The 140,552-nt window shown below is 53.0% G+C and overlaps 2 protein-coding genes, 2 long non-coding RNA genes and 1 other non-coding gene across 11 annotated transcripts; 3 read left to right on the top strand and 2 right to left on the bottom strand.

Moving 5' to 3' along the window:
* Positions 1-20,814: 20,814 nt before the first annotated feature.
* Positions 20,815-31,435, bottom strand: Glrx5 (glutaredoxin 5). The gene is made up of 2 exons (XM_078050812.1): positions 31,082-31,435; positions 20,815-21,387 (listed from the first exon to the last, which is right to left on the bottom strand). Exons 1-2 carry the CDS (start codon positions 31,368-31,370, stop codon positions 21,209-21,211), a joined length of 468 nt encoding a protein of 155 aa, XP_077906938.1. The 5' UTR covers positions 31,371-31,435; the 3' UTR covers positions 20,815-21,208.
* Positions 31,436-31,534: 99 nt separating this feature from the next.
* LOC110597111 (uncharacterized) lies at positions 31,535-36,404 on the top strand. Its single transcript, XR_002482993.3, has 2 exons — positions 31,535-32,306; positions 33,251-36,404. It is a non-coding gene; the product is annotated as an uncharacterized LOC110597111 (long non-coding RNA).
* On the top strand, positions 32,620-32,892 carry LOC120887044 (small Cajal body-specific RNA 13). Its single transcript, XR_005730213.1, has one exon.
* A 10,736-nt stretch (positions 36,405-47,140) lies between the features above and the next one.
* Positions 47,141-48,670, bottom strand: LOC144377939 (uncharacterized). The gene is made up of 2 exons (XR_013439273.1): positions 47,940-48,670; positions 47,141-47,484 (listed from the first exon to the last, which is right to left on the bottom strand). It is a non-coding gene; the product is annotated as an uncharacterized LOC144377939 (long non-coding RNA).
* Syne3 (spectrin repeat containing nuclear envelope family member 3) lies at positions 48,085-130,722 on the top strand. Of its 7 annotated transcripts, none has more exons than XM_078050807.1 (18): positions 48,085-48,208; positions 85,879-86,036; positions 91,293-91,465; positions 92,745-93,054; positions 98,536-98,697; positions 99,594-99,944; positions 101,991-102,124; positions 103,662-103,836; positions 107,105-107,287; positions 108,405-108,548; positions 109,400-109,534; positions 111,945-112,106; positions 112,234-112,406; positions 112,864-112,993; positions 114,416-114,577; positions 117,505-117,654; positions 118,256-118,297; positions 128,074-130,722. In XM_078050807.1, exons 2-18 carry the CDS (start codon positions 85,893-85,895, stop codon positions 128,275-128,277), a joined length of 2,934 nt encoding a protein of 977 aa, XP_077906933.1. In that variant the 5' UTR covers positions 48,085-48,208; positions 85,879-85,892; the 3' UTR covers positions 128,278-130,722. The 7 variants fall into 7 exon arrangements, with proteins under 7 accessions (XP_077906933.1, XP_077906934.1, XP_077906937.1 ...); XM_078050808.1 differs by lacking the exon at positions 48,085-48,208 and adding an exon at positions 72,475-72,631; XM_078050806.1 differs by lacking the exon at positions 48,085-48,208 and adding an exon at positions 85,201-85,464 and having other exon boundaries at positions 118,259-118,297.
* Positions 130,723-140,552: the final 9,830 nt, after the last annotated feature.

Here is a 140,552-nt window from a genome sequence, read left to right as displayed (position 1 = left end):
TAATGACACAGGCACGTTGGATGACCCACAGGTTGTCATGGCTTCACCACACGGCAATGGCAGAGTCCAGCAGCTGTGAAGGAGACCGCGTGGCTTGCCAAGTCTAGTATATTTACTGTCCAGCTCTTTACACAATAGGTCTGCCAGCGCCCGTCCAGAATGCAATGACCTGCCACCTGGCAGCCGCCATCCTAATCCGCCAACACAGAGGTCCTGCTTTAAGTAAATAAGACTCTCAAAAATCCAGAGACGCTCCTGAGGCTGCACAGCAGGAGTGTGGCTGACCCAGGATCAGAGGCCAGCACTCCCGAGTCTCAGCCCTGTGCCCTTCCCACCCCCTGCCAGCCCCACCCCTCACCCTTATGTGCTCAGCAGACATTACACAGCCCTCTCCCTTCTTACAAACAACTGGATTTTCCCCCTCTCCAAACCAGTTTCATCACCAGTTTCAATTGGCTTCTATGCTCCTCAGCTTTCCGTCACTGTGCAAAATACCAGAGAGATCCACTCATGAGAAAGAAAGGTTTTGGCTCAGGGCGTCAGAGGTTTCAGTGAGTGGTTTCTTGGGCCTGTTGCTTTGGGCCGGTGGTGGCACTATATCGTGGTGGGAGTGCATGCAGAAGAGACCCTTCACCTCCTCACAGCCAGGAGGCAGAGAGAGGAGGAGGAGCTGCGTGAGCCTTCAAGGCACACCTCCTAAATGACCTCCCATTAGTGCTGCCGGCAGGAGACCAAGCCTTCAACACGTGGCCCTTGGAGAACATTGAAGACCCAAACCATAATAGCTTCGCACTCCAACGCTTTTCTAAATTAGCGATGTCCTCCAATTCACACATTTTCGTGGCTCTGACTAGAGAAAGAGAACTGAAAAGTGTCCTTCGTCTCAGGAAGCACAGCACGGGGCTTCTGCTACCCAGTCAGTTTTTGTTGAGCATCTACTACATTCCAGATCCTGGATAGCCATGGAAAAGAAGACCTGCACCTCTCCTCTGGGGGCTCACGTGCCAGTGGAAGAGACAAGGAACCCCTGAGGGCGGAGGTGAGGCCTAGGAGTCAAGAGCTGGCCTGGGATCCACTGTTCCAGGGGCCAGGCAGGCTCCTGCAGAAGGGGCGTTCAAGCTGAGGTCAGAGGGATGAGAGGCGGTTTGAGGAGAGAAGTCAGACCCCAAAGAGGACAGCAGTTCTCAGACCCAAGGGAGGGAGGGAGAGCCAGCCAGAGAGGGAGAGCACTGGAGGGGTGCCTGGAGGGCCACCTGGTGTTCTTGTGCAAAGGGAATCCTGAGCCGTTCCTGCAGGTGAGTCACTTCTAAGCCTGCATGGTGGGTGGGGATGCGATAAGGAGGGCACAGAGAACCAAGCCAAGAGGCACTTGGGCAGACACCAGGAGCACTCTTGGACCAGAAGAAGAAGGAAGCAAACAGTATCTCTTCTGGGCAACTGGTCAGGTGGCAGTGACCGGTGGCACGTAAGCATGCGTGACACCGCACTCTCCAGCACTCCGTCATACCTACCCTTTGAGCCTTGGGGTCCTTCTGGAGAAAGACAGTGATACCACTGGTTATCGGTAACAAGTCCTGCTTCCCCACGTGTTGAAGTTTGAACATTAGAGACGTGTTATTCATCCTAGGCTTCCTTTCTTCTGCCCCTTCTTCCCTCTTCTCTCTCTCCTTCCTGCATACGAGGTCCAGGAGAGGGCCCAGGTGGGATGGCCAAAAGGTGAGGAGCAGATGGACTGGGGGGTGGGGGGGACAGCAAATGGAGTGGTCCAGGCAGGAGGCAGCCCAGGAGAAGACCTTAATTAGCAACTTTTACAACTCCCAGTAGGGAGGGGCCATCCCTGGGTCAGGCCACCTTAGCTACTGGTTGGAGCAGGGGCAGGTGGAGGAAGGGCTCTGGAGGCATTAACATTTCAATTCCTCAGAGGCAGGTCTCCAACTTCAGGTACCCAATTGGCTTCGTACTCCCAATCCCACCCAACTGCATATCTGCGCTGACTGCCTGTCTTTAATTCTGTCTCAACAGGACACTGTGGATAGGGGATGTGAACCTAGGGATGGAGGTGCTCTCCAAGGATCCTGGGCAGCAGGGATGGCCTGGCCTGAGTATGGCAGAGTTGACCCAGGTTCTCGGGGAGACCCCGGGACAACAGGGACCACCCTTGACTCCCAGCCACTCCACCCCTCACCCAGAAAAGGAGAACAAAGCTGGCTGTCTCCAAAGGCCTGGGGCCCCGCCTTTCCCCCCTCCTCGGTCTCTTCTATAAATCCTATGTTTACGCTTGCTCCACAGAATCCATCTATTATCTGTATGCCTTGTAGATGAGCAAATGAACACTCTTGGGTTACCTGTGCCTTTGGTTTATTCTTTTTTAATATAAATTTATTTATTTGTTCTAATTAGGTATATATGACAGCAGAATGCATTTTTAATAACTGTACACAATTGCAGCACAACTTTTCATGTCTCTGTGCACAGTGCAGTGTCACACCATATGTGCAGTCACACATGTACCTAGGGCAATGACGTCCATCTCATTCCACCACCTTTCCTGCCCCGACGCCTCTCCATCCCCTTTGCCCAAAGTTTCCTCATTTTCCCCATGCCCCCCCCATTATGGATCAGCACCCACTTATCAGAGAGAACACTTGGCCTTTGGTTTTTGGGGCTTGGCTAACTTTACTTAGCGTGATATTCTCCAACTCCATCCATTCACCTGCAAATGCCACAATTTTATTCTCTTTTAATGCTGAGTGATATTCCACTGTGTATTCACCACTGCTTCTTTATCCATTCATCTATGAGGAGCATCTGGGTTGCTTCCACAGTTTGGCTACTGTGACTTAAGCATCCCCATTTTACAGAGGAGGAAATGGGGCTCAAAGCTTGAGTAGCTTGTGGGAACCAGTCTTTCATCCCAAAGTTCCTCCTTGTCCCCGAGACAGCAGCCTAAGGGGAACACCGGTGTCTGGTCTGCTGGGGGGGGGGGGCAGGAGACAGACTGTCAACCTACCAGGCCTTCTGATCCCATGGGCTGCCTGGCGCCAAATACACCTCCTGAAACCCAGGGCTCTGGGAGGGAGCTGGACTCCCTTCCCTGAGAGGAAATCTGGAATATGGAGGAATCAGGGCTCTTCCTGGAGACACATAGAAACCTGCCTGATTTTCTTTTCACCTAGAGGGCTCAGGAAGGTGGAGAACGTGCCTGGGTGTAGCCCCTGCCTTCCCAGGGAGCCAGGTGGAGGCCAGGCCAGGGGACGGGCTCATTCCCAGGGAAACACCGCCATCTGCTGGTTGATTGTGGTGTGACATGTGTGACATGGAATGAAAAGCATTTAGAAAACAGCATCTTAAGAGACAGGTGAGATGATGACGTTTCACTGTATGGCGTCCAATTCGAGAATATGCAAGGGTTTGGGTCTCTTAGCTTTTTATTTTTAGGTGCTGGGGATTGAACCCAGAGGTGCTCTACCACTGAGCTGCACCCCCAGCCTTTTCCCATGTTTTTGTTTTTTAATCTCAAGACTGGGTCTCACTAAGTTGCCCAGGCTGGTTTCAAACTTGCCATCCTCCTGCCTCAGTCTCCCAAGCAGCTGGGATTACAGGCTGAGACCACCACACAAGGCCTCATCTAACATTCCAGACCAAACAAAAAGTAAGCATTGTTCATGATTCAATAAACATGTATTTGGCATCAAATAAAAGAAGATGGACTCGGCTTATGCCCTCTGGGAATCCTGTTCTGGCAATGGGTAGCTGTGCTGTCACCCTTACACACACACACACACACACACACACACACACACACACACACTCACATATGATATCAAATCAAAGTCCTAAGAAGCTGTGGACCAGGCTCCTGCCCTGGGCCTCAATGGACCTCACTAAAAACCAACGGACTCACTGATACTGAAGTTCCACGTCACAAACCAAAACTAAGTGATCTGAGCGTCTAGGAAACAGGAGAAAGAGGAGAGGGAGGGAGAGAGGGGAGGGGGGACCAAGTCCCAAACAGCAGTTCCAGGCGGTCTGATGGTGAAGTTCTCTGTTAATCTTTTCAAAAAAGGAAACCTTTGCTAGCCAGCCAGGTGTTTTCCTGTAGCTCTGACTCCTGTCCCGCCTTATCAGGAAAATAAACTTGAAATGGCTGATCTGCTTTTTGTCCTTTCTCCTGCTTCCTTCAGCACCTCTCTGTCTGTTAAACCTACTCCCTCTGCTTAACCCACGAGAACACGTTCCTTCTGTTTGATGAAGTGAGGTTTTCCCTGATTTTAGAATCCACCTGCGAAGTCGAAGAAGACCCTGAAGCTGTACTGTTGCTTTTTGTCTTTTGACTATACACAGGTACAGGACGCCTGCACTCACCCACACACACACACACACAGGCCTGTCCCCTGAGCACGCAGGCTTAGCTTGGGCAGCATTGACGAGTGTCATGAATAAACCAAACAATAAAAGATGATTGGGCCTGAGGAAGGAGAGGTCTGCCTCCTGCCGTGGTGGAGAGGGCCTCTGAGTGAAGACCTGAGTCAGGACGAGAGCCGCCCTGCAGGAAAGAGTCTTCCAGGGAAGCGGAGGAAGAGAGAGGCTGGACCCGAGGCTGCAGAGCCGGAGGAGGCCCTGGAGCCGGGGCACTGCGAACACTTGGCCCCGCAGAGACCCATAAGCAAAAGACCTAAATCAGTGAGATGCAGTGTCCCCAAATCATCTCTTGAAGGAATCTTCCTTACAGTCGAACCCTTGCAAATCCTCACAGCACAAGTCATCTTTCAATTCCTCGAGTTTAAATACCTGCTCTTTCTGGGGAAGCCATGTTAGCCTGAACACCCTCAGGGCTGGTTAGTTTGGCCCAAAGTACAATCCCCAGTCGCAGCTGGAATGTCCACCATCACTGTTCACAGCCTTCAAAGGCAAACTGAGAGGTGATTACCCACAGAGGCCTTGGCTAAAGACCTACAGGAAAAAGGAGCAACTCGAGCGTCCTAATGTACTTAAAATAAAGTCCCCAGGGAGTGGTCCTACACAGACTCCAGACTGTTTGGAAACCGGAGAGGAAAGGCAAGGAAATGAGCTCCTGGACCAGGATCCGTGGGGCCGCAGAGCCATCCACCTGGGCACCTGTTACTAATGGAGTCGGAACTGCATCTGACAAGATCCTTACACGACTCCATCGCAAAGTTGGAGAAGCCGGCTTCTGAAAACCTGGAACAGACACCACAGGCGGCTCCAGTCCTGAAAAAGACGTGAATGTTGGAAATGCAGGTAGAGGATTTTAACAGCTGTCTTAAGAACTATAAGAAAAAGGTAATGGCCAGGCACGGTGGCTCACTCCTATATCCCAGCCGCTCAGGAGGCTGAGGCAGGAGGATCACAAGTTCAAAGCCAGCCTCAGCAACTTAGCAAGTCCCTGTCTCAAAATAAAAAATAAAAAAGGCTACCTACGGATGTAGCTCTGTTGCTAAGCACCCCTGGATTCAATCCTTGGTACAAAAAGAAAAAAGTGATGTTTATAAATTGAGATTTCATATGTTTATAACTAGATAAGCAGTGCAGAGGTAGGACTGTGGGCTCTGAAGCCAACTACACGGGTGTATATTCTATTTCTTTCAATTCACTTTTCCAGCTGGTGTCTCTGGGTAAATTTCTCATCTTCTCTGTTTCTCAGGGTTCTCACTGGCAAAATTACAAATATATGTTAACATACATTTAAGATCATTAATGTACTATATATTTGACTGTCATCTATATCCATAAAGGATTTTATATTTCAACTATCTAATCTTTTTTTTTAAGTCCTCTCACTGGGAAAAATGAGAAACAATGGCTAGCTTTACATTACAAACATAAGCAATCCCAGTTACGCTGGATTTCAACAGCTAGGGGACTCGTTTCTGTACTTCTCAGTTTGGGTCAGCCCAAGTCCCCGTCATGAAGCAGGGCTTCTATTGGCCAGCTCTGCTCATCTCTGGGACCCCTTGAATGGAGTCTTCAAATGTAAGCCGCCACTAGTTAAAGGACCAGAGGAAAATCCCAGAGCCCTGGAAAGGCCGCAGAGAAAAGCAGTTTGCCCAGACTATAAGACCTTCCCCTACAGTTCTGCCTACTGGGCGTGTGGATGACGGTCGGTTACCCTGTGGCACGGAGGTCACAGGGCTTTGCCAGGGACACTGGCCCAGGCAGGAGATCCAGCTCACATGCCGACTCTGGACAGGTGGAAGAGAGGGCTTGGAACTCCTCCTCTCTCGGTGTGGCCCTGGACAGGTGTGGAGATGCAGGGTGGGCTTCAGCAGGTGGGTGTGAGAAGGGATCCAGGCGAGGGTGGCGGGGCTCAGTGTGTGGAGTCTGTACTGATGAGGCGTAAGGAGCAAGCCAGAGCCTCTACTCTGTGCGTTGAGGTCCTGGGCATTCCTGAGGCTTCGGAAAGGACTTGGCCTAAGAGGTCCAGTCTCCACCCACCTGGCATAGGGCACCTGGGTAGGGCCCTGGGTCCACGGGTCATGAGTTGGCCTGGTAATGGGGGAGGTGATTGGTCAAAGACTACCAAGAAATAGTCGCTCTTAGAGAAGGGTTGGAGCCACCCAGCCCAGCCAGGGGGACATTGTCCCCTGAGTTGGAAGTTCCCAAGACCACTACCTCCGGCTTATTGATTCACTAAGAGGGACCACAGGACTCAGAAATCTGTAACATGGGTGATCAGAGTGAAAGGATTCGGACACACCTTCTAAAGCCAAGGTGAAGGTGCAGAGGGCAGAGCCCCCAAGGGCCCGGGCAGCAACTCCCAATTGCCCCCCCACCAATGGAACCTGGGGCACACGATTCTGTCAGCAAGTGTATGACCTCTGCCAGGGGCGGCACCATGGAAGCTGAGCCAGGTGCCCAGGGTTTTCCCTGGGGGTAGCCAGGTAACACCCCCACGATTGAACCACTGGCCTCTGCCACCCCCACCCCAGAGGTCAGACTGCTACAGAGGCCCGGGCCCAGGCATGGAGGCGCTCTTATCGAGCAGGCACCCCGGGCTCTGGGTTATCTCCCAGCAGCATGTTCAAGGCCAGTGCTCCCGGAAGCCAGCAGGGCTTGGAGCACATGAGGCCCCGGTTAACCCTTGACGGCCGGTTCCCAGACACCTCGCTCAGAAGTTCCCCTCTCACGTCACAAGGGAAGGTGGCAGGTTCTTTCCCTGCAGCCCACACTGCTGGCTGTGGGACTCAGGAGACAAGACCAGTTGGCGTGATGGACCCCAAGTCCAGGGCTCCTGCGGGCACCTACTCAACTCAGACCTGTGTGTAGGTGGACATCACAGCGAGCCCTCTGGCCATCCCTGCCTCTCCCCAGAGCCCTAGGCAGCCACCAGCTGGTGAGACCTGTTTTGGGCACAGGACAAGCCAGAAGAAAGCCCGCGGTTTCACCCACTATATGCCAAGATGGCAGGGCCTGCCGAGGGCCCCCCACAGCAGGTCTAACTCCAAATGGAGCAGAGTCCCTCCAGGTACGACCCAGCACCAGCCAGAGGAACCCCAAGGCCTGAAGCAAAGAAAGGGCAGAGGCGGGCGAGGCCAGGTCACCTCCTCAGGGAGTCCAGGGCCAGCTTCAGTTTCCTCGGTCGGTAGGACCACGGTCCAGGGCAACCAGGAAAGGGAACCTCATGCCCTAAAGTCTGAGGGCCCTGGAGGAACCCACGGAGCCCTGGCCGGGCAGCGGGTGTGCCCAGCGCTCGGGCGGGGTTGGGTCCTGGTAACGAGCAGTGGAATCCAAACCAAGAACGTGGCAGGGGAACTGGTTTTCTTTAAAATGCTTTTAAGGCAGATGAACAATCCAGTCACTTGTAGAAAGATAAGAGGTGCACTAACCCTGAGAATAGACGGGGGACCACTGCAGAGCCAGGATTCACGGCCCTGGGCTCCTCCATGGGTACCAGAGGGGAAGTGTCTTCAGCAGCCGGGGTCAAGTGCACTAGGGTCAAGTTTGCCTGGTCACGGGCCCCGGCACCCCCATCAGCATAGGACTGACTTGTGGATGAAGCCCCCCTGAATCAAGCACCCTGAATGGGGTGCTGGCCCTGACAGTTCCGGAGAGGACCAACTGGGGTCAAAACTCCCCCGTCTTCCATGCGGGAGATAAGCATCTGATTGGAGAGGACTGCAGAGGTGGCCCCCAGCTTTCCTGGTCAACATCACACAGCAACAGACTAGGAGGCAGCACTTTGCTGTCCCCTGCTGGGAGGTGACCCGCTCTCTGGAGTGCTCCCTGCGTCAGCCTCCCTGTTCTGTCCCTTACGCTCAAATTCTCCTGCTTGGCTTCGTGAGTCTGACTTCAAATTTTCTCTCACTGGGACACAAAGACAGAGATTGGGAGCCTCAGCTCCCACCCTCCTGTGACAGCGACTAGGGAGGGGTGGAGGGTGTCACTCTGTCCCCTTATGACTCCATGGGGTGCTTCAGAGCCCAGGGTCCTCAGTTCCCCTAAATAGTTGTCCAACTCCCAGGACAGCTCCCTGTCCTCCAGGGGGGTCTCTGGCTGGGCTCCCTCCCTCCATACTCAAAACGGAGTTAAAAGCAAGCCTGGTGTGAAGGCCACCGCTGTGGCCACTCTGGCTCCCCTTCACCGCTCTGGGTTTCACCCCTGCCTTTCTCCGCCCCTCCATCCTCCACCCTTCCAAACACCAACACGCCCGCCTGGCTGTAGGGGGCGCTCTACACCTAAAATGGTTTCCTGCCTGGGAAACCAAGGCGGCCTGAGATCCTGGCCAGGACTATCCCAGGTCGTCATTATTGACCGTCCTTCACTGCAAAGTCCTGCTAAAAGAACATGGTGACACTGAGACAAGCCCCATCTGGCAGGAAGTGGCTGGGTAAACCCCGAACTCTGCAACAGCTTACAAAGTGCTGAAGTACAAGTGTCCAAGGGGGTCACCTCTAACGGCTATGGACAGGGACAGTACAGAGGAGGCTGGAGGCCACTGTCCTCCTCCTTCTCCATCCAGCAACTCCACCAGCACCCAGAGGGCCTCCGTGAAGCACCCACAACAGGCCACACCCTCAGGGTAGCATGGTGTGCTGCTGTCCTCCCCTGGGAACGTGGACTGGGTGGAAGTTTAAGGGCCCTGGAAGCAGCTCTGGGCACTGGGGCAGGGAGTTCCCAGAGTCCAGTTACCCGTAGTACAGTCCGGGGGTGAAGAAGCCACTGTCCTGCAGGAGGGGGAGCAAACTGGTGGGGGTCAGAGTGGGCCTCGGGGGCCACCTTTGTCACTTGCACACTGACATCTCCTCCATCACCAAGGAGCTGTCCTTGATGGGACTCAGAGATGGCAGCAAAGGAGCTGACCCCTAGCCCAGGAGACCCCTGCTGTGTGCTTCTCTGGCGCCCATGTGGGCTCTGCCATCAGGTGGAGCTCTCTGCCTGCTCAGCCTCGCCCCTCACCAGTCTTAAGGAGCTGCTTCTTACTATGAATTGTACCCCTGTCACCCATTCACTTGAAAAATAAAAAAGCAGTTTATTTTCCTAATCCTAACTGTTTGAGTAACTGCATGCATTGTTTAAGGTAAAAATTAACCAGCTAAAAATTAAAATGAACGGGATTATAAAAACATATACCTGCCCGGCATGGTGGTGCACCCTTCCAATACCAGCAACTCAGGAGGCTGAGGCAGGAGGATCTCAAATTCAAGGTCAGCAACTTAGCAAGACCCTTAGAAGCTTAGTGGAATTCTGTCTCAAATTTTAAAACAAAAAATGGCTGTGGATGTAGCTCAGTGCTAGGCTCCTGGGTTCAATCCCCACTACCCTGCCAAAAAAATAAAAATAAAAGCAAAACTATACTGATCTGACCATGGTGCCGATAGCCAAAGGGGACAAGAGGACAACTGTGACAAAGGGAAGGGCTGGGGGAACAGAGGAAGAAGGACATAAGTAAGGGCTGGGCAGAAGGACACTGCTGGAAGAGAGGCTCAGGACAGCAGGTGTCTCAGAGTATGTGCAGAAAGGACACAGGCCAGGGTTGTGGCTGAGGTCAGGTGAAAGGGAAGGGAAGTCCCCCAGGTTTCAAGAGCCCCTCTGCAAAGCACCTTGGTGGCTTCCTGCTTTTGAAATTTCACCAAGTCAGTCCAGTGGGACTCTGGCCTGGCCACATGTCCACACACCACAGGGAGCCTGGGTGCTTTCCCCAGGAACACTTGCACTGACTGTCCGTCTGTCTGTCTCTGCCCATCCAGGCCTGTCCCACTGCACTGATCTGGCAGAATGACATGCCACCTCTAACATACTTGGAGTTGGAGCCGGGGGAACTTCCAAATGGCCTGGTCGCCCCAGTTCTTTCCCAGGGAACTGCAGATCAGGGTGGTGAGAAAGTTCTGCCCCTTCCCAGACCCCCTGCAGAGCTGTACCACTGCTGTCCCGGGTGCTCATTTAGTCTCCAGGGTGTGATAAAGTGTGAAGAGCATGGTGCATGCCTTAAACCCCAGCAGCCCAGGAGGCTGAGGCAGGAAGAACACAAGTTCAAGGCCAGTCTCAGCAACTTAGAGAGACTGTCTCAAGAAATGAAAAGGGCTGGGATGTGGCTCAGTAGTGGAGGACCCCTAGGTTCAATTCCCAGGACTGTAAAAAAACAACATAAAACAAAAGGAATCATGGCTCAAATTCCAGTCCACTGGGCAGGGACTTGGACAAGGGGCCTGACCTCTTGGAAGCAGTCATCATCTGAAAAGAGGAACCGATATCCCACATCTGCCTACCTTCTGTGAGGAGCAAATTGGAGATGTAATGCAAAATTTGTTGACCTCCTACCCATCTGCTCATACCAAGTGGTGTCTACCATAAAAACCCAAGAAAGTAGTTATAGTCACTTCCTGTGGCTGCTGTCACCAGTGACCTCAAACTCATAGCTTTAAATGCCACCAACTTTTCATCTTACAGTTCTCAAGGTTAAAAAGTCCAAAATCCACTTTACTCCACCAAAATCAAGGTCTGTGCTCCTTCTGGGGGCTCCAGGGGAGAACTGCTGCCCAGCTCTTCCCAGCTCCTGCAGACCACCTGCAATTCCCCGCACATGGCCCTTCCTCCATCTTCACAGCTGTATCTCTGCTGCCCTTGGACTAACCCCTGACTCTCCCCTCTACCTCCCCTTCTAAGGAAGCTATTGGGCCCGCCCAGGTAAACCAGGCTCATTTCCCTATCTCCAGATCCTGAGTTCAAATACATCCACAAGGTCCCAGGCAAAACAGCTACAGATTCTGGGATTAGGGTGCAAACATCCTACCACACAGATGTTTTCAAAGTCCACTAAAACTGAAGCCTGACACTGTCCCTTACCCTCACCTCTGTAACAAGGTGCTTTGCTCTCCCAAGAGTCACTGGTACAGTTAGAACTTGAGAGTCCCCCAAGGGTCTATGGAGTGAAGGCTTGGTCTCCAGAGTGGCATTATTGGGAGGTGGCCTAGGGGTCACTGTAGTGCCTGCCTGTCAATCCCAGCTCCTTGGAGGCTGAGGCAACAGGATCATGAGTGTGGGCCCAGCCTAGGCAGCACTGAGATCCAGTCTCAAAAGGTGTGGCCTAGTGGGAAGTCCTTAGGTCACCAGGTGTCTGTGGCAAAGGCTGAGCCGTTTTGCTCTACTGTACCCTGGCCATGACGTGCCGTCCCACCACTGGCCCAGAGTCATAGGGCCAGTGGATCGTGAACTGGAACTTCCAAAACTGTGAGCCCAAATAGGCCTTTTCTCTTTATCTTAGGTGTCTGTTGTAGTGAGAGAAAGCTACCACGGTTGTTCTAAGAAGACTTCATTTAGGAATCATGGGCCAAAGTTTAGAGGTATTTTTACTTCTAAATAAAGTAATGACAGATCCTGCTGATTCCCAGGATCACAGCTTGCCTGTATGGGAACTGAGCAACCGCTGAAGTTCTCCTTCAGATTTCTTTAGAAATGATACACAGAAATGCCTTCAATTTGTGGGTGTTGATTTTGTATCCTGCTACTTTGCTGAGTTCATTTACTAGTTCTAGAAGTTTTCTGGTGGAAGCTTTTGAGTCTTCTATATAGAGAGTCATATTGTCGGCAAATAGTACTAATTTGATTCTTCTTTTCCTATCTGTAACCCTTTAGTTTCTTTTGTCTAACTGCTCTGGCCGGTGTTTCAAGAACCATGTTAAATAGAAGTGTTGAAAGAGGGCATCCCTGTCTTGTTCCAGATTTTAGAGGGAATGCTTTCAATTTTTCTCCACTTAGAATGATATTGGTGTGGGGCTTAGCATAGATAGCCTTTACAATGTTGAGATATGTTTCTGTTATCCCAAGTTTTTCTAGTGTTTTAAACATGAAGAGGTGCTATATTTTGTTGAATGCTTTTTCTGCATCTATTGAGATGATCCTATGGTTCTTATCTTTAAGTCTATTGAAGTGATGAATTACATTTATTGAACCAACCTTGAACCCCTGGAATGAACCCCACTTGATCATGGTGCACTGTCTTTTTGATATGTTTTTTTATTCAATTTGTCAGAATTTTGTTGAGAATTTTTACATCTATGTTCATTAGAGATATTGGTCTGAAGTTTTCGTCCTTTGATGTGTCTTTGCCTGGTTTTGGAAACAGGGTGATACTGGCCTCATAGAATGAGTTTGAAAATCCTCTTTTTCTATTTCCTGAAATAAATTCAAGAGTATTGTTTTTAGTTCTTCTTTAAAGGTCTTGTAGAATTCGGCTGTGTATCCATTTGGTCCCGGGCTATTCTTGGTTGGTAGGTTTCTGATGGCATCTTCTATTTCATCACTTGAAATTGATCTGTTTAAATTGTGTATATCATCCTGATTCAATTTGGACAAATCATATGACTCTAGAAATTTGTCAATGCCTTCAATATTTTCTATTTTATTGGAGTGCAAGTTTTCAAAATTATTTCTAATTATCTTCTGTATCTCCTTTTTTATCATATATATTAATAATTTAAGTTTTCTCTCTCCTTCTCTTCATTAGCATGGCTAACAGTTTGTCAATTTTATTTATTTTTTCAAAGAACCAACTTTTTGTTTTGTCAACTTTTTCAATTGTTTGTTTCAATTTCATTGATTTCAGCTCTGATTGTAATTATTTCCCATCTTTTACTGCTTTGGGTGTTGATTTGTTCTTCTTTTTCTAGGGCTTTGAGATGTAATGTTAAATTATTTATTTGTTGACCTTTTTCTTCTTTTAAGGAATGAACTTCATGCAATGAACTTTCCTCTTAGTACTACCTTTATAGTGTCCCAGAGATTTCGATATGTTGTATCTGTGTTCTCATTCACCTCTAAGAATTTTTTAATCTCCTCCTTGATGTTTTCTGCAAGCCATTGTTCATTCAGTAGCATATTATTTAGTCTCCAGGTGTTGGAGTAGCTTTTATTTTTTATTTTATCATTGATTTCTAATTTCATTCTGTTATGATCTAATAGAATGCAGAGTAGTATCTTTTTTATATTTGCTAAGAGTTGCTTTGGGGCATAGTATATGGTCTATTTTAGAGAAGGATCCATGTACTGCTGAGAAGAAAGTGTATTTGTTTATTGAAGGAGGAAATACTCTATATATGTCAGTTAAGTCTAATTTATTGATTGTATTATTGAGTTCTATAGTTTCTTTGTTCACCTTTTGTTTGGACAATCTTATCCAGTGGTGAAAGTGGTGTGTTAAAGTCACCCAAAATTATTGTGTTGTGATCTATTTGACTCTTGAACTTAAGAAGAGTTTGTTTGATGAACATAGACCGTCCATTGTTTGGGGCATATAAATTTATTATATTTATGTCTTGTTGGTATATGCTTCCCTTAAGCAGTATGAAATATCCTTCTTTATCCCTTATGATTAACTTTGGCTTGAAGTCTACTTTATTTGATATGAGGATGGAAACCCCTGCTTGCTTCTGCAGTCCATGTGAGTGGTATGGTTTCCCCCCACATTTCACTTTCAGTCTGTGGATGTCTTTTCCTATGAGTCTCTTGGAGGTAGCATATTGTTGGGTCTTTTAAAAAAAAATCCTATCTGCTAGTCTATGTCTTTTGATAGGTGAGTTTAGGCCATTAATATTCAAGGTTATTATGGAGACATGATTTGTATTCCCAGCCATTTTTGTTTACTTTTGGTATTTAACTTGACTTGGTTTCTCCTTTGATTAGTTTTTCCTTTAGTTTAATACCTTCCTTTGCTGATTTTCATTGCTGTTTTTCATTCCCTCTTCATGGAATATTTTGCAGAGGATGTTCTATAGTATAGGCATCCAAGTTGTAAATTCTTTTCACTTTTGTTTATCATGGAAGGTTTTTATTTCATTATCAAATGAAATAAAAAAACCTTAATTTTGCTGGATATAAGATTCTTGGTTGGCACATATTTTCTTTCAGAGCTTGATATATGTTGTTCCAGGATCTTCTAGCTTTCAGGGTCTGGGTTGAAAAATCTTCATATAATCTAATTGGTTTCCCCCTATATGTAATCTTATTTCTTTCTCTCTTGGCTTTTAATGTTCTCTCCTTATTCTGTATGTTAGGCATTTTCATTATAATGTGCCTTGGTAATGATCTGTTGTGATTTTGTACATTTGGCATCCTATAAGCCTCTTGAATTGGGTTTTCCAATTCATTCTTCATGTTTGGAAATTTTCTATATTATTTCATTGGATAGCTCATTCCTTTGGTTTGGACCTCTATGCCTTCCTCTATCCCAATAACTCTTAAATTTGGTCTTTTTATGCTATCCCATATTTCTTGAATGTTTTACTCATGGTTTCTTACCATTTTCACTGTATGAACTACATTCTTTTGAAGATTATATGTTTTGCTTTCATTGTCTGAGGTCCTATTTTCCAAGAGGTCTAATCTGTTGGTGATGCTTTCAACTGAACTTTTAATTTTGTTTATTGTTTCTTTCATTTCAAGGATTTCTGTTTTTTGTTTGTTTTTAGAACCTCTATCTCCCTATTGAAGTAATCTTTGCTTCCTGTATTTGTTTATGTAGCTCTTTGTCTGCCTTTATTTGCTCTCTTATATCATCCTTTAATTCATGGAACATTTGAACATCCTGAACTCCTTCCTTCTCTGTAATTTCCTCTGCTGTGTTGGCCATGGCTTCTAATAATGTGGAATCTTGATTTGTTTGGGGCACTTTCTTTCCTTATCTTTTCATATTGCTTGTGTATCTTCCCTTCTATTTCTGATGGTGGACAAAGAACCGAGGGTGAGGAGTAGGATTATATGCTGAGGAGCTAGGACGTGAGGATATGGAGTTGTTATATCTTTAGGAAGTGTGAAAGAGAAATCTAAAGAGGAAGATTAGTAGCAGGAGAAGGGAGAGGAAGTAATTTTGTGTAGACAAGTAAGTGGGAAGACAGTAGAGTACATAAAACGAACACACATATATATTAAGAAAAACAAAAAATGTTAAAATAGTAGAAATTGGTGGGGGAAAAAAGAAAAAAAGAATATAACACAACTGTAATATACTATTCAGATGTCCCAGTCCTCAAAATCCTAATTCATGAAACGTACTTGGTTTCACATACGTTGGGGATGTGAGGGCAGGAGAATAGGGATGGAGAAGAAGAAGAACAACAACAACAAAATCTTGAAGGAAGACACAGTGACTGTTTCTGTTGGAGATCAGTATCTTTCCTGCGTCCCTTCTCATCCAATAGTCGGGTCATCTGCTGTTAGCTGGCAACTCCACCTTCAGGATGGTGAAGGGTGTCACTGTGCCTGGCTAGCGGCTGCTAGGAGAGGGGTGTTAGAAACTGGGTACCTGGCCAGGTGGAGTTCCACACTGGGAGTTGCCCGCACTGAAGATGGTGATGAAGGTGACCCAAGATGGAGGCGCCTGCTTTCAGTGGTGGGGTGTCAGGTTGGGTGTGGGGAGCCTAGCAATGGCACTGGAGAGGATGAGTTCAGAGCCGAGCTCTGTGGCATGCAGTTGGCTGACTTCAGAGCCTGGGTGAAGTTCCTGGGTGCAGGCAGGCCAGTGCACGTAGGGGACTATCTCCCTGCTGCAGAGTCCCAAGATGGCAGCGACCAGGGGAGCCCCACGTTGGTAGATGGGGGTCTATACAGGAGTGGCGGCCGGAGTTCCTGTGTGTGGAAAGCTGCCAGATGTCCTGCGTGGGACTGGCATTTGTGATTTCTGCTCAGGTGGGTGGCGGGAAGTTCTGCATGGGGGCTGAGGTCCCCCTCGGGTAGTCTGGGTGGGCAAGTCGACCTACTCTGACGCTGAGGCCTGGAGCCCTGGACGGCACAGTGGCTGTGATTCCTGGGCAGAAGCAGGAATATCGCTCACAGAGAAGCAATATTCTCACTATTTGAGTCCCAGGTCATAGAGCAACACAGAATGCTGCCTCCCTCTGGCCCATCATCTTGGATCCTCCCAAACTGGGAGACATTTCTACTTTCTTTTTCTGGCAAAATATATCTCTGTAAGAATTGCTAATGAGGTTCAGTAGATCCTCAAATCATAATCCCTGCTGATGAGTTAGGATCACCTCAAGGTTAAGCTGTGTTCTTTCAAGCATTAACTCTACACAATAAAAGCCTAACATATCAGGTCACAAAAGACTTTCCAATGTGGTCTGAAATATAGTTGTATTCATTCATTCACTGATACTGGCGATTGAACCTAGAGGCGCTTTACCACTAAGCTACATCCCCAGCCCTTTTCATTTTTTATTCTGAGACAGGGTTTCATTAAGTTGTTCAGGGCTTCACTAAGTTGCTGAGGCTGGCCTTGAACTTGTGATCCTCTTGCCTCAACCTCCTGAGCCACTGGGATTGCAGGTATGCGCCACCACATCCAGTGTAAGTCATATTTTAAAAAATGAAAATCAGTAAGTCAAACTATATGCTTGAGAAAATAATTTATAGGAAATCTTTCTGGCTGAACACCCTTCTGTCCCCTAGAGCAGCTGAGATGACATGATATCTGTATTAAATCTTGTCACATACCTTCAAAGATGAACCTCCGTGTTCAGAGACAACCAAACACTAACAATGGTAATTTTAATAGGCATGGACTCAAAGCCTTCAGTGGTGGTGAATGGCAGAATACAAACTGGACTAAGAACTCATTACGGGCCATGTCCTCAATAGATAGGAACTTACTAAGCTCCTAACAAGCCCAAGGTAGAAAAAGGAGGTGACTGACCTGCCTGAGGTCAAGTGACACAGGCGCAAACCCAGGAAGACCAGAGCACAAAGCCAGGGCCTTGCTCTTAGCTCCCACAAGACCCTGCAAGGCTGGTAAACCATGGCTGTCTACCCGTCATGGCCAATCTGGAAGGCAGGAGGGAAGGAAATCCTTCAGTCGTGTTTTTACATGTTTTCGGGGAGCACTATGGATGTTGGCCACAGGGGATTCCTGAATGAAGCCAAATAAAAGGCGATCATGTGCTGGCACAATCTACAGAGAAAGAGGCCGTGGAGCAGACCTGGGCGTCCGTTGGCAGGGAGGTCAGGGAAGGCTTTCTGGGGTAGAAGGCACACTTCTGTATACCGCCAACTAGGAGCCCCGGGAGGCTTCTTCTTTTTTTATTTTTTTATTTTTATTTTATTTTATTTTTTAGTTCTTGTCGGACACAACATTCTAACATCTTTGTATGTGGTGCTGAGGATCGAACCCAGGCCACACGCATGCCAGGCAAGCGCGCTACCGCTTGAGCCACACCCCCAGCCCCCTGGGAGGCTTCTGAGTGGGGAGTGGAATGGCCAGAGGTGTCTGCAGGCCATCCTGCCCCCAGCCCCACTGCACTGGGCTCCAGAGCAACTGCCCAGAAAACTGTCCCCCTCTATGTTCAAGACGGCAAACTCTCCACACGGCTTTACTAGCGATGCTGCTGTTCAACTGAAGACAGAAACGCCACTTCAGACACATCCATGTGGTCACTCTGCAGTCTCTGCCAGTGCCTGGACTTTAACCAGCCCCTCCCTTCCCCATGCCCTGTCTCCTTCAAACCAGCTATTATGTCGTTCACAGGTCTCCTTCAGGCTGTTTTTTAGCAGGGCGTGGCAGTGCAGTCTGTAATCTCAGCAACTCAAGAAACTGAGGCAGGAGAATTGCAAGTTTAAGGCCAGCCTCAGCAACTTAGTGAGATGCTGGCTCCAAATAATAAAGGAAGAAAAAGGGCTGGGAATGTAGCTCAGTGATAGAGGATCCCCTGGGGGAAATATATATATATATTTGCCACAATCACTAAACAATTCCTAAGAGGAATATTATATGTCTTTGAAGACTTATAAAAATAATCTGCTTTGTGTGATCAGGCCCTGATGTATCTCTTCTCTTCAGTGACTCATTAACTAAGATAAAGCTCTCTGACCCACAACTGAGTCATCCAACAAAACCCTGCCAACACAGACGTCACTCCTGCGCCCTCAGCGTGATCTCTGCCACAAACAACAAGGGAATGACTTCTTGAGATTCTACTCATCTCTACATTTTCAAGTAAACTACTTAGTGGATGTAGCAAGAGTTTTCTTAAACTGGCTTGACAGCTTTAATGATAGGAAAGCCTCAGGCCCCAGATCTACACCTGTGATTCAGTAGAGCCAGAAACTCACCTTAGTCATCTTGGCTGAGGGTGGACGCAGAGGGAGCATGCAGGAAGCCATGGTTCAAGTCCCAGCACCAACAAGAGTTATTTTTTAAAATAGTTCCAAAAGTTATAGCACAGACCAAGTGTCTGTGTTAACTGCCAGTCTAAGAATCTAACAAAAACTGCCTAAAATCATAAAAATGCTTGAGCTTCTAAGATAAACTCATGTGTCTCTGAAGGGTCTAACACCATGAGTTAGGAGCTGTGAGGAAAATCTAGTACACTCAGGACAGCAGGGCCAAAGTACATGCTGGACCCGGGGAAGCCGCCTGCATCTTCAGAGGCGCTGTGCAGCACTGAGATGTGCACGGGAGCCTGCAGGCGCTGCTCTTTCTCATGGTGAATGCTAATTTCACAGACCCTCACAGGCCGTCAGCATCGTTCAAGTTCACATTAGATAGCATCTTTAATTTTCCACTTGGTAAAGACTTGTTAAGGATATAGAAAAAATTACTAATTATCTTCTGGAAAGAACATTACACTTCTGAGAGCTCAGTGGCTCCTTGAACTTCCCGGTTCTCTGGAGACTTTGATAGGATCTTGCTGTGATTCACGAGCACCAGTCCCATCATCCACCGGGCAGCCTCCTCCTGGACCCAGTAACGTTCCAGATGCTTCTTACACTGACGTTTCCTTGCCAATATGTTTCTCATCACTTTTCTTTTTCATAATGAGCTCTGAGGGAATAGAGACAGATTCTGGGAAAGCCAAAGGGGCCCAGTGGGAAAGCCCCCTGCTACACACCAGGTGTGACGGCGAGGGACAATTCTGCAGCCTGATGTACGTGACCCACAGGCTGGCGCTTGTGTGAAGTGATTTGTCATTGCCATTCTTTTTTTTTTTTTTTAATGGAGCAGTTTTTGTTTTTTTTTTAAGAGAGAGTGAGAGAGAGGGGGGGGGGAGAGAGAGAGAGAGAGAGAGAGAGAGAGAATTTTTTAATATTTATTTATTTTTTATTAGTTCTCGGCGGACACAACACCTTTGTTTGTATGTGGTGCTGAGGATCGAACCCGGGCTGCATGCAAGCCAGATGAGCTCGCTACTGCTTGAGCCACATCCCCAGCCCTGTCACTGCCATTCTTTCCGGAGGACAAGGTCACAACCTGGGATGGCAGCATGGGCAAGATCTTGAGCACCTGCCTTCCTTCCAGTAGAGCAAAGATCCCCCTAGAGTACCAACCTCCTCCATGATCCCACACAAGCCAAGCTTGCAACAGAACAAAGGGCTGTGTGTACAAGTGCTACCAAAACCTCCTGAGAGTGAGCCGCTTTCCCCGCCCTGTGGCTGGTGAGGGGCAAGGGCCAGTCCTCTGTCTGGGCCAAGGTCCCCAGTGAGGTGAGGGTTGGCTACAGCTTTCCTTCCGCTCCCTGGGGGAATCCCAAAGCCTATGAGTGAGGTCCACAGCAGGAACAGTGGCTAAGGGGACCCAGCAGATCCTGCCCCGGGGAGGCCATCCCCCCAGGTGGCAGCCCACCTCCCAGAGGGAGTCCACTTTCGGAGCTGATTTCAAGGGGGCTCAGCAGGCTAAAGAAGGGACTGGGGGCTAGGGATGTGGCTCAAATGGTAACATGCTCATCTGGCATGCGTGGGGCGCTGGGTTCGATCCTCAGCACCACATAAAAATAAAATAAAGATGTTGTGTCCACCGAAAACTGAAAAATAAATATTAAAAAGTTTAAAAAAAAAAAAGAAGGGACTGGAACCCACCTGGCTTGCCTTTGAGAGACAGCCACTCACTGGAGGATGTGTCCTTCCTCCTGCCTCTGCCTCCGGAAGATGCACTTCTAAGCAGATGCTGTGTGGCCACTTCCTGCAGAGCCAAAGACACCAGGACAGGCGGGGCTTTCCTCCCGCACCTTGGTGCAGCCCTCAGGTTCCTTCCAGCCAGCCTGGGCATGCAGAGGCACCGTGAGTCTTATCAAGACACCAGATTTCCTCTCTAATAAAGGCTCATTTTTTAAGAGTAAGATACTCATTGAAAGCCATGCCTTGGTGGACGGACGGTGGAAACCTTCTCCCAAGCTAATCATAGCAGTCTGCCTGGCACAGGGCAGTGGGGCAGCCCACCTCCTCCCAAGCTACTACTGCCACCTGCCCTAGAGAAATGGGGAGCACAGCCGCCACAGCACACTTGACAGAGTTAATTGCAAAGAGAAGGTGGCAGGCACCCACATCCTACAGTTGTGTGCTCCTCAGGATTGACAACATACACGCATGCTGTCTCTGTGTTGGCAGTTTATTTAAAAAAAAAATAATAATGCCCCCACTCTAACAACTTTTTCTTTGTCATTTCCTTTAATAGAAGAAATTACCAAAAAATTGGGGGTATATTATCTTTGCAGACTGACACATTCATGACCCTGAATCAGGCAAAGAATAAAAGACAATATAAGAACAAATTTTGCTTCCAGCAACATCATCACACAACAGTTGAAGGGTTACAGTGCAGTGGTTACAAGACGTTCACAACAGGATGGTCTCAGCCCAGAGATGGACAAGCGAAAACCGCCCGCTTCTTAAGAGCCCGGGCCGCGAGCAGCTGCTGGGAACAGAGACAGCGAGGGTAAGGCTTTCTGGGGGTGCCCCCGCGGCTCCGCCCAGGGGACCAGCACCCTCACTTTGAGTCTTGGTCTTTCTTTTCATCTAAAAGGGCGGAGCGAATCCCCAGCTTTTTCAGTTCTTCCACCAGGTCCCCGTTCTGGTGCATCTGCAGAAGAATGTCACAGCCTCCCACAAACTCGCCGTTGAGGTACACCTGTGGGATGGTGGGCCAGTTGGAGTAGTCTTTAATGCCTGTGGGAAGAGCGGGGACAGGTTACCTCCGAGGTCAGGGCTGAGCCTTCACAGCAGCACTCGAACGCCCTCCCCTGCCCACCCCCCAGGAGGAGCAAGGAGTTTTCCAGTCACATAGACCAGGGTCTCGCTCCTCCACAATGACCTCAAGAGGTCACGTGACCTTTCGACTCATTTCCACCCTTATTTCCCAAGGTTTTTGTGAGAACTAGGCAGGTAAAGCTTGAGTAAAATACTCGTCAACAGTGGGTTAATGACAGGGGGACTGGATTGGTTAATTTAAGTCACGTAAGATACACGAAGCCACAAACCTGCCAGCCTTGTTTTCAAAACCAGAAGAAATGTCCCAACCTCATTTCCAAATGGACTGCTTGACATGGACCCGTCATGGTAACCAAGCACCCAGTCGGGAGACTCCCCACCTGTGCGCCCTCATGCCCGATAAACGCCAGTGCGGGCCACCGGCCGCTGACGCTCAATTATTGGTTTTTTTGTTTGTTTGTTTGTTTTTTAAAGAGAGAGTGAGAGACAGGGAGGGACAGAGAGAGAGAGAGAGAATTTTAACATTTATTTATTTTTTCTTAGTTCTCGGCGGACACAACATCTTTGTTGGTTTGTGGTGCTGAGGATCGAACCCGGGCCGCACGCATGCCAGGCGAGCGCGCTACCGCCTGAGCCACATCCCCAGCCCAATTATTGTTGATAATTATTTTAACCCAAGAAATTTCCTGTTCTGTGGTGCCAACCACAAGCCCATCCTCCTCCACCACAAAAATGAGCTGTCCATGAATAGGGGATCCGGCTCAGCTCCAAACCCAGAGTGACTTACACAGGTAAGAAAAGGCCCCAAGCCCCACAAGTCCATGTGCGGAGGACACACAGAGCTAGAGGGCAAGTGAGACCCACTCTCTGCTCTCAAGAGCTCACGGCACACAGAAGAGTCAGGGCATCTGCTCTGACTGCACCAGGAGATTACTCTGCTTAATTCTGGGCCATACAGCTGAGGGCAAAACTCTGTCCAGCAGGAAAGAAATGCGGTTTCAATGTTAAACATTTAAAAAGTATTCTTTCTGGGGCTGGGGATGTGGCTCAAGCAGTAGCGCGCTCGCCTGGCGTGCATGCGGCCCGGGTTCGATCCTCAGCACCACATACCAACAAAGATGTTGTGTCCGCCGAGAACTAAAAAATAAATATTAAAAAAATTCTCTCTCTCTCTAAAAAAAAAAAAAAAAAAAAAAAGTATTCTTTCTAAACCCCCCACAGTGGAGCCTGCCTGCAGGCCCAGCTACTTAGGAGGCTGAGGGAGGAGGATCACTGGAGCCTAGGGGTTGGAGGCCAGCCTGGGCAGCACAGCAAAACCCTAGCTCCAAAACAAACAACAAAACAAAACATACTCTTCCTTCACATCCCTCTTCATTATTCTATTCCGTTTTCTATTCTTATGTTGATATAGATATACTTTCAAAGACACATTCAGCCATATTCCTATTCTAACATTGATTATGTTAAAAACAAAATGGTAAAAATATGGTATAGATTATTAATTGCTACAGACTACATATGTGATAATTTTTATTTATATAGATGTTTTTAAATAGCAAAATGAGCATACAAATAAATAAAAATAAACAGATTTCTTCAAGTAAAACATGCCTCTGGGCTTAATCTTCACTACTAAAACAACAACAACAACAACAACAACAAAAACAGTACATGAATTTTTAAAAATGGCTAAATAGAGATTTTTATGCAGACTAAAAAATGCAAAACTTATTCTTGGTACACTATTATTTGGAATCATTTATTTTCCAAATAAAATTATCAATTTGAGTTGGGTCATAAATAGCAGTCCCAAGGCAAGAGTATACTTCTCTTAAAAGTTATTGCCTTCTGCTAGGCACAGTGTCCCATGCCTGTAATCCCAATGGCTAGGGAGGCTGAGGCAGGAGGATCATGAGTTCAAAGCCAGCTTCAGCAATGGCGAGGCACTAAGCAACTCAGTGAGGCTGTCTCTAAATAAAATATTAAAAAAAAAAAAATAGGGCTGGGGATATGGCTCTAGTGCCCCTGAGTTCAATTCCTAGTACTCCACCTCCTCAAAAAAGTTATTGCCTTCTAAAAAATATAAGTGACTTTGCTCTAAACCATACATCTGTGATCAGGGCTGGGGAGAGACCCTGAGTCACGGCCTTTTTATCTTTCTTCTCCAGGCATCAACATTAAGAAATGGTCACAAGCCAGGTGTGGTGGTGCTCGCCTGTGATCCCAGCAACTCAGGAAGCTACAGCAGGAGGATTATGAGAGTTTAAAACCAGTCTGAGCAACTCAGTGAGGCCCCGAGCAACTTCATGAAACCCTATCTCAAAATAAAAAGGGCTGGGGGGCAGGGTAGCTCTGTGGTAGCTCCATGGTAAAGCACCTCTGGGTTTAATCCCTGGTACCAAGAAAAAAAAAAAAAAGAAAGAAAGAAATGGTCAGAAATGGTCACAATGTCACAGGCTTCTAAAAGCTTCTTAGCCACTCTGGATGTCTATAAAACAATCAGCTAGAGGCTCCGGGCTCCCGTAAAGCGAATGGCTTTACAATACCAGTGGTCTAAATGCTAGAAACTCCCTGCCCACAAGCAGGACCATCACCCAGCCCTGAGCACCTTCAACACAGACGAGCCAGGATTGCACCTGCAGTTATGTCTGCTTCTTTCCAACTGGTCATACACTGTACTAAGCCTTCCAGCAAAATAAAAATTATGCCTACTACTTTGTGAGGACCTAAAATTTTAAAATCACCAAAAATGAAAACAAATTTGCTGCCTGAAAGCTACCCAAAACCATGTTTATTCCTAAATGGTATAATTTTTTAGTAAATCTTTTCTGAGTAAAAGAATGAATTGCTTTTTATCAATCATTTTTATAGAGCCAGACTCAAAGCACTGGACTTGTTATCTTCATGAAATTTCATGTTACCACACAGGAGTCCTGACTCTCACCTAAGAGAGGGAACTCCAGGGGACTCCAGGAGAATTCTTATCACCAAAACAACCAGGAGGAGCGGCTGCCAGCCAGGCTGGATTGCAGAACATGAACCCAACACGCAGCCTGAGTCCCCAGGGAGACCATGTCCCCACAAACCCCTCTGCCTGGGTCGTCTTGCCTCTCACCTTACATTGAGAATGCAGAGGTCAGCCCAAGGTGAATGATAGCACTTTCCTGACAGCATCCAAGGTGTCCACAAGCCAAAGTTCTTCAAGACTGAATCTACCTGCTTCTTTTGTCTAGACTCAGAGCCGTGGGCAGCTGATGGCCAGGCAGAGCTTCAGCACCCTTCCCCAGCCCTGAGCGATTTTTCATTTTTAAGAAATCTGATCACTAGTCTAAATATTTGTAAGGAAATATCCAATTGTCCCTCACAGAGTGAAGTGAGAAGCTTTTAATAATTAAAGAATGTTATTCATAATTCAAAATTTAAATGAATTCCTGGATCCACAAGTAATTCTTTACACAGGGTTTATTTCTCTCTCGCTTTAGTTTTCAAAAACTGCAGTATATAGTGATGGCTTTTGCAAATACCTCTTGAAATAACTCAAAGTCAGAGAGCAACTCTTGAAAATTAGAAAACCAGACCCAAGAATGGATTTTATTGATGATCGTGTTTCATATATGTTAGACAGTGAGTCCTGTGGGACAGAAAATGCCAATTACAAAGTTACATAACAAGTGGCAGGCACCAGGACTGGGCATTTGGAAGCTCTCCAACAAGAGGCGTCACAGCCTACTCCTCCATCACAAAGAAGCCACTACTCCAACGTCACACCAGTGCGCTGGCAACCCCCCTCCAGAACTTCCAAAATGTTCATTCCTCTGGGTCAGAGGCACACACCTGTGATCCAACTGACACGAAAGACTGAGGCAGAAGGATCACAAGTTCAAGGCCAGCTTGGGCGACTTAGGGAGACACTGTGTCAAAATAAAATAAAAAGAGTATAGCTCACTGGTAGGCACCTACCTGACATGCACAGGGGCCTGGATTTGATCCCCACCTGGCAAAAAAAAAAAAAAAAAAAAAAAAGGAGGTAGGTGCAGCTCTGCACCTGCCCAGCATATGTGAGGCCCTGTATTCAATCCCCAAGACCATTTTTTAAAAAAGTACTTCCCAAAATACACCACCCTTCAGAACACTGGACTTTATTCCTGGCTTGGACACTAAGTTGCTCCTGAGCACCACAATCACAGCTTGCGTTCTTCTTGGTAGAATTTCTCTACAGGTGGATTAATTCCACTCTCACTTGCTTACCAGGCTCTGTGACCGTGGGCAGGACACACACCTCCCAGGGTCACATTTCCTCACTGTCCTACAACTTGGAGACCAGCATTAGGACAACACGAGATGACCCAAGCATGGAAACCAGCAGACCCTCACTAGAGGAAGAGCAACACAAAGCCAGCTTCCTGGCTTGCAAATGCAGCCTTGCAGAAATCTGTCTCTCTTAGACTCAATTTTCTTCATCTGCAAAATGGAAAACACTCTGCCTCACAGATTTATCCTGAAGATTAAATAAGACACGATGCATGAAATGACCTAAGCTTCAAGCACAGTGCAGAGTAAATCTCTCTTTGTCAATGTCCTCTACAGCCACTCTCCACAGTAATGTTTTCCTCAGAAATATATGAAAGAGAGAAAGCACAGGGAAAAACTGTAGGAGTGATTCAAGCCAATGCCATCAGTAATAAAAATGGCATTTAATGAGCTAAGTTACTAAGTTTCATCTCTTAAGTGGTTTCTTTACAAACATCCTACAAAGTAAGTATAATTATGCCTATCTTACAGATGAGGAAGCTAAGGCTCAGAGAGGTTAAGTAACTTACCCAAAGTTACATGTGCACCCAGGTTTCCAGGCGTCCAAATGCCAGGCTCCTAATACATGCTGCCTCAGACCCTCCTAGAGGGACTCCAGTCCGTGGTGCCATCTGTCCTCCTGCCCCTGAGCTACACTTGCACTGCCACAGATCTGCAATAGCTAGGACTGTTTTACATCCCATGTGTACTTAGGTTTATGTACACAAGCAGCACTGTGTCTTAATGACTATTTGCAGCTTGGTTTTTTACCAAACACTGTATTTTTGAGACTGAGCATGCTGATCACAAGGACATCTAGCTCACTTTAAGACAACTTGGTTTTCTACCATAGATAAAACTAGATTGTTTATCCAGTGTGCTACTAACATCCCTTTCTGTCACTGACATTTTCCATCCTTACAAGCGACATCTTCGAACATCTTTGGCATGGATGTTGACACACTTGGGCAAGAGTCAGGCTCTCTAGACTTGGGGGCAGCAAAGGATGTTCAGGCCAAACCAGTCCACTTCCTTTTTCTTCCTTTGTAAATAAAGTTTTATTGGAATCAGCTATGCTCATTCATCTATAGGTTATCCATGACTGCTTTCACCTACAACAGCAACTGAGACCCCCAGCCCAGAGTGCCTGGAGTACTTCCTCCAGGGCCTTCATAAAGGAAGCTTGCCAACCCCCAGCCCAGACCATCTGTCCAGGAGTAAAGCAGCTCAGTCCAGGCTCTGTTCAGCTCTGACTTGCTAAGTGCTGACCCCTACTCCTCCCAAGTGCTGGTACCTTTTCTACTCACACTTATAGCATAGAACTTACATTCCACACCAGCGCATACCCGCAACCCCTTGTCCAACTGTCAGTACACGCCATGTAAGAAGGGCTTTCTTTACTAATGCAGCAAATTCACGACACTGGAAAGGTGGCACGTGTTTTCAAATGTTAAATAAACATTCAACAGTAGGATATGGGAGTGTGGAGGAAGGAGGATGGCTGACAGGTACAGGGTGAGCTGGACACAAGGAATACCTTTTCATACACCACAGCCAGTAGGATAACTGGTGACAACCAGTTTCGGAGAGGTTCTAAAAATTCCCAGCACAAGGAAACAAGAGTCTGAGGCAACTACTCTGATCTGATTTGCATTCTGTATATGCAATGAAATAGTATACTGTGCCCGAAAAATGTATAATGTTAATTAAAAAAAATTTTTTTTGGTACTGGGGATTGAATTCAGGGGCATTCAACCACTGAGCCTCATCCCCAGCCCTATTGTGTATTTTATTTAGAGACAGGGTCTCACTGAGCTGCTTAATGCCTTGGCATTGCTGAACCTGGCTTTGAACCTGCACCCTCCTGTCTCAGCCTCCTGAGCTGCTGGGATTACAGGCATGAGTCACTGCACCCAGCTAAAATTTTTGTAACTACAAAAAAAGAAAAAAACAATAAGACAATGGTTACTCATTCAACAATATTTGAATCTCTATTTTGTCAGACACTATTCCCAATGCAAGGAATACAAAGATGATCTAAACAAGAAGAAATTCAGAAATGTTTATAATGTTTTTAAGAACACAGATTTTGCAATATGATGATAAATTAACAAAAGTCTTAACTGATCCATTAAAGAAGTCACTGAAAGCCTGTTTTGCATAAACAGCAGACATGGCGCCACAGGCAGGTGCATAAGACACGTCCTCTGTTCTGTAGAGGGCAAAATACTATGTCCAGACAAGCAGGATCTGTTTGGAGAGAGGTCTTGATGTGACCCAAGGAACAAAGGCGAATGGGGAGGCAGCACTGTGCTCCAGGCTTCCTCAAGACCCCTGCATACTCCAGATAAAGCAGAGGGCAAGAAGGCCTCTCTGCATCAGGTTTCTAACACCCAGGCCTAGGAGCTAGGGGGACAGTGTTTTCTTGGACTTGGGCCCTTTGTGAAGCTCAGTCTTCCCTGGCACAAGACACAAAGAAGGGCCAATTTTGCAGGAGCCCTGCAGCTGTTTTGAGAAGCAACCCTGAGCCTGGGAAAGGTAAGCAGACATGCTTACTTGGCTGGCAAAAGCAAGCACCAAGCGCCTGTCAGCCTCTCTTGGCAAACTTCAGGTGCAGAGCAGAGAGAAAAGGAGTCTCATGATGTAAAGTCCTAATGTGGCCACAGTAGTCCTCACCATGGGAATGCCCTTACATCACCCTGCCCCAGCCTGAACACGAGCACTTCCATTATGCTTTTCTAAGCAACAGAAGAGGTGTATGTGATACTCAATATTTATGAAGAACTTCTTTTTTCTTTCTTTCTTTCTTTTTTTTTGTGTGTGTGGTACTGCGGATAAACCAGAGCCTCTGGCTGGGGTTGTGGCTCAGCAGTGGAGTGCTCACCTAGCACATGTGAGGCCTTGGGTTTGATCCTCAGCACCAAATAAAAATAAACAAATAAAATAAAGGTATTGTGTCCAACTACAACTTAAAAGAAAGAAAGAAAGAAAGAAAGAAACAAACAAACAAACCAGAACCTCCTACATGCTAGGCAACACTCTACACACAACCAGTCCCATTCACCTGTTTGTTTGTTTGTTTTTTTGAAGACATGGTTTATAATTACCCAGGCTGGTCTGGAACTTAAAATCCTCCTGCCTCAGCCTCCTGAATAGCTGGGATCACAAGCATGTGCCACCATGTCCAGCTATGCAATGCATTTATTAACCAAAATAACAATCCAATGAAATTCAAAGGTCATGAGAAGTGAGGGTTAAATTCCTCTCACTGTTATTTGAGCATTTAAAGGACATAGATTAGACTCCAGATGTAAAAAATAAGATGATAGCGACATTATTAATGCCATCAGTAACCCTAATTTCTGTTCCCATGGTGTTTATTAGTCATATTCCAGTATACCTTATCTCCACTTACATTAAACAACATTAAATTTACAAATTAAAGAAGTTCATGGTATTGAAGTATCAATAGTACAACTTTTTGCTATTAGCCATACTGGCAATCTCCAGGGGATCTATGGCAAGGTCCCAGCTGAAAGATTGCAGAGTGGTTACTCTTATCTTTCAAGTCAAGAAGCTGGCTTTCAATGAAGGCCACTGATCCCCCTATGCTTGATAAAACCTGCAGCCAGAAAACTGGCCAAGTTCTTGTTGATCAGACTCATGAGTGCAATGTGTCGTAATGTCACGTCAACCTAGCAATAATAAATTGCCCTTCCTCCGTCACTTAACACGCCTCCTAGGTTTCATCCAACAAAACTACTGCCAGTAGCATATGTAGGATCGTCCAATACCAAAAGTTTTTTTTTTTTTACAAGGATGAAACAATGTGGGGGGGGGCGGAAAATACTTAGAAAACCATGAAGTGCTAATAATAAAATAGCTACCATTTACTGGGTGCTTTCTGTACCAAATGAAGTGATCCGCACTTTCTGTCATTTTTACTTTTTTTGCCAAGTCGGGTGTCATTACCCTCAATTTACTGAAAAGGAAACTGCAGTTAGTTGTGACTTGTGTAAGGCTAACAGAACACAAGTCTCCAAAATGTACTTTTCACAACACCAGCCTGTTACATCAACGTAAGGAAAGACCATGGTTAGTAACTTCAAATGCCCACCCTAACATAGAAACTGGGATCTCTCTTTAGCACAATCTGAAAGTACCAGGCAAAGGAGGTGCAGAAAACTCAGCCCCTCAAAGTCCTTAACTAGAAAGCAGTGCCCCGGGGCTAGTCCCCAGGAAAAATGAACATAGATTTCCCATTTCTCCACCTACCCCAACCAATCCTTCCTTGCCCAGGAGGAGGACCCTACAGGGCACAGTGGCACATGCCTGTAATCTCAGTGACTCAGGAAACTGAGGCAGAAGGATTGATACTTTGAGGCCAGCCTCAGAAACTCAGTGAGACTCTCAGCAACTTGAGAGCTTCAGTCTCAAAACAAAAAAAGAAGAACTGGAGATGGAGCTCAGGGGTAAACCACCCTGGTTTTAATTCCTAACACTACCACTGTCACCCCCCCCCACACACACACACAAAAGGAGCAGGTCCCTATGCTGGTCCTCTCCTCCCTCCACCCTAGAATGGGAGAATGCTGATAAATTACCTAACACATTGCATCAGAGATGCTAACTAGCTGTCATAGCCCTCTACCTTCCCGTGGGAAACAAAAAACCACAGGCCCTGATGCTCTGGTCCCTGTCCTTTTGGACTCCCAAGTTGAGGCAATGAGTTAGTTTGGAATGCAGAAACCCAGACTGTAATACTAGCCCTCTCCTTGTAGCAACCACAGAGGATGGTCGCTGACACCCTGAGCCTTGAACCATGAAAGGCCAGCCTCTGACCCCACTAACCTCAGACAAGGGCAATGTGGCCCTCTTCCCCCGTGAACAGTACCAGTCCCTATCCGCAAGGCACACCAAAGGCTTCCAAGCCCCTCAAAGTGTTCCTTAAAGCGCCTACCTCCTAGAGGACACTCGTTATGAGCTCCCCTCTTTGCCCCACTCCCCGAGTCCTATAGGGCGGGGAGTCTGCCAGAGACTGCTCGCCTGGAAGTGCCCATTCCCCTCAAAGTGAGCATGGACTCCTAGGACTTACACCACTGTCCAAACTGGCAACAGCCCCAGAGCCCCAGATCCTCAAGATCTGCGCGAGTCAATTACAGCCGTACCTAACTCTCTCTCCAGGACAGTACTCCGCGCCCTAACGCCGGTAGAAACTGCAGAGACCCCGCCCCGCACGACCGCACCTCGGCCTCGCCCCGCTGCCCTCGGGCTCTCAGGCGCCAAGGCCCCAGCATGACCCTCCGACCCGCGCGCTCCGAAGCCTCCGCGGGTCACCCGACCCCGCGGCCGCGGGCCTGACCTTGTCGGAGCTCGGGGTCGTCCAGCACGTTATAGGCCGCGTAGTCGCGGACGCCGTGCAGCCGCAGGATCTGCACCACGGCGTTGCTGAAGCCGCACTGGGGCTGCTCCGGCGTCCCCTTGAGGAAGACCACCACCTTGTCTTTCTTCACCATCGTGTCCAGCTGCTCCGCCCGGCCGCCGCCGCCCGAGCCTGCCGCCCGCACGCCGGTAACCCGGAGGCCGCCGCCGCCCGCGGCCCGCCCCCAGCGGAGTAGAGCCGCCGCCGCCCGGCCCAGGGACGCGCTCATCCCCTCCCGCCCTCCGGAGCCCTCTACGGCGCCCGAACCTCAGCGGCCACTGAGTCTTCTCTAGGCCCGCGGCGGCCCGGCCCGCCCCCCAGAGGCCCTCATTGGACGGGATCCTAACTGCTCTTCACGATTGGACAATACCAGCCCGCGCAGGTGGGAGGTGGGCCTTACGTCGGCACCTCACCGCCTTCCTATTGGCTGTCGGCAATAGCTTTTCCAGTTGATTGGACAGAGTGGATGCCCATCAGAGTCACGCTGAGGGACTACGGGAAACAAAACTGGGGGAAAGCGACTTTCTTCCGGAGAGTCGCCAAGTGGGCCAGCAGGGATGCCCAGGGATGGCGGGGAAAGGCGCTGGGCGGGGTTTCGTCTGTTCTGCGGAACGCCGGGAAGGGGTCACTTCGGAAGGTTCCGGTTCCGAAGTCGGCAGCCGGGGGTTGCCATGGCGACGCGGCGGGCAGTCGATCCGGCTACGGCCGAATCCCGAGAGTCGGAAGCACTGGGGCAGGCGGGCCCCCGCTTCTCCAGCCCCGGTGAGCCTCGCGGGCGCCCGAGGAGCCGACACGCCGGGGAGCTGGGCGGGGCCCCGGCCTCAGGCCTGCGGGTTCCCTCCTCGGCCCCGCCGCGCACGTGGGCAGCGGCCCAGGCCCCGCCCGGCGCGCGATTTTTTCTCTGGAACAACTTTTGCTTTAAAAATGTGTCAGGTGCTGTCGCCTGCGCGGTCGCTGGACTTCGGGCCTCGCCGGTCCTCCAGCCCAGCTGAGTCAGCGCTCATGCCTGGGCTGGGCAAGGGTTGCTGAATGGAGAACTCAAACAGGGAGGAGCTGCCAGGCGCCCGCGGCCCGGCGCTCGGAAGCTCCCGCCGGCGATCACGTGAAGCTGCGAGTTCAAGACCGGGCTGGGCGGCCTAGCGTGACCCGGTCCGGAAAACAAAAAGTAAGTAGGAGTAATAAATGAATGGGTTCCTCCCACAGCCATCTCCCCAGCAGCTTCGGGGTGCTTGACGCGGTGCCAACACCGACCATCCCAGGACACCCGGTGTCCGAAGCTTGTAGTTTGCACGAGAAATGAGAAGCGGAAATAAAGCCTTGTCGGGGTACCCAGGAGAGAAAAGTCTTCCCTAGGCCACTGTGCATACGTGTCATTGCTTGGCCTGTGTTTACCAACCAGAACAAGGGCTGGAACGTGGTAGGTGCTCTTACTGGTAAAAGCATGAATCCAAAGAGCAGGACTCGGTGGGATGCTGTACGGTCTGCAGTCTTGGGACCGCGCTGGGTTGGTGGTACCCAAGAGCACACCAGACTTGCAGAAAAAGCATACTCCGGAGGAAGCTGAGGCATGCCTGCTCCAGAGCCAGCGGTTCCATGTGCAATTTTCCTCTGATAGTTCCTGAATACTGTTGCCACGGTGATAATGACCTCCGTGTCATTATCTATCCACCAACAGTAAGAGAAGCTTTGCAGTCGCGATATTGTTTGGCAGACAGAGTGGTTTCTGTTGGACACTAAGTACTGCTACAAATTATTTTTTTAACCTTTGAGTTATTTTTTAAATAATGCTGGAGGTAGTTGGTTTATTTTGGGGGAAGGCTCAAGTCTAAAACCGGAAAATCAGCACATGTCAACTTGTGAGTCTTCGAGATAATCATTCAGCATGAAACTTACTAATAAACTTAGGACACTACCGGGAAGTGCTCTTTATTGTCATCTTATAACCCCCTCGATATTATTGATGCTTGCTAATTTTCTAATGTGGGATCCAAAATTAGAATCTTTGTTTGGGGCTGAGTTGTAGTTCATGCTTGACCCTGGGTTCAATCCCCAGCACTGGAAAAAAAAAAAGAAAAGAAAAGAAATAATTTTTTTTTGTTTGTTTTACAGATCCATTAATTCCGGATAAGTCAGAGGAAGGAGCATCATGGGAAGAAATATATAGAAAATGCTGTTAACGCTGAGGTGACTGTTGTTTCAAAGTCGGAAGGTGTCCTTGACAATACAGAATGTATTAATTTCCTTCCAAAATCAACTTTTATTCATGTATATGTTGGAGTAAGTTTCTTACTTAAAAAAATTTGACAATTTGTTCCTGAAAACCTACATTGTTTTTTATTTAAACTGTCTTAATTCTGTTTTTGTGTTGACTGAGAGAGGGAGAAGAATTCACAAACTGTGTTCTGAGGATCTGAGACAGAGTAGTAATGGGAACATATATGTAGACCACACACACTCTGTGTTTTCATATATTTATATATTTTTATATAAACATTATTCTATCCCTAAACTAGTGTGTAATGTTGTCTTCTGAAGAACATTTGTCCTTTTTAGTTGTCAGATGTTACTAAGTTGAGAATGCAGCTATCATTAAAAATTAAAAGTAATCCTTGAGCAGGAAGAGTACAAAGTCTATGTTTTTCAAAATTATAGTGGAGCTGTTGTGTCTTGTAGATAGGAAGACACGTGACATACCAAGGATCTATGGGTGTTCTTTCAAGGAGCTGAGATGGATGCCTTTGATAGAGTGACCAAGGGCAAGAAAGCAATTTAAGGGCTGGGGATGTGTCTCAATTGGTAGCGCGCTCCCCTGGCATGCGTGTGGCCCGGGTTCGATCCTCAGCACCACATACCAACAAAGATGTTGTGTCCGCCGAAAACTAAAAAATAAATATTAAAAAATTCTCTTTCTCTCTCTCTTAAAAAAAAAGAAAGAAATTTAAATCTCTAAACCAGAAAAAAAAATTGAAACAGTATATCTAAATTTAAGTCCTTAAGGGTTTCAAGATATGGCTCAGTGGAAGAACACTTTCTTAGCATATGCAAGTTTTATCCTTAGCTTCACAAAAGGCAATAATAAAGATACATTGAAACTTTTAGTAAAACACAACCTAAAATACAATGAAGTATGGCATCTATTAGCTGGTTCTGTTTGTGACTTAATTCCCTTGGAGTATTAGCACCAAAAAACAAAAAGAACGTTTAAACTTTTATACATGATTCACTATTTTGATTTTGAGATTTTTCTTTAGAAATTTTATAACAAAACTTGTTAGAAATTTGCTGTTGTGTTGTTGAGCGTTTTGAACAAGTAAGTCACCTGTGTCTGCCAGTTTGTGTTCTCTCCCTGTGGGTTTAGTTTGTTTTGTGAAACCAGGGCCTCACCCATGCTCGGCAAGCTGTCACCCAGATCCTAAGGTTCTCATGATTTCCAAATTTCCCCACACCCAGTGGGCATTAATGAGCAGTGAGGAGAATCCTAGGATTAAACCCCAAGTTCCCCACACCTTGTAAACATGCTGACTCTGACACTCCAAAAATGTTTCTCCCTATCCTTTCAAACAGATATGGCTGCATGTATGTGGTGAATATCCTCATTTGCATCCGCCTTTCCAAAAGCAGCTTCACCACTGAAATCATAGTGGAAACCTGTAGCCCCTTTTTCTCTCCCAGCCCTTGATGAAGAGCTAGAGTTGGGGTTGCTGAGCTTGCAAGGTGACTGGGTGACAGGTGACATATTGTCGGAACATTTAGCAGGTACCTCTTCCCCTTCCCTTGCTCTGGGAGCCAGTGCTGTGTTCCTGATTCTTCAACAATGACCAGCTTTTAGAGGAGAAGGAGGTGAGTTTCATAAGAAAATGGGACACAGAAGTGCTCTCCTAGCTGGCCAAACCTTTCTGCCAGAATCCTAAGAAAAAAGTGGCTGCTTGGGTTACACAAGGGGTGGAGCCACCGCACATTCCTGAGCTAAAATAGCATTTACGACCCAGAGTTTGTGGTTCTGAGCTGGAACCTGAAACCTTTCTGTGGAGCTATTATCCAGTAATTTTAGAACCTCACGCACTGCATCCCTGGAATTCACTTGATTCCCTGAACCAAACATATATATGTGAGAGATGAGTGCAAAGCCAGACTGCCCAGAGAATTTTTCTAATTCCCACTGCAGATCTAGAGATGCCTTTTGGTTTTGACTACATCTATCTGACAAGGCAGCTGGTTCATAAATACTCTCTGGCCGTGGGAATGGACTTCAATTTACTAATCCCTGTTGCCCACACTCTGGGGACCCAGCCTACAGCCAGGAAGGCAGGCTTCATTAGGGCCAGCTTCCACGGTGGCTCACAGGTCCTACTCACCCCACTTCTTCTGCCCTCTAAGGAGAGAAGATGTGCCGCAGATGGGCTTAGGTCAGTGCAGACTAGTGCTGAAGAAATGGGGCACATTTAGAAAATCCTGAGTGCCATAGTAGGACCTGTTCCTGCCCTGGGATTTGGAGTGTGGGATATGGCGCTGGGTTCCAATCCTGAACATCATTAAATACTCAGAAGTTCTGATTTTCCTCGGATTTTTCAACACCTCCCATTTCACCTTCCTGAATTTTTGAAAAAATGTACTTATGACATCTGTTGAAGATTATACATATTTCAAGATTTCTTTATCTAATGCAGCAGAGTTTTAAGGCCTCTATTGCGCTGTGTTCCTAAATGCTTCCCTCAACTTGATATTATCTTGTGTATATGTTCTAATTTTTATTTTTAAAACACCTTTTGTGTACATAATCCACTTGAACCTTACATCAAACCTAGGATAATGATTCTTAGGCATTTTAGTCTCTAGATTCTGTTCTCTTTTTAATATGTATTTATAACGTCTTTTTGATAGATTCTGCCACTGTGCTCCTCTGTACATTTTGTTTTCACATGCAATCTCCCCACCCCCATACTGTGGATTGTACTCAAGCCTGCACTACCACTGAGCTGCACTGTCGGCCCTTTTTATTTGAGACACCCTTGCCAAGTTGCTGAGGCTGGCCTTGAACTTGCTATCCCCTGCCTCAGCCTCCCAGGTAGCTGTGATTCCAGATGTGTGCCACCAACCTGGCTACATGGAATTTGCATTTTTGTGCTGAATCAGAATCACCAGCAAGTCCTACAGAAAACTGACTATGTGATTGATATATATATGTACTGGATGATTTGTGCTTTGTAAAATTACAGTGATGATAATTTCAGTGCAGTTAATAAAGCTAACCCTTAATTCTCCACCTCTGAAAGTAGTGTTCCCTTTTTCTTACCAAGGACCAAACTACTTGCTCTTGCCGTTTGCCAACACGCATCTGTTGGTGGTGGTTCTACTGAGAACCTTGTTTTATTCCAAGAGAAAGAGCTCAAATCAGACCTTCTGTAAGGTTGTATTAAGAATTAAATGGGAAGCATAACACTCCTTAGGCCTTTTAATTAAATGTGATGAAAGAACCGGCTTTTCCTCCCTTCCTGTGGAAGGAGCAGTGCTAATGCTTTGCATTATGTGCTCCTTTTTTTTTTTTTTTTCTTTCCTTTTTTACCAGCAGATAGTTCTGTGACTCATATTCCAAAGATTTCTGACAAGGTGCCTAGACCACAGTAGGAGAAGCCGTTGTGCTGGGAAGATGAGTCTGTCAGCAGAAGCCTTCAAGGCCCCCGTAACCACCAAGCCTGCAGCCCCGGGAGTGCTCGTGAAGTTTGTTTTCTTTTGATCATTGCAGTGTATTGCCCAGGTCTTAAACACTCTTCATGATGAGTTGGAATTTCATTTTGTACTTCCACCTTTGAGCCTTAATAACTTCATGTGTTTAAAATTAAGTCTACTGATAATCTGTGATGTTTGTCTTCTTCGACAATTCATACCCTTTCTTTGGAGGTATTGGGGATGGAACCCAGGCTCTACCGTGGAACTACATCACCAGTCCTTTGTGTTTGTGTGTGTGTGTGTGTGTGTGTGTGTGTGTGTGTGTGTGTGTAGACAGGATCTCACTAGTTGGTGAAGTTGGGCTCAAACTTGGGATTCTCATGACTCAGCCTCCTGAGTAGCAGGAATTACAGGTGTGCACCACTGTACCCAGCAAATATTATAATATATATGATATCAAGTTATAGTCAGCCAGAACTTGAAGAGTTTTAATTAAAGACAATTATAAACCAATCACTTTCTATTTTCTAAAAAACTGGGCAAAGGGAGCCGTTTTTTGCATAGGCTTCATGCAAACCTGGGCAGCCAAGGTGATTTTTGCATTAAAAGCCTCGAGCAGCAGGTGCCCCATTGGCCCACCTCTCTGCAGAAGTCCTGGGATCTGGCATCTATGTAGCAGCTTTATAGGGGCAGCTCTAAGTGTGCACAAATCCAACTGTGGTGTCCCCATCAGTTCACCTCTACATACCACGCAACTGCTGCCCTATGATAAGTCCCACGAAGTCTGGGCACAGGGCAATAATATCTTCTCACTTGAAGAAATTTTTGTTTGTATTAAAAATTACCCATGTCCTCAAGTTTTTTAAGAAACTTGTATTTTTTAACTAGTCTCTGCTTTACCCTGCAAGGCAGGTAGGGGGCACTACTCCCTCATCCTTAGGAAGCAGGAGCAGCCACTGGCAACTAAGGGTTGTCCCTGTCATTAAATACAAGTTGAAATTCACCCATTTGCTGATTCTAGGAAGAGTCACTCTCGCCCCAGGCTTGTTCTCACATCAGAAATGGATAGATAATTTTCTGAGTTTCTCATACTGTAGCTATAGCAGATTACAAGCAGAAATTTTTAAAAGGCTGTCACTAAAAGCAGAAGGAAGCAAAGACTACCAGGCCAACAGGAGATTTTCAAAATAAGTAGCAGACATCCTAGGACTTTTAAAAGCAGCATTCTAGGGCTGGGCTATAGCCTGGTGATAAAGCACTTCCCTAGCACACATGAGGCTCTGGGTTTGACCCCCCCCCCATACTGGAAGGGAAAAAAACAAGCATTCTATGTCTGAAGGGTCAAACAACCTTCTCATCCACTGTTCCTTTTGCATTAGAGCCCTGTATACTTTCAAGTTTACATAGAAAAGGAAATTATGTTCCACATGTTCTGGATAAGAGGCCCAGAAAATGTGCAATATATGTAGGATTGCCAACAGAAATCACACGTGGGCTGGGTGAGGTGGTGCACACTTGTAATCCAGTGACAGGAGGCTAAGGCAGAAGATTGCAAGTTCGAGGCCAGCCTCAGGAACTTAGCAAGACCTATGTCAAATAAAAATACAAAAATAAAAGAAGAGGCGATATGGCTCAGTAGAAGAGCACCCTGGGCTCAATCCCTAGTACCAAATATATATATATGTATACACACACACATACACACACATATATACATACATATGTGTATATATATGTATGTGTGTGTATATGTGTGTGTGTGTGTGTGTGTATATATGAATAATATATGCACTGTATCATTTAGGTGGTAAGAGACTGAATGATATTGGCATGAAGTTGAGTTTTTCTGATTATGAACCAAACATCTGGTTCCATGAGAGCTCAGCTCACACTGGGCCTGGGGAAGATGATACCCATAAAGTTGCACTTTGAGTGTTACACTGTTCACACCAGGAAGCACAGAGACACGAAAGAATATGACCACTTCACTGGGCCTACTACTTGGTCCTACTTCACTGATGTTGGGTACCAAGATTCCTTAAGGGAGTGTATGTGTCATAGTTTTGTTTATTTATTATGCCCCGCCCATTAGACAACTAGAAGTCTAGAAGTCCACTTCTAGACTTGCAGGATTCATTTTTGCAACCCCTGCTTCAGCATTTTCCCTGGCACCCTCAATCCACAATTCTTGAATGAAGAACATGGGACAAGGACAGCAATACAGGACAGTGTCTCAGCAAGTCCCAAGTTGCATGAAACTCATACATCTTCGGGAGATATCTTCTAAGATCTTCAATTGCTGGAAATTAGAGATAATACTGAATCCTACATATGCTATTCTTTCCTATATATACAGACATATGATAAAGTTTAATTTATAAGTTAGCGATAATAAGAGATTAATAAAAATAATGAAATAGAACGATTATAATAATATACTATAATAAAAGCTAGGTGAATGCAGTCTCTCAAAATATCTTACTGTACTCTTACCTTTTCACTTAAAGGAAACACTTTACCACTTCTCTTCAATGTATCTGAACTGCCAGTATCACTCTTGTGCTTTGAGGCCATTATGAAGTCAGATGAAGGTGAACTGAACATAAGCATTGAGATACCACAGCAGAAGCTCTGATAACTGAGAAGGCTATTAAGTGACTAATGGACTAGTAGCATATACAGCGTGGACACACTGGAAATGAGGATTCACTTTCCAGGCAGGTCAGAGTGCAGTGGCATGAGATCTCAACACATGGCTAAGATTGGAGTTCAATTTAAAATTTATGAATTTATTTCTGGAAATTCCCATGTAATCATTTTGGAACTTGGTTGACTATAGGTGACTAAAACTATGGAAAACAAAAATGCTGATCTAGTGTGTTGACCCCAGATGACATGGAATGAGAAGAAATGCATGGGTTGGTAGCTCAGTAATAGAGTATATGCTTAGCATGTACAAGATCCTGGGTTCAAACCCCTGCACCAAAAAATAAATATATAAATAAAGAAGCAGCTCCATGAGTGCTACCATGCTAGCCAGAGTGGAATGAGAAAACTCCAAATCCCCAGGACCTCACAGACTTGTGGTGGGGGCAGATCCAAGATCACTAGGGATGGAAAGGAGGTGCAGGGGCAGGCTCTGAGTACAGCCAGTCAGTGCCTCAGGAGCTGGACACAACTCAGGAGAGTGGGTGGCACTTGGACTGAGTCTTGGCAGTGGGTAGAGCTTCCCTGTAGAGGGGAGCGTGTTCCAGGAAGAGGAAGCAATCAGGAAAAGGAGGCAGAGGCCGCGGTGTACTCCACGGGAGCACTGAGTGGTTCCTTTAGAAAGAGGTGAGCTCAGATGGTGAGGGCCTCGGGATCTCTTCTTTTGGGTGAGAGAAACCCAGAAAGCCTGGGGGCTGTGGAGCTGGGAGACCAGCTGGCAGGAGTGTTAAGGTGACCGGAGGTGGCTGAACCCATAGAGGAAGGCCAGCCGGGAGGCTTGTACAACTGAACCATCCAGGTCTTGGTGGCGGAGAAGGCACCAGTGCTAACAGAGCTGACCTCCGAAGGCAGGATTGACAGTGTTTGGCTGATTGTGGGGAGAGGGACAGGTATCTGCTCAGTCCCTGGTGACTCTCCTTGCAGAGGAGGGAAAGCTGAGCATGGTGAAAGTAAGATCTCAGGTTGCTTCTGGACACGCCCACTCATGGTCCCAGGGACATCTAAGCCCTCTGGTTATCTCTGAAAAATGGAGATGATTCTGAAGATTGCCTCTACTGGTGGGATCTATTGATAAGAGAGATTTGGGTGGGAAAGGAGAGATACAAGGAGACAGAAGAAGCACAGGGGCATATGCAGATGGGGAAGGACAGGTCACCAACCCTGACAAGGAGCCAGGCAGAGGAACAGGAGGAGGAAGTGCTTTGTGGAAAGAGGGAGTGACATCAGAGCCACAGATGGGCCAGGTGGGGACACCCAGGCCGCCTGGATCTGGCCATGAGGCACACAGGGCTGTGGGCTATAGCAGTTGGATGTGTCCTGACCTCAGGTCGTTCACTGAGGGACTCTCGGATATAAAGGGAATTTGCCAAGTGTCTTCTGACCGAGTTGTGTCTGGCTGTGGGCCCTCGTGTTCACCATTGTTTAGTTTGCAAACTGAGCTGAGTGGGCCCAGTCATTTTACCCAAGACGCTCAGTGACAAACAAGGCAACATTCCCAGTCGACTGATGACATTGCCTTGAGTGCCACAGCTCGGGACCTGGACTCAAGGACATGGTGCTGGCAGAGACCTTGGCAGTGCCCCGGGACACCAGAAGGAGATTGCCCAGCTCTCTTCTGCCTAGTTGTGGGGGTGCTTCTGTCTGCTGAATATAGGTAGTTGGGGATCCAGGACGTGTCTTTAGTAACACTTGCTCTTTTGCTCTGTACACCAACTCTACACCCACAAAGAGGAAATTTCAGATTAATGTTCTTTAAAATCTTGGGCCTGGGCTGTGGCTATTGCATTTGGGGGATTTGCGGTGACCCATTTGGAAAGCATTTCTCTACATGTTAACTGTCAGCCATCTTTAGCAAAATTCGAAGGCTTTATGGAATCAGGCTGCAGCAGTGACACTCTGCCTTCTCTCTTAGGAAAGTGTCCTGGCCCACTAACAATTGTCGTCAAGAGCAACAGGTTTCATACAGAAACCTGGCCCAGTGTGGCATTTACAAGCCCCTGCAGCTTGGCTTAAGGGGCAAGCTGGGCCGCAGTGTAGGAGCAGAACACGGCCTGCTTGTCTGGGGACGGTGGGGGTGGCACAAACGCCTGCATGGCTCCTACCACCCCTTCATGCCTGCCAGGTCTGGCTCAGAAGCCTCCCCCAGCTTCCTGGGCGCCTGCCTATCACAGCTTCTAGGATTATCACATGCTCAGAACAGCCACGCCCATCAGAAGCCAGGAGAGACAGCGTGAGCAACTTTCAAAAACAAGTCTCCAGGGAACAAGATAATGCAAGAGTCCCCTTTCTCTGCAGGGGAAGTCCTCTCACTCAGCCTCACCCTGAGCTGGTCTCTGCCGTGGAGTTTTGTCAGCACACGCGGGCACAGATCTTCAAGTGCGCAGCATGTTTTGGCTGTTGGTATCCTATGTGACTCCCACAGGGGAGGCAGAGAACTGGCTCCCCTCTCTGGACTGGGGCAAGGTGGCTCAGAGCCACTCTGCTGCCTGGGGATCAAGCCAAGAGACTTTGAGGAAAGGTGCTTTTGGCTCTGCCAACCACTCCAGGATGCAAACACCGACATTTTGATTTCAGAACAAAAACTGACAAGCAAACCAGCTTCAGGGCCGGCCGTTGTTTAAACCAGAGGGTGAGGTGCCAAGGGCCAGCAGCCCCCAATACTAACTGTAGAGAAGTCGCAGTCCTGTGTGTTTAGCAACCAAAAAAAGAGCTGAGCGTGGAGGCGACTCCCCGGGATGCTGTGATTCTGAGAATTCAAAACCACACTCCTTCTCTGAAACGGGCTTAGAGCCCAGTGTGTTCTATGCCAACAGCTGCCGACGCTGTTTCCTGGCTGCATGTGCAGATAATCAGCATGATAGAGGCTGCAGTCCCTGGCGCGCACGCGCGCGCGCGCACACACACACACACACACACACACACACACACACACACACACCCAGTCTGGTGCTCTCCCTCTGGCAACTGATACCTCACACAGAGACTACCCTCCAATCGCCAAAACTGATGCTGCTTCTGAGCAAAGTTACTTTAACTTCTCATCCATAACCTTGACCTGAAACAAACTGATTAACATTTTGGGTACAACAGAGTTTTGTGCGAACATAGAGCCTAAGAAACAGACTGGAATTTAGTCACAACCAGAATATAATCCTCTCCTATTACTATCAGATGGACAGAACTGGAGTGTACTTCAAATGAGTCATGTGATCACTGTGTGAGCTTGGGCAAGTGATCACTTTCTCTATTCTTTGGTTGATAATAGTAGCTACCAGGAAGGGTAGTCTTAAAACAGTGCCGGTATGGCAAGCCTTTTATGTTATAGCTTATTATTCTCCATCATTCAAAAGTAGCTCACAACCCATTGTCTCCAGAGGCCTTCCCCAAATACTCAAGCCTTCGATGTTCTACTGTCTCTGGATCCTTCTACAAGATGACTCTGTACTACGCAGTCTAGCAAAGGATGACATACAATGCTGTTATGTCAATGTTCTCTGTGTCTGAATGTAGCGTCCCCAAGGACCCTAAATCCCCGATGGCAGGAACCATGCAATTTACTTTGGTTGGATTTGCACAACAAACAGCCTAGTCCCGGGCAGTTACTGACACTCAAACATCCTTGGAGTGTGTCCTCCTAAGAATAAGCAGAGAAAGTCAGGTGGTGTGGGATTGCGCATGGGGATAACTAATAACCTAATGTGAGAAGACTGTGTACAAAATGCTCACAGCAGCTTTAAACAGAATATCCCCAAACTGGAAACCAGGATGTCCTTCGATGAGGCAATGGTTGCAGAAGTTGTGCAAAACCCTCACCTGGGAATTGGACTCAGCAAGCAAGAGGGGTGACCTCTCGGCACAGCCAGCACCTGGATGGACCTCAGAGAACCACGCCAAGTGAAAAGAGCCAATCCCCAAAGGTCACGTTCCATATGATTCCATATACGTAACAGTCTTTAAATGACCAAATTATGGAAATGAAAACACACTAGTGTTGGCCCAGGATTAAGGAGGGGCTAGGCAGGGCTAGGCACAGGGGCTCCCGTGGTGGTGGACACAGCTTGTGCCTTCATGGTGCGGGGGTCAGTGCGACTCTGCCATGAGGGAAACTGTGTCACTTCTTGTAACCAAATGTGAATTTATAATTATCTCAAAATAAAACCTTTAATTTAAAACACACACCCTTAAAATAGTCCCCACAGACGCAGCAGGAGTGGAGAGGGTTGCCCACTGATGGGAGAGGCATAGTCAGCCTCTTCTAGAAGGATTTCATTTTTTTCAGGAAAAAAGTTTATCAGTTGTACTATAACACTCTTGTTTCTATTGGTACTTATCCCTGGGAGCATGCTGATAGAATGTTTAGTTCTGTTAAATGACATTTAACATCTAATACAGTCAAGTTTCTTTCCTGATATAGTGACGCATGCCTGTAATCCCAGCAACTTGGGAGGCTGAGGCAGGAGAATCACAAGTTTGAGGCCAGACTGGACAACTTAGAGAGGCTGTGTCTCAGAATAAAAACTAAAAAGGGCTGGGGACTGGCTTGGTGGTAGAGTGCCCCTGGGTTCAATATCACTACCACAAAAGAAAAAAAAGAAAAGAAAAGAAAAGATAAAGAAAGGGAATTCTCATATTTTTTAAGTTGGATGAACAACTTAGAGATGGTCTTTTCCATATCTCTCATTTCACAGATTCGGAAACTCAGAAGTGACCTGAGATGACACAGCTCATTAACTGCACTAATAAGGACTAGAAGCCAGACCTCCTACAATCCAGCCCAGGCTTCCTATGTCTTGTTTTTATTTTATAATAGCAGCACAGCTCCGTGTAGCTGCAGGAGCATCCCCAGCTGCTCCAGCCCCCATGCTTGGTGGTGCTGAGACCACTCCTCACTCCCCGCAGGGGTGCCCCCCTCCATCACCCATGGGAAAGACAACCAGGGGGTGGATCTTCCCCTAAGAAGCACGAGGCAGGAGCCCAGTGGGAAGGGACAGACTGACATTAGAGAGATGGCAAACTGGAAAGAAAGAAAAGAAGGATCTGAGACCAGAGCTGAGAGAGGACCCTTTCCACACCCAGGAGGACTTCTCTGATGGGTGCCCCAGAAAAGAGCATCCCAATATGGGCTCTCCACCCGTGTTTAGCTAAGAGCCAGTATTTAATCTACCAAGAACAGGAAGTTGGAAGAGAGATGGGATCACCAATGTCCCGAATACCAGTTGCCATCTGGGACCCTGACAGTGCCCCTCCTGCCTGCCCTCTGGCCTTGGTTGACCCATCCATGCCATGAGGGGGTTTATAAAAGTGGCACAATCCCCGTAGCTAGAGGTACATCCATAGTTGCTCCAGCTCTCAAGCTTGGTGCTGAGACCACTCCTCACCCCTGGGTTTTCTCACTAATTTAGAAAACCCAGTCCAGCTCTTCTCCCAATCTTTCTGCGGAGACTGAACACATACACAACTAAAAACCACACTTACAAAAAGAGAACTGTACTGAGTGCTGGTGAATCCGGGTAATCAACTGCCAGGGTGACACAGGCCCAGATACTCCCCCAGCTTATTAAACGGGTCCAGCTGCCCTGCAAGTGGTGGAGATGTGAGCTGCGCAGCCGCGAAAACCTCACTTTTTGTACGTTGCACAAACAGCCCCCTCTGCCAAGTGAGTCAGAATTTCCGAAAGGCATAATTTTAACGTGCTTCTTGTGGTTCCCTCTCCAGGCTGCCTCTGAAAGGGAGGCCGAGGGCGGGCGGGGTTTCCTGTGCTCAATTCCAGAGATGACAGAGGGGCTCTCCCCCAGGGCCTTTGCCAGAATTTTCTTTCCAAATAGGTTTCTATTTTCACTCCTTCCTGCAGCGGCAGTAAATGCTGAAGATGAAGGATGCATCGCAGCCTCCTAGCCGACACATCCCTCTGCTCTTGTGTTGCTTACTCAATTTTTGTTCCTTCTATATGATTCACTTTAAAATGGAAAAAAAAATCCACCACTGAATAAAAAATAAGATCGTGGGCTGGGGGTGAAGCTCAATGGTAGAAACACGTGCTTAGCATGCTTAGGTCCAGGGTTCCATCCTCAGCACCACAAAAATGATAATAATTGAGCCACAGCAGGTACAATGGCACACTCCTGTAATTCCAGTGATATGGGAGGCTGAGGTAGGAGGATTGCAAGTTTGGGGCTAATCTTGGCAATTTAAAGAGATCCTGACTCGAAATAAAAAGTTAAAAAAGGTCTGGAGGTGTGGCTCAGAGGTAGAGCACCCCTGGATTCAATCTCCAGGAGTGGGGGTGGGGGGGAGAAGCAAGTCCAGTTTTCAATGTTTATATCAGGCTTATGAAAAGCAGCAGGAGAGGGTCCTGAAAAACATCCAGCCCTGCAAAGATTACATCAACTCCAACAACAATCACACCACTGACATCTGCAGAGTATTTTGTAGTTTGTAAAATATTTTATCACATATATATATTTTTTTCACCTCTGAAATAGTACTGCTATCCCCTCTAACAGATAATAAACCCAGTGATCCAAGAGGTTACACGGCTCGTCAAGATTCACTCAATTAAGCAACAGCAAAAGCTGGGCCTGAAATCTGAGTCTCCCCACTGCTCTGAATCGGGTGCTCCGTGTCACCTTAGCTGTGAAAGGGACTGTTGGCACTGTGTACCCTGCCACTCTGTCTGGGACACAGCACTTTTGCATGTTGACTTCCCTGGGAATAGTAATCTATGTCTCATTCCTCTCTGAATCCCCAGAGATTGGCACAGAGTCAACCCCAGGAGACACTAAATGGCTGTATGCAGAGACTGTAGTGATCAGACCTCCCAGAACCATGATGCCACAGCGCCCACGAGGCAGGTGCTCACATACCAGACCCAAAACCATACCAGATAGGTTCTTGTTTTAGATCCTTTTTACAGAAGAGGAAACCAAGGATGAGTAATCAGCCAACATTGCAAATTGGGGCAATTTGGTATAGACTCTGAGCTCTTAACTCCCTCCTGCACCAAACCGTCTGGCACTGCAGGACAGTGACTTCCCTAGTGGATTCTCCACCCTCCAGAGGAATTGGCAGGGCCAGCTCTGTCCTTGTGCAAGTCACCTGACCTCTACGTGCCTTGGTTTCCCTCTAAGATAAAACCAATTAAACTTTGCCTAACTACCTGGAGGATCTTTGCAGGGATTTAACAAGGAGATGCATTCAAAGCCCTCTCTATTTTTATTAGTACATTATAATGATAGGTCATAGTAGAATCTGTTGTTACATATCTGAACATACACACTACATTAAAAGCTTTCCAACTAGCAAAGAGCATTATCCAAATGCAAGGATTGCAAGACTCGCTCCTTACTGCCCACGCCTTCAGTAGGTTGTGGTAACCGCAAGGCCTGGGCCATCACCTCTGATGGAGTCAGAGTAATAATGGAACCAGTCGGACACAGAACAGGAGAGGCCCTTTGTTCCTATCTTCACCTGATGCTTAAAATAATTATGGCTTAATAAGTGGGATCTGGCTCCAGGCACACCTGACGCCTTGCGTTCCAGTTCAGGCTGGGTCCACTGAGGTGTTAAAACCGGGTTTTGGCTAATTCCTCTTACCTCTCCCTTAATCCAGAAAAGACACATGCTTCATTACTATCCGGCCTGTCTGACAATTTAATCTCGTAGAATGCTAACTTTTACATTGATTTATTCTGCCAGCGCTGCTTAAAACAAAACAAACACCTCCTGGAAGCATTGGACTTGGGCCAGTCAACTCCCCCGGCCTCCTCCTCATCTCTGGAGTGGGCCAGCCACCGACCGACGCTCTCATCCCGTCCAGAGGAGGCGGGACCCATCTTGCAAATCTGAGATTTCTTGGCAGAAGATGAGGGCTGGAGTCCCCCGTCTGTTCAAAGTGCGGTTGGCTGGGCGGGAGCGTCGGGGACAGCCGCGGAGGCGGGGCGGTGCGGGGGGCCAAGCCCGGGGCCGAACTCCTGTGGAGCGGATCCGATGTCCAGTTGAGGGACCCAGTCGCTAGGGCCGGGAAAAGGCTGGAGGCCGCGTCTGCCCGCCGAGCTGGGGCGGGCGGAGGAGGGGACGAGGGAGAAGGAGGCTCCTGTTGACCTCGGATCTGGGGGAGGTTCGCACTGAGGGTGGGATTCACATTCCTGTGGCTCGGGGACTGCGGGGTGGCACTAGGGGCGTTGCCCCCTCCCGCGTCAGACTGCAGGACGGTGTCACTTCCTCCTTGAATTTCGCGCCTCTGGGCAGGACGCCCCTGACCGCCCCCCGGGCTGGGCTCAGTGACAGCCAAACCTGCCGCCCCCCGAATTCCCCCCCAGGCCTGGCCGCGCCGGGAACCCCCTCCCCAGGACCCACTTTCCCCGGGAAGGCGGCCCCGCCCCACACCCTAGAACGAGCCCCGGCCGGGGGCAGGGGGACCCGGGACCTGGGCGACACTCTAGGTCCACGTGGGCAGTGTTCCCCGCCCTGGGTCTGCGACCGGGAGCGGCGGGCTGGCCGGCTGCGCTGGGCGCAGAGTGCGCGCCGCGCTGGGAGTGTCCCCTGGCCTCGCGGGTGGCGGGTCCCGGCGGGCGGGGCGGTCGCGGTGTCCGGGCCCCGCCCCGCCCCGCCCCGCCCCGGAGCCGCCCGGGACGCAGGCTGCAGGGAGGAGGTGGCCCAGCTGCCCGCCGCGCCGCTCCTGCTCGCTCCAGCCCGGTAAGTGTCGCGGGGCCGGGAGGCCGTGCGGGGAGGGTCGGGCTCAGCCCCCAGCCCGTCCCTGGCGCGGCTCCAGGGATCGCGTCGCCCAAGTCCGGGACCCGGGAGGCGCGCCGCGCGGGGGCGGAGGCCGGGTGACAGCTGCGCGCGGGCGGGGTTTCTAGTTTAAACCGTGCGGTCCCCGAGCGGCGCCGAAATCCCCTCTCTCCCTCTCCACTCCTGGGTTCGGCCCCAAGAAGCCCTGACGCCCCGGGCCGCGCGTCCCCAGGGCCCGGCGCCTCCTCGTGTCTCCGCTCCGCCTCTCCTAGGGCCAGCGGACCTGTCACCGCGGCTCAGGCGGCGCGTCCCTGGCACTGGCAGTAAACACGAGCTGGGACACCCGCTTCTGGCGACCTGGAGCTCGCGGGGTAGAGCTGAAAGCCAAGGGGGCGGTGCGGAGGGGAAGTCCCACCCGCGGGCTGGTTTTCCTTCACACACCTCTGGGCTGTGAAGCCTTAGGCAAGTGGCTCAGCCTTCCTGAGCCTCCTTCCCATCTCTCTAAAGGAAGGGTAGCAAGGCCAAAGATCGCCTGCAGGACCTGAGTGCGCTTCAGGTGCCTGTTGATTTCCCTTGGGGCCCTCAGATCTGGACCCCTGAGGAATGGATATGGCCTGGTCGTCAACCCAGAGAAGCCTTCTTGGTGGCCCACCTGACCTCTGCTTTAAAACTGGAAGCCAGGGGCATCCAGTTTGGGGTGGGTGATAATGACTGTGGTCATTTTATCACAGTAGTCCTGAAGCTGTGACCTAAGGCAGGCCTAGGACCCTTTCCCAGATCCTTGGTGTCTTCTTTCAACTCTGTAAAGTTAAGGTCCTTTTAGAAATGGGGAGTCTCCTTTAGCTGAGGGCTGCTATATGTTGAGGGGGCATGTCCCATCCCACCTGAGTGAGGTGGTGGGGAAAGTGACTTGAGCTTGGCTGACAGCCTCCTTCATCCACCAAGAGGAAACAGGCCCAGAGAAGGAGAGTGATTTCCTGGTAGCCACACAGCCTGGGATAGGACCTGGCTGTCTTGAAAGGCTGGGCCTTGCCTCCTTCACAGCTGGGGCAGCCAAGAGCTCACAGGGGTGAGGAGCGAGGGGGGAGTCAGGAGGGGTGCATCTGTGCCATCAGGCTGTTTTAATCCGTTTCCTGTTAACTGTGCCCTAGCGGGACACTCCAGCACATGTGGGCTTGTGCATTCCTCAGGCAGGACACTGGGCCTGCCGACAGTCACAGCTGTGCCAAGCCTGCTGGCCTCAGCCCTTGTTTTCTACCAGAGAGGCCCCTCTGAGGGTGGCGGATCAGGCAGTGGGCCGGGAGCCTTATTTCTGGAACGCATGCCTTGCTGGGCATCCTGAGGATTGGCTGGTGGCACTGAAGGGGGCCGTGAGAATCCAGGCTCGGGGTCTGCCTCTGGGGCCGGCTGGCACCTGGCGCTGCAGGGACCCCCAGGGTGTGTTTGCGTTTCCTCTGTCTCCATGAGAACTAGCCTCCAGCCTGACCGCTCTCCCTGTCTCAGGCAGCTGTGGACCTGGCCATGCCTGGGGCCACCTTTGCCTTATGATGCAGAAACCTGGGGCTGGGGTAGTGGGGGATCCTGGCTGCTCTTCGAGGCCCAGCATGACATCTGAAGGACCCCAGGAGCCTGGGAGTCCAGAGGGCTGTGTTTCCAGCTGCTGGGAATGAGACGGCCCAGTCAGATCATCAGGGCCAGCCCTGCCTTGACCATTTCCCAGCTAGGTGACCTTGGAACACTGTTCCAGCTTTCAGAGCTCAGTCCTCCCCCACATACAGCACAGCCTAGAGCCTACGTCAGGGTGCCAGGCAGACCCAGCACAGGCAACGGCTGTCCCAGGGAGGGTGATGGGCTCTGGTCAGGGTATCTGGGCTCCCCTCTGCTCTGATGGATTTCTCCTTGTCTGTTAAATGGGGGTGGTCCTGGGTCCCCTCCCTCAGGGTCCTCCAACACTGAAAGCTGGTCTCCAGAGGAAGAGAGACTGGAGAGGGGACTCCAGAGGGATTTGGATGTGTCCGTGGGTCTCAGGAAGCATTTCTCATCCCCCATGTCCTGTGATCCTGGAAGTAGACCAGGCTGCCACCCCTGGCCCATTGTTAGAGAATCTTCAGTGGCACCGTGGGGCGGGGCCAGGATTTGAACTCAGGGCCTTTGACTTGATACTCTTCATCCTATCACCAGCCTCTCTTAGATAATGTGAAGACATTGTTGAATGTGAATCACTGGGACAGTAGGTACTAACCAGGCAGGACCCCAAGTCTTTGCTGGAAAAAAAGGGGAAATGAATTCTGAACATTTCCCCCCACCTGAAACATCTGTAAGCTTTTGGGGAACCAAGACAGGATGTCAGGAGGAAAAGATAGACGTCAGGAAAGTAGCCCGAATACGGTGGCCCACACCTCTGATGGCACACTCAGGGGGCTGAGGCAGGAGGATGGCAAGTTTGAGGGCAGCCTGGGCAACGTAGAGAGACCCCGTCAAAATAAATAAATAAATAAAAATGAAGAGGACTGGGGACATAACTCAATCACCAGAACACAACTACAGCAAAAGTCTGGGGGGTATCTCCCAGCCTCCCACTTTCCCACCCCAAGGAACCTCAGCCAGCCTCTGGACTCAGTGATGAGGCCTGCGACTGAGCAGCCAGGTAGCAGATGGAGACAAATCCTTGCTGTTGTCCTAGTAGTGACAACACTCTGAGGATTGCTAAGAGGATGATGAGACAACAGGCAGCAGAGTGCCCTGCATGGTGGAGCAGACCCAGAAGAAAAGCTATGGCTTCTAGTACAGCCTGGATCACACCATGCCTGATTTCCTGGCTGTGGCTTCGGCATAGAGAACCCTTTAAGGGTTTGAAAGTCCCAGCAGAGATTGAAAACCTGGAATGGCCATACCATGGCACTGAGTTGTCTGGGTGACTCTATCAAGCACGCTCTGCAAGAGCAGCTCTCTCAAGAAGACTTGTAAGTAAAGAAGTCTCTGAGCTCTGCTTGTAGATTTCTTTGGTGATTTTTTTTCAGTACCAGGTTGAACTCAGGGGTGCTTACCCACTGAGCCACATCCCCAGCCCTTTTTTGTATTTTATTCAGAGATAGGGTCTCACTGAGTTGCTTAGTTGCTGAGGCGGGCTCTGAACTCTCGATCCTCCTGCCTCAGCCTCCTCCTGAGCTGCTGGAATTACAGGTGTGAGCCACCACACCCGGCTCTTTGGTGGTATTTCTGTTCATGTGCGTTCCACAAGCGTGTAGTCACACCGCACACATGCCCTCTGTACCTCTCCTGTGACTCATCACAATGAGAAGTAAGGGATGACAAAAAGCAAAAGCGAGATTACCTTAAATAAAAGTCACCAGGGGGTGAGGGGAGGAATGAGAGGATTGGGAAGGTGGTGGCTGTGACCAGGGAAGTCACTTTTGTATCATTTGTTAAGTGCATATATCATTCCTACAGAGATTCTGTTTTACAAAGGTAAGCAGTTTATAAATGCAAAAGGTGAGGGAATGTTAATGTAAAATCAGCGTGTCTGTCCTGGTGAAGGATAGGGACACCTGTGGCGAGCTCGGTGAGATCTGTTCTTCGTCCAGTGCAGGATTCATCGGGGTTATTGTTAAGTAGTTCTGGGCTTCATCAATCTCAATCAGGAGATGCACATACATATTCCATTATGCATCTCAAATGTCACATAAAACATGTAAAATTGAAAGATAATATGGGACATTTTCAAAAATTCTCATAGAAAATCAAGCTCGTTCATTATACTCAAATGTTAATCTGGCTGGATTTTGAAAATACACACCTATGTGTTGGATGACACGTGTTCCCTTCATTGGGAGCATCAACTCCCCATTCAGAAGCCATTCAAGAGGATGACACCCACAGCCCATGCCCTCCGATCATCAACAGGATGTTTTTTAAAGTCCTGGCCTAATGATTTGTTCTTCTGAATCATAAAACACTGTAATGTTTGAGCTGGGAGGAGCCCCAGGTCACATGGACCAGGCTGCTGGTTTAACAACCAAGAGTAGTGTTCCGGCCAAGGTCAACAGGGGCATATCAGTAGGGAGGACAGTTCGCTCTGGTTGGCCACACTGTGGATGACTCTCATGCAGACACCACCTACCACACCAGTGTGATTCCTGGGTCACAAGGCTCCTCCCAAGGGCAGGCGGAGAGAGATGGGTAGCATACCTGAGGTTAAACTGATTGCATCTTTTTTTTTTTTTTTTTTTTTTGGTACTGGCATTGAACCCAGGGATATTTTACCCTGAGCCGCATCCCCAGCTTTTTAATTTAATTTACTTTTTTATTTTGAGACCCAGTGTCATAAGTTGTTGAGGACCTCCTTAAGTTGCTGAGGCTGGCTTCAAACTTGCTATCCTTCTGTCTGAGACTTCAAAGCTGCTGGGATTATAGGTGTGCACCACCAGGCTTGGTTAATTTCATCATTTTAATTTTTAAAAAATCAGAGAAGAGCTACAGGGTGCGTGCAATGTTTTTCCTTTTGAGACAGGGTCTCACTAAGTTGCTTAGGACCTCCCTAAGTTGCAGAGGCTGGCTTTGAACTTGCCATCCTCTTGCCTAAGTCTCCTGAGTCACTGGGATTACAGGTGCGTTCCACCTGTAATCAAAGGTAAGGGTGAGGTAGCTTTTGGAGACTTGGAAACAAATCTTTAATTTATGAGCCCAGAGTGACGGTGTGTGGGTGTTCAAGGTCAGGTTGAGTATCCCATATCCAAAATGCTTGGGACCAGAAGTGTTTTGGATTTGGGTTTTTTTTCAGATTGGGGAGTAGGATGCATGCTGTAGTGAGGTAGTTGAGGTAGTTTCTGAGCCTAAACAGGAAAGTCACTGTGTTTCCTAGACACCTAGTACATGGAGGCTGCAGGTAATTCTATGCAACGCTTTCTGTGTGTCCGTCCTGGCTGCAACCATCACAGAAGGTCAGGTGTGGCATTTTTCATTCGTAGCATAGCATCAGTGCTCCTAAAATTTTGGATTTTGGAAGATTACAGATTTTCAGATTAGGCATGCTCAGCCTGCATCTAAAGGTGGACGCTGCCGTGGAGAGTGACAATGGCCCTCAGAGAGACCTTGTCTGAGCCTACACCGCTACAGTCTCCGCAGCAGACCTGACCCACAGGGTGTCTTGCCAGTGCCTCAGGGTGCAGACGAGACCCTGTGACTCCCAGGCCAGTGCTCTTCCTTCCCCTGGTCCCTTTTGTAAGTGTTGGTGTGACATCCTGGCTGGTGCTGAAAGTGGAGGCTGGTTTTGGCTCAGGCCACTTGGTCATCACCAAGCCGAGGGTGGCCGGACTCTAATGAAGCTGAGAGTTTTAGTTGAGATGTGGAAAGGGCTGAGCCCCTCCCAAGTGACACTTGCTGCAGTAACAGCAGCCTGACTCACTGGGTGGACTCTTTCCTGAAGGGAGGAGAGGCACCTGACCTTCACCTGGGCTGGTCTCAAGTTCCTGCTCTAGAAATTGGAAGGCTGAAGTTAGATCTCCAAGGCTCCTTCAAATCCAGCTGTTTTCTCACTTTATAGCCCGGAAGTAGGTTCTGGTTACCTGAGTCTGGCCCCTGCCATCTGTCCACCCACCCCAGGAGGGGCCAGATTATGTGGGCAATTCTGAACATCTTCCTTGCTCTGAAGATGCGGTCTCAAGTCCCTGGGCTACCTCTGGGTCCCCTGAAGCCCCAACCTCATCCCAACCTTTCTCACCTAACCTGTGCACAAGCGCGTGTCTCCACCAATGTCCTTCCCTCACTGCTCCCCACCAACACTGGGCCGGACGGCGCCTCCCCCTAGAAGCTGCCACAGGATTGGCAGCTTTCTGTTTTTGGTTCCTGTTTTGCACTTTGCCGTGGCCATTAACCAACGGTTTTCAAATCTGATTCCCTGCTAGCCTGTGTCCGCCTATCTGTCCTCACAGCCCAGTCGGAAGCGGTTATGATGACTATTAACATTAAATCATCAGACTTTCCCCTTTAACTGGGACCTGAAAAACTCTGGGGAGCAGATGCTCTCAGCTCCATAGGAGGAGGCAGACCCCAGACAGGCTCAGGACACAGAGGAAGAAAGCGAGCCCTGGAGTCAAGACCCGTCCTCATCTCCCTGTGTGGTCCTTGTCAGGGACCAGTCCTCCTGGGGAGCTTGCTGGCTTCCTGGGCTCTGGGGGCTGGCCCTGTCCCCTGAACCTGTCCTGCACTCACTCATCTTCCCGGAGCTCTGCCCCCGCAGCCGTCCTCTCTGCCTGCGGAGGGCCTCCCTTGGGCCCTGTGGCTGCTCCCCTCTCCCTTGAGATCTGAGGGCACTGTCCTGCTGGAGAGGGACCTTTCTGCCCACACAGTGGCACGTGTCCCACCCTTGTGGCTGCCATCCGGTCTCCCCGGTTTTTTGGTGTTTCATTTGTTGGTTGTTGTTTTGTGTCCCTAGCACTTGCCACTATTGGAAATTGTGCAAGTTACTGATTTGCATTTGAGCTTGTCTTTTATCTCCTCTACTACAACACCATGCCTTAGGGCAGGTACTTGGTCTGTCCCAACCCCAGCCAGTGTAGCTACTCAACCATTCAGTCGTCCCTCCAGGGATTGGTTCTAGGAACACAACCCCCCCCCCCCACACACACACACCCTCATGGATACGCAATCCACGCTTCTCAAATCCCTAATGTTGGGCTGGGGATGTGGCTCAAGTGGTAGCGCGCTCGCGCTCGCCTAGCATGCGTGCGGCCCGGGTTCGATCCTCAGCAGCACCACATACCAACAAAGATGTTGTGTCCGTGGAGAACTAAGAAAAAGTAAATAAATGTTAAAATTCTCTCTCTCTCTCTCTCTCTCTGTCCCCCTCTCTCACTCTCTCTTTAAAAAAAAAAAAAAGATGTAAATGTTAAAAAAAAAAAAATCCCTAATGTCAAATATGATGTCATGTGACCTACACACATCTGCCGGTATACTTTAAATCACTGTCCGATTATTTATAATACCCAATACAATAAAGTGCTATGTGCTATGTAAATAGTGTTAGAACATATTGTTTAAAGAATAGAGATTTTTTTTAGAAGTCTGTAAGTACTCAGGACAGATGCAGTATTTCCCCCCTGAATGTTTTCTGTGTGCATCTGATTGAACCCGTGGAGGCAGAACCTGGGGGTGTGTGTGGGGGGGAAGGGCGCCTACTGTGTTTACGGATTGAATGCGTAGGGGATGGGCTGGTGCATCCAAGATTCCTCCCCTGTCCCACAACAGCTCCAGGCGTGGTTCTCTGGCATTGATCCTGGAGCCCAGTGCCCTCAGGGAGCCGTGCAGCTGGGCGTTGAATTGGGCAGGTGGCCACCAGACCCCTTGGGTGCCCGTGCCAGGGCGGAGCTGGGGAGCAGACCTAGGACTCAGCCTCCCCCCAGGCCCTGCCTCCAAGGAAACCCTCTCTGTATGGCCCTGTCACCGGGCCTGGGAATGCCAGAGCCAGGGCCCCCTGGGCACCCCGCCCTGTCTCCTCTGCCACACCCTCTTCTCCCAGGGGACTCCATCTAACTGCACAGCAACAGTGACCACAGGCTGGCGGTTGTAGGTGGCACGTGGACCAGCGGGGCTTGCCAGGGTAAACCGCCCCTCCTCCAGCCCTGGGTGGCCAGCGGGCCTGGCTCACAGAATTTGCCTATTTATCTGTTTGTGAGTTTTGAATTCAGTTTTGCTCAGAAGTAATTTTAGAAAATGGCTTTTTTGAAAGACCCGTCTTGTGGTTTCTCCTGTCCCTGCTTTCCTGTTGGTTAAATGCCAGGAGATGGGGGTCCAGGCCAGGCTCTCGGGCATGGCTCTGCTCCTCTGAGGAGGTGAGGGGATGGCCCATGAGTTCCGGTGTTTGTCCCCTACAGGAAGCGGAGGGTTAGTCACGCTGCCCATCGCTGGAGCCAGATTTGGTTTGGGAGCCAGAAAGGCAAGAGTTTGGGCTGGGATCTGGCCCTTCCGCCCTATAACCCACATGTCCTGGCCAGTGGCATTCCTTCAGTGGGCTGATGCTGGCCAAGAGGGACGCAGGTGAGGAAGATGCCAGGAACAGGTCCCTGCCCTGTGGGAGGAGTCTGGGGTGAGGTGGTGCTTTAAACAGTCCCCTCAGAGTTGCCAATGGCCTGGACAGAGGGACACTTAGAGGGTTGGCAGGGCATCAGGAAAGAGCCTTTAACATTTTTCATTTTTGAGATGTGCTCGGCCTATATTACCCATAGGCTCAAGTGATCCTCCTGCCTCGCTCTCTCGAATGGCTGTGTCTATAGGTGCATGCCACTGTCCCCAGCCTGGAAAGACCTTTAACTCTGCTCAAGGACACAGTTCTGCAGGCCCCAACTCCCCTCTCTGTGGAGTGGGGGAGGGTTGGGTTCCACCTGTCACTGTGGGGTCTGTTGGGCATGATGTGGACTGTACCACCCTGGAGGCTCGGCTCGGCCTAGCTGTCAGGGGACCCAGCAGAGCAAGGCGTCGCTTGCCCCACCCCCTTCCCAGGTGAAGGCCAGCTAGACTTTGTACTTTGTCTATTTCCTTCTGCTTCCGGGCCTCAGGTGCAATCAGACAGACCTGGGCAGGGAACCTGGTTCCACAGTGTGATCCTGGCTGTCACATATCCTCCCTGGACCAGGCTAACTACCTGTCAGCAGGCTGGCCACACCAAATGAGATAACAGGTCTGAAATCCCCAGTGGAGCCTCTCAGGACACCCCCCTGGGTGCTCCTGAGCTCAGGAGGTGACTGTGGGTAATCTGGGTCACTTGGAGGGTGCCCAGCACTTCTTCCTGCTCCTGCCCCAGCGCCTGCAGCCAGTGGATCTGGAGCAGCTGCTGCTGAATCAGCCCTGGATTTGGGTGCTCTTGGCCTCCAGGCTGGTGCCCTGGCAGGTCAGGGGGGCACGATGGGCAGGAGTTGACCCAGCCAAACGTGGCCTCTCCATCTGCTCTGAAGCCCCAAGCCAAGCGCTTACCCATGTGGACAGAGAGCACCCCCTGAGGGGTACGCGTGTGGACCACATACCACTCTCTCTCATTGTTTCCCAGGGCACCAGCCACCCCCAAAAGACCAAAGCAACTTTTTCTTTTATAAAATTAACTTTGGTGGTCGTGGTGGTCAGGGGACAATGTCAGCATACTCAGAACTGCTGTCGAATTCCCAGCCCTGAGCTTCAGGTCCTCCTCTATACTGTGTAGGGCTTAGGTCTGGCCAGGATTCTGACAGTGTGGGACGGGGGCCAATAATGACTGACAAGGTGAATTTGGTGGCATAAACTCAGGGCACAGAATGACAAAATGACTGTCACCCTCTCTCTATCTCCCTGCTCCTTTTACCTTTTTCTTTTGATCCCTCTGTAGGATGTTCTCATAATCACCTGGGCTCGCCCAGGACCAATTGAGTTGGAAATCTTGGGCAGTGCGGCCACTTACCTCTATCTATTAAAAGCTCCCCAGGGGATTCAGGTGCACAGGGATAGTTGAGAACCACGGGATCCGGCCTAGGAGAATGTCTCAGTGAGGCGCCACCCTGTTTTTAACAATCGGAACGTTTGCCCATCTCTGGCTCTGTACAAAAGAGCAGGCCTTGGTACAAACCTGCAACGGTATCCAGATACAGTCAAATAAGCATTGCTTATATTCCTATGGATTTCTTATGATGTTCTATATACAGCAATTGATCCTGGCCCTGGTTTTCTATTAAAGGTAGAGTATTTTTTTTAATCTCCTTTAAAAATAAATTTAGATGGGTCTAATTTTAAAAACTAATCAGAAAAAAATCGCGGCCAAAATCATGACCATGATAGACAAGTGGCCCAAACTTGACGGAGCTAGATGACATCTAAAGGCTTTCAGGTGCAACACCCTGACCGATCAGAGGGACACTGCCCTTGGGCTTCCTGCCTCTTAGGATCACCAAATGCCCCAGGAGTGTCAGCCCCAGCAGAGAGCCCTGGGGAGCAGGGGGTGTGGCAGGGGCACAACAAAGGCCCCCCTCTGGGTCTACTCGGCTGGGGCTGGCCACAGGAACGACACAGCTGGATGCTCCCCCACTTGGGCTGCATCTGCCCCTGCTCGGCCTTGCGTGGATCACGGGCAGCCCGAAGGCTCCTGTCCATCTCTCAGGTTCTTTCCTGGAGACCACTTGCCGTATAAGCCTGTGGACATCAGTGTCCATGGGATTCCAGCTCCATCATCAGAACAGGGGTGAAAGGTCACAAAGGGCAGTGAGAAGCCCCAAGTCTTAGTGAAGGCCCAGCCCTGCTGGCCCCCAGCCTGGACTTCTCAGACGGGGAAGTGCCTAACCTCTCCACAAGGGAACCACACAGCTCAGTGGGGACAGCCCTTGCCTGGCCCCCTTCTCACTTTTCCTGCCATGTCTGGTGGTATCCACCACTGGAGGGTCACTGGAGGGTCAGGGTCACTGGCCTCTCTGTTGTGAATGATTGTGGGCTCCTGCTGCCTCTTGACCCATGTGGGGATTTACACTGCAGCCCAGGAGGGTGGAAGCCGATCCGATCCTTGGGTCCAGGATGGAGGGCACAGGAGGGTGCACCCAGCAGAAGAGCCCTGACAGAGTGGGGACCTTGATGATAAATGCCCCCGGCGGCTGTAAGAAGGGGACATTCCCTGGTGAGGACGCGACTCTCAGCGCTGGGAAACGTGGCCTCTCCATCTGCTCTGAAGCAATCAGGCATTGCGCCAGGGTTTGCTGAGGAAAGCAGTGCAGAATCTTCTGGGATCCAGGCCTCGAGGAGGGTCGTGCTGGTGGGGGGCTGAGGGAGAGGAGGCTCCCCAAGCTGAGAAGGAGCTCGGGCCTCTGGAGTTTCTAGGGCAGGGGATGGCAAGCTGCTTCTGGGAAGGTTTCCAGAGAGGAAAGATTTTTGCGTTTCTCCTGCAAGAATACAGCCATGTGGTGTGTGAATGTGCGGAGGGCCCCCGCCGCGTTCCAGGAAAACTTCCTTTATGGGCACCGGGAACTGAATTTCATATGACTTTTAGGTGTCTCCTTCTGATTTTGTTCAGCATTTAAAAAAAAATGTAAAAATGAATCTTGGCTCAAGACAGTGGGCAGCGGTCTGCAGCTCCCAGTTCCAAGCGCCCTCTCTGCAGTGGAGAGGGGCCTCGCAGGTCTGAACTGATCACTGTACTAATCATTTCAGTTATTAAAAATGTGGTGCGGTAGCAGATCTCCACTTTGTGTCTGCTGATGAAAGCCGAACCTACTCTTCATTCACCAAATGTTCATGGTTAAGAGCAGGGGAGTCTTGTCATGTACCGGCTGCGGAACCCTGGGCAGATGGCTTAGCCTCTCTGAGCATCAGTTCTTTAAAGAGGCCATAGTAAGACCTGCGGTGGCAGTGACGTGCTCCCTGTAGGACTCAGCGCAGCCCAGACACATGGCCTGCTCCCGGGGAGGGCTCGCTCTTGCTCCCTCACCTCTGCACAGAGTTCAAGAGCAGTGTGCAAAAGTGGACGCCCAAAACTGTGTGCAGTAGAGGAGACACTTTAAAAAGAAGGCCCAGGAGGGCTGAGGAGCCTAAGGTCACAGCTGGTGATATGTGGCAGCGCCAGGTACCTGGTTTGCAAGACCCAGCTCTCTCCACACCACGCCCTTGCAGGGACCTGCCGGAGGAGACGTCCGCTTTCCCTGGAAGCTTGCTGACGGGATGGCTTTAATCTTTAGCAACTCTTCTCCTGGCAGTCCTTGAGGGCCGCTGCACACTCTTGGGAAGAGCAGCACGGTTTAGGGGCCTCACAGACCTCCAGCAGCTGGGGTTGGCACCAGGTTGGGGGTTTCTGTGGACCTCTTTGAGGGAAGCATCTGCCCTAAGTTGAGCTCTAGTTTAGAGCCCAGTCTGGAAACATGGGTCTGGGGTGGGGGAGGGGGTTCAGTTTTTGTGAATCTCTGCAAGGCCAGTAGGGAAGGTTCCAGAAGGTTCTGGAAGGCAGGATTCTGGGCTAGTGCTTTGAAGGAGGAATCCTCAGGGTCTTATGATACAAATACAGGAGGAAAGCTGCTGAGCAGGGTCAGACCTTGATTTTCCTTTCTGTGAAATGGAGGTGGAAATGTCCTCGTTAGTTGCTTTTTTGGCACCTACAGTGGGCCTCAGTCTGAATGCACAAAGGAAGCCTGGGAAGAAGCTGTCCTTGGATTGTGGAAGCCTCTGGAGATAAGGCTCAGAGGACAGAGACAAAGCGTGGCTGGTCAGAGGCCGAGGCACTGCCCTGGGAGCTGGGGGGCAGATGGCCTGAGCGTTTCCTCCGCTCGGCCTCCTCTGAAGACTGCTGCTTAGATCAGGGGGCGCTCGGTCCTGTTCAACCTGGGCAGGTCTCCGTGGTTCCCCGGGAAGAGGCGGCCTGACGCTGGGAGCTTGGAGCAGGGCTGGAACCATGAGTGGCTGAGAGAGAGCCTGGGGTGGGAGGAGCATCGGGCATCTTGGGAGGGGACGTGAAGGTGTCCCTGGGTTGTCCAGGGTAGAGGGACTTCCTGGGGCTCAGGACTTTGGGGACGAAGACCTGAATAGTATTGAACAGGCCAGGGCCAGTGGGTGACCCCAAGGTCAGTGACGGTGGGGTGAGGTCAGGGGGCATGGCGAGAGGGCCTGGGCTGAGCCTCAGTGCTCCCTCAGACTGGCCCACCTCTTGCTCCCAGGACCCCTCTGTGTCCCCAAGGCAGAAGCCACCCTTGTCCTGGGTCAACCCCTGCCTGCCCTGGCCACAGAGTGTTCAGTAGGTACTGTTAGTGAGTGAGGCGGAGGATCGCTCCTTCCCTTCCTCCTCACTGGGGGCAGGGGGCTCTGGTGCCAATACATCTGCCCTCTGCAAGCCTGTCCTCCATGGGCACGCCCTCCTCTCCTGGGCCACCTCCTCCACTTCCCGGCTGGAGGCCCCACCCGCCCCCTCTTGGCCACCCCTCCCCACGCACAGCCCCTCCCTGGCCCCCGCCTGGGCTCCTCCAGCCTTGCTCGCCCGCCCGCGTACCTGACCCCTGTGGGAAGGGCCTCCGCTTTTCGTATCTGCTCTGTGGGGCACCTGGAGGCCCTTCTGTAAAGGGGTCTTTTTTTTTTTTTTTTCTTAATTTTTTTATTGTTGGTCTTTCAAAACATTACATCTTTCTTAATATATCATGTTTCACAATTTGATTCAGAATGGTTATGAACTTCCATGATTACCCCGTATACAGATTGCTGAATCACATCGGTTACATCCGTTACATTTCCATTGATTTACACATTGCCATTCTAGTGTCTGATGAGTTCTGCTCTCTAACCTATCATCTACTATCCCCCCACCCCTCCCCTCCCCTCCCCTCTTCTCTCTCGACCACCTCTACTGTAAAACATTTATTCCACTTGTGTACTTCTTCCTTACCCCTTACTTCCTCTTGTATGTAATTTTATAAAACCCTGAGGATCACCTTCCCTTTCCCTGCAGATTCCCTTCTCTCTCCATTTCCCTCCCCCCTCTCTTCCCTATTTAATGTTAATCTTCTTCTCCTGCTCTTCGTCCCTACAAGTACATGAAAAAATGCTCACCATCGCTAGCGGTCAGAGAAATGCAAATCAAAACTACCCTAAGATACCATCTCACTCCAGTAAGATTGGCAGCCATCATGAAGTCCAACAACAACAAGTGCTGGAGAGGATGTGGGGAAAAGGGTACACTTGTTCATTGTTGGTGGGACTGCAAAATGGTGCAGCCAATTTGGAAAGCAGTATGGAGATTTCTTGGAAAGTTGGGAATGGAACCACCATTTGACCCAGCTATTCCCCTTCTCGGTCTATTCCCTAAAGACTTAAAAAGAGCATGCTACAGGGACACTGCTGCATCGATGTTCATAGCAGCACAATTCACGATAGCAAGATTGTGGAACCAACCTAGATGCCCTTCAATAGATGAATGGATAAAAAAAATGTGGCATTTATACACAATGGAGTATTACTCTGCATTAAGAAACGACAAAATCATAGAATTTGGAGGGAAATGGATGGCATTAGAGCAGATTATGCTAAGTGAAGCTAGCCAATCCTTAAAAAATAAATGCCTAATGACTTCTTTGATATAAGGGGTGTAAAGGGGTCTTGAAGGAACAAAGGCAGTCGGACGCCTAGAGCAGAGATTCCCTCTCTCCTCCTGTCATCTGTCCCTCCCTGAAGGCTCCTGTGTGACAGACATGGTTCTAGGCAGTGGCACGGGAGTAATGGATAAGACGGCAACAGTTGTGGCTCTGAGGAACAAGAATCGTCCCTAACAAGCAAGTAAACAGGCCGTGTCAGAAGGTCCTGTGTGCCCTGAAGACAGAGGAGGAGGCCAGCAGTCAGGCCGCTGCCAACCCCTGGCGGGCGGGCGGGCGGGGGCCGAGCCTCTGGCTCCTTGGAGGGGAGGTGACTCAGGCTCGGCACATGCGGTGCCCTTTTCTGGAGGCTGAAAGAATGCACCCTCCCCTGGGTGGTGGCAGTCTTACTGCTTAGCGTGGTCCACTTGGGGACGTTGGCATTTGCCTTGTGTGCAAAGCCTCTGGGCCGTGGGTCCCTTCAAGGAAGCCATCAAAGCCAGCATTGTCTGTGAGGAGGGCGGTGTTAGGAAGCCAGATGGGCTTGGTGCCTGGTGTGGGAAGCCACATGTGTGCGTGTGTGACACCGTGTGCACGCCTGTGTGTGTCCGCACCAGGAGTGCTGACTGCAGCTGGGTGGGTGCCTCCGCAGTCGCAGCTGCCTGGGGAGCACCCAAAGCCTGTGACAGGGGCTTCGGGGAGCACCCAGGAGACAGGCCTCAGGCTCCCTGGGGCTGGTGCGCAGTGGGTTGGCAGGCAGAGGACTGGGGATAACTGGGCTTGGTCAGCTCCCAGGCGCTGTCCTCAGGGCTGACGGGGAGCTCAGCCCCAGATGCAGGCCCCGCCAGGAGCGAGGGGGCAGCCCCCCACAGAGCCAGCAGGGCCACCGCAGTCTGCACCCCGAAGCAAGCTGCTCCCGAGGGACCCGTCTGCCCCGCACCTGCTGCCTGGCGTGGTGCTGAGGCCTGGGGTTCAGAGGGCACCCCCAAGCCTCCAGGGGAGCCACCCCCTGTGGATCACCCCTTCAAACAGACAAATGAAAGTCAGCCCCCAGGCGGGCGCCCCCGGCTTCACACAGACACATCGTAAACCTGGCGTCTGGAAGCCCTGGCAGGAGCAGGCGTGTGCTAATTATAATCTGCCCAGCCTTTAACGACCGCCCTTGAACTCTCCCAGGTGAAGGCTTCCAGGAGAAGGTCTCTGGGTGCTTCGGAGGGTCTCAGCTATCGGGTAGGCAATAGTGATCCACATACAGGCTCTCCTACGTGACCCGCAGTGAGCCACATACAGGCTCTCCTAAGTGACCCACAGTGAGCCAATACAGGCTCTCCTAGGTGACCCACAGTGAGCCAATACAGGCTCTCCTAGGTGATCACAGTGATCCACATACAGGCTCTCCTAGGTGATGCACATACAGGCTCTCCTAGGTGATCACAGTGATCCACATACAGGCTCTCCTAGGTGATGCACATACAGGCTCTCCTAGGTGATCACAGTGATCCACATACAGGCTCTCCTAGGTGATCACAGTGATCCACATACAGGCTCTCCTAGGTGATCACAGTGATCCACATACAGGCTCTCCTAGGTGATGCACATACAGGCTCTCCTAGGTGATCACAGTGAGCCAATACAGGCTCTCCTAGGTGATCCACATACAGGCTCTCCTAAGTGACCCACATACAGGCTCTCCTAGGTGATGCACATACAGGCTCTCCTAGGTGATCACAGTGATCCACATACAGGCTCTCCTAGGTGATCACAGTGAGCCAATACAGGCTCTCCTAGGTGATCACAGTGATCCACATACAGGCTCTCCTAGGTGATCACAGTGATCCACATACAGGCTCTCCTAGGTGGCTCAGGGGACATCACCTTGCAGCCCCAGCAAAACCAGGACAATTTCAAACCTCTTGGGCTCTGCTGAGGAGCTACTGGGGAGACTAAGGCAGCAGGGGTACTTGCTGTGTGACCTTGGCCAGGTTACACTGTGAACCTAAGTTCTATTAACAGTGGGAGGGAGAACAGGAGGATGTGTGGCAGCACCTACATGGTGCCCAGGGCCTGCTAGGTATTTAGCAATGATAGTTCCCAGGCCTCTACCCCCCACCCCAGAAGTCCTGGAAGGCTTTCCGGAGGCAGAGATCCAGAGCCGCTGGGCGGATGTAGCAGGCAGGAAAAGGCAGAGAGACGGCCCAAGAAACGAGGGGAGAAAGGAGAAACGGAGCCAGGTGACCCTGCTGCCAGCAGAGGGGCAGGAGTGGGGACACAGGTGGAGGGGGGAGTGGGGACACAGGAGGAGGGGGGAGTGGGGACACAGGAGGGGGGGGAGTGGGGACACAGGAGGAGGGGGGAGTGGGGACACAGGAGGAGGGGGGAGTGGGGACACAGGAGGAGGGGGGAGTGGGGACACAGGAGGAGGGGGGAGTGGGGACACAGGAGGAGGGGGGAGTGGGGACACAGGAGGGGGGGGAGTGGGGACACAGGAGGAGGGGGGAGTGGGGACACAGGAGGAGGGGGGAGTGGGGACACAGGGAGGGGGGAGTGGGGACACAGGAGGAGGGGGGAGTGGGGACACAGGAGGGGGGGGAGTGGGGACACAGGGGGGGAGTGGGGACACAGGAGGGGGGGAGTGGGGACACAGGAGGAGGGGGGAGTGGGGACACAGGAGGGGGGGGAGTGGGGACACAGGGGGGGAGTGGGGACACAGGAGGGGGGGAGTGGGGACACAGGTGGAGGCGGGGACTTGTCTGCTGAGCATCCTGGGCTTTCTGGGGCAGGGCTGTGAGCCCTGGAGGGCCCTTGACCCCGAGTCCACAGACTCCTCTCTCCTGAGAGAACACGCTGTCCCTCTGCCTCCTGTCAAACGGGGAGCTTTCCTGAGAAAGGAATCCAAGGCCATTCATGTTTCCGGGGATGTGCCTCCCAGGCTGGGATGGCCCTTCTTACATAAGTCCAGGTGTCTCTGTGTCACTACATAAACTGCTCCTGAAGACTGCAGAGGAAATGAAGAGTGTGGGCTTTCTAGTCCACTGTGCTGCTGCTGCTCCCTTTGACGCTTGAGGAAACTGAGGAACAGAGAGGTTAACAGTCTTGCCTTAGGTCACACAGCTAACAGAGAAGCCCAAACCAGTTTCAGACTGCCCCTACTTCAATATCTGCATATTTTCTGTGTAGCAGTATGTGAATGTTAGACTCATTACTCCTTGTAATTTATTCTGAGTCTAATAGAAGTAGGAAATCTTTTAATTTATTACCAGAATGTTACTTTAAAGGTTTTTCATTAAAAAAAAAAAAACAAACAAACTTTTACTCCCACCTTAAGGAAACTGAACATTTAAAACTGCACTGATAATGAAGCGGCAGACAGCCCATTCACCTCCATTTTTTTTTTTGACATTTTTACATTATTTTCACAACAAAGCTTGGCAACAGTGGCCCGTCGGCCACATGCTGCCTGTTTCTGTAAATCCAGTTCTGTTGGCACAGGGCCACGCTCATTTGTGTCTCATCCATGGCTGTTTTCACACCGCGGTGACAAGTTGGAAGAGCTGTGACGGAGACCATGTGGCTGTATTGACTGCCTCTTTCCAGGAAGAGCTCACTGTCGCTGCCGCCTGGGCTTGTACCCCAGGTTTCCTCTGCAGCCCCAGCTTCGTTCCAGGGGCGGATCCAGGTCTCCCTGCACATGGCCCAGAACATTCCATGGAACGGATGTCACAGACCTTCCCGAGCCGTCTTTGCTTACCCTCAGTGGGACGATCACAGTGGGAGACTCAGTTACAGCCTCAGCACCCACTCGGCTGGGCTGGGACGATGGGGAGAGCACTTGCTTAGCATGTGTGAGGCTTTGGGTTCCATCCCCAGCACTGCAACAAACAAGATCAAGACTTACCACCCGTCCAGTGTTCACAGCAATAAGAAATTTGTACTACTTCTTTTTTTTTTTTTTGTACTGGGAATTGAGCCCAGGGATGCTCTCCCATGGAGCCACATCCCCAGCCCTTTTCATTTTTTATCTTGAGACAGGGCCTCACTAAGTGGCCCAGGCTAGCCTCTAACTTGCCATCCTTCTGCCTCAGCCTCCAGAGTTGCTGGAATCACAGGCGTGCACCACGGTGGCCAGCAGAAGTTTGTACTGTGATTATCCCTGTTTTGCAGACGAGGAGGTCAAGTTGGGGGAGGCCAATGTTCGAAGGCTGCGGAGCTTCTCAGCCACAGGTCAGGTCTGAATGGAGTCAGCCTGTCTCCTGAGTGCCCGCTCTCAGCAGCTCTTAGGAGGAGTCCCAGGAAACCCAGGCTTTGTGCAGCCTGATTGGGGTCGGGGCTCCGGCAGTGACTCACCAGGAGCGGGCCCCACCCTCCCTCCCACCCAGCTCCATCTCCCAGATTGGGCCTCCTCTGGTCTTCCACAGCCAGGCCCCTCCTGCCAGGGATCACACATTTTGTTTCTTTGTTTAAAACGTCCCTGAAAAGAAGGCCAGCCATTCATGCAAAAGAGCAAGCGCAGAGACCAAAGAACCAATGGCTCCTGATCAGAAAAATGCCACCGGGTGTCAGAACCCAGTAGAAATGGGGGGAGCTCAGCTGGGGCTCTGCTGTGTGTGTGTGTGTGTGTGGGGGGGGAGTCCAGGGCTAAACAACTGAGAAATTTGGAAAAACAAACAAACAGAAAAAACTCAGCAAAGATGCACTATAACTGTCCAGCAGGAAGGGAAGGTTAAAGTCGGTGCCATCTGCTCCAGGGGCATTCAGGCCGTTTGCAGTGACTATTGGCCCATTGTCCCAGCAGGCAAGTAAAAATCCAGGTCCACAGAGACTCTTGGAAAAGGTATTGTGAACGGGCAGATCCCCGCTGGGGGAGTCCAGGGACAGGGAGGAGCAGATGTGGGGCACACTCAAGAACGTCCTCTTTCCAGAAGGCAAGGACGGAGCTGTCGGGTCCCGAGAGCGCAGGCGTGGTCAGGGGCAGGCGCGGTCAGGGGCAGGCGTGGTCAGGGCAGGTGCAGTCAGGGCAGGCGCGGTCAGGGCAGGCGCGGTCAGCTGAAGGAGCCGTCAGGTGCGGGTTCTCTTTGCTCATCTGTGATCTTCGGCGCTGACCACAGCCTAGAGTAGGTGTTGGGAGGCGATTTGTCATCAGATGACTCCGTGTGTCCCGAGCTCTGCAGGAGACAGAAGGTGACCCTGGTGGGGTCCCCGCTGGAAGATGAGCTGAGCCCAGGCGACCCTGCCTGTTGGCTGGGTGCTTGGCAGGCCCCACCATCACCTGACTTCAGGCGCATCTGGGGCAGTGAGAGCCAGCCGCTCCTGAACCCCAGGCCCAGGCCCTGTGGCTGGGCTGCGTCCCTGCCTGGACAGCTCTGCCTGATTCACTTTAGGTCATACCCCGGCGACGTCCACGGGGAGGCCCAGCAGGCCGGTCAGCGGCAGCCCTGGCCTCGCATGCCTCTCCGCGTGTCCTCGAGGAGGGCTCCTGGGGTGGACGCCGCAGGGGCCCAGCAGTGGGGTTCAGCCTCCACCCTGCCTGGCTCTGTCGTCAGCTGGGCGTGTGATGGGAAGTCCGTCCTGACTCAAAAAGGAACCCCCCGTTGGCCTCCTGACTCACTTCCTCTGTTGGTGAGCTTCTCGGCATGGCGGGGGCACGGGAGCCGGGCAGGCCCGGGCTGTTCCCACCTCCGGGTCTTGCTAGCTGTCTGACCTGGGCAGGAGAACCGGCCACTCCGAGCCTCGGTTTCTCCATCTAGAAGGTGGCACGGCCCCCCTGCCCTGGAAGTTGATGGGGCCTTCAATACAGAAACAAACCCAGGGCCATCACTGGGTGGGCCTCGCCCAGGGGACCCCTGGCTGTCCTGACTGGCATTTGGTGACATTTTATCCAACCCTCAGGAGCCTCCTTGGCATCCGAGATGACTTTGACACTCATCCAGGACCTTCACAGGGGCACAGATGAGCTTGGAGGAGGGGCGTTGGCTGCTCAGGGGCGTGGCCCAGGTTTACTAGAGAGGGGTTCTGAGGACGGGCGACAGGTGCAGGGTGCAGGTGCGGTGGGCAGAGGGACAGCTCCCCAGCCGTGTGCAGGTCCAGTCCCTTCTGGTGAAAATGCTTCTGCTGGAACTCTTGGCCTTTTATTGAAGAGCAGGTTTAAGTAAAAAGCCTGCCTTAGGGTCTACTGACTCCCAAGGCGTTTTCTAGCAGGCAACCTCAGGTGCCACGTGGCAAGGACCCTGCGGGACCGACACTGTCTCCAGATAGAAGGTCTTGTGTTGCCTCAACTGCTGTGAGACCTGCCACCCTGGATGCCACTCCCTTGCTCAGAGCCACCCATCCTGGCTCCCTACTGCACTAAGTAAAACCCACACACTCCTTGGAATCCTTGTCACCTGGGCGCCAGACCCCTCCCCGGCATGGCTCTCTGATGCCTCTCTTTGCTAACAATTCCACCCCCTCCTCAGCCTGCACTTTCCCACCTCCAGCTCTGCTCCTACCCCTCTACCTGCTCGTTACACCTGTCCCCACTTCTCTTCCCTCCAGCTAAGCCAGGTGTTCCCTCCTGGGTGAGCCCCTCCCTGGGTGCTTGGTCCTCCAGAGCTCCTGGTGCATCTCTCCATGTAACACCATTTGGAACCTGTGGTCATGGAGACCACGGGCTGTGCACCTGTGGGCCTGCATGACCCCACACCCCATGCATCTGGGTGTGGGAGCCAAGTGATCTTGGATTTGACCCCACATCTCCCAACTACTAGCTCCGAGACTTTGCGTAGGCCCTGGATCTTCTCTCAGCCTCGGTGAACCCATCTGTAAAATAGGGATGAATGTTAAGACCTGTCACTCAAGCACAAAAACACATTTTTACTATGAACTCATCAGATGCTGCTGGACTGAGTGGCTTCTCATAATAGATGGTTTTGTGGCTTTCGGGAATTCCAAGCACAGTGACGCCCCCTTGGGCTGAGAGCCCTGGCACTGGAGGCTGTGAATAAGGGCCTCACCCGCTTCCTTTCTCCTGAGCCTGCCAGGGGCCAGCAGGCTTCGGGTGACTAGGCTGCCCCAGAGGTGTCCTGCTCAGGCCAGTGCTCCGCCTGCCCTCCTGCTGCATCTCCGGAGGGAGGCACTTCTGCTTTCCTTCGGTTCCATTGTTGGAGTTTAAAGTTTCAGGTTGGGGATGAGGGTGTGGCTCAGAGCAGGTGTTTATCATGCAGGAGGCCTGGGTTGCATCCCTGGCACCATAAAGAAAAACAATCCTGTCATTTCTGTAATTCCCATAAGAACAGTTTAGACCCAGGGAATGGCATCGGGCTCCTGAGGCGACCTGGGTCAGCAGCAAGCAGCCTCAGAATCTGACAGTCCCAGGTCCAAATCCCGGCTCTGCCTCTCGGGCAATTACAGTGAGCAAAGGTTTTCTCCACCTTTCAGAGCCCTAGGTTCTTTATCTCTGAAACACAGGATAGCAACTTTCAGAGTTGCAGAGAGCCCGAGGGGGAGGGCCATCTTGGAGGACACCTAAGGCTGTGACTTCTCTCCCTGTTTACCAACACTGTTGTTACGGTCTTTGTGATCACAGCCAGGCTAGTAGATAGGCAGCAGCCTGTGGTTCCATTTCCCTCATGGCTGATAGTTTGGACTCCTCTTCTGGGACTTCTGTTTTCCCGTGTCCTTGCTCGCCACTTGTAGAAACATCTTATTTCAAGAAACGTCTGCTCAGATCCTTTGCCTATTTTATAAATGGATTATTCACCTTTTTATTATTGAATTGTAAGTGTTCTTTGAATATTTAGATACAAGTCCTCTGTCAGTTAACATAACTTACAAAAGTTTTCTCCCACCATCTTCCCTTATTTAATGGTGGCCTTTGAAGCACAAAAGATTTTAATTCGGATGGTGTCCAATTTCTCTATTTTTTCTTTTTGCTGGTGATTTTGGCGTCACGTCTAAGAAATCACTGTCTACTCCAAGGCCAGGAGTCTATGCCTCTGTTCTCTTCTAGAGTTTCATAGTTTGGGCTCTTACATCTGGACCTTTGACCTACCGAGTTGTTAACCCTGCACTTGGTGGGGGGTAGGGGTCCAACTTCAAGCTTTCCTCGTGGATATCTGGTTGTCCCAGCACTGTCTGTCAAAAAGATTATCCTTTCCTCATTTAATTGGTTTGATGCCCTTGTTGAGAGTTGCCTATAAATATGAGGGTTGACCCTTTCTTTATTCGTGGGTTTTTTGAAGAAATGGAATGCTCCCCTTCAGAAGCACAGGATGTCTTTTTACAAAGATAAGTCCTGGCCATTAGCTCTGTGGCTGAGCTGCTGGAAGATCCTGGGTGAGTCTGTTTCCTTCACTAAATCTCAGTCTCTCTGTCTAAAACAGCACAGCTAGGTAAGAGGGTTTCTGAGCATTGGCTCAGTTGTGACATGAGGGCACTTGGGAAGGTTTGCACGGATCCTTTCTCTCCTCTGCTCCTTGGAGTGCCTCCCCATCCCATGAGGCCCACCCCTGCAGCCTGTCCTAAATCAGGGGGCAGTTCCAACAATATTATTGCTGTGCACATTCATTTAGTAAGCCACGCTGCTCTCCCGCTCTGTGCCAGCTGGGATCCAGGCCTGAGTGTCCAGTGGAAGACAGACTTATCAGCAAGTAATTCTGAGTGGAGTGGACATGTTGGCTGGCCCTTGGTACTGTAGGCAGCAGGTATGGGCAATGGATGGCAACACATGACTTTGCTGATAGAGCCTAGGCCTGGTCCATAGGGTGAACATTTGCTTTAGGCCATATCTGAAGGGTGGAGCTATGGACTAAGGCCACCATGCTCTGCACCTGCCCCCCCAGCAGCAGCCACTATTACCTCACTCACACTTTGGGCTCTAACCAGTACAACACACCAAATAGGTGCTGAGCATGGGTCTACAAGTACAGTATCCTGGTTAGGGAGTAAACTCTGGAGCTAGAATTCTTGAGTTCCAATCCTGGCTCTACATGCTCCTGAGAAGATTATTTAACATCTTTGTGTTTTGTTCCCTTATTTATACCATGGGTATGTATTTATGCTTGTTGGAATATTTGTTTCTAAAGCTTGATAAAGTGCTTTATTAAATGGCATGGCACAGCTCTTACAGGTTGAAATTGTAGCTTGAAAAAAAATGCAGCATTCACTCCAACATGTTGTGTCCAATCCACAATTGGTTCTTATAGCCCATGGCCAAGACACATTGTAACATGGTAACATGGTACAATTAGCCTCTTGATTGTTCGAGCAGAAGATAATTAAAGCCCTTTACACTTGGAGTGATCAGGGCTGCTCAGAAGCCTGGATTTCCCTTATTTACAATGATTCTGTTCAAATAAGTCTGGAAGTGAAACCGATGTGGCCCTTCCTTTCACCACACCCTCTGCACTAAAGCTCACCCAATCTCAGAGGCATGGAAGTCAGGTGGCGACAACTGCTCCTGTTTTAGCAATAGGGAGACTGTAGTCATGGAGCTGGTGGGTGGCAGAGCCCTCACTGGAACCCATGTCCCCTAAACCCACTTCTCGGCCGCCTCCACCCCATGCTGATGTCCACTCTTGCCCTTAGAGCTTGCCTTTCTCAGGTTTCACTGAACCAGCAACATGAGTATATTTCAAGAACTAATGCTGGCAGAGGGAGGCACATCCTGGTTCCATGCTTTTTTCTTTATTTCACTTTTCTTTCTCCTCTTATGTGGGGCGGGGTGAAGGGTCGTCACTGGGGATTGAACCCAGAGGTGCTTTTCCACTGAGCCACATCCGCAGTCCTTTTTAATATTTTATTTTGAGACAGGGTCTCAGTGGGTTGCTTAGGATCTTGCTAAGGTGTTAAGGCTGGCTTTGAACTCCTGTCTCAGCCTCCCAAAACAACTGGAATTATAGGAGTGTGCCACTATGCTGAGCAGCTCTCTTCTTTAATTAAAAAAAGAGAGGGGAAAAAAACCCTGAATTATGAATTATGAATACATAATAAGTACCAACAGGAATAGGTGCTCTTATTTGCATTTTCCAGATTTATCTCTCCATTAACAGTATTTGTATGCACCAGCTGTATGTCAGTATCTGTCCCCAGTATTGGAAATAAAATAGGCAAGGGCTCAGGTGCTGTTTATTCTGAAGCGAGAGCAAGCTGAGTTCAGAGCAGCTGGACTGTGGTCGATTCCTATAAATCAAAGGTCGTTGATCTTCAAGGCTGATGCTAGGAGGTTCCAGGGCTGACGCACATGCTGTGCAGGAATCCAGGTCCAGTTTGGGACCTTCAGGAGGATACAAAGGGGCCCCAGGGTGGTGGAATAGAGGCCCCACGGAAGTGCTCTGTGGGAGGTGAGAGAGCCTGTGCACATTTGGTGAGTCTATTTTTCTGCTTTTACATCCCCCTGGCTGTTGGTTCTAGGTGCCTGGTTTTGTCCCAGGAGTCACCCGTTCAAGGAGCTGGCTGGCAGCACCCTTGGAACTGGAGCAGGTCGCTCTTGGCTGAGTGTCTCCCGGTCACTCAGCTCCTCACGCCCTCAGCCTCTGCCAGCTGGCCCGGTGCTGACACACTGGGGAGCTCTACAGGGAGAGAGGCCTGGGCAGTGCTTGGTACAGAGTCACCGCCTAGCAAGGGCGTCCTGGACTATAAGTGCAGAATCAACAAGACGTTTTGCCATTTGTGCTGTGAGTGAAAGCCACCACGTGCTATCACTACACACCAGTTAGAAGAGCTGAGATTAAAAAGATTAACCATGTGAAGTGCAGGCCGGGGTGTGCGGGAACCGGAGCTCTCACAGACGCTGGTGGGAATACCAAGCCTCGCAGCTCCTGGGAGCACAGTTTGGCAGCTTCATAAAACAGTGACCAGGTGCCATTCTGTGATCCAACACTCATTGGCATTTATATACCAGGGAAACAAAGTCTTCTGTCCACGCCTGGTGCTATCGCAGCCTCCTGTGACAGCCAATGCCAGCCACCAGTGGGCCTAGGAATGACCAACCCGTGGAAGGGCCTGCTCTGGAATATAGCTTAGCAATAAAAAGGAAGGAATCATGGATACAGGCAGCAGGAGGTGGGGGGCATGGATCTCCTAGTGGTCATGGTGAATGGGAGAAGCCAGACCTCTCAAAAAAAAAAAAAAAATATATATATATATGGGTTCCTGCTGTATCTCTCCATTCCATTTGTGCACTACACTCTAGAAAAATGGAACTAATCAACAGTGACAGTGAACAGTTCTGTGCCTGCCTGGGACAGGCTGTCGGTAGGACCAAGGGATTCTAAAGAGGATGGGTTCATTGTCTGGATGGGCTGGTAGCTTCGTAAGTGACTTGTCTGTGTCAAAACTTACCAAATTGTGCATTTTAACTATGAGAAGTTTCTTGTTTGTCAGTGATGCCCCCCACAAAGGTGTTAAAAGAAAAATCTCCAGCCAGCCATCTGTAAGATGAATCCCACCTGCTCCTTCAGTGGCTGCCCGTCTGTGCCGTAGACAGGAGCAACAAGATACAAACAACACCAGGAGGGTGGGTTCCTGTCCCTGCTCTCCCTCTGCCACCTGAGCCTCAGTCTTCTCACGGAGCAGTGGGACCACTCCCAGGGCTGCTGGAGGTCAAAGGACACGGGGCCCCTGGAGACCCAAGCAGGGGAGAGGTCCTTCCTGCCAGGGGCGAGGAAGCGGCCCCTGAGTGGCCCTGGGCTGGATGTCTAAAGCAGAACAGGGACGGCCTGGGAGCAGGAGATGCGGAGGGGCTGGCCTGGCCGCAGCAAGGACTTCCCAGGCAGAAGTAGCTGGGAGAGGCAATGCCTAGACCCAAAGGTTCTAGAAACATGGCCTGCAGGGACCAGGAGCACCCTGGCAAGTTAGAGTGAGGTGGGAGCCCCTTCCATGAGGGTCTGCTCTAGAGATATGAGTTCTAGGGGAAGTCTTAAACATTTTGTATAAGAAAAACAAAATATGATGCACCCTGCATCTGCTTTCTGCTGTGTCTGATGTCGAGTTGGTGAGTTGTCGGTAAGCGAGGGGTCCCAGGACACTGTGCTGTGCTGCCCATTTTCCTCTAAAGGGCCTGTCTGTGTGTGACCTGGGTTTGAGGCAGCGGGAGGCACGCAGTGAGGCATCAGTGGTCACTGTGGTGACAGTCCAGCGAGCAGGCACTGGTTTCTGTGGGAGATGCTTGGGGAGGCGGGGCCAGCCGGCCAGGCAGGTCTGGTGGGTGCAGGAATGTTCCCTCTGCAGGGGAGACTGTGTCTGAGGACAGGAGGAGCTGGGGGACAGGGTCAGACCTGGTTCACACACACCTCTGACTCCCAAGGCCAACAAGATCAGGGAGGGGGCTGGAGAGGGTAGCATGGGGGGTGTGGGTCAGTGCCACGCCCCAGAGATGCTGGCAGGGTGAGGACAAGTATAGAGACTTGGAGTGAGTTCCTGCTGGCTCCACCCCACTGGGACAGATCTCAGGGAGGGCTGTGGCATGGGTTGGGCCTCGCCCCAGGCCAGTGGAGAGCTGTCCTCAGCCCAGGGCTTTGGAGACTCCATCTCCAGGGGCTTAGGACTGCAGGTGATGGGTTCCTGCTGAGGCAGGGGCTGGGCAGGGCTCCTCCTGGGTTCTCTTGCCCTGTTCCCCACACTGAGAGGATGCCGGTGCCTGCCCCCTCCCCCGGCCCCTGGTCCCATATGAACATGGCTGGTGCTGGGTGGGGTGGGAGAAGTTCCACTCCTTCCTGTGGACTCAGAGAAGGCCCTGAGCTCCACGGGGAGGCAGGGCCCAGAGAGGAGGGGGCCAAGGGAGGAAGGGGAGACAGCCTGGTGGGAGCAGAGGAAACAAATACCTGTGTTCTGTCTGGCATTCTGAGAGGCCCGCGGACAGGTCTATTCATCAAACACCAGCACAGGCAGCTGCTCTGGAAATGAAGCCCCTGGTGGGTGGGGACAAGCAAGGGAGACCCCTGCCTTTTAGATTTCTAATTTTGGCCCGCGTTGACCCAAGCCTGATCACGGGGCCAAATCCCCCCACCAACAAATTCTCACAGACAGATCCCCTTCATAGCCGGAGTAAGTTCCATCCTCCGTGACCTTAGACATCCTCTAAACCGGTGGCTCAGAAACATTATCTAGAAACTAGTTAGAAACGAAAACTCCCACCCTACACAGATTTAGAAACTGGGGTGGGGCCAGCAATCTGCTTTAAGAAGCCCTCCAGGTGAGGGGTGGGTGTGTGCAGAGTGCTGGCCCCCATCAGTCCTCAAAGGGGTGTTGTGTGTGTGTGTGTTACGACACTTAGTGAGAAATCTATTACAACACTGATGATACCCATCCATTCTACATGTCGCACGTTGGATCAAGATCCCCGAATTAATTTCACAACCCACGGAGAGGTCATGACCCCAGTGTGAAAAAACTGCAGCTTCGCAATAATGCCTGGGGCCAGACTGGCGGCACTGTGGGCCTGCCCACATCAGCCTGGGACGGGGCACTCAGCGTCCCAGCTAGCCTCAGACGGTCCCTGACACCCTGCCCAGCGCTGTGGGCCTCAGCAGAAGACCAGTCCCCTGCCTCCTGCCCTCTGACCCGCTCTGCTCACCCACTCCACCAGCTGCTCCTGGGACCCAGCAGGTCCTGAGAGGGGCTGTGAACTCCCGCAGCCTCTGATTGGCCGCCCTCCTGGAGCCTGAGCCAATCACAACTGGCCCGGAAAAGCTAAGGCTCCACCCTTTGGAGCCACTGCCCCGCCCCTGGGAAGCCCCTAGGGAGGACCCACCGCCTGCTCTTGGGTCCTCCCTAGGTTGCTCTCCTACCTCTGTTCACTGGGACACTTAGGTTTTGACTGCAGGCTGCCAAGGCCCGTGTTTCCCAGGGAGAAATCCTGGCACCCTCCAGCCGTGCCTGTTGATGGAGAGCTTGGGAGTTAATTTAGGAGCTGTGTGAGGTGCTGTTTTATTGCTGGCCTATCTGGGTTAGGAGGTGGGCCAGCGAGCCGCTGGTTTCCGTGCCAGACACCATTTATCTAGGATGGCGGGCTGATTTAAAGTCACTCTCAGTGCTCTTGCCTTGGAAGCAGTTGCTGGCTTGTGCTCTTGTGACTGGGGCTGTAAAGTGGACCTCACAACCCTCCCACAAAGTGGGGTTTGTTGTATGACCTTTGCAGTCGTGCCTCAGTATCCACCAGGGCTTGGTTCCAGAACCCCCCACGAATACCCAAATCTGCAAACGCTCAAGTCTGTTACATAAAACGGCACAGTATTTGCATAGGACCTACAGACACCCCCCTAAAGACTGTCATCTCTGGTTTACTTATGACAATATAATGTAAATAGTTGTTAAACTGTATTTCTTAGGGAATAATGACAAGAAAAAAGAAGTCTGTACAGGTTTAATAAAAATGCAAGTTTAAAAAAAAACTTTTTAAAAAAATATATACCAGAGATTGAATCCAGGGTGCTTAACCACTAAGCTACATCCCCAGCTCTTTTTATTTTTTGAGACAGGGTCTCATTAAGTTGCCTAGGGCCTCGTGCAGTTGCTGAGGCTGGCTTTGAACTTGGGTCCTTCTACCTCAGCCTCCCAAGCTGCTGGGATTACAGGTGTGCGCCAATACAGCCTGCCCAAAAATGTTTTTGGTCTGTGGTTTGGCCGGCCGTGTAGCCAATGGTCAGAAGGAGGTTGAGGCCCCTGGAGCCTGTGTGGCTTCCATGCAGTCCCTGTCCAAGCCTCTGTGTGGCTACCTCTACGGTGGGATAAAACCCAGGGATGGTTCCCAAATCTAGCTTCAGCTGCCTTGGAGAGCCGGAAGAATATATAGAAGATAGCACTACAGTGTCTGGTCTGAGGCTGGTTTGTCCTCCATGGGAGCCCCCTGACCCTCCTTTGTACACACTTTGCTCTCAGAACCACCTTCTGTCCAGCCAGTGCAGGCGTGGCTCACGGAAGCCCATCTGTCGGTGTCCTGGGCTGTGGCCTCTCCGCAGCATCCTCTGCGATCTCTGGGCGGATTGCTTTCCTGGAGTCCGTTGGAATACGCTTGGCAATTGAACCCAGCTGTGTCTCAGTTCCTGAAATTCCATCTGAGTATAGGAGGGCAGTGGGAAGGAGGGTGGAAGGGTGGGAACTCCATGTGACAGGGCAGGACTGAGTCACAGCGCTGGTGAGTCACAGCCCACCGGGACTCTGGGTGGGTTTTTGGTTGGCGGCTCCTGGCTGGGTTCACCCGGCGGGAACCCCAGGCTGAACACTCACAGGGCCGCTGCAGAGCCTAGTTGTCTAGAGCCACATCCCAGTACTTCCTGGGTTCCAGAACAAAATGTCAGAAGGTTGCTGGGTTGGCACAGGGCAGGCATGGCCAGGCGGCGGGGGCTCGCCTATTTGTCCCCCACTCTAGCTCCTCCGATCCCCGAGGGTCCCTTTCTGAAGTTGGATCTTACTGAAGGCCTGCAGAGGCTGTCTGCATGGGGCTCCCCACACTGTGTGGCGGCTCTCAGTAGGTTCTGGGGTACAGACAGGGCGGGTAGGCTGTGTACACCGTGGGGTTGAAGAACAAAAGCTTTGGACTTTAGCTGTCCTGGGTTCAAGCCCGGCTCTGCATCGCTGTTACTCAGGGCAGTGTCCTCAGCATCGCTGAATCTCGGTTTTCTCAGCCACAAAGTAGGGAGAATAGTAAACGTCTCACTGTCCTTTGTGGGTTAAATAAGTTAATAGCTATAAATGTTTTTGTCAGGCAAACATGGGCCATCACTATTATCTTTCACCCTGGATCCTCCCCTTTGGGACAGGCTATTGATTTCTGTGAGTCTTAGTTTCTTTCTTTGTAAAGTGGGACTAGTAATGCTAACCGTGTGACTGTCACTGGGAACCTGGCTTTGCCCCTTTCTTGTAAGGCAGCGGGTGTGGTGTCACAGTTTAAGGGTGCCCCCTATTGGGATTTAGCTGGGTCCTGAGCAGGGTGCTTGGAACCCTGGGATCATCAAGTAGAAGTGGTGTCACGGTGTTAGCCAACTCCTGGAGACTTTTCAAACACCGTTCAGGAGTCTGAGGGACGGAGGCAAAGGGCTGTCCTGACTTGGTCCTTATGTGTGTCAGCACCTCATAGTGGCACTGCAGAGCCATAGAGGGGCTTCCCCCTGCACCTCCGCCTCCTAGGGCCTGGGAAGAAAGGGAAGACGAGGAGAAACTCTAACCACTGACCTGGGGTTAGGGCTCTGGTTCCAGTGGCCATCCATGATGCTGAGCTGGCGGGAGGCCAGTGTCAGGCCTTTCTGTCAGTGCCAAATGCCCGGTCTTTCCTGCTAGGTTGATCCTCTGCAGGCCACATTGCAACTTGACCATTTGTTCTTGGGCCTGGGACAAGGGCAAAGGGTCTAGTGTCCTTCTGTGGTCTCTGATGGGCAGGCTCTAGCCTGGGAGCTCATATCCATTCCTCCCTGTCCCCTGCTCCACCCACAGTCAGAAGTGCACCCTGCAGGCTGTGTGGCACAGCTCCCTGGTGCTGGCTTCAGGCCGAGCCCGAGCTAACGCCACAGGGCCCAGGCAAGGACAAGGCTGGGGCTTCCTCCCACAGCCTCACCATCCTGGGTGGGGCCTCCTGTTTTGCGCTCGGTGGCCCCCGACCCAGGATCCCTTTGCCTCTGGTAGCTCCTCGGCTCCTTCCCCTGTGTGCCATTCCCCTGGTTTGTAGCAGGACTCAGTGGGTCACTCCGCCTCTCTGGACCCCAGCTGATCCAGGGCTGCTGTCCTCCTGGGCAGTTGTGCCTGGTGCCCCGCTGGCCGGTGGAGCTGGGCCTCACCTTGGAGGCAGGATGATCCGTGATTCAAACTGGGGCTTTGGAACCAGCAGAAGGAGGCTCCAGTCTTAGTGCTTCCTCTAGTGGCTCTGGCCTGCAGGCCCCCGTCCCTGTACTGTCCCCGAGCTGCTGTCTACAAGCAGGAGCTCTCCTGGCCTGCCCAGCTGCCCCCTACGTCTGAGAGGAAGATGCTCTGCTACCCTGTGTGGGGCGGAGGAAGCTCTATCAAGGGCCCTGCTACGAGGCCAAGTTGGAGAATGGAGGGACCATCCTCACCAACGGGGTGTGGAGGACCCAGTGGGGGCTTTGCAAACTCCTGACGTAATGCAGCCACTTGGTTATTCCACCAACAGAGGCCCCCCTGCCCCTGGCCGTAGTTCGTGGTTGGTTGCTGTCTGGAGTCTGCGTCTGGTTGCCCGCCCCTCTGTCAACCTCACACTTCTCTGTGACAGCTCAGCCTCCTCAGTCAGCCTTCCCTGTGGCTCTCATTAAGGTTCCCTTTTTGAGGACTTTGGCTCAGGCCTGGCGCTCAGGTTCTAGAAGCTTCCTGACCTCTCCCACAATGCACCCTCGCAGCCTTTGGACAGGCTGTCTCCAGCTGTGCCCAGGGCCTTGGCCACCTTCCTACGGGCTGCTCCGCCTTCTCAGCCAACGGCTCTGGCCCAGGTTTTGAGTCCTTGCTCTGTTTCTAGTCTGCCCTGTCACCTGCCCCCACCTGGGTCTTCTACCCCAAGAAAAAAAGAGGGAAAAAAAGTACTCCTCTTCTGGATGCCATCTGTGAAGGCCACATGGCCACTGAGACCCAAGGCTGTTCCCTCTCTGTCTCCTCCACGGGCTGCACGTGCCTGGACCACAGTGGTCAGTGTCCTCCCGGAGGCCCCCTTGCTGCCCGACAGACAGCTGAGAGACACACCCAGAGCCCACCCCTTGCTGCCCCTTTCCGGAGACCTTCCCCCTCCAGGGGCCTAGAAATAGAAGCAGCTTATTTATTCATTTTCACCCCCAGCACTTTTTCTTGCTGAAATGCTGCTTAGAAATGCTTACAAAATGCATAGTTCTTTTTTTTTTTTTTAAACTATTTGGGTTTCTTATTAAGTGCAACAAAATTAATCCTAGATGGATTATAATACTAAACATTAAAAAATAATTCCATAAAATGATCAACATAATGTGGGAACAAATATATCCACACACGAATGTGATCGAGTGTGACCTGTTAAACATTTCTGTATGCAATGAAACAGGGTAAGGAAATATTTGTCCGATATGTCAAGAACTGAAACCTATGCCAAAATCTTGAATGGCCTGTTACAAGACTGTTTAAAGGGCATCTACAGATGCACAAAAAAAGAGTAGTCAGAAACTAGAGGGAAGAGATTCTACATGATTTTGAAAAATTTCTACAAATGTAACTTGTTTAAAATAGATTTGGAATCAACCAGATTCTTCAAAGGCATTACGATTAGTTGGACGACTTCTTTTTAACTAGCTCGCAGTAGCTGCCTGTCTGGGGGGCACAGCCGCTGCTTCAGTACAGGGAGCCTTGGATCCGAGGTCGCGGTCCCCTGGGGTAACCAGCACCTCCCTGTCCCTGTCCTTTCCTTCCGTTCGAGCTCCCCTCCCTGAGTTCTTTGGCTGCTGTGAACATGGTCCCTTTTAAAATGCCATCTCCTTAACCAACTTAAAGATCAGAGTCCTCCCTCCCCACAGAGAGGCAGGGTTGTGCTCCGTGGCCTCCCCTTGTCCTGGCCCTGCACAGTGGCCATCTGCACTGTTCCCAGGCTCAGCCAGCCCCGTGTGTCCATCCCCGTGAACCCTGGCCATCGCCTGAAGCTGTTGGCCCCATACCAAGACTCCTGCTGGTTCCCGTTGCCCTGAGGCTCAAGTCCAGCTCCTGGACGCAGCCGCTGAGAGGCTCTGACCTGGCCCTCATGCCCCCATCCCGGCTTTCGCCATCGCCCCCCCCCCAGCCTGTCTCTCAAGGCCCACATCAGCCTGTGCCCTAACCACCTGACCACACGTCCCTGTCCCTTAGTGAACAGGTGGTCCTGGGAGGCCACACACCTGTCTCCACTCGCAGCCCCTGGCACGCTGTGTGGCTGCAGTCCACTAGTCTAGCGGTCGGGGGGCCCCTTGCTGTCCTAGAGCCCCCGGGGTGGTCGAGGGCTGCTGTCTGGCTGCCATCCTGAGAGGGGAGACCCTCTACCCAACACTCGTGTTCAGGGAGGAAGGAGCAGCGTCCGCCTGTGGAGGGTGCGCTGGGAGCCGCCCCGGGGTGGCTTCATGGATCACAGTAGGTGTTACTCATTTTCCAGGTGAGGAGATGGTTACCCAGAGGGGTCCAGTGGCTAGATGTCCTGCAGCCAGTGAACCATGAGGCCTGGGCCGCGGACCATCCGGTCCTTCCACCTGCGAGGCCTGCCCTACCCCAGGACCCCATGCCGCCAGCTTGGGGGAGCAGTGGTGTCCTGCAGTTGTAGGTTGGCACCTTGGGCCATCTGCACAGGAGTTGGCAGCTACGGCCCACGGTCCTGGCCCAGCTGGCGGCCGGCTCTTGTCCACTCAGCAGGCCAAGGATGGCTCTCATGTTTTTCACGGAGCCAGGGAACCAATATGCAGCAGAGCATGCATGAGGCCCACGCAGCCATCCACAGCCACAGATGCCATGGAAGTGTGTCCCCTGCATGGAAAATGTCCCCTGGCCATTTCTACCTTGGATGTGATTCAAGGAATGCCCAGGGGCAGCGAGTAGTGGGAGCTGTGGGAGGCGGGCTTTCCTCAGCCGCTGAGGGGTGCAGTGAGGCAGAAGCAGTTCCCTGGACTGGCTGAGGAGGGTCTCGTGAGCAGACAAAGGGAGCAAAGGACCAAACCAACTGACAGTCTGAGGGTAGTGGTTGGTCCCCAGGCCTGGTGCGTGGCTGGGCTTGTCCTAGCTCACAGGGGCCTCGGTCACAACCTCAGAGATCCCTCAGGGACTCCTGGTCCATTTCTTTGTTGCTATAACAGAGTACCTGAGACCAGCAGATTTATGAAGAATAGAGGTTTATTTGGGCTGACGGTTGTGGAGGCTGAAAGTCCAAGAACATGGCAGCAGCGAGGACCTCGTGCTGCTTTGATTCATGGTGGGAAACAAAAGGGCAAGGAGGTGTGTGCAGAAGAGAAACGCAAGGGGCAGCCTCGCCGTGTACCACCCACTCCCATGGTAACTAGCCTCGCCCCAGAGAGCGAGAACTCACTCCCAAGAGAAGCAGCCGAGTGCCGCAGCAGGGCGTTAGTCCCTCGTAACAACCTGATCACCCCACCACCCCCCTTAGAGTGGGAATCAATGCCAACATGAATTTCCCCGGGGACAAGTCACATCCACACCTTAGCACAGTTCGACACTCACCGCCTACAGATGGGGACCCTGAGGCCCAGAGGGACAGGCGCTTGCTCAGGGAACTATCCAGACTCCAAATCCAAAGCCCCCTGCTGGCCCCATCTCAGCCATATCATTGAGGACAGAGGGTCATCGAGGGCAGGGGTCTCTGAGGGGTCAGGGAGGAGGACATGAGATGGAGCAGGGCCAGTGACAGGCTGGCTGTGGGCTGGTGGGGACAGTGGAAGACCAGGTGGCTCAGGTGCTGTAGCCCAGCCGCAGCCGGCTGTATTGGACGCTCCTAGGGCTGTCCCCGGGGAGGGCAGGAGGAGGCCAGGAGTGCGCTTGGGTTCACTGAGGATGTGCTGGTGGCCCCCCACCAGGCCCGGGGCTCTTCAGGGCCTCCCCCTTGGTTTCCTCACAGGCCTCCATCCAGAGGCCTCTGTCGCTGACCTTGGCTTCCACAAATGGCCAGCACAGGGGGCTCCCTGGTGAGCCTCCAGGGGTCCTAGCGTGGGGAGCGTCTATCCAGATGGGCTTTCGTTGGCTGTTTCTTTGCTCTTTAAATCTACCGAGTGTCCACACTTCCTAGTGCAGTCGCTCCTCTCCGTTGGTGATGGGAAGCTGAGAGCGGGACTCCTGGGTGGGGTGGGGTAGAGCTTGCCTGGCACGCAGGAGGCCTTGGGTTCCAACCCCAGCCACAACAACAACCAACAAAAGACCCTCCCCTGGCTAGAATCTAGGGACCCACGAACCTGGACAGGAGCCAGCAACCTCCTGCCACACCCAACTGACGGTGTTCCTGCAGGAGGAGGCCGAGCCAAGCCGCGCCCCCGGGAGTCACAGTGCCTGGAACTGGGCACGTGTATTTTTAGGGTGCATTGTGGTTGCTGCAGGGATCTCCAAGTGTCATTTGCGCTCAATGCTACTGCACAGTTACAGAGGCCCTCGGTTAGATCTTGTGACTTAGTGCATCCAGAAAGGGGTGCCGCTGTGCGTGCATCTCGCGGATTTTATTTTTAATATTTGGTGACGAGGTTTTGATACCGTTGGTTCTCTAATTCTTTGTCTTTTATTTTTTGGCATTTAAAACCGTTTTTCCGAGGAGGAAAGGTCAGGAGCGTCCTTACCCGCCTTGTGGCTCTTCCACCTACAGCCACCTGAGACTCCCTTGCGGCTGGCATGGGTCATGCCTATTTGTGGCCGTGGTCCCGGCCTCTGGTGCGGCTCGGAGCTGTCACATTTCTAGTGTTGAACTGAGCTGAAACAAAATGGCTTGGCGGACGCGCCCAAGAGGCCCGGGTCTCCCAGCACCGCCTGCAGCTCCCCAGCCCAGCGCTGGTTCTGTCCAAGGCTCAACAGAGCCCAGCATCAGGCCCCTTGCCCCATTTGATGCACCCCCTGTCTCCGCACTACCCAGCACACGGGCCCTGGGCACTTCCAGCGGGGAGTCACCCAACCGCTCCGCCTTGAGATGATTAGAGGCGCTCCCCGCCCCTGGCCTCTGGGAGCCCAGAGATGCCTTTCTGTCCCTTGCTTTATAAAAACCAAAAGCGAACCTTTGGAAGCCAGGCAAGACGCACCTAGACCACGGTTTGGGACCAGGAGTCGTCCGCACTGTCTGATGTGCTTTTCAAAAGAAGCAAAGCCTGGGCGTGGCGCTGGGCGCCTTAAATTGTTTGAAAAAAAAAAAAAAATCAAGAGGCTCTGGAAGAAAAACAAAAACAACACACGGGGCGGCCAGGCCTGAGTCACGGCCCAGTTCCCAGAGCGCAGCCCCTGCACCCCTCCCGGCTGCCTTTGTCCTCCAAGGTCCTCCTTGAAGCTCTCCGCCCTGGCAGGCAGCTGCGGCTGGCGCCCAGCAAGGGCTGGTTGAGCAACCCACCCCCTCAGAGGAGAAGGCCACAGCACTCAGCCACGTTCAGAAAACTGGTGACCACGGCCCTTCTGGAAAATTCACCAAGGGCCTGAGAGGGAGAGGGAGGGAAAGTACTTCCAGCAGTGGTCCCACCGACTGACCGCAGAGAGGTGTCCCGACCACGCGGCCTCTGAGGCCATAGTGCTGTTCCCATGCCAGGGGAGAAAAGCCTGGAGAAGGCAAGGGCCAGGCCTGGGGTGGTGGGGCCACCTCTGCCCCTGCTCCGGCTCCCATTCAGTCACAGGGACCCTCTGACACTGAGAGGTCTCCATGTTTTCCTTTGGGAAGAGGTTGTTGCTGATCCTCGCCCCCCAAAGCACACACACACTTTCTTTCTCTCTTAATCCTGGGACTGAGCCCAGGGGCGCTTTACCACTGACCTACATCCCCTGCCCTTTTTCTTTTCGATTTTGAGACAGGGTCTCCCTAAGTTGCTGAGGCTGGCCTCAACCTTGCAATCCTCCTGCCTCAGCCTCCCAAGTCACTGGAATTACAGGTGTGTGCCACTGCACCCAGTTTAATGTTTCATTTTGCCTTAGAAGGTGTAGAGTTGTAACTACCAAATATTTAACCTTGCCTCATGTTCTGGTATTGTGACACCCTCTACATTCTCCTCTGCAAGTTCACTGTGAGCATAGGTCTGGGTGGTTACATAATATTGTCAAGGGCAGATACACCACCATGTAATGAACTCATCCTCAATCACTGGGCACGGGCTGTTCCTAGCTCTGTCCTGCCTTGCCATGGTAGATAATGGCGCCGTGAGGGTTTTGCTGTGTTACACTCGAGTCCCATTCTGTGTTTCTCTAACAACCTTGGGCTCACTCTGTGCAAGGCATCATGGGAGGCTGGAGGGTAAGCCGGGCATAATCCCTACAATGCAGATATAAATAGCTTTAATCCAAAGCAGGTTAGAGGAACCGTCAACAGAAAACCAAGACCGCGATGTCGGAGAAGAGTTTGGGGCTTCCCAGGGTTTTAGGAAATCCCTGTGAGAAAACCCGAGACTCTGCCTCTGCAGCTCCGGCCAGGCCAGGAGAGTCAGTCCAGCAAGGGGGTAGTTTGGATGGGTGGCCTGGGCCAGGGGCAGGTGCCACCTAATGCAGAGGAGCTCACGGCTGCGTCTCTGGTCAGCGGGTTGCTGTCGCTGCCAGGTGCGCCAACAGAGGGCAGGGTGGAAATCAGTGACGGCGGGGGACCCTGGTGGGTGAGAAGTAGGGACAACACACAGCCCACGGACTGTCCCCAGCCTGGGCTGTTCATGGAGGGGGGAGCCTTGTGACTCCAAGGCCAAGGGCTCTTTGACTTAATCAAGATCTGGGCTCAGGAGTCTAGATGGCGAGCTTCAGGACCCCCTCTTGGAGGGTCCTGCCCCCAAGCCATAGGAGAGAGCCACTGGAGCCAGAGCTGGCCCAGAGGGCAGTGGGGGCCAAGGGCCAGTGGGGCTTTGCCAGCCCGGACCCTGCGGCCCCAGCGCCTGCTTGACGGGCTGGCCCCGCGGGGGCTCTGGGGTGCCGGTGGCAGGACGCGGCCCCTGTACCTTCCTGACCTCCTCTGTCCTTCCTCAGCCCCCGAAGGTGCCATGACTCAGCAGCCCCGGGAGGGCTTCGACCGCAGCGTGGAGGACGCGGAGGCCTGGATGGCGGCCGTGCAGGAGCAGCTGCGGGTCAACGACGACACCCGCGGGCCCCGCGCCGCCCTGGAGGCCAGGCTGCAGGAGACCGAGGTACGTGGAGCGCTGGCCCCGGGGGCTCTGCGGCCTTGGCGTGTCCCTCCCCGTGGACATCAGGCTTCCTGCCTGTTAGGTGGCAGGGGAGCCCAGCCTGTGCTGTCACGCTCTGGCCTGTGCTGTCACGCTCTGGCCTGTGCTGTCACACTCTGGCCCGCGCTGTCACACTCTGGCCTGCATGACATTGGGACACAATGCAGACTCTGGCCAGGGTCCGGCGCAGGGCTGAGGGTCTGTTTCTGACGAGTCCCACGGTAGACGTGGCTGCTGCTCTTTGGGCACATGTTGGTGGTAAGGGACTGGAACCTGTCCTCTTTTCCTGTGGTCCTAGCTGTGCATCTGGGTGGACCCCACTCCGCTGGCCCTTGCCTCTTCCCAGCCTCTGTGAGGAGGGTCTGGGTTGGCCAGGTCGGCCTTCAGCAGGATGGGGGGGGTGCTCTGTCCAGTGACAGAAACGATGACCTGATCTCTCCAGAGCTGGGCTCTGTCCACCACCACTGGGGCACAGCAGGGCCTTGGTCCACAGAGAACTAAGCAGAAGTGTTGGTGCCAGTGCCTGACCTGGCATCCTGGTGCCCTGGTCTGAGGGTGGGCTACCCAAGGGACAAGAGCAAAGAACATGAAACCAAGATTCAGTGACTGGAATTGTAATTTCTATGATGATGTTAGACTGCTGTGTGGCCTCTGCAAAGTCCCTATCCCTCTCTGGGCCTCAGTTTTCCTTTCTGTACGTGACGTAGTTGACTTAAACACCTCTGGGGTCATGTCATTTGGAAATATCATAATTCTAATTTACCACTGAGCCACACCCCCAGCCCTATACTGTATTCTATTTAGAATCAGGGTCTCACTGAGTTGCTTAGCACCTCGCTTTTGCTGAGCCTGGCTTTGAACTTGTGATCCTCCTGCCTCAGTCTCCCAAGTAGCTGGGATTATAGGCAGGAGCCAATGCACTTGGCCTAACATTTTTTTTTTTTTGGTTGTTTTTCTTTTGCTGTTGGTTCTGGAGAGGAAACCCAGAGGCCCACTACCACTAAGCTACACCCTCAGCCCTATTTGAACTTTTTCTATTTTGAGACAGGTTCTAACTAATTTGCCCAGGCTGGCCTCTAACTTGCAATCCTCCTGCCTGGGCCTTCTGAGCCACTGGGATTCCAAGTAGCTGCCGCTGCGCCCGGATAGTGGTTCTAAGGGGAGGGCCTGCCTTTTCCTGTGGCAAAACCCTGCGCCTCCCACTTAGCTTTGGCAATCCCCACCCCCATCCTGTGGGTTTCCTTCTGGGCTCCGTCTTATTCTGTGCATTTGTTGCAAATACCTCATTTGCAACATTTGTCGCCCTTTTTGGATGAGGACAGTAAAGATGAAGAATCTGCATCACCTTTCAGAGTCCAGGTCTGGCTTAGGTGGCAGAGGGAGGAGCCACCTTCTGCATCCTGCAGCTGGGGGCCCAGTCTCCAAGCGCCTCTGGAGAGCCCTTTCACTTGGTCTTGCGCTCTCTGTTCTCATCATCATTCAGGGCAGAGCCTCCCTGACAGAGCCCTGGAGAGCCCCGCCCCTTTCTGCCCTCCCTGGCTTGGGGCGTGGAGGTGGCTGAGACACACCCTATTGTCCATAGTTCGCGGCCTAAGGGGAATGGTACCAAACATCAGGGCGACCGCACAGCCCCCGTGTGGGGATCCTCCCGAAGACGGGTCCCATGATGTACCCTCCTCCTCTGCAACCTCCCGTGGCTCCCCATTGCCCAGCAAAGACCAAACAATCTTCCCCTGGGATCCAAAGCCTCCCCCGCCACACGACCCTGCTCACCCACCTCAGCTGCCTCCCGTGGCTCCTGGGGGCCCTTTGCTGGCGGTGCCCTTTGGCTGGTCTGAGTGGGCAGTGAAGTGAGTGCTCCTGTCCCTCAGTCTTTCCTGGCCAATCTCCCTGAGCACCAGGGCCCTGCGCGTGGGTCCCAATCCTCTGGCCCTTGGTAGCTGTGTGGCCAGGAGGAGTCCTGGGGAGAGAACAGGGCAGAGCTGGCCTTGGGCTGCCAGAGGCTGCAGGGAACGAAGACTCCTCGCAGGGCGTGGGGGGCCTGGCTGGGGGGGCCGAGGCCGTCCACCATGAGCAAGGCCTGGCCCCAGCCCTGCGCTGCAGGAGGAAACCCCCTCTGTCCCTGGCGCCTGGGGGCGGGGCGGGCTGCCCACAGCGGCTGAGGCCTGGGTTCTGGGCCTGCACCTTGGGCTCCAGCTCCTACCCTGGCTGACACCTGGGGAGTGTCCCGAGCTCTGGGAGCTTTGTCCTGCTCCTGGGGAAAGTGACAGTCCCTGCCTTACAGGAGGGAGGGAGCGTGAAGGCCAAGGACAAAGGCCTCCCTGGCTACTCAGTGGAGGCAGCTGGCCCCAGGCCTTGCCTCGTGCTGTTCACTCCCCGCCCAGCCTTGCCGAGCTGGTCCTGGGGCTCCCAACTCCCCCCGCCCACCCAGCGTCCCCCTGTCTTGTCCTCTTCCTTCCTGGCTCCCAGCCCTCCAGATCCTGCTGGAAGCAGGACTCCTGGCCTTACTCCCTCTCTGGCTTCTAGGCCCCTTTCTGGTCAGGGGCTTTCCAGCATTTCCTAGGACTCAGCTTTCAAAAGCCAAATGCACCCATCCCTAAATATATCTTGCTCAGACCCCCTCTAGTCATCCACCCATCTTTAAGACTTGGCAGCCATGCTGCCTCCTCCAGGAAGCCCTTGGGGATGTCCCAGGCCTCTCCTTGAGCTTCCTCATGGTTCTTTTTCACAGTCACGTGAGCTCTTGTTTGCAGCCTGGAAGTGCCGGCTTCATCTTGTTCACGCGGGACCCCACTGTCCAGCACAGCGCCCCACTGCTCAGCTGGTCTTTGCTGGGTTGAAACCCTGGTTCACCCCACTCCCATCCCCACGTCACCCCCCTCGCCCACACTGGCTGCTTCATATCAGAGCGACTTATGGCTGCTGCGGCTTAAGGGCTCCTTCCCAGGTGGCTGTGCACCCCTGGCCACGCCCCTGCTGGTGATGGACCAGGGGAGGAGCATACCCTGGGGCAGGGGCGGAGGGCAGGGTGGACTGTGGGAAATCTGGTCCCCAGCTCAGCCACAGCCCAGGGCTTCTCCCAGCCCCAGGCCCTCAGGAACACCCCACGTGTTGACTTTTGGGGGGGGGGCAGGTGTCTCTGCTTCAAGCCAGGGGGGCTTGGTGTCCTGCACGGGGACCGCCAGCTCCTCTCCTGTTGCAGGGAAGCCACAGAGGACTCGCCTGCAGAGGGAGGAGCATCCTGGGTCTCTCACGTCTGGAATTCCTGGCCTCCGCCATCCCTGGCCTCCGCCTCCCGGTGGCTGGGACGACAGTCCTGCACCCCTGCTCCCGCCTGGGCGCCCTCCTTTGTAAGACTGGGATGGCCAACGTGCCCGTCTTGCAAGCCTGGGGATGTGGGGTCCCTCTGAAAATTCTGGGAGTTGGAGTCACCACGTCCTTAAGGAGGTTGATTAATAACCAGTCGGATCTCTCTCTAGAGGGCAGGACACTTGTCCTTGGCCTTGTTGTGGATCCTGTTCCTGAGTGATGTGCAACGGCCTTCCTGGGAGTGGGCTAAGAGCTGGAGCCCTGGGGTTTCCATCTGCACTGGCCGCTCCGGCCTCTTCGTCCCCACATGGCTGCCTGCTACTGAGCAGTTGCAAGGGACTTTACTGGTTGCTTGTGGCAGCCCTGCTCTGTGGGACCTGCCTCATCCCACCACTTGTCCAAATAAGACCTCTTTCCTCTGGGGACACCTGCCCAGCTTCTCTCTACCTGTGCTCCACCCCACTCCCCTGTGCACACAAAGGCCACCTGCAGGAGCAGCTCCATTAGTGTTATGGGTGGAAATGTCCTTTACACGGTCACCATCCTGAGGAGGATCGAGAGGGGTGGGGACCAGTGCCCTTTGCTCAACAGTTTGCTTTCTTTGCTGTGACTTTTAAATCACCACATGAGGTGGGCAAAGCAGGGGTCCTTAGTGCTGCCCTGGGACAGGAAGGGAGGCCCAAGGTGCCGGATGGCCTGCCTTGGCCACAGCCCTCAGCGGGGCAGCACCGACCCTCCAACCACAGAACAGGGTCCGAGAAGCCAGGCCCCAGGACCTCAGCCTGGGAAATCGACAGCTGGCCCCAGGGAGACCGCTGGGCGCTGAGCCTGAGCATTAGGCAAATGAGCAACTCCAGGAAGCACAAAGCCACGGAGCAGCAGGTGGTGACAGCAGGTGACAGAGGTCCTCTAGCTCCTGACACACTGCAACCCCGGTGGCCTATCCGTGACCTCCCGCTCCGTGGTCTAGAGGACGTAAGTCCTGTGACAGGTCACACAGTAGCAGGGGGTACAGTGGGAACGCAGCCATGTCTGAGCCAGGGACCAACACTCCAGCCCTGGAGCATCAGAATAATAATGTTGATAATCAGAGGCTCACTCTTTGCCAGACCTTGCACGTTCCTTTGGGTCCTCCTGCCACCAAGAAGTTGATGCAAGATAAGGTTAGCCAGGCAGGGGACACCCCCAGGAGAGGTGACAGGCAGGGAGGAGCCGGGAGGCTGGGAGGCAGGACAGGTCCCAAGGCCGGGGAGCAAGGGGTGCTGGTGGGAGCAGCTCAGGCCTCTGGGGATCTCGGGGCACTTGGCAAGGCCCCAGGTGTCTCTGAGCTAAAGTGGCCCATCAGAGGGCCCCTGTGTCTCCTAGATATAGACCTGCCATGAGTCCCTGCCATGACTGGTCACCTGTGGGAGCGGCTGTGGGACCACGGCCCTGGTGCTAATGGGGAAACAGGGTTGCGGATTCCACAGGCTGCACTGGGCCCCTGGGCCACGCTGGCCCCCACAGTAGTCCCGAGACGACCGTCTGTGACATAAACTGCATATGTTTTCTCTTTTCATCCTGAAAAAACAATCGGAGAGGCGGACGGTGGTCATTCCACCTCAGAGTAAGAAACCTCCATTTCACAAATGAGATCACGGAGCTCAGGGTAGACTGAGAGGTGTCGGGCAGACCAGGCCCAGTGGGCCTGCGTACTCCCAGGGACGGGCCAGCAGTGCCAGCCGGGCTCCCCGTCTTCTCCTCCCTGGGAGCCAGGAGCGGGTCTCCCATAGTCACGGAGGAGGGGTGCAGGCGGGGGTCTGAGCCCCGCTCCTCCAGCCCCAGGGTCCGGCTGTCAGCTCCGAGCCACTGTCTTCTCGAGCCTGGGCCTGTGTGTGCCCAACCCTGGGAAACTGGCTTTTGTGCCCACAGAAAATCTGTCAGCGGGAGCCCGAGGGGCGCGTGAAGGTGGATGTGGTGTTGCGGGCGGCCGAGGCGCTCCTGGCGTGCTGCCCCGAGGACCAGAAGCCGGAGATCCTGGCCCGGCTGAAGGACATCAAGGCCCAGTGGGAGGAGACCGTCACCTATATGACTCACTGTCACAGGTAGGCAGCCAGGACAGGGCACCCACCAGGGCTGCCGACCCTCCTTGGCCAGCTCCACACTGGCCTGGAACCTGTGTCCAGGGGGCATTTCTCAGTCTTGGGATTCCTGGAACAGGATGTTCTTTGGGGGTTCGGGCCCGGCCTGCCTGCCTCTTCCTCATTAGCATCCAGCTTAATGATGACAGTAGATACTGGGAGCCCCAGGTTTGCTAACGAATCCTGGTAGCCTGCTCACACGTACACCCTCCAGGGTAGCCCCCGAGAAGAAGGCCTGGTCTGCCAGCTTTGGCCCCATGCTCTGCCTGCACCAGAGAGCCCGGCTTGGGGGCAGGGGTTGGAGAGGACAGACACAGAGACTCACACAGACCTGGCCTCCACTGGAGCCCGTTACTTGCTGTGGTTACTGTGTGGTCTTGGGAAAGTTACCTGACCACCTTTTTTTTTTTTGATGCTGGGATTGAACCCAGGGCCTCATAAATGCCAGGCCTTCGATTGACCACTGAGCCACATCCCCAGCCTCTGAGCCACAGGCACTTCCTCCAGTCATGGGGGCCGCCAAGTGCTCCTGAAGGTTAGGGGGATGGAGGGATGACCAACGGCAAGGGCAAGGCCCGGTGCTGTCTTCCAAACCCTCCCACTCAAAATCCCAAACAAAGTGGCTTGAGGTTTGCTGCCTGGAGAGAGGGCCAGGTCCGCCTTACAGATGGGAGGGTTCCTGTGTGTGGCTCAGGGGCCCCTGTGGCCGGTGGAGAGGCGTGCTCACGCTGAGAGTTCACGGCGCCCCTGGAACCCACATGCAGGCCGCAGTCCCCTACTGGATAGTAACTAGCAAGCCACAGACACGACTGCATCTGCATGTTGATGGCACAGTCCCGGGTGACCTTGTCCTTCCTGACTGTGGACAGCACGTGGCAGGGGCCCAGGCCATGTGTTCAGAGTCCCGGTGGCAGGGAGATTTTGGAGGGATTGGTGTGTTGAAGGTGGAACTGGGGTGCTGCTGGCTTACTGCTGCCTGAGCCGCGTCACTGGCTGGTGGTTCTCAGGACACACCTGATGCTGAGCCACGGCCTCAATGGGAGCTTATCAGCAGGACAGGAGGGTCTCTTCCTGGAGGACCGAGTGAGGTCTAGAGTCTGGAGTGTCGGCCAGCTGTCCCGTGACCCTGGGGAACACACAGGGCCTTCTCCATGGCCCCTGGTGCTGGGGCGGGGACAGTGGCATGGCCCCTGCCCAGGAGCCAGGCGGCACCTCCTCATGTCCCCGTGCTCTGTGCCCACAGCCGCATCGAGTGGGTGTGGCTGCACTGGAGCGAGTACCTGCTGGCCCGGGACGAGTTCTACCGCTGGTTCCAGAAGATGACGGTCACTCTGGAGCCCCAGGTGGAGCTGCAGCTGGGCCTGAAGGAGAAGCAGTGGCAGCTGAGTCACGCCCAGGTGCTGCTGCACAACGTGGACAACCAGGCCGTGCTCCTGGACCGGCTGCTGGAGGAGGCGGGCTCCCTGTTCAACAGGATCGGGGACCCCAGCGTGGACGAAGAGGCCCAGAAGAGGATGAAGGCCGAGTACGACGCAGTGAGGGCCAAAGCCCAGGTGAGGCCAGCTGTACCCTATGCAGCCACCTCCCCACCATCCATTCACTGTCCACTGTCCAGCCGCCCTGCACCCCTGCCCCCGCCCTCCCTTCAGCACCCTCCTGACCACCTTCTCCCTCCTCACCACCTGCCTCTCGCTGTCACCAAACCTGTCTGGCCCCCACCCTGCCCACTGACCCAGCCAGCCCTCTACCCACCCATCCCCCCCAGCCTAACCTGTTCATGTGCTCAACCTGGTGATCACCCACCCACCACGCACTGCCCCTCAGCCCACCCACCTCGTCACTCACATTCACCCATCTCTCTCCCCGTCCACCCCTCACCCACCTGCCCTTATCTACTGTCTCCATCCACTGATCCACCACCCACCAGGCACCTATCTGTCACCTTCTACCTACCCGTCCATCTGCTGCCGCCACCCACCACTCCCCATTACCCACACATGCCCAGAGTCGCTCAGGGCTTGATGTGCCTGAGTCCACAGGTGGTGACCAGTGGCTGGTCACTGTGCCGTTCTTCTCCACCAGAGCAGCACCCTTCTCTCTCATCCCCGCCCTCCCCCTCCTGTCCCTCTCCTACCCCCGCCCTCTGCCCGTCCCTTGCCCACCTTGCCTTGACTCATTGGGTTACTGAGTTCACGTGATGAAGTTCTGTTTGGTTCTTTATTATGTCCACTTATTCTTTCTTTATCAAATGTCCTTTTTTCCTGAAGTCTCCTGTTCCTCCTGGATGCGGATCGTATTCTGAGCCTGTGTACTTCTCGGTCCCCACGGGGGCAGGGGGCTGTTCAGGCAGCTAAAGCCCCAGGGTCTGGTGCTACTGCTCATGTGTCTCTTGTTGGGGGGACTGTTTCCCGGGGGCTCTGGGAGTGGGAACTGTGAGTCACCCCAAGCAGGCTTGCTCTGTGTGTCCTCGGGGGTGGAACATGCCCGGCCTGCAAAACTCCCCTGGGAATTTACCTTCATAGTCCCCCTGGGGATTCCTGAATCAAATGGGTTCCCTAAACTGAACCCCAAAACCAAACTGTGGGACAGGCCCCTGGCTCTGTATTCCGAAGGTGACTGGTTCTGTCTGTTAGGCCTAGTCTAAACCACGAGTTTCTGTCTCACGCTGACTTTATGAACGTATGTGTTTCTAGTTGCCCTTGGCTGGTGTGGGCAGGAAGCCCCCCTGGGGCTCCCTGGTAGGGGGTCTCTGCTTCTTCTGTGGCCAAAGTTCATGCAGAGTCCAGCCTGAGCGCTCAGCCCCAGCTTCTAGAAACCAAGCCCAGTGCGCGTCATGGGGGAGTTCTCCGCAGCTTCCCTCCTGGTCTGGGGACTGTTCCTTCCCACTGTGCCAGGTGTGTGCTGGGGGACAGGGCTTGCTCCCTCTTCCTCCCTCTTCCCCACGATCCTGCTGGCCTGGCCAGAGGACAGTGCAGGGCTGGAAGTCTCCTGGGCTCCTCCCTCAGCTCAGGGGAAACAAGCCCCATAGTAAGCAGAGACAGGGAATCGGTGGGGAGCAAGGTGGTCCCCGAGTGAAGAGACTTGAGTTCAGGGTCAGGCTGCTGCTTCCCAGCTGTGTGGCCTGGGGGCCGCTCCCCTGCTCTGCCAGGTTGCCAGGGCTGCTGGAGACACCTGTGTGCTCTTTAAAATCAGCAGTGTTTTCCCAGCGTGGAGGACAGCCTCTGTACCAGGTGGGTGAGAATAAATAGCAACAGCACCCATGTTGGGCGTGCAGCAGGTGCCCAGGGCTGTTTGCTGGATGCACAAGTCCCCACCCCTGCAGCAGGAAGGCGAGCAACCCGCCGGGCCCCAGTGGGCCGTGGCAGAGGTCCTAGGACAGCTGCTCAGGGGTCAGGAACTGGAAGGCAAGGCGGGTATCAGGTTCCTTCTTGCAGGTGTAGCAGCAAGCCAAATCCCAAGTGGCCAGGGCAGGCTCAACAGCAGTTCTCTCTCCAGGTCTCCCCTTGGCCCTTAAAGGGCACAGTGCTGGCCCTTCGTCCTGACTGTACAGAAAACAGGTGCCTGTGCCAATCAGCAGAGCCCCTGGTGCAGGGTGCAGAGGAGAGGGAACGGAAGCTGCTGGTGTCCACTGGGTGGGCGGATGCCAGGGTGCTGGCTGAGCACTAATTCTGGCCCCAGTGCAGGAATGGTCACCTCGGAGAGTCTCACTGTCATTCCAGGGGACTTCCCCCTCACATGGGCCAAAAACCTGTAGAAATGGCAACTCTTATGGGGAAGCACTACTTTTTACAAGCCTCTTCCTGTCTCTGGCCTCACTCGATTCCTGCAGTCTTCTTATGAAGTAGACAAAGAAGATGTTATTGGGCTCAGTTTTCATATAAAAAAAAAATAATCCCAGGGTCTGACAACCCTGGCCACTGGAAGAGACAGAAGTTCTGGGTGGCTCCCTAGGAGCTCCACCTGCAGCTGGGCCTCAGGTCCTGGACGCATCAACACACCTGGGCAGATCCTTGGTGGTCCAGAGTCCCCTGGTCACCTGCTCTGCATGTTTGATCGCGGACCTCACTTTGCTTGAAAGGCTCCCTCAGGGCACCCCAGTGACTGCACAAGGACCTGTGAGGGTCAGTCCTGGGAACTTCCTCTGGGTCCAGGCCTGACCTTGGGGTGGGGAGGGTCCGATGTTGGTGGGGAGGGGACCGGCGTGGCCTCTGGACGGTGAGATTCTGGGTTGGTCAACAGGCTGAGCCAAGCAGAGACACAGGCTGGCCCAGGGCAGGCGGAGGGAAACTCAGGCGGGTGGCCCGTTGCCCAGAGTGTCCTGCTTGTTTGTATTTAATCCACGACTTCCGTTTGCCAAAGCACAAGACGAATAGCAGCGTCCTCTTTCTTCCGGCCTCCCCCCTCCCCCCGTGGGCCTCAGAGAAGCAGTGTTTGTCTGGTACCTCGGCCACGGGTCAGAGACACAGACCCACGCTGCCCTTGCTCACTGGCTGGGCTGTGACATCCCTGCCGGCTCCGCTGGGCCACAGACGGCTTGATTGTTGGGTCTAACGAGAAGGCGGAGCACTCTCCCATGTGTCACCCCTGACATCTTCCCACGGCCACGCTGGACCCTGCCGTGAGGGCTGCGCCTGGCACGGATCTCGTCTGGATCCCGGCCCTGCCCGCCACTCCTCGCGAGCGCCTGCTTCCCATCACCGAGACTTATTTACTCTGGACGTGGCGGGTGCCAGCGCCTCATCACTCACACACTGGGCACCTCCCGTGGGCCCTTCCTGGGGACGTGGGGAGAGGAATGCACTTCCCTCCCACATCCGTCACATCAGCCTCCACGGGCTGCTCCCGACCCACGACCCACGGTGTTTACAGATGAACCTTCCCTGGGAATGGGGGAGCTGGGCGGGGTTCTGAGGGATGCCAACAGTCCCTCAGGGCTTGGGGAGCCAGCCAGGGAACCGGCCAGGTTCCAGCACCCTCCCCGCGGCTGCAGGGGACGGTTCCAGTCCAGGGTCCACTTTGGGATGCAGGCACTTGTTTTGAGAGAACCGCTCAGTTCTTCCCTGAGGAGCTTGGTCTGAAGCCTGGGAGTCTCCGTCTCTAAAATGGGGGGTTTTCTCCCATTGGTTTCCATGGTTGTCACAGAGGGTTAAATGGATGGGTGTTTCTGGATTTGGTGAGAAGCCTCTCAAAGGAGAGGGAGCTTGTACAAGCCGCTGGGGACGTTTTTCTGGTCCACTTGTCTGTGTCTCTTCCCAGTTGAGAGCTTCTGACTTAGCCTCATGGCAAGCAGGGGCCCCCCTGGATGTGGCCTCTCTCCAGGATGAAAAGCCCAGGTCAGCAAACTGCAGTCCTTGTGCCAAATCCAGCCCTGCCCCTGCTTGTGTCTGCCCTGGCAGCTGGCAGCGGTTTCCACATTTTTAAATGGTTGAGAGAAGTTAAAAGCTGAATGTTTCGTGATGGCAAAATGGCATGAAATCCCAACTTTACTATCCAAAATGAAAGCTGTGTTGGAACCTGTCATCCTTGACACGCTGGCTAAGGATGCTCCTGTCCTGCAACAGAAGTGGCCGTTACATGGCTGGCGGATTGCAACAGAAATCAGGCGGAGGGCAAAGCTAGACCCCATGCCGTGCAGCCCTTGATAGAAAGTCTGCCAGGCCTTGGCGCAAGCAGTGATTTGGGGCCTGACACTTGAGGCTTGAACCTTGATTCTGTCAAGAGTTCTGTGACTTCCTGACTCTGGTTTGGACAGTGGCAGGAGAGAGGTTTTGTGGCATCGTGTTAAAGAAGCTAATGTGTAAGTTCCAGTCACACTATGGAACGAGCCGCTGTCTTTTCCCTTCTCTTGACTGTCCCTGGAAAGTCCCTTTGTTGGCTGACACCCAGGGTCTGCTGTTCCTGTCACTCAAGAGGCACACCTTGAGCCGGCCCTGAGCTAGATGACATAGTGGGGCAGCGTGGTCTGTAGTGATCTCCTGGTCCCCCTGAAGGTGGAACCTGATGGAGGGGTGCTGGGCTAGAGTTGCATCCTCGTGTTTTGGAAATACCCTGGGCCTCCAGGGTAGTGGGCAGAGCTTCAAAGAAAGAAGGCAGGGCCCTGGGGTCAGCTCTGCCAGGTGGTGCTGTGTACTGTGCCAGAAGCCCTGGGAAGCAGGGGATAGTAAACTATGACTCATGGTTACCAAGAGCTTCCCCGCTGCAGGGCACTGTCCTTAGAGTGGCACAAGCCCTGGCTCATTTCATCTCCCTGCACCCCAATAAGGTTGATAGGAAGGAAGAGACTCGGGCAGAGAGGAGTCCATGACATGCCAAGGTTCCAGCCGCAGGCAGTGGGCTCCCTGGCCCAAGGCCTTGACCAGTGGACCACAGAGCCTCATGCCAAGGACCGGTCTTGGGATGCCAGAATTTATAACTTGCATGTAAGCCTGGGACAGTAGGGAGCCATCAAGGGGCTTAAGGGGACAGCACTGTGATCAGGGAATGTCTAAAGAACAGTCTCTAGGAGCACAGTAGGTCTCACAGCAGGGATACTGTCATTTCCCTAAGTATCAACTACCCTGCCTCTGGGGCGTTAGACCTTCAGTGGGACTGGCTGAAGGTCAGATTCCAGCCCATGCAGTAAGCATCACCATGTCCTGGAGAAGGGGCAGCCTGCGTACCCTGTAGGCATGGTGCTAGAACTGCCTGTTGGCTCTGTGTTGCCACCCAGGTTTGCCTTCCCACTGTCTGAGCCTGGTGACCTTGGGCAAGTCCTTTCACCTCTCTGAGGCTCAGTGTCCTCCTCTGTCAAACCTGAATAATCACGGGGGCACTGCCTGGGCCGCCAGGAGAGCTCAAGGAGCTTGAGTATGTAAAGCTCTTAGCGGGTCGCCATGGTGCTAAGCACTGGAAGGGACAGTGTTCCGGGGGAGTGTTGTCCTTGTGGTCACCAAGCCCCAGGTGTTGAGTGCCATTCCTAGGTCACACCAGCAGTAGAGTTAAAGGCAGGGACAGCCAGACGGGGGACCCTCACAGCAGGTTCTCCCCTCCTGCAGGACCGGGTGGACGTGCTGCAGCGGGTGGCCCAGGAGCACGAGCAGTACCAGGCGAGCGTGGAGGAGTTCCAGCTGTGGCTGAGGGCCGTGGTGGAGAAGGTGCACGGCTGCATGGGGCGGGGCTGCACGCTGCCGCCCACCCTCCGCCTCTCCGCGCTGCAGGTACGTCCAGCCCGAGGCCCCGGACGCCGTGGAGGGAGCGCCCCCCTGCGGCGGGTTCTGAGTTACAGTTAACAGGGCAGCTCCTGGGCACAGACCCTGCCCTGAGCAGGAGCAAGGCATCCAGCGCAAAACGCTGGGGGTCTGGCTGCTTCACGAAAGTCCGGGAGCCAGGGGCCATTTTTGGACACGCAGGACCACAACAGCGTGGTCTAGACCCGTGGGTTTCAAGGCAGGCAGGTGGCAATGTCCAGACACATTTGTCACAACTGGGGGTGGGTGAGATCAGGGATGCTGCTAAACACCCTCCAGTGACCAGGACAGCTCTGCAGCAGGGGATGACCCAGCCACTCATGTCAGTAGTGCCCAGGAGAAGAGCTGTGGGTGGACCTCGGGCCTCAGTCCAGAGACGCTGGCCTCTATGACTGCATGACCCTGGAGAGACCCCGGCTCCCTCTGCTAAGTGAGTGGGCAGGGCATCCTCAATAATTCAAGAGCCATGTGGCACCTGATGGGTGTGTTTCGTATTTGTATTTAATGGACTCACCTTTTAAAATGTTGATGAAAGTTATTCAGAAAAAAACAACACATTGTCATAAATGGAAACCCAGCACCATTCATCATGTAAACACAGTGGAACGGTCCCCACAGTGCTGTCAATGGCTCTGTGCCTTAAAAAGATGGGCCAGTGCCCAAAAGTGCTAAGTCAGAGAAGCACCCAACCCACTTTCTCCTTGACCTAATCAAAGGCTTGAGAAGGGCTTGGGAGGGACTCGGGTGCTCACCCTGCCGCCCATCCTGGGGCAGAGAGTCCACCTGGGCAGCCCTCACCCAGGAATCCAGGGATGAGTGCCCGCGCGGCATCCCAGGTCTGCTTCCCCCTGCCCTTCCCGCTTCAGGACATGGCCAAGGACTTCCCCCGGGGCGAGGAGTCTCTGAGGAGGCTGCAGGAGCAGTCCAAAGGCGTCATTCAGAACACCTCTCCTCTGGGCGCGGAGAAGATCCTGGGAGAACTGGAGGAGATGCGGAAGGTCCTGGAGAAGCTGCGTGGCCTCTGGGAGGAGGAGGAGGAGCGGCTGCAGGGACTGCTCTCGTCCAGGGGGGCCTGTGAGCGGCAGATGGGGCTGCTGGAGGCCGAGCTTGGAGAGTTCAAGAAGGGACTTCAGAGGCTGGCCCAGGAGGGCCTGGAGCCTGCAGGGAAGGAGGCAGGGACTGAGGACGAGCTGGTGGCCCGCTGGAGGCTGTACTCGGTGAGTGGGGTTTGGCCAAGCCCTGGAGCGGTCCAGGTGTGTGAGCTCGTCTGTGGGACGGAACAGCCACCAAGCCTTACGCACACCCCCTTTGGCCTCCTGGGTCTCTGGTACCTTCCTGGAGGGGTAGAGGACAAATGGGTGTTCACCCCCATTTTCCAGATGAGGAAACTGAAGCCCAGAGAGAATCCCCCCACCATTCCCAAGGTCATAGGGTGAGCTAGAGAGTAAACACCAGAGGTAGACAGGGCCTCAGAGCCCTCCCTTGGTGGCTTGGGGTGGACATCTCAGTAGAGAACAGGCTGTTACCACAGAAAGAAAAGCTTGTAATGGAGACATGACAAGTGACAGACACAGCGGTGGGGGAGTCTGGGGAGGCCAAATGGAGGATGGTGGGGTGGACTCCAGACCCAATCAGAGGACACCCTGCTCCTTTACACTCAGGAGATGTATTAGTCACCATCCTGTCATATCACAGAATACCTGAGGCAATTCACTTATAAAGAGAAAAGGTTTGCTTTGGTTCATGGTTCTGAAGCCTCCAGTCCATGATCTAGTGGCCCCATTTCTGTGGACCCCTGGCTCATACCAAGAGCTCATCTCATGAGTCAGGAAGAGGAAGAGACTGGGGTCCCAGAATCCTCCCCAAGGGCACGCCACTTTCCCCTAGGATCTAGGGATTTCCCGGTCTCATCTCCTCAAGATCCACAGCATCTTCCAAATGCATCGGCCTCTCCTCCTTCTAATCTTTGCCCATAGACAAAAATGTTTTTGGAGGTAGTAGCAGGCAGTGACCAAGGGCATGCCCTCTTTCGGCTTTCTTGAGATTCAGTCCTGTGGCAGACCAGGTCACACTGCAGCGATCATCTTCCTGCAAGGGAACCGCTTCCCCTCTGCATGAGCAGAAGGTGCTGTGGTCCAGGGTTAGGGCTGGGAGACTCTGGGGCCAGACCTCCTGGGCTCAGCCCTGCTTCCTCCCCTTGCTTTTGGGAAAGTTTGGGGAGGATTGCTTTAGCCTCGGTTGCCTGTGAATTGGGGGAAATGACAGAGCCTTTGGAATTGCATCTGCCACAAAGGCAGGCTCCCACCAGCCCCGCTGCCCACTAGTGGCCCACATCACTCCTAGAATCCCTCCCAGAGCTTCCTTCCTTTGATCCTGTTCCTGGGGATTCCCTGACTTAGCCTGATTGGAGCTGCCCGGGTCCATCCCTGTGCAAGGAGGTTCTGAGGTCAGCTCAGGAGGGCAGAAGCCCAGGGCTGCCTCAGGGAGCCTGGGTGGCAGCCGCCCTGGGCCCCTGGTCAGTGCCACCTGTCCCCTGTGGCTGGTGGGAGCATGCCCCTTGTATTGTATGGGACAATTTTTAGAGCTGCCCTGAGTTTCCCCCGAGCCCCAAAGTGCTCTCTAGCACCCCACCCTGGCTCCTCCTGAGCAGGAGCCCAGAGGGGCTTGAGTTCTGCAGGTCAAGGTCAAATTCCAATGTCCCCAGCCAGCAGGAAAAGGCAGCCTCTGGAGGGGCTGATCACAGTGAGGTGAAGCGATTTGAGCGTGGTCACCACGCACTTCTTGGTGGTCCCTCTGTAGAAGTAGAGATTCACAGAGCACCCTGTGGTGCACGCTCCATTTTGAGCTAAGGAGGTGGCTCAGCCGTGAGGCACACAGTTTGCAGGTTTCACAACCGTCCAAACCGCTAAGCCCAAGTGTCCTTGTGTAGAACATGGGCCAGCCTCTCTCCAGGCTGGTGGTGAGGCTCGGGTGGATGGGGCACCTGGGGCTCTCTGCAGGGGACGGCGCGCCCTCTGCCCTGGGTGTTTGTGCATGAGGAGCTGGCAGCTGCCACCAGCATGTTCAGAGGCAGGTGACAGTAAGAACTGCAGCTCAGAGAGGAAGGGCCAGCCTAGGAGTGAGCTGACGGGCCCCAGCCCCTGCCCTCGGCGACAGGCTCCTCCGACCTGGCGCCACTCACTGGCCTGTGCTCAGCCCCCTGCGATCTGTGGCCATCCCCTTGAGGAGCCTCATCCACCCTGGGGTGTCATCCTGTCCTGCAGGCAACACGGGCAGCGCTGGCCTCCGAGGAGCCCCGGGTGGCCTGGCTACAGGCCCAGCTGAAGGACCTCGTGGCCTTCCCCGACCTGCAGCCGCTCTCCGACAGCGTGGTGGCCGCCATCCAGGAGTACCAGAGGTACCCGGGGAGCCCAGGGTGGCAGGACTGAGGTGCACCCGCCTCCCGCTGAGTGACCGGCTGCTGCGGGTCCTCCCTCGGCTCAGGCGCTGGGCCCTCTAGATCTGTTCTGGGTTTCGCTCCTAAAAGAGGCCTGGACTGTCTCTGTCCTTGGTGGGCAGCCCAGCGCCCATTCCATCAAGTCTGTTCACGCCAATTAACACCGGGAAGGGTTCACCATGCAGTGGGCCAAGGGGAGGGCTACTCAATAGGTCAACAGCAGTGCCCTGCCTCTGGCCACTCTGGGACCTCAAGCGCATCTTCAGACCAGCCTCTGCCTGTCCCCTCAGCCGGTGGGCATAGCCTGGAGTGGACATGGCTTCCCTCTGAGGCCTGAAGCAGCGTGGAAACGTGGGGCGTGGCCCTCTTTCCCCCGAGACGTGCTAACACAGCACAGCGGCCACTGCTGGGTACGGGCTCCCTCAGGCAGAGCAGGGGTCCAGCTTGCGGTGTCTCTCCCCCGACAGCCGTGCCCAGGCCCCCCTCTCCATTCAAGGTCACGGCCTGGGTCCTCTGTGAGGTGCTCCAGGGTGGGGGGTGGGTTTATGCCGAGGGTCAGAGTGGCCGAGGGGCTACCTCTGCCTCTGCTTTCTGTCCTGGAGCTTTCCAGGGCTGCACATCTCTGTCTGGGAGCTGGACCTTGGATTTGAAAACGTGCTCCTAGAAATGAGCGGGGCCTGGGGTTAACAGAGGGTTCTGATGGCCTCTGCTGGGGCAGTGCCCGTCTCAGGTCTTCACGGTTTACCCTGTGGCTTGCAGTCCCCTGGCCAGGAGGCTGGGCTGCTGGCTCACCCGCTGTGCCCTCTTGTCCTGACAGCGTGGACCTGAGGCCCAGCACTAGGAAGGGTGAGGTTTTCAGAACCTGCCGCCCTTGGTGGACCTTACTCCCCACTCCTTGGGGAGTGTCAAAAGCCCAGCTCGATTTTGCAGCCATTACATTACAGATGGGCAAAGCCCTCGGGGTCAAAGGAGCCCTGGACACTAAACCCCATTCCTGTTTTTTGCTCATTTTTAAAATTAGACCGAGCTTTTGCAGTTATTGGTTTATCCTCAGCAGGAGGGCCGGGCCTTTCTTCCCAGGAGACGTCTCTGTGTCATCTCAGCACTCACAAGTGTTTTGGGGGCACCGTGTTCCCCATTTGTCAGGTGAAGAAACTGAGGCTCCAGGATGAGCCAACTAGATCGCAGACTCGTCTGCCAGACTTGAGACTCCCGGTCGTCCACACCTCCTCTGGACGCTCACACGTCTTATTTATATACAAGCGCAGAGGCCCCGGGAGCCCTGGGGTCTGTGCCCAGGAAGACTTGAGCACGTGCTGAGGCCTTTCCACGTCACCCAGAGTCCCTTCCCCCATACCTCGTGGCCATTGCTGCAGACCCTCCCAGCAGCCCGCGGGACGGAGAGGGCCCACCCTGAGGCAGTGCTCCTGGGCTCCCTGGGGGTCCGGCGGGGCCTCACCTGGAGCTGACCCCGCTTTCTCTTTCTTGGTCCTCGCAGCCTGAAGGGGAAGAGCACCAGGCTCCGCAACGCCACGGGGGTGGAGCTGTGGCAGGGCTTCCAGCGCCCCCTGCAGGGCCTGCAGCTGTGGAGGGCCCTGGCCCAGCGGCTCCTGGGGGTCACCGCCAGCCTGCCAGACCTGCCCTCCATCCACACCTTCCTGCCCCAGATCGAGGTAACTGCGCCAGGAGGGCCGGCTTCTGTGGCTGGGAGGCTGCTGGCTGAGCGTGGGGCGCGTCAGCCACTGTCCTGGGGACGGGTGTGTCCCTGGCCCCGCAGACACGGGCTCCAGCTCACTGCTTGGGCAAGACCTAGTGCACAGGGAGTGTCACGTTGTCATCGGTGATTCAGGTCATCCTCAAACTTGGGTAGGAGGCGAAGCCTGGGATGACCCCAGGACGCCCCACTGACCCCCTCCCACCCAGGGGTAGCTTCCCTTTTCCTTCTGGACCCCACCATAGGCCGTCCTCTGTGGAACATTAGCCATTCTGTGAGAAAGCGGTGTTGTCAGGCCAGTGCCTTCACTGTGGCTACAAGTGACAAAAGCTGCCCAGTGGCAGGTTAAAACACAGGCTGACTTTAGGACTGAGTGTCATCGAGGACCCAGGCTCTACCTAGCTCCAGGTGGTGTTTCTCCTTCTGGCTCCAAAATGGCTGCCACCACCCTACACACGCATCCCCCACAAGCAACACCTGTTGCAGGAGGGAACTGTGGGGGCCCAGGGCTCCTTCCATCACCACTTCACTATCAACAGGGAGGCCCATCCCAGAAGCTCCAGCAGCTTCTCTTACATCTCACTGGTCCCTCAAAGTCACTTGACCATCCCTGGACCAATCAGTGGCTGAGGATGACGGGATCCCTGGGACTGGCCTGTGGCCATGGTCTCAATAACCCGGGCATCCAGGTGGGCACCCAGCCAACATGCCGGCTACTGGGTGAGGGAGGAGGAAAGGCCGTGGTGTGAGCAGCTGGCAGCGGCTGCCATGGTCAGTGCTGTCCACAAGAGACTGAGGGTCACCTGTCAACACTGCTCTCTGCCGTCACTGAGCTCTGAAGTCCACGGAATGCTTCTGTCCCCAGTCATAGACGGGTAGAGTGGAAAGGGACACAAAAATGTGCCGGGTGTCGGCCTCCTTTTTACACTAGTGTTCCTTCTGACTGTAGACGGCCTACCTGCCAGAGAATGGGAGTCCCCCAGGCCGCAGCGCCACCGTTGACCTGTGGGGACACTATCTCTAGTGGTGAAAATAGAGACACGTTTTATACGTAATATCCAACACACACTAATTATGACAACAAGGCTTTGGGAGCAGCCTCCAGCATCTCATTTTGCAGAGGAGAGATTGGCTGGAGCCAGGGAGAGGTCAGAGAGCCTGTTCCCCTCAGGCTGCTCCATGGAGGCCAGGGTCAGGCCTGTCCAGGGAGGCCGGGCTGGGCGGGAACAGCAGGCACAGGGCCCTGTCTGATGTCCCCGTCAGTTTTCCCCCGGGTTCTAGAAACAGCTCTGTGAGGTGGAAGAACTGATTTTATGGTTGTTGCGGGGCTGTTAGGGGAGCCAGGTCCGGGAGAGGGCAGCCCCCTGCTCAAGGTCTCAGACACTTAAGGGACGGGGCCCTGCCTCAGCTGCCGACTCCGTCCGGCGCTCTCCTGCTCTGCCAGGATCCCGTCTCCACCTCCTCCTTCCACCGGGTAGAAAGCAAACCAGGGCCTCTGCCGGGCAGGGGCCACAAGTGGAGTCTCTCCAGGGTGACCCAGGCCTCCCAGCCCAGGTCCGCTGGCGGGAGCAGGGGGGCCAGGAGCTCAGGTGTCCTGTTTGGTGCCTTCCATGTGGCCCTCCTGTGCCACCCCCTGGAGGGAGGGTTCCTTTAGCAGGTGTGGCTTGAGTGGCCAGCTTCAGCTGACCTGGCTGGGCTCCTGGCTTTAGCCGGAGAGTGTCCTGCGCATCTGCGGGTTTCTGGCTGGTGAAGTGGCTTCCTGAGGACTGTCATGAAGCCCAGACCCAGGACCAAGGGTAGGCAGGGCCGTGCTCCCCCTGAGGGCCGTGCTCCTTCCCTGCCTGAGATCCCTGGTGGCCTTTGGCTGGTAGAGACAGGCTCCCGATCTCCGCCCGCTGACACACGGCCACCCCCTCCCCACCTTCCTTCTGCGAATGTCCACGTTCAAAGCTGCCCTTGGTGCGAGACCCTGGCCGCCCTGGGTGACAGCCCACCCTAATGACCTTAACTCGACTCTGTACAGACCCCATTTTAAGCTGAGATCACATTCCGAGGGACTGAGGGGAGCACTCAGACCTCACTGCATCTTTTTTGGGGAGACACAACGGGGCGCATCCCAGCTGGTCAGTGACGGAGCCTGGGAGAGCTGTGCTTCTGTGTGCTCTGCGTGTGGGGCACCCAAAGGCTCCTTCCAGCCCCGTCCCAGCCCCAGGGCGGGGCGCGTCCCTGCAGGTTCTACAGAAGAGGAAAGGGAGGCTCAGAACCGCCCACGGCCTCCCAGTTAGCAGGGAACCCAAACTCAGGTGCCCTTAACCTGCCACGCAGCCTCTGGACGCGGTGGACACAGGGCGTGGCTGTGTGGCTGGGCAGCCCTGTGAGGCTTGCCACGGGCCGGGTGCCCTCATCTGCAGGTCGTGCCAGCGTGGCTGAGTCACTCTTCTCTTGCCAGCCCGCTGCCCTTCGGGGCTGACATCAGCACCTGCTCCTCCAAGGAGCCCTCTCTGATGTCGCCAGCCAGCACTGACCACCCCAGCACTTCCCACCTTTGAATTGCACCTGCCAATCTGCCTGAGGGCTTGGTCCAGCCCCAGCCCCGCGCCTGGCTCAGGGTCTCAGGTCCGGGAGGGGGTGTCAGTAACATCACCAGGTATCACACCAGGTATAACATTCTGGCTTCCAGAACTCCCGGGCGCATGGTCAGGGCGGGCCTCCTGGAGCAGGCAGGGCTGGCCGTGCAGGGTGCAGGTGTCCTGGAGGCCAGCTGCCATCCTATGAGGTGGCTTCCGAGTCCCCTCAGGTCCCCTCTCTGCCTGGTAAGCCCCTACACATCAGAAGTCCACCGAGGGGTGACCCCTCCGGGCAGCCTCCTGCCTTCCCATGTCATGGCCCCTCACAACCCTGCTGGGGGAGGCCCTCTGTCTAGAGGTCAGGCTGGTTCAGGGAAGTCCCGGTGCCCACTGGGAGGCCACAGGCAGGTAGGAGCCACATGGTCCAGCGTGTGTGGCCCTCGGTGGCAGATTTCTGAGATGAGGAGAAGGAGGAACTATCACTCGGCTTTGGTGACAGGTGGGTGGTGTGGGGTGGTTGGGAGAAGACTCGGACTTGACCCTGAAGCTTCTGTTTGCCTCCGGGACACCTGCACAGAGGCGCGCCTTCCTGCTGGGCAGCGCCAGGACCGGGTGCTCCTGACCTGCTGTTGAGCTTCCTGGGGGTCTTGTCACCCGCAGGCGGCCCTGGCAGAAAGCTCCCGCCTCAAAGAGCAGCTGGCGATGCTGCAGCTGAAGACGGACCTGCTGAGCAGCATCTTTGGCCCAGAGCGAGCCAGCGCCCTCCTGGAGCAGGTGGCGAGTTCCGTGAGGGACAGGGACCTCCTGCATAACAGCCTCCTGCAGAGGAAGAGCAAGCTGCAGGTGAGGGGCGGCGGCCTCTTGGCACTGGGCCTGGCCAGGCGGGAGTGGCCCTCACGGTGGTGTTCCAACCCCCACTGCCACTCACCGCTGTGGCCTGGACGAATCCTTCTGTCCCTCACCCTCTCAGGCTCCTCGTGCATAAACTGGGTAGGATTCTCCCAGGATCCCTCTAACTGGTTCCCTAGCCACCTGTCTGTCCCCTCCCTACTCTGCAATCTATCTTATACCACAGAGAGCTGGTGGAGGACCAGCGCAGGTGAGAGCACTTGGAAACGTTAAGCCACCATGATGCTGGGCTGGTGTCATTAGTGACACGCTGACTGTCCCCAATCCAAGATGCAGCTGGGATGCAGGGAACAGCCTCCTCTTCTACAGGATGAAAGCTTGCTGAGCCAGCGGAGGATGATAGCAGCTCTGAGGCACAGGGCAGTGTCTGTGGCCGGGCACTTGCTCAGAGCATCACCCCCTGATCTTATCTGACCCACGGTACCCACGAGGACCTGCTATTCTTCCCCCTGTTTTACCAATGAGGAAACTCAGTGGTGGCTCTTGATCCAGAGTGGCAGGGCCAGGACATACCCCACACGGCCTGACCCCAAGCCTGCTGTCTCACCTCCTGTGTTCTCTGCCTCCATTAGTAGGGCCAGGCAGGGTTTTAGGAGCTGGAGAGACAAAGAAAGAAAGCCGAGAGTTCACCCCCAACATTCACAACCTGGTGACGGAAACCAACAAATGGACAATCCCCAGGAGATGTCCAAAGGCTGTCTGTGAGCCAGTGGTGACCTGGTCAGCATATGCAGGGTGGGCTTCCTGGGCCTCAGTGGTAAATAAAGGGATGCGGCTATGTCCAGCAGCACTTTGCCGACGTAAACAACCTCTGGTGGGATTTGGGGAGGGGTTTGCCAGCCCCTGTTTTAGAGGGATGTGGCCAAAGTGTTTTGCAAGGACATTATGGGACCCTAAGAAGAGGCACCCAACCCCATCAAGGCTCTGAGAAGGTTTTCTGGAGCAAGAATGTGCTGAGGAGAGCAGCCAGGCCTTCTATGGGTGCCAGGTCTATAACAAGGTGCCCCTGAGGAAAGCTCTTAATTCGCAGCTGCCCATTCTGTCTCCACAGAGTTTGCTTGATCAGCACAAGGACTTTGGAGCTGCTTTTGAACCCCTACAGAGGAAGCTCTTAGACCTCCAAGTTAGAATCCAAGCTGAGAAAGGGCTTCAGCGGGACCTTCCTGGAAAACAGGCCCAGCTCTTGAGGTTGCAGGTAAGGGGTCTGTGGGGCCGAGTCAACCCTCACAGGGTTGACTTTTTTTGTGCATAAAAGCAGTTCCTCCTCTTCTAGTAACCAGCAAAGCCGGAGCCAGCTGGAGCCAGAGATTTACACCTTACTTGAGATCTGACTTTTTGTCTTAATGGAATTTCTGCTTATTTATATGATGGTCCCTGGCCTCAACGGGGCCTTTAGCACCTTCAGACTGCAGATTCTGAAGCCTAACAAAATCATAATTATTTACCTCTGAGTTCCAAAGCCTAAAATTGGTATTGGTTTCTAAAATTGCATTGCTAACTATCCCTAATGGGTCCAGAGGCCTTCAGTTAACTAACACAATTCTGAGATTGAGAGTATGCATTTTAACCCACACGCAGATCCTTGATAACAGTTGGCTGGATAAGGAGCTTGCTGGTTTTGAAAATGCATGTGATCCAAAAATCATCTTTAGAACCCAAGGACAGCTCACATATAGAGTGAGAGTTCTCTGCAAGATATTACGCTGGTGCGTTTGAGTCTTGAAACCTGAAATTGGGGTGTGGTTCTTCATAAGGAGAGGTAGCCATCAAGTGAAAGTGATTTTGTCCTCCATGATGTCCTCTGGTCTTTTACTGAGTTTATTTTCATGATGTTCCATAATATTTTGGTCTGATTTAAAATTTTTCATCAGCCGTGAGCTGGGCCTATAAGACCAGACACGTGGTGCATCTGCTGGTGTGGGGGGCCCTGTATCCTGGAAAGCCCCCACCCCAGGCCCTCGCTCTGAGCTGACCCCCACCTCCGCCCTGATCAGCCTCAACAGTGAGGGTCAGGGAGGAGGCTCAGCACCCCCTTCTCCACGGCAGGGGCTGCAGGAAGAGGGGCTGGAGCTGGGCCTGCAGATGGAAGCCATGCAGCCTCTTGTCCAGGGGAATCCCAACCACCAGCACAAGATGGACCAGCTTACTTCTGACCACCAGGCCCTGCAGAGGCCCCTGGAGGTAAGGCCGTCAGAGGAGCCTGAGGGGCAACCAAGAATCCTGGGCTCTGGGGGCCTTTCTCCCTCTTTCCTTCCGTCCTCCCTTCCCTCCCTGCTTCCCGGGACAGGTGATTACTGAGGCCTCCGCACGGGGGCGCTGCACTAGGCCTGCGAACGGAGTAGTCTGAAGGAGAGGGCCAAGGCGTCGTCTCCCTTGGGGATGGTCGTTCTAGTTGGGTAGATGCAGATAAATCAGCAAGAAGCAAGTAAAGGCTCCACTCGGTATTGAGCTAAGGGCCGCGAGGGGGAAGAGCTGCTGTGACCCCAGCAGCCTGCGCGCAGAGGCCTTTGCAAAGGGAGCCCTGAGCCCCGGGGCCGCAGAACCTTGTCTGCAGTGCCCTCTAGTGGCCGCCTGGACACTTGCGTGTGTGGCGCAGGCGAGACTCCTTCCAAACTGGCCCCAATGGACAAGAGGAAATGCAGACTGCAGACCCCTCAGGCGCTGATTCGTTCAGGTGCAGGCCTGGGTCTGCCTTTGTGTGGAGTCTTGAGGCCGTGAGCTGGTGTCGGACAACCACACTTCAAGAAAACAGTGTGAGGCAGGTTCTTCTGTCCATCCCACCCTGCTCAATGCCCTCTTTACAACCTCCAGCCCATAGATAATGTGAGTTCCCCTCACAGACCATTTAGAACTTTCTAGAATATAAGAGAGATTTTTCAAAATAGTTATAATCAAATAGTGTCCTTTGATGCTTAAATGCTCCGAGGTGGCTACATCAAGACACGGGGGTCAGTGAACGCTCCCTCCAGGTCACGGCCACAGGTGCCCCATCCGTGGTGGTGCCTGCTCGGCCTCCTGGGATGCAGTTTTCTGGAATGTGATAAAAAGTGATCAAACCAAAGTGCAGTGTCCCATCCTTTTACACCAGGGACCTGTCCCTGGAGAGGCCAGCATCTGCATTGAGCCAGACACTCCAGGGGTCTCCAGGGAGCACAGCGCCACCTATAGAGACTCACGGTGCAGGTGACGCATAGAGTCCCCCTAACACAGGAGCAGCTTGTGGTCTCAGGGTCGAGGGAGGGGGCGTCGAGAGACAGGAAACCATCCCGCAGCCCAAGTCAGCTGCGGTACCCACATCCAGTCGGTGAGCGGTGAGCGAGGTTGATCAGAAGTCAGGAGCTAGGGACTGCAGACTGCGACAGTCCCATTCCACCAAGTTTCTTTATTTACAGTTTGCATACTCATTTAAGGGGAAATGGCCCCTCCTGTTATTTGGATGTTCAGGGCTTGTTAAGTCCAGTGAGTTTTAACGTGCCCCCCCCCCCACACACACAGTGATCTTCCCCTGCCCCGGGGGGAGGTCCCAGCTCTAGGCAGTAGGGAGCCATTGAAGGCATTGGGTGGTGAGAACTAGGAGGAGTGAGGTTTTAGGTAACGTTTCGCCCTTGCTGACAGCCCTCAGGGACAGATGCTCCACCCCCCCTGGAGGCCCACGGAATGCCCAGCCCCTCTCTGGGTCCCCATCCCTGGCATGGTCCTGGAACCCTGCAGGGCCAGCCCGTGTTTGTGGAACGCAGGAAGGCAGGGCCTCTGGTGGCCCCACATAACGAGATCCTAAGCTGGGAGACACAGCAGGAAAGGGGACGGTGGGCCCCGGGTCTGACTGGCTCCTAGTGAGATGAAGAAGGTGCTCAAAGGGCCCCGGGCAGGATGACCAGGAACATGGAAAATGGCCTTCTTCTGTGTTCAGTGCCATCTTTCCTGGAGACAGAGAAGAACAAGGTTCCAGCCTCCGAGGCCTCGGTTTCCCAGGAAACAGGCCTCAGGGAGGAGGAAAAAGCAAGACTGTTTGAAAACCTGTTGGTGGAGTCCAGTCCTATCCGGAAAAGTGAATGTCTTACTGGGCACCTCGGTGGAATCTTAAATTAAACGGATCGGATTCAGCAGCACCCAGAAAGAACCCAGAGCAACGCCAGCCTCCCTCACGCCCGCCAGTCACCGCCGGCTCCTGACCTCAGACTGGACTCAGCTTCAGTTAGGCCTGCTGATGGAGCCACACGGATGCTCATACTGTGTGCGTGCTGGCCCCCCACACGTGGTTGTAGGTTCATCCTACACTGCACTGGTGTGGCATGCCCATTCTTGCTGCTCTAGAACATTCCATTGAGCAAAAGTGCTTGTGCCCGTTCACACCAGCCCCACCTGCCCTTGGCTGTTTCTATAGGAGACAGGCCAGGAGGTGGGAGGCATTTTGAACCAGACTTGATCTTTGAGGATCCTTGTGCTGTGCCCAGGGAGGACCAGCCTGTGGTGTCTGTCTGGCTGTGGGAGGAGCCAGGGCCCAGGAGGTTTGGGGTCCTGCAGGGTTGGGGGGTGCCTGGCTCTCTGCCTGCTCCAGCGCTCAGTGCCCTGGCCTCTGGCTGTGCTGCAGGACCTCGTGGACAGGTGTCGGCAGAGCGTGCGGGAGCACTGCACCTTCAGCCACCAGCTGCAGGAGCTGCGGCAGTGGGTCACTGTGGTCACACAGCTGCTGGAGTCACACCAGCGGGACGAGGGCCCGTGGGATGCTGCGTCCCGAGAGGCCGAGGTGGAGGTAAGGGGGTGACTCCCTCACCTGCATCCCCAAAGGCAGCCTCTCTGGCTGAAGCTCCCACAGTGGGAAGCAGAGACCTCCCCAAGAAGGACCTCACTGTGTGTGTGTGTCCCCCTGTGTCCTCCAGAGGCTGCTGGTTGACCTCCCTGAGAAGGAGGCCCAGCTGCCCCTGGTCGAGGCGCACGGCCAGCTGGTGATGGAGAAGTCTTCTCCTGAGGGGGCGGCCTTGGTCCAGGCGGAGCTGCGGGAGCTGGCGGAGGCTTGGCGGGCCCTGAGGCTGCTGGAGGAGCACCTGCTGAGGTGAGAGGCCCCGCTGGCTCTGAGCCTTGTCTGGGGCAGTGCCCCCTCGCCACCAGGAAGAGCTCCGAGCAGATGCCAGGGCTCTGAGCCAGGCGTTGTGCCAGGGACCTGCCCACCTCCCCACACCTGAGCCCCCTGGGGATTCTGGTAGGGGTAGGGGAGCTAAGATGTCCCTGGCTGGGGGTCGGCCTCCAGCCCGCTCTGGTGTGAGCCTCAGTTTCCTATCTGTGTCCTGAGCACGTGCACCTGTGTGACCGGGGAGGGGGGTTGCAACTCAGAGACGGGACACGTGGGAGACTCAGGAGCATCTGCCACACCTGAAGGATGGCTGCTGGCTCATTGCTGATGGGAAACCCAGAAGTGTCCTGCCACCCTTGAGGCCCAGGGCTGTTACTTCTCCAGTGCCCCGATGGGTCCCCATCACGGCACCACCTTGAGGGGTTGTTTGTCTTCCCAGCCTCATCAGAAGCCAGCAGCTGCAGAGTACAGAGGTGGACACCGGGAAGAAGCTGGTCTTCACCAACAACATCCCGAAGTCTGGGTACCTCATCAACCCCATGGACCCCGTTCCCAGGCACCGTCGTGGGGTGAGTGTGTCTAGCAGGGAGAAGGGCCAAGTGCCGGGTGGGGTGGGGTCTGCAGCATGGCACCCTCCCTGCCTGGGACCCCGGGCTCAGCTCCCAGGCCTTGGCCACATTCCATCTCACTTGTCCCTGCTGTGGCCCCAAGAGCAAGGATGCCTGCTGCAGAGAGGGCCTCAGGTAGGTGGCGGGCAACCCTGGGCCAGACTGGTCCTTCCCTCTCTGAATCCCTAGATGGTTCCCCAGCAGGGAGGACAGTGACAAGGTCACAGACTTCCTGCTGGCCTTGGATTTAGACCTGAGATCACAGGAGAAGGGGGTATCTTTGTGCCTTGGCTGTGTATTTTTGAAAAGAACTAACATGGTATCATCAGCACTTTCTCTTTCTGCCTTTAAACCACTGAGCCATGTGGAAGAGAACGTTATTCCTTGTTTTTCAAGAACAATCCATCAAAGCCCAGTGCAGTGATCACACCTGCTCCAGCTAGGTGGAGGCGGAAGCAGGGGGTCCCCTGAGCCCAGGAGTGCAAGACCGACACAGTGAGACCCCATCCCAAAAAAGAAAAAGAAAATCCAATTATTCATTCTCCCACTCCTTCCTTCATCCACCCAAACACATTTATTCAGTGCCACGGTGCTCCGAGGATTGGCTTAGAGAGCAACTCAGAGCTTTTGCGACTGGGACGTGCACCTGATTACAATCCAGCAGCCTGGTTGGGGCCCACGGTCTGCATCGCCAGCAGGCTCCATGCTGCTTTCTAGTGCAGTTTGAGGAGCAAGACAGGTCCATGGGCAGTTAAATGAGCTTACAAAACTGTGCAGATGTGGGCAGAGGGGCCGATGCCATGAGTTTGTGTTGGAGTGGACCTGACCCAGACCTGGGGCAGGAGAGCCCTCCTGGGAGCATGGGCCCTGGAGGCTGAGTGGGAGTGAGAGAGGAGGGAGAGAGGCGCCCCAAACAGGGGGCACTGTGCGTGCGCAGACCCAGAGGGAGGCAGCCCAGGTCCAGGGGCTAAGACACGCCTGCAGGCTCCGGCTCAGAGAGGAGCGGCAGCTTGGCCTTCGGAGGCCACAATAGCCACAGCCCGAGGCCCTCAGGCCACATCAGGGAGGCACGAGGCGACACCACATATGGAAGGTGTCTCGTGCTCTATACTGATCACTCTGGTCACAGCCACAGGGTTCACGAGTGGTAGAAGGGTGACTGCTGGATAGCGGTCCTGGTAAGAGGTGACGGTGACTTGCACTAGGAACGAAGAGGTGACACTGAGGCATGCTCCTGACCTAGATGTAGCCATGTTGAGTAGAGATCCTCCCCTCAGGCCTCTCCCTGTCCTCGTCCCCCACTGCTGCCTCAGTCGCGTCCAGGCCCACGTGTCCAGTGGTCCTCCTTCACCCCCACGGCTCTGGCCCTGTGTGTTCCTGCAGGCCGACCTGCTGGAGGAAGACGGAGGCAGCCATGAAGATTTCCCCCAGCTCCTGAGGAACTTTGAGCAGTGGCTCCAGGTAGAAAACTCCAAGCTGGTTCGAACCATTGCCATGAGAACCAGCACCGCCAAGGACTTGAGGACCAGAGAGACGAAGCTGCAGGTTTGTGCCCAAGAAGCCACCCCTTGCCCGTGGGCTTTGCACCCCGTAGGTGTGTTTGCTCTAACAGGGAGCACTGACAGTCATTTGTGAGCAGTTCTCCCTTGTGTAGAATTAAAGCTCCTTAAACTTTTTGGATTCAGATATTTTAGAGCTTTTCCTTGCTTTCCTTCACTCAGCCTCCTTTTCTTATTCCTTACTTGGGAATAAGAATATCAGCCCTTGTCTCTAGGCGCCTGTATCAGTTAGTAATTGCTGTGTAACACACAACCCCAACAGCTTGCAGCTGAAAACAGCAGCTGTGTATTTAACTCATATTCAGACCCTGAGCTCAGCCTGGCTCCTGCCCGTTCAGAAGGCCAAGGGCTGGGCTCCCTCGCCTGTCTGCTGTCAGATGTAGGTCAACCAAGTGCCTCTAATTCTGGAGGTCAGCAGGCTGGTGGGGAAGAGAGTGACATGGACCACACATCTTATCCTCCTGTGGGGCAGCCCGGGCTTCCCATGGCAGAGGCAGGTCGGAGGGGACAGTGGGAGCAGGCCATGCCCTCGGAGGCCTAGGCCAGGAAGGGGGGTGATGTTAACTCCCCCTCATGGCCCAGTCATCTCAGTTCTCTTGTTACAATGGCAGTAAAGTTTCAACATGAATTTGGGGAGGGGCAAGAATTCAGACCCTAGTAGTCACCAAATCCTCCTTGGTTCCGCCTCCTTGGAAGGCTCTGTTTTTACTGCGAGTGCCTTGGTTTAGGCACTATTTTTCACCTTGATTGAAGAACTAACTTCCCAGATGATCTCCCTTCTCCCTGTTGGGACCCTTCCCAGGTCATGGTTCATTCTGCAGCCAGAATGACCCTCCAGAACCACGGGGACAAGAGTGACCTTGTCCACTTAATGGAAACATTTCGGAACAAGTTCAGACCCCAAGGTCATCATGCTAGGCCTTTCTCACCAGACCCCAGCTTGCCTCTTCTCTTCCTTTTATGAAATCTCACTATGACATGCTGGAGTCTGACGTTGTTATCTTTTAATCCTTTATGGGATTCATTTGAACACCTGACTCTATGATTTAGGATCTTTCTGGAATATTCTCTGACACTATCTCTTAAAACATTGAGTCTGCTTTAGTGCATTTTTCTCTCCTTCTCTCATGTCATTTACACGTATATTATTTCTTCTCACTCTGTGCTTCATGTCTCTTGGCTTCTCTGTGTATTTTCTGTCTTTTTGTCTCTTCATGTTGCATTCTGAATATTTTTTCTGATCTGTCTTCCAGTTTACTGATTCTCTCTTTAGCTATTACACATGTCGATTGAGTGTAACTTTTGTTATTTTAATGATCAACTCTAGAACTTCTATTTGGTTCTTTCAACAATTTGCTGGGTCATATTTCCTAGCTAGCTTCCAGATCCTTGCTCAAATGTTTACACTAGTCTTTTAATTCTTTGAACACAGTAAACATAGCTGTTTTATAATATGTCTAATAACATCAATATCCCAAAGTATCTTAGGAATGGTTCTGATGTGTCTTATTTCTGCTGCTTCTTCTCCTTAGTGCCTTGTATTTGTGTGAGGCTGTGTGTATTCTGTGCTGAATGTGGTGGTGGACAAAATATGTGTTAGAGTAACTTGAGATCTAGGATACCCTCTTCCTCCAGAGAGGGCTTTTCTGTGGTTGTTCCTGCTGAGAAGGAGGCTGAGTCATTCTGGGACACTGAACCCAAGTCCAAGGCTTGCAGGTCCCTGGATTACAAGATGACCTGGAGCTGGGCGGCCAGTCTCCACCAGGCCCAGATTTACTGCTGGCTCACCTTTGCTCTGAGGGTGAAGCCCGTAGGCGTCAGCTAGAGGGGGAGTTGTTCTGTCCACCTCCACGCAGCCCAGAGTCTGACCTCCGCCTCCCTACCCCGTGAGGAGGTTGCCAAACCAGACCTGCCTCACAGCCGTTTCTTCCAGATTGGAGGATATCCTAAGGGTGAACACAGGCCTAACACAGGCTTGCTTCTCTGAGGTTCCTTTCGTGTTGTTTTGGGTTTCTGGTTTCTTGCGGTGCTAGAGGTTGATCCTGGGGCTTCGCATGTGCTGGGTCAGGGCTCTGCCCCTGAGCTGTACCCCCAGTTCTCCTTGCCTAAGTTTTGACCTGATGTGCCTCACTCTTTCGCTAAGCCTTTGATGGTTTTAAAAATGTCTTTAATATCATGTCCTCAGTGCAGGTTTGTTCCCAATTATCCAGTTGACCATCACCAGGAAGCCCTTCCCTCCTACCTCAGATTTGGCCACTCCTCACTTCCCACCCCCGCCCCCAATTCCAACCATATCAGAAATGGCTCTTAGTTCCACCCTCGAGACCCTTTTGCTCTTGTCCAACTCACATTCTAGCAGGCTCTGAGCATCGATGCAAATGGTCGCATACTGCACAGCTAACAAGATGGGGCACGATCAGGGTCCAGAACCAGGATTTAAACCCAGGCTCCTGCCCCAGTCCCTCCCCTGCATCACACGGCCTCTCAGGAGTCCTGAGAGTGAAGAGGTTTGTCCTTTGCACTCAATTTTGATAGAAAAACTGGCTCCCTCCAGCACCAACTGCCGAACGAAATCCTGCCGATGGAAAGGCACGTTCCACGGGGTGACCTTTGTAACCATGGCGACTCCTCTGACAAGCCCTTTTAGGACCTGGTCCTAGGATGGCAGGCCAAGTGACCACAGTGGCTGGCAGTCCAGCTGCCCTTGCACACAGGAGGTCTTTCTGTAACATTCCAGAGAGCAGTTGCTGGGCCTTGGCTTGCACTTGCACATGAGAGTCCCACGTTACTGGTTCTGTGCTCCCCTCCCCGGGGGCCTCTCTGTGGAGGGCAATTCAGTCAGCCTGCCCTTACCAGGGGGGTGGGCGGTCTGGGCCATCAGAAGCCTCACCATGATGCTGCCCTCTGCCCTAGGAGCTAGAGGCTCGAGTGCCCACGGGTCAGCATCTATTCGAGAACCTCCTTCGTCTTGGGCCAGCCAGGGGCACCTCGGACGAGCTGGAGGATCTGCGTTACCGCTGGATGCTGTACAAGTCCAAGCTCAAGGACTCCAGCCACCTGCTGGTAGGTGCTGAGGATGCTCAGGTGTCGGGACCCAGGGAGGGACCACAGCTGCGCCCAGCCTCACTGGGCCAGTAGCCTGCCTGTGTTCTGTCCTGCACCTCCACGTCCCAGCTGGGGTCGGGGAGGGACACTTGACTTAGGTCATCTCCTTTGGCCATCCTCTCTTGCCATGAGGCTGGCCTCCCGGTAACCATGGCAACGGCCTCACGGTTGCCTACCGTGCTGAGAGCTCTGTCTGCGTCACCCCATTCAGCAACAGCCACGGCTGCTGGAGTGACCCTGGCCCCGTTCAGAGGGGAGCTGAGGCCCCTAGAAGCCAAAACCTGGCTCTGCAGGTTTTTCTGCCACTAGGTGTCAGCCCAGCCCCAGCCAGGTGCCAGTGTCCCAGCCAGCCCGGCAGGGCCTCCCCAGACCATGCCTGCAGGCCAGGCCCAAGTGTGTTAAAAAGCTCATTAAACAGAATCCCCCGTGGCAGGGCCGAGCAGGCGACCAGCGGCCTTAGGGAAGCCCCCCACACACAGATAGCCCAGCGCAGGCCCTATTGGGACTTGCGTTCCGCTCACCTCACCTGTTTCCCCCCCTCCTCTCCTTCCTAAAACAGCAGACGCTGAGTTCTCCCGGGGACCCCACTGGATTCCAAAAGGTACGTGTCTGCCATCTGCTCTGGGGCTGCAGAGCAGGCATCTGGGGAGCTGGGGCAGGACCCCTGGGCTTTCTGGAAGGCTCTGTGGGGTCTCTGCTTTCCAGAAGCTCCAGGCTCGGGGAGTGGCTGCAGGGGTGTGAAGGGCACTTTGCCATGACAGACACCTGGTGGAGAAGGGACCCTGGAGCTTGCCATCCAGGACCAGGGCACTCTGGGGAGTGACAAGGTGCTCCTAATGATGACTGTGACCGCAGGTGTAAACCAGGGTAGTCCCAGGAACCTGGCCCGGGTGCCCACCTTGGTGGTAGAGGGGCGGGTGGGGCTCAGGAGGACTCAGGAGGAAGGGACAGCAGGGCCTTCCAGTTCCACCAGGCAGGTTCTCCTCTGGGGCCCACTGAGACGTGCTCAGAGTCACTCCCATGGTGTTTCCAGGCCCAGGCGATGGCAGGAACGGGGTACTAACGGGAGGAAGCAGCAGTTCTCAGTGCCCGACATGATGCCCACTGGCCATCCACTGTGGGGCCTGGATGTGTGTCCACTGTAGTCAGGACATCTCATTTCACCCTCTGTTGACACCCAAGTGGTTTCTTTTTTTTTTAATATTTATTTTTTATTTTTTGGTGGACACAACATCTTTGTTTGTATGTGGTACTGAGGATCGAACCTGGGCCACACGCATGCCAGGCGAGCGCGCTACCACTTGAGCCACATCCCCAGCCCTCCAAGTGGTTTCTTGCCTCTGCTTTAAGCCTGGGGAATCAGAAAGGGTGAATGAGCTGCAGTGCTCGGAGGCACCACACTCCTGACTGGTCTCTGGCTCCAACACCCAGGTTCAACTTCTGTGTGATGCCTGGGGGGACGTCTTGCTGGGCTCTGGAGGGTCTCTCCACTCCTGGAAAAGCCAAGTGTGACTGTAGTCCCCAGGGCTGCTGTTTCCAGAGGCACACCCTTGTTTTCTGGCCAAGCAAGGGTCTGGGATGACACGGGCCCCAGCAGGCCGGGCTCACAGAGCCCCAAGGTGCCTGGGACCTCTCCCTCCCTGGAGCACACCAGGACTCCTTCCTGGGCTCCAGCTGGGCTCCAGCATCTGCAGGGTGCGGGTGACCCTGGGCTGGGCAGGGCTGTTATGAGACCAGGGTGTGCTCTGGGCCCAACACCAAGCAGCTCTGGGGCCTTCAGCAAGTCACTTTGCTTTGGGGCTCACCTGGCCCATCTGTATAATGTTAATGCCAACTTTATTTACTTCATGAATCAGTGTCGACGGTCGTGTGAGCTGTGATGTGTGGAAGATAGGCTTCTTAGAGCCTAAGCCCTGGTTTCCCCAAGTTCAGAACCACACCAGCCTCCTCATGAAACAGGAAAGAACATCCGGAAAGGGCAGGTGGCCCACACAGCCCCACCTAGTGGCTTCTGGTGGGATACGGGGACAAGGGACTAGGTGTCCTGGCTGCCTCTAACTCCTGCACTTTAAGCCCCATCTATGCAGCCCCCAGGGCAGGTCCCTGCAGGAGTCATGTGTGGGTCCCCTGGGGCCTGGCCATGGTGCCCAGAATATAGGCATTGCTTGCTGAAGGCTTTGGGGTAGGTGCCACTTGGCTGGCTGACCCCGGCCCTCCAGTGCAGGCTCAGTTCCCTGTGGCCTGTGCTTCATGTGTCAGTGTGGGTCCTCCCCACTGTGGTGGCCCTGCCTATCCTCCTTCCTTCATTCCTTCCTTTCTCCTGTGTGCCCTGAGGGCCGACTGGGCTGAGCTCTGTTGAGCACTGGGACCACGTCAGCGAAGGAAAGAGCCGCTGCCCTCCTACACCTGGCGGGCAGAAGGAGGGGTCGGAGGGTGCCTCACATCTGGCTGGGGTTGCTGGCAGCACAGGGGGCGTCTCTGGGGCAGAGAGCTCTGCACGGCAGCAGCCACGAGGGTCTTTGCATCCCGAGGTTTATCTCATCTCCTCCTAGCAGATGCTGGGTGCCGTTTTGTATAAAACTCGGGGTAGGCAAGCAGGAAGCCGGAGCGGCCACGAGATCGACTTCCTGGGGCTGTGTTTAAGATAAGGGGAGGTATACATGTTTTACTTTGGTGCTGGTCAGCTTTTGAGAGAGACCTCAGTCTCCCGAGAGGAAGTAAGCAACCTACGGGCTGATATATAGCAGCCATGTCACAGATTTCTGTGCCTAGTCCTCGGGTTTTTGAGCCATTAGGACTGGAGTGGCCCAGGAATCTGCGTTTCTAACAGGGCAGTGCTGATCCTGTGGGCCTAGGGTCCACACTTGGAGAACCTCTGCTTTATGTTCTGGATTCGAATCCTGGCCCCACCATTAGCACGTGTGACCTTTTGGTAGTCCGTCACCCGTGATCTTCCTGTGAACAGAAAGGGAATCCACTGAGCTAGTGGAAGGCAAAGTCCTCAGCAACAACTGGCGCGTAGTGGCCTCTGGGTTGCTGTGGAAACGAGGACCTGAGACCTCTGCAGACAGGGCCCTGCTTCTGTGCCTGAGGACAGAGCGAGCAGGAGTGGTGGCTTTCAAAAGGGGAAATCCTCCGTGGGGTTTGATCTTTTTTTTTCCCTTCTGGTCTTCCTGTGTTGGCTTATATATATAATTCATAACAAAATACTCAAGATCTGCCTGGCCAGGAAGGGAGCTGGGCTCCCCAGTCTCCTAGGACACGCCCCCAACAACAGGACCTCTCCCCAGGCCCCGCCTCTTAAAGGTACCGCCATCTCCCAACAGCGCCGCCCTGAGGACCAAGCCTTCAAGACATGGGCTCTTGGGGACACTCCCCATCCCAACCATAGCATCCTTATGGTTTGTGCTGGGTTGCACAGCGTGTGTGTGACTCTGCACACACTCGCACACACAGGCCTGACAGGTAGAAAATAAGCACCATCTGCAGAGGTTGTAATGTTGCCAGTGTAAAAACATCCCATATGTTATTTTTAGTCCAAAGGGAAGAAAAACCAAAAGTCTGCTCCCAAGCTAATTATCGAGCACTTTTTTCTCTCTCTGGGCCCCAAGTCATTGAAAGCTCCAGCTATGGTGGGGCCTTCATCCTGCTTGTTTGTATAAACAGAATAATTAAGATGTATTAATCTGCAGCCGCCTCTGCCCTGGCCAGCTCAGTGCCACTGGACGTCTGCCCGCAGCCTCAGAGCCACAAAGCGTAATGGCGTTTAGGGTTGCAGTGGGCTGCGAGTTAACCGAAGTCCTGCCTTGGCCTGGGGAGGTGCTGTCGCCCTCCCAGACACACTCTTACCTGAGGAACAGAGTGGCGCACGTGCCGTTCGCCAGGGCAAACCAGGGTTGCAGGAGCAGAGAGCTGCCCCCTCCCACCTGGAGCCCAGCACGGGCTCTCGCCATAAACCCAGTGACTCAGGCCCCCGAGAGCCGCAGTTCATTTACTCGACCATATTTCATAGATTTTTGAGACTTCATTTTTCTCAGCTCTGGGGTCTGGGTGCCTTGTTGGAATCTACTTCTTCCAGGGAGGTGTGTGGGTTTGCTTCCCTCCTCTACCCAGGCCAACCTCCCTCCTGCCATGGCCGTGACACCTGTTTGTGGGCCGTGTGTGTTTCTCTTCGGGTCACACTGATTGTGCAAAGTGAGAGCGCAAGCCTGCTGTCTGGACTCTTAGAAATGAGTTTTTGTCCCCCTCCTTCAATCTCTGCCAAGATGAGACACTGGATGTCCTTGTCTTGGTTTATTCTCTCTCCCCGGACAGCGGAGGTGCAGCCCCTAGTGCCCCTGCTGGGCACAGGCTTTTCGGTCAAACGCTCCGTCTTGGTGGAGGTTTTTATTTTCTTACCTTGTGACACCTTTCCCTTGGTGTCTTAGAGGGATGAAATTCTAATTCTGTGACATCAAATCTCTTGAAGCATTAGTGGGCTTTCTGTGGTAGATAAGCTTTTTCTCACAACTGTGATTTTTAAAGTCCCTACTATGTGCTGGGCACTGTGATGGACACTCACATACCTGGTCCATAACCATCATGACCGCCTTCTTCAGGGGGAGGAAGTGGCCTCTTGGCATCTTCTTGCACAGGGTCAGGTTGGGGCTGGGCAACAGCAACACAGTCTGACTTTGGGCCTCAGAGATTCACCTTGTAACTCTGCAGACAGCTCAAATCTGGTTTTTCCCTGGTCACAGCCAAAGTGCTGGGCTGTAGTAGGCCATGCTATTTCTGTCCTTCAAAAGAGGAAAGCCAGGGACAGGCCTAAAACCACACCCTGTGTTATCCCAGGGCCATCTCTCCATCTACCTTCAGAGCCCGGAAGCAACGGGGCTTCTGTGGTTTGGGAATGAATTGGTGCAGAAACTTGTCTTTGACCACTGAGACCCGGGGTATCATCTTCACTTGCTCTTCCTGTTCCTTCCTCCTTCCATTGCCCCATCTGCCTTCTGCCCCTCCCCTCCTCTGAATTTCACCCAGCGAGGTGACAGGAGCTACCTCATCACTCAACCCAGGGGATGTATCTCTGTCCCCAACTCCCCTGGCCTCTGGGCAGCACTGGGTGACAGCACATCCCTCCACCCGCTCCTCTTGGCTCCACCCTGGCCCCTCTCTCTGTTTTAACTTTTTTAATTCACCCAAACGTGTTGATGAACTCAATGTTGATGAACTGTGACTGTTGAGCCATCTCATTGCCCATTTTAAAAATTCTTAAGCTGCCTCAGTAGTCTTTTTTGATTTATTAGTCTGTCTTGGCAGTTTCAGGTTCATAGGAAATCCAGCAGAAGGCACGGGCTTCCCGTTTGCTTCCTCTCATCCCGGCTCCCCTCCCTCCATTTAATAATGTCGCGATGAGCGTGAACCATTGCTGTAACTGAAGCAGTATCAGTGCCCTTTATTAGCTAGCGCCCACGGTTTGCACATTGGCTTGCTGCCTCCTCGTCTGAACCCACCCCTTGGTCTTTCATGGCTGCTCTACTCAGTCCGGGATCCAGTCCAGAACCGCACGCGGCCTTCGGTTGTCCGTCTCATCGGTCTCCTCTGGTCTGGAGATGTTCTCTGGTTTTCTTAATTTTCATTGACCTTGACCTTGACCTTTTCAGGCAGGGGCCAGATAGGCTGGAACGTCCTCTGTTTGGCTTTCCCTTGTTCCCCGTGACTGGTTTGGTTATGCATTCTTGGCAGCAGTGTCTCGGGAGCAATGCTGAGGTCGTCCTCAGGTGTCTTATCAGGGGACGTGAGATGTCCACAAGCCCAGCCTTGGCCGGGCAGCTGGATCACTGGCTCAGGTGGTGGACTCCCATGGAGTTATCACTTCTTTTGAAATGACCACTTGTCAGGCGCTGGAGGCACTTTCTTCTCTGGGGGCATCCTCAGTCCCCTGGGGCTCTCTACCCACCCCCTTTCCCCAGGGGCCTCTCTCCTTGGCAGCTCCTTCAGCAGTCCTTCTCCAGCCCAGGTCCCTCCTCAGGCTTCAGGCCCAAGCCCAGGTGCCTGCTGGACCCTCGGACTCAGCACAGCTACAGCAAAGCTCATCGTGTTCCTGTGCCCAACCAAATTCATCCCCAAAGTGTCATGACCATCCCGTTTCCAAGCTGCGGGGCCCTGGGCCACCCCAGACCCTCGCTGGTCTTGGTTCCAGTCCTGGACTCAGAGCCTGATTGGGGACGGATCTCAGATGAGAAGAGATGAGAGAAGGAAGGGGCGAGGCAGAGGAAGGAGGGCTGTGTGCCCGCACATCTCCCAGGGCACTGTCCCTGCCTGGCGTGGCCGGGCACCCCTCATTGGATGGACCACGGGCACCGCCCCCCAGTGAGGTGAACCGCCTTATAAGGCCAGCTCAGATAGGCTCATTCCCCAACCCCTAAACAAAGGGACAGGAAAAACACAGCCTGCGGCCCAACTGTCCTGTGCAGAGCCCCCCGAGGAGAGAGCGTGAATCCCCCGCATCCGGACACTGCCGGCCTGTCCGCATGTGGGCAGGGGCGCAGCCTCCAGGCTCTCTGAAGTGACTGTGGCTGCAGTTCAGTGCATCCAGGACCAGAACGTGATGAAGAGTGTCCAAGTCGGAAGGGGCAGGGCCCCACCTGGGTGCCCTGTATTTATAGGTGCTGGCCGGGGTGGTCTGCTCCAGAGGATGCCTGCTGCCTGCCAGCCCTGTTCACCTCGAGCTCACCTCTTCCCTTCAACAGCCCCAGATTCCAAAATGCTCTTTAAGATAAAATTTTAAGTGATCTTAAAATGAAAGACACATTTTAATGATTCTCGGAAGGAACACAGACCCACTCTGGACCTCAAAGGCATCCCCCAACAGCACAGCTGAGCAGCCCTGCCCACCTGAATAGGCAAAGGGTCGGTCTGCATGAGGAGCAAACAGGAAAGGAAAACTAAACAGACCCTCCCTTTGGGAACCACTGACGGCAGGTTTCAGGGGGTGGCGTCCACCAGGCGGGCAGCCCCAAAATGTGGTCTCCCCGCAGATGGGTCAGAGTTTTGAATCAGGCAAAGTCGTCATGAAATGTGCAGGAGTCCAGTCAGGGCCTCCCCAGGCTGAGGCAGCCCAGCGGGACCGAGGAGGAAGCAGGGCGTGTGCCTGCCGGGTCCCACCCAGCCCCGCTGCTGGAGGGGAGGCCTCCTCTGGGAACTCCTGCTGGCTCAGCTGCTGCACAGCGTGACGCCTCCCCCTCTGCCACCCCCGAAGTCACTGCTGAATCAACACAGCCACCAGGGCTTACTCATCATGTGGGCTACGAGCAGTCTGTTTGCACAGAATCAGTGTCTGTGGGCTTTGGTGAGTGAAAACATTTGAGGCTGGAGGAAAAGGGTGGGGTGCTATCATTTGGAAGAGACAGCTGGAGCAGGCCAGTGGGAGAGACGGAAGTGTCCAGGTCAGAAGCTCCCAGAAATATCTGCATTTAGCAATGTGTCTTCATCACTATCATCACCATCGCCACCATCACCACCATCACCATCACCACCATCACCATCACCATCACCACTAACATTGCTATCATCATCACCATCACCATCTTTATCACCATCACCATCATCACCACCATCATCATCATCACCATCACCATCATTACCACCACCATCACCATCACCATCACCACTGACATTGCTATCATCATCACCATCACCACGATCACCATCACCATCACCACGATCACCATCACCATCACCACCATCACCATCATCACCATCACCACCATTGCCACCATCACCATCACTACTGACATTGCTATCATCATTACCATTACCATCTTTATCATCACCACCATCACCATTACCATCTTAACATCACTGTTATCATCATCACGATCACCATCACCACCATCACCACTACCATTACTATCACCATCACCACCATTGCCAACAACATCACAATCATCACCATCACCACTAACATTGTTGTCATCATCACAGTCATCATCTTTATCACCACCACCACCATCACCATCATCATCATTACCATCACCACCACCACCACCATCACCATCATCGTCATTATCACTACCACTACCATCCTCACCTCCATCACTCTTACTTTCACAACCATCAGCCCCACCAACACTGGCTCCATCACTACCATCATCATCATCAGCAGCAGCAGTAAGCATCATCCTCAGCACCACCACGCCCTGGTTTCTGGGAGCAGCAGTGACTTGGTGGTCTACAGGACAGGCCCTTAATTCTTCAGGAACCCAGCAGATACATTCTACAAAATAGGACTAGGGCTGCTATTACTAATAATATTAATAGTAACTAGAAGCACAAGTCGTGGTTACTAATAGTACTAGGACTCAGTACTAACAGTGCTAGTAGTAGTAGCTAGTATTTTTTTTTCTGTTTAGTAGTTATTTTTAGTCATATATAACATTAGGATTCATTTGACATAATTATTAAAGCATGGGATATAATTTGCTCTAATCCAATCCCCACGACTTCCCCTTCCCCTCCCCTCCTCCCTTCCCTGTTCCCTTCCTTCTGCTTCACTGGTCTTTCTGCTATTTAGTTAACAGGTTTGTGTTTTTTGTTAGTGTCTTGGGATGTGCATGAGGCTGAGATCCACTGTGGTGCATTCATATATTCCCTGGTGCACAGGGAAGTTGGGTCGGATCCATCCCACTGTTCTTCCCTTATCCCGTCCCTCCTCCCCCCTCCATCCTACCCCATATTTCACACTAGCTTCCTCCTCTCAGGGAACACATACGACCTTTGACTCTCTGAGTTTGGCTAATTTCACTGAGCGTGATATTCTCCAGTTCTATCCATTTACCAGCAAATTCCACACTTTCATTCTTCGTGACTGAGCAATCCTCACTGTGCACATACACCACGTTTTCTTTGTCCTGTTGATGGGCACCTGGGTTGGTTCTATAGTCGGCTCTTGTGAGCTGGCTCAGTTCATGGTGGTAGCCGTGTGCTTGGCTTTGAGTCTGCACCACAGCCCAGCAGATGGGGGAGGCATTTTATCCTTGATTTGCAGAGAAGGACACAGAGACCCAGAGGTTACTGACTCGCCCACATCACATATCTAGGGTGTGGTGGAGCCTACACTGGGACCCACCCTGCCAGGCCCCTCAGAGCTGGACCCTGCGCCATACTGCACCTTGACCACGAGGGCCTTCATGGTCTTGAGTGACCAACTCTCGTCCCCACCCTCCTAGGCCGTGAAAACATCCACAAATCTACAGCCAGGCCCTGTATGTTTAGGAAATGTCCTGTGGGTCTTTTCATGGGCATCTAACAAAGAAGTCCCTCCGGCACTGGAACTTGTGAGACTGACCTTCAGGTGACACTGAGCGTGAAATGATGGTGAAGAGGAAGAAAGAGAGAAGGAGAACAAAGGGGAAGGGGAGCCTGTGGCTGAGGGAGAGGCTGCCCATGGTGGTCACGGTGGTGATGGTGGTGATGGCCGTATTTAGATGCCAATGGTAGGAGCCACGTATACAAGGACAGCTGTGGCTTTGGAGGACCTTCACATGCCTGTCTCTGTGTCATTCAATCATGGAAGCATTTGTATTGACCCTGAGGAGTGTCAGCCATCTGAGCTGCAGCTAGCCGGCTATGCTGCCCAGGAGTGTGGGGCTGTGTGCTCCAGCCTGGGAACAAAGCCGAATTCAGAAACCGAGCTGTGGCTCCTACTGAACATCTATCGCTTTCATACCATTGCAAAGTTGAAAAATCGTTGAAAAGTCAACCTGTGGTCTGGTGGGGACCTGTGCACCAAGCCAGGGCTTGTGCCACCACAATGAAGCCTGCAGTTACACTGGATTTTTTCCTTTCCCTCCGCAAATGGTTTGAGAAAACCGCAGAGATCTTTGCCCCTGGTGAAAAGCACCAATTGTAGAGAGGAAAGGTTTGTTCAAGGGCTGACGGTTTCAGAGGTCTTAGTCCATAGAAGGGCAACTCCCTTCCTCGGGGCTGAGGTGAGGCTGAGCATCACGGTGGGAGAGGGTAGTGGAGGGAGGCAGCGACATCACCTGGATCAGGAAGCAGAGAGTCTCCAGCTCCAGATACAAAACAGGAACCCCAAAGCCACAGCCCAATTAACCACGTCCTCCAGCCACACCCCACCGCCTCTAGATACCACTCAGTCCAGTCATTTCTCCTCTGAACCTTGCATTGTCTCACGTGTGAGCTTTTGGGGGACACCTCACGTCCACACCATAACAGTCCCTTATCATAGATGAGCAACTGAGATGCCAGGGGTCACGGCTTCAGCCAGTGCGTCCACCCCCCCACCCCCCACCCCCACCCCCACCCCCACCCCCACCCCCACCCCTGTCCCCAGATACTCACGTCCCTCGTGCTTCTGTCTGGTGTCTGTAGACGCAGCGGAGGCGGCGGTGGCGGTGCGGGCTCCTCCGGAAGGTGTGCTGCGTGGCGCTCCCGCTGCAGATGCTGTTCCTGCTCTTCCTGCTCCTGCTCCTCCTGCTCCCGGTGGGGGAAGAGGACCACAGCTGCACCCAGGCCAACAACTTCGCCCGCTCTTTCGCGTTCATGCTGCGCTATAGTGGCCCTCCGCCCACCTAGCCCACTGGGGCACACAGGTGACATCCTTTCCCAACCGCCAGCAATCCCAGGGCCCCTCCTGAGGTTGCCTGCTGGGGAACCTGGAACCGGGTAGGCCAGAGACCACAGAGCTGCCTGGACATAAACCCCACACCAGGGTTTCCAGAACAAACTCGCTTTTATACAGCATTGTCATCGTCCGTTTATACCTAAATGTGTCTGTGTATGACTCGGGACAACGTCTAGGACTTCTATATTCACCTATGTAAACGCTCAGTATGTCCAGCTTCCTACCTGATGTCTCTCTAGTCAGCAAGGTTCCTATCAGTGTCCTTCTCCAGGGGGACTTTGTGGCCTTTGTGCCTTGGCCTGCCATCGGCCCTGACAAGCAGGAGCAGTACACAACACGTTATGACAAACTCTCACCCAGAAGCCAGTCCCCAATCCAGGTGTCAGAGCTGTGAGCACAGGAGAGCAGAGCAGACCCTCGCTCGCTGGGAGCTCAGGACTCTAGCTGTATGCAGGATGAGGACAAACATGCTAACTTGGTCTTAAAGCCTGGACGGGGAGGTGGAGAGAGTGAGGGTGGGAGAGGGCACCGTGGGGGCAGTGGGAGGTGGAAGAGGCCATGACATTCAGGGAGGTGGGGACGAACCCTGAAGGGCAGACAGAACTAGGAGAGCACAGCGTAAGGGGGCACTGAGCAAGAGTGGCACCAAGTGCCGGTGTTCTGAGAGCACAGACCCACAGCGGGTGTCCCTGGAGAGTTCCAGACGGGCTTAGATTTCGTCTGTCTAGTTCAGGAAGAAGGGAAGGAGCTAGGCTTTACTTTTTATTTATACTAGAGGATGAAATGTTCCAGGTAGCAAGCAGCCCCTGCAGCTGCAGGGAGAGTTGTGTGACCTCTGCAGCCGAGGGACTGAGTGTTGTCACCTAGAAGCTGAGCTGAAGGTGAGCTCTGGCCACACTGGGGGTAGGGACAGAGGGTCCAACACAGACAAGACTCAACCTCGGAGCGCAGCCTGTCCGAAGGGTGCTCCTTCCCCTTCCCACAGGTCCCTGGACCATGAATGTCTCACCTGCACCCCGCTGGGGTCCCAGGGCCCAGGTCACCAGCGTGGCCTTTGGACCAGGTCTAGGCACGTGGGCTCCATGCACTACCTGGGATGTGGCCAAGGTGACTCCATGTTGGGTCCCAGAGCCAGAAATATCTCTTCCTCCCAGGGGATTCTGGGATGGATCCTAAGTGCCTTCAAAGTGGATCACGTTTCCATAAATGAACACTAAATTCTCTTCTATTTAGTGCTCACTCTTTACAAACAGATTTTATCTATTTATAAATATTTTATCTATTTGCTCAACTGCTAGCAGGAGGCCAGCGGAGTGGTATCAGACTTGGAATCATGAAGTATTGTAGACACGGGGGAACTTTAAGCAGAGGGGAAACCAAGGCCCAAGAGAGCCCTGAGCCCCAGACCACTGCTGTCGCACACAGGCTGGCCCCCTCCCCCCAGCATGGGCCTGGCCGTGGTGCAGCAGTCCTCACGGGGCCCTGGCTAGGAGGAGCTGGGCATCTGCAGGGCAGGCAAACTGTGCTGGGGCACTCCAGGCCCTGACTCCCTCCAGATGTTTGGGAACCAGTCACAAAGGCTGCTCTCAGTAGGCGGCCACTTTACTGGAAAGTCAGGTGCTGGGTGAACTCGGGGCTCAGGCCAGGCCAAGCACATATGCTCCCTAGTCATCTGCTCCAGCCCTAGAGGCTCACTAGTTAATTGGTCCAGCCCTAGGCCACAGCAGAGGACCCTGAGTGCTCCCATCTGAACTCTCCCACTTCACAGGCAAGAAATCTGAGGCCTGGAGAGGGAAAGTTACTCACCCATGGCCACACAGCAAGAGGCTGGGCCAAAGCTGAACCAGTCACCATGGTCCTCGGGCAGTGCCCTGCTCAGTTTAACACAATCCCCCCACATTGGTACCTTCAAAAAGAAAGAGCCAGGCTGGGTTGCAGCTCAGGGGTAGAGCATTTGCCTGGCACTTGTGAGCCCTGTTTCAATTCCCAGCACTACCAGAAAAAAAAAATGTGTATCATGAATATAATTTTGTCTCAGGTGCCCCATGTTGGGGGTGGGGACAGGGAGTGCAATATGAGGCCTGGCTGGCGGGAAAATGTCTCCCTATATTTTTAATCTTTGATAACGATGCCATAAAAATTTACTTGTTTGCACAAGTCTTATTTTTAAAGAGAGAATCGATATTTTCCTTACTTTCATATAAACACAGGCATGATATAACGGCCCATGAACAGGCGCTTTAACATGTCGTCTCTTGTGCTTAGAGGGGGTGTGGACAGCGGTTATGTTCCTGCTACTTTCTAGCCTCTTTAACAACAGCTACCAGGAGTCTCAAGGTGCCATTTGAGAAGAATGTTGCGTGGAACCTGTGTGTGCCTTGTCCCTGTGTCCCAAAGAGAGATTCTCCTAGAGTGGATGGTAACATGTGACTATCACGGCCCAGCCCGGAGGCGAGTGTGTGTAGGCGTGTGTGTGCTCGCGCGCGTGCGTGTAACAAGTGGGCAAGGCCGATGCCCTTAGCTCCTCCCCTCACCTGTCCCCAACCCTGCTCTTTTCTTCATCCAGCAAGTTCAGGATCCAGATGTTTCTAAAGCAAGGCTGTGAGTGGGTGGGCAGGCAGGCAAGGGCAGCCAGGGAGGCTGGAGGTAACCTGGAGGTGACTTTTGGTTTGGCACCTGGCCCCTTGGTAGGCACTTGTCAGCTGTGCTCTGTCACCCTCCAGAGGTTCCACAGTACTCTACCTCTAGGTTTGAGATGAGAAAGCAGAGTGTGAAGACGAACTTTTGTGCACGCCGCAGGGGGGTTTGAACCAGGCTGTCTGATCCTGAAGCCCGTGCTGGGGGGAGAGGGCCCCTGGCGGGTCCTGCCAGGTGCAGCGCTGCAGCCTGGGGAGTGCCCTCTGCTGTCAGCTCAGCTGGGATGGGCCAGAGCGAGCCTCTGTGCCAGTTTTCTGAAGACTGGCCCTTCGCTCCAAGAGGTCACCTGCCATCATCTTCACATCCCTTTGAGAGGTGGGACTTTCCACCCAGCCGGTCACTGAGCCCCTCTTCAGCCTACCAGGAGGCCCAGTCCTGAGTGACCCAACCCTGCAGCCCCAGTGACAGGGGAAGAAACTAGAACTCGTGTTTGCTGAGCTACATTAAAATCCAGAGGCCGGTGTGTCTCCTGGGTGCAGAGGAAGTGGGTGCTGGATGAAGTGACCCAGCTCCGTCTCTCAGCCCCTATTTGCCTCAGACTCCCCAGGAGGACTGGGGTGGGGGGGTGGGGGTTAGGAGACAGTTGTCCCTGGACAGCTCCAGGATAAGGAAGCTGGGGTCCTCTGCAGCTGGGAGCCGATGACAGGGCCCTGATGCAGGGCCGCTAGCAGAAGGTGCTGAGGGCATCGCAGCCCTTGCCTGCTGAGAGGTGGCACAGATGGTCCTCTGCTCATTTGATTGGAGCTGGGGCCTGATGGGGAGGCTGAGAAGCTTGGCAGGGGCTTCAGGGGGCTGCAGTTGGCTGGTCTGGCTGGAGAAGACTGACCGAGAAGTGGGAGAGAGGGAGACAGCGGTGGAATGATGTTGGGCTTGGTGCTACTGACTGTGTCCCAAAGTGGTTAAGATGCTGAGTCATGCTCTGTGTATGTCTGTCCCACCATTCAAGATGTGGGAAAGGGGAGGGAGGGAGGGTGGAGAGAGAGAGAGAGAGAGAAGAGGAGGAGGAGGAGGAGGAGGAGGAGGAGGAGGAGGAGGAGGAGGAGGAGGAGAAGGAGGAGGGAAAAGGAAAGTAGAGAAAATGTCAGGCTGTACCTTCCTAGTTCCCAGTTTTCACCCAAGGACAAGGACCTGGCAAAGCTTTCACTAACCAAAAGCAAAATGAAAACATCAAGGACAGATGCCTTGAACTTTTTTTTACATAGGATTTGATTTCATCTCAGGGACACTCCTCCATCCTGAGATTGTGTCCTGCCTACAGCACGTTGTGTTTGGTGGCCTTTAGGAGACGAGGGATGAGCGGAGGTCGCTGTGTCTTATTTTGTGGTTTGTCTTCTGTCTTCTGAGTGGACACAGTAGAAAGTGTCCCACCCCGTGCTGGTCTCCCCAGTGCCACGTTCTTTCTGGAAGAATACACAGTGCTTGAGTGTGGGGAAGCCCGCTAGAGATGGCGGGAGGGGAGCAAGGCCTCATGCAGGACAGACAGAGGGGAGAGAAGCGGGGAGGACAAGGTGGGGGTCAGAGTCGGGGCACTGGGCAGGGAGAGCCGGGAGCCCTCCACCTGTGGCTTCAGGGAAAGAAGCAGACACCCGCTGGTTCACATTCCGCTGGCCAGTTTTGCACCCGCCTGTGTCTGTGGCTCTCCCGCCTCTGGTGGGCAGAAGTCTTGTGCCTCTTCATTCTTACCCAATGCGACAGGCATCCAGGTGCATCTGTCTCTGTGCCAGGCTTTGAGTGGGAAGATTCGGGGTAAGCCAAGCCTAGGCCTGTCCTCAAGGAGCTCACAGACCAAGGACAGGGTCTGTCTAGACCAGGGCCCGGCCGCTGCCCCTGACTGTGCTCCTCCCCCGTCCTGGAGGTGGCCAGTCCTCCCTCGCAGCAGCTGGAAGAGCTGCGGAGGAGCCTGGGAAATCCAGGGGTGGCATGAGGGTGTCTTGCTACCTCTGGGCAAAGGACAGTGGATAACACTAAATTCTCAGTTGAAGAGCATCCTGGGGTTCCTCGTTCTGTCAAGGGGGAGATCTTTATAGACTGTTACGACCCTGTGCCCATTTGACAGGGTGGAGCACAGAGACCCAGCAGCTTCTGCTCACCCAGGCTCTCAGGGCGTTAGTCCTGGAGGTGGAGGTGACCCATGCCCCTAGGGGGACCCTGCTCAGTGCCAGGCAGAGTCAAGTTGGGGCTCTGCTATTAATAAGCTGTGTGGCCTCGGGTCAGTACCCGCCCCCTCCCCCACCTTTTGGGAAAAAAGGGAATTTGGCCCCAAAGCGTCCAGCGCTGCCACTGAAAACCTGAGGCAGTCGCTGGGCTGTCTCCTGGGCTCGAGGGTGACAGCACTCAGGTTTGGTGACTCTCTCCCCACGCAGAGGCACCGCCGGGTGACCGGCTCCCAGCCCAGGGCTTCAGGACAACGGACAGCCCTGGAGCGTGGTCTGTGGGAACCCAGGGAGAGTGCGCTGGGCCAGGACAGTTCCCTGAGGTCCAGTACTTGGTGGCTCTTCGGGAAGCAACTGTGGTCCTCCCTGACACTGTCCACCCCAGGGCGAGGCGGCAGACCCTTAGGTCTCTTATCCAGAGGTTTCCTCAGACCGGCTTAGAATGAGGCTGCTGTCTTTTTCTCAGGAGAGCAAACAACTTGCTTGTAAATGAGGGACTCTCTCTCTCTCTCTCTCTCTCTCTCTCTCTCTCTCTCTCTCTCTCTCTCGCAAGGCTCCAACACCAGCTTTGGGGCAATGAGTAATTTTGGCCTCCATTCCAAGTCTAAAAGGCCAGCCCTCTCCCTCCAGAGCCTCCCACCTGATTTGTTAGTCTCATTGGTCCACCCAAGGAAGGGTGCAGAACTGGGTGTCCTTGGGCCTCTCAGAACCCAGCTCAAAGGCAGCAAAGAATCTCATGCTCACTCTACCCTGAGCCAAGTCTGCATAAGCAGGCTTGCCCCATTTTTTTGCTCCTGAGGATCTGGTCACACTAGCCTGAAACTGACTAGCTTGTGTGGCTGGAATGGTGTGGGTCATGCCGCGTGAACCAGGAGGAGATGTGTGTGTGTCTGTGTGTGTAGATGCTGCCTGAGTCGTGTTGGTGTCAAAAGCAAATGAATTTCATTGTTTAAATGTTTTATTATATAAACAGTGTGCACAGGGACCATATCCCCTTGTCATGTTATCTGTGATTATAAAACATGCATTTGCAATAAATTAAGCTCTCTGGGAACACCGGCAAGCAGTACTGGAGCCAAATGAATGTCTTGGAACCTGAGTGTTATCTCAGGTCACATCAAGTCCAAAGCCAACTGAGACCTTCCCTACCCTCCTGGCTTTGTGGGGAGGGACACAGGAACTCTTCTTGCTCCTTCTTAGAGCTGCATTTTAAGGTCACCCGGAAGTTCCTGTCCTCTGCTTGAAAGTGCTGTGTTCTAAAAGACGGTTTGACGTTTCCATTGTTGCTTTATGTTTTTTAAAAAAATATATCTGCTTTATGTTTGGAAATAAAAATCTCTATTTTGTTCTATGAAATATTGTGTGGTTTGGAAACTCTTTTTTTTTTTTTTTTTGGTCCTGTAGTACACGGGTTTATCTCAAGGGCTATGAGGAGAAAGGGGGTGTGTGGCTTATCTTGACATGCTCACCTCCAGACAGGATTAGTGCCTCACTGCGCAGGGCTGAACTCAAGGTGACCGCGGCCCTCTAGCCAACATAAGCATCGCCAGTCCCTGGGAGTATCTTCAGAAACATTCCCAGGGTCTCCCAGACCTCCTCCATCAAGGTCCCCAGGGGTGGGCGCCGGGAACTTGGAAAATTCCAAAATGCACACTGAGTAGAGAGACCCTGACTAGACCCAGTCACCAGGGGTCAATGTCCACCGTGACAATTTGTTTAACTAACAGTCTGACAGTTTGTTTTCCCAGCCCACAGTGCAGTATAACCTGCAAATAAGAGGAGGAAGGACATTGTCAGAGGACGGGAGGGTGGGAGGCACTGTCCTCAAGATGGCCCTGCCACACGTTAGTGAAGTCTCCTGATGATGGCCATGGCTGACAGCCCTGGCTCAGCAAGGAAAGCAGGGCGTGCGCTCAGAATCTTCTGCTTACAAAAGCTCAGGGGTGAGGAATTAAAAATAAATTTTTACCACTTGTATCATTTGTCCCCCAGCATGAGATTTCTTTTTTAATTTGCCATTATTTTAATGGTGCCCATGATACCTTCCCCAAGGTTCTCCCTGTGGTATCTGTTGTCTTCAAAACCCTTCTTGCCCCATGAGAAGAAAGAGAGAAGGGTCCCCTGGGCAAAGCATGGCATCTGTCACCTCTTCCACTTAGGTGGCTGGTAAAGGCAGAGGCCAAGATTTCATCTGCACGTTGATCCACGTGGTCCTGAACTGCAGGCGATGAAGACCGAACCTTCTAGATCCAACAGGAGCTGCAGTGGTGCGTGCCCTGGAGTCAGACCCACGCACGTCCATCCTGAGCGCTCAGCTCGGTGCAACGTTCCTGCAGAGGGACAGCAGAGGATGGGGAGGGGCCTGGTTTTCCCAGGCCAGCCATGGGCAAGGGCAGGGGACGTGGTGAAGTCATCTGTACTGCAGTTCATACGGCAGGTGAAAGAAGGGATTCCACCCAGTGTTTGCAGATTCCCCTGTCTGAAGTCTTAGGGTAGCACCAAATACCCTCCAGAAACCTCTGTGAGTCTTATGGCCCTGAAAGAGGAGGCCCCTCACCTTCTACTTAGTTGTTCAGAACATTAAAACATTCTATGAAGAAAGATGCAGCTTTGCCCACAGGGCCCCCTGCCCCTAGGCCTGTACAGAATGGGTCAGGGCATTGCCACGCTGATTTAAGCCGCGTCTGTTCATTTACGACGTAACAGTGTGCGTGTTTGTTTTCCTACAGTGGAAAAATCAGAAGCTGGGGCAGGAACTTCAGTGTGAAAACAGTTTCATCAGAAAACTGGATCCAGCCTCTCTCGTTTTAATTTGGCACCTCTCGGGCCCTCGGCTGGCTGTGAAAGTCACACTAAACACACACAAATGTCTTCTCGATCTTGGTGGAGCCTCTCCTATTCCCGGCGAACTGAGTCATTTTTATGACTATGAGATTTTTTTTTTTTTCACAACCAGGAATCCCATGGAAACCATTACGCTGCCTCTGTTTACACCTGGGCCTTCCAAACCCAGCGGTGGCAGGTTTAATTGGGGAGATTCATCATCTTCTAGTGGAAGCCCCTTGCTGAGAGCTGTACCCAGCTATTGGGCCTCAGCCTGTCCTGTCACCGTCTCACCAGCCCTGCCTCCCACAGCAGTGACCTTTGGCAGCCTGCTTCCCCCGATTAGGCTTTCAGGGGAGAGACCCCCACTAGCCTGGGGCACCTGGGGCTGGGTGTCATGTGGCAGTTGCTCTCTGGCCTGCCCTCCGCATGCCGCTCCAACTTGCTCTTCACTGTGGCCTTCTGCTGCCAGTGTCCTCCACATGGACATGAGGGGAAATTGCTCTAAATCGTCCCGCAACATAGGCTGCCTCGTATTGCAAATGTCCTTCCGGGCCTTGAGCATGTGCAAATAATCCCAGCCCTTTTCTGTTGGAATGAGGTGATGGGATTCAAAGAGAAAAGTTAAAAAAAAAATGTCATGTGGTATCTTGGGTTGCATTTTGGAACAGTAAAGGATATTAAAGTAGAATGCAGTGAAGTGCAGAGTTGGTAGTTAATTTGGTGGTGCTGGTGTTACCGTGGCCTTGCTTTTGACAAATGCCTCCTGGTATGAGTTTATGGCCTTGGAAAAACAGGAGGCTTCTCTTTTGTTCCCCACTTGCACTCTTCAAACTGGCAGTGAATCTGTTCGAGGAACAGGTTTGGAGTCAGCCTGGCACTTGACTCAAGTAACCCCATCTCCGAGGCACTTGACCTTGAGGAAGTTCTCCAGCCTCCTGCAAACTCACCTCGGAGCGATGTGGTTGTGAAGACTACGGCAGATAGTCTGGGGAAGGCTTGCCCAGGAACTGGGAGCCCCCTGTTCAACCCCCCTCCCAACTACCTCCTCAGCCGCGCCCAGCAGATTGTAAAGCAGCACCGTGTGGCGGGCATCTGGGCCTGGAGTTCTCCAGGTCAGTTGGACCCTGAAGTTCTGCCCTGCATTTATGCTAGGAGTCTGGGATCTGCCTTATGTGCTTGAGAGTGTCCTGGGGTGGTTGCTGCAGGGAATTTCTAGAATCAGGATTCGGTTGCAGACAACAGAGTCCACTAGCTTAAAGGATTTATCATGGGGTAGTAAGTGGCTCACAAAGCTCTGGGGAGTAGGTACCTCTAAAATTTTAGGAGGATTCTAGCCCTGGGAGCACATGATGGTCTAGTAGGAAGGTTCCTCTTCTCTCCATTGTGCCACGGCGGGCAAAGGATGCCCCTCACGGCTGTCTCCTCCTGTGCTTCTCTTCTGTGCGAGCATCGTGCAGGGATGTTGGAGAGATGCATCCAGACCCCGGCAGCAGGGCCGTCAGGGACATCAACTTCATTGCCTCTCTCTGCCTCACACGCAGCACCTCGCATGGAGCTTCATGGGTGGCAAGGGAGCAAATCCAGGGCATCCCTCACGGTCCACACCTCTGGATTTTAAAATTCCAGGCGCATCCCTGATTTCCAGATCCCATCTTCCACAGAAACAGCAGTAGGAACAGACCTGGGAGGGTGTGCGGGGCGAGCTCTTCCATCACCACATCCATTTCTGTGCTCTGTTCCTTTCCCTCTGGGTCATTCATGATCTTAAGTGACATCCTGAAGTCTGTGAGCTGAACTGTGAGGTTACCAGCCACTGTCCCTGGCACCCTGCTTTGTTCATGAGCAAGCACCGGGGCACCGGAGAGAGACTGAGTGACGTGTCCAGGATGAACTGTCACGTCCACCTGTTCCTCGAGAGCCCCCTCCAGGGCTGGACCACTGTGTGTCTTCACAGTGCACACACACACTGCACACCCGAGGCCCTCGCTGTCCACGTGTCTTTCCCCCAAACCTCCCTGTTATCACCCCCATCTCGTCCTCTCCCAGCCCTGACCATCCTCAAGTAAAATAAAGAATTCAGTGAAGAGGTGTGGATGTGGCTCCGTGGTAGAGCACTTGCCTAGCCCATGTGAGGCCCTGGGTTCCATCCCCAGCACAGCGGCAGAAGAAGAAGAAAGACTATTAGAGCTCCTACTGAGTGTCAGGGATAGATACCGAGGTGAGCAGAGCCCAAATCTAAGCACCCTGCGCCATGGAGCCTGCCCCAGGGCTGGCCACTGCCCCTGACCCAGGCCAAGCTGTGTCCCTGACCCAGGCCAAAGGGTGTCCCTGGGGTCCTCTTTCCAGGCAGAACACACTACTGCATTGCAGCTCAGAGCTGGCCCCTGGGGACATCCCTTCCCACTGCGTGTCACCTCCAGTCCTCAGAGGGGCTGCGATGATGTAGCACGCGCTTCCAGCTGGTTCCATGGGGTTCTGCAGGGCCATGTGCCCTGGGCTCCACTTCTTTACTCCTAAAGGCTGCCCGGGGGCCTCCAGGGAGGCTGTGGGGTGACCTAGGGTGAGGGAGTGTGCACCCACAGGGCTCCTGCCCCTGAGCGTTGCTCGCAGGGGTTTCCCTCCACCAACTCATCTTGGTGCCCCCGGGTAGGGGTCTCACGCCCTCTCTGTGACTGAGCTTCACACAGCTGGGGCTCTGACCCCCAATCTCTGAGGGCCAGTGCCACCCGGGTTTTGCACCTTCTCACCAAGGCCCTCCAGGGCTCTGTGTTTGCTCCCTGTTCATCTCCCTCCTCTGCCGCCTCTGACCATCTGTGTCTGTCTGTCTGGGGTTCCGTAAATCAGATTGGTTGAAACACTGTCCAATGTCCTTTAGCAATCAGGGAAATGTAAACCCAAACTACAGGAGTTTTCACCTCATCCCAGTTAGGACGGTCACCCTCAAGAATGGAAACAGTGATAAATGCTGGTGAGGATGTGGCCATAATAAGTAATTTATTTATTACACATTGTTAGCGGGACTTCGAATCAGCTTTGGAGATCAGTGTGGAGAGTCCTCAAAAGATTAGGAATAGCCAAGTTTCGGAGCAGCCGAGGTGCCCATCACAGGTGAATAGATAAAGAAAGTGGGTTCTATACACCACAGAGTTCTGCTCAGTCATAAAATATCACAATGAACTTCACTTTCATGTGTAACTATAATGCACTGAGAAAAACATTGCTTTTATTAGTTTGTTTTTGGTACTGAAGATGAACTCAGGGGCACCAACCACTGGGCCACATCCCCAGCCCAATTTTGTATTTTATTTAGAGACAGGGTCTCACGGAGTTGCTTAGTGCCTCACTGTTGGCTTTGAACTCACGATTGTCCTGCCTCGGCCTCCTGAGCCACTGGGATCACAGGTATGCGCCACTGTGCCCGGCAGGAAAAACATTTTTAGAACTCTGATTGTTTGCTTCTTTGATGCCTCTAGGGTGAGGGTTGGCCTGCTTTCCAGCTTCCATCCGTTTTTGTACAGCCCGAGAGGATAAGAATGATTTTTAAATAACATTTTACCAGGCTATATAAGTACTTTTTATAAAATATCTTCAGTTTTGCTTTTTGCCTTACAAAGGCCTAAATGTTTACTGTTTGGACCCCACGTGTCCACCCACTTCTGCTCACATTGTTGCTCGCACCATCTCTACATATCCAAGCTGTTCACTCTCGAATGCTGGCAAGTCCTTTACCGCCAGACCCTCTTCAAACCAGTGTTCCACAGGACCCCAAGGAACATGTGGAGAGGAGGGGGCACCAGGTGTCCCCAGGAGCCTCAGGCCTGAGCCCGTGATTCACCTTCATCCTGTATGAATAACGAGCCATGCAGGCACACGTGATGCTGACACAGACACATGTGCTGCGCACTAGCAACACAGGTGCACACTTGCACATACACCTGCCCAAATGCACACACACGCCACAGACACACAGAGATACAGACACACCACAGACACACATACATCCTGTACCCACCACACCACGCACAGACTTCCCCATCCCACTCACGCATGCTCCATACACAGACTCACACACGCACGCTTGCACATATATTTCACACACACCATGTGCATGCACATCCCCCACACCAGACACGCAGAGATGTCCACATGTCCCCCACAGAGATGTCATATGTACTGCAGAGACATGCCAACACCACACAGATAGGCACTCAGCACACACAAACACCACACATGCAGAGCACACGCGTGTGCACACCCACACTGCAGCACATAGAGGCCCGCAAAGGAATACACACATGGCTGTCTCTGCCAAGCATTGTGACTGCCATGTCCCACGGGTCCTTAGGGTGGGAGCAGCACAGAGCTCTTGGGCACATCCCTGGGGGATCCTGCCTCGGTGCTTGGTCTGATGAAGCCAGCTCTTCAGAGACCAGAAAATTAACTTTGGGTCCATTTCTCTGTTCCAGATATTGTGCATAATTTGAGGATTACTTGGGGCCAGGGGCAGAGAGTGGACCCTGTTCTTTCTTAGCAACTGAAAAGGTTTGAAA

Source organism: Ictidomys tridecemlineatus, chromosome 5 (assembly GCF_052094955.1).
Source record: "Ictidomys tridecemlineatus isolate mIctTri1 chromosome 5, mIctTri1.hap1, whole genome shotgun sequence".
NCBI classification, from domain to species: Eukaryota; Metazoa; Chordata; class Mammalia; order Rodentia; family Sciuridae; genus Ictidomys; species Ictidomys tridecemlineatus.
This window is presented reverse-complemented; position numbering and strand designations above follow the sequence as displayed.

Bases quoted from the DNA above. Each gene is read 5' to 3' on its own strand.
- Glrx5 (XM_078050812.1), bottom strand. From the start codon at position 31,370: ATGAGCGCGTCCCTGGGCCGGGCGGCGGCGGCTCTACTCCGCTGGGGG. The intron at 21,388-31,081 runs GTCAGGCCCGCG...CTCTTCCCACAG, and splicing joins CGACCCCGAGCTCCGACAAG to GCATTAAAGACTACTCCAAC.
- Syne3 (XM_078050805.1), top strand. From the start codon at position 85,377: ATGGGTGGCCTGGGCCAGGGGCAGGTGCCACCTAATGCAGAGGAGCTC. The intron at 112,407-112,863 runs GTGAGAGGCCCC...TTGTCTTCCCAG, and splicing joins CTGGAGGAGCACCTGCTGAG to CCTCATCAGAAGCCAGCAGC. The intron at 117,655-118,255 runs GTAGGTGCTGAG...TTCCTAAAACAG, and splicing joins AGGACTCCAGCCACCTGCTG to CAGACGCTGAGTTCTCCCGG.